The 135830-nt window shown below is 33.7% G+C and overlaps 21 protein-coding genes, 1 long non-coding RNA gene and 1 other non-coding gene across 44 annotated transcripts in view; 10 read left to right on the forward strand and 13 right to left on the reverse strand.

Annotated features, from left to right (window-relative positions):
* The first annotated feature begins 4454 nt into the window (after positions 1-4454).
* GL3 (basic helix-loop-helix (bHLH) DNA-binding superfamily protein) lies at positions 4455-8637 on the forward strand. 3 transcript variants are annotated; one of them, XM_012231504.4, is made up of 8 exons: positions 4455-5845; positions 6089-6343; positions 6439-6535; positions 6655-6669; positions 6794-6850; positions 6952-7773; positions 7853-8296; positions 8386-8637. In XM_012231504.4, the coding sequence occupies exons 1-8, from the start codon at positions 5736-5738 to the stop codon at positions 8449-8451; spliced, it is 1866 nt and encodes a 621-aa protein (XP_012086894.1). In that variant the 5' UTR covers positions 4455-5735; the 3' UTR covers positions 8452-8637. The 3 variants fall into 3 exon arrangements, with proteins under 3 accessions (XP_012086894.1, XP_012086893.1, XP_020539653.1); XM_012231503.4 differs by having other exon boundaries at positions 4462-5845; positions 8383-8637; XM_020683994.3 differs by having other exon boundaries at positions 4464-4883; positions 8383-8637.
* A 1967-nt stretch (positions 8638-10604) lies between these two features.
* Positions 10605-12403, reverse strand: LOC105645802 (2-oxoglutarate (2OG) and Fe(II)-dependent oxygenase superfamily protein). Its single transcript, XM_012231502.4, has 2 exons — positions 11839-12403; positions 10605-11724 (listed from the first exon to the last, which is right to left on the reverse strand). The coding sequence occupies exons 1-2, from the start codon at positions 12192-12194 to the stop codon at positions 11109-11111; spliced, it is 972 nt and encodes a 323-aa protein (XP_012086892.1). The 5' UTR covers positions 12195-12403; the 3' UTR covers positions 10605-11108.
* A 1846-nt stretch (positions 12404-14249) lies between these two features.
* LOC105645801 (GMP synthase (glutamine-hydrolyzing), putative / glutamine amidotransferase) lies at positions 14250-19016 on the reverse strand. The gene is made up of 6 exons (XM_012231501.4): positions 18347-19016; positions 17325-17575; positions 16856-17231; positions 16628-16759; positions 15688-15863; positions 14250-14706 (listed from the first exon to the last, which is right to left on the reverse strand). The coding sequence occupies exons 1-6, from the start codon at positions 18890-18892 to the stop codon at positions 14583-14585; spliced, it is 1605 nt and encodes a 534-aa protein (XP_012086891.1). The 5' UTR covers positions 18893-19016; the 3' UTR covers positions 14250-14582.
* Positions 19017-19493: 477 nt separating this feature from the next.
* LOC105645799 (uncharacterized) lies at positions 19494-24399 on the reverse strand. Of its 4 annotated transcripts, XM_020684046.3 has the most exons (9): positions 24150-24397; positions 23954-24029; positions 23556-23702; positions 23115-23432; positions 22653-22693; positions 20928-22497; positions 20686-20831; positions 20405-20594; positions 19494-20318 (listed from the first exon to the last, which is right to left on the reverse strand). In XM_020684046.3, the coding sequence occupies exons 4-9, from the start codon at positions 23356-23358 to the stop codon at positions 19741-19743; spliced, it is 2769 nt and encodes a 922-aa protein (XP_020539705.1). In that variant the 5' UTR covers positions 23359-23432; positions 23556-23702; positions 23954-24029; positions 24150-24397; the 3' UTR covers positions 19494-19740. The 4 variants fall into 4 exon arrangements, with proteins under 4 accessions (XP_020539705.1, XP_012086890.1, XP_012086887.1 ...); XM_012231500.4 differs by having other exon boundaries at positions 20928-22491; positions 23954-24399; XM_012231497.4 differs by having other exon boundaries at positions 23954-24397.
* A 2587-nt stretch (positions 24400-26986) lies between these two features.
* On the forward strand, positions 26987-31540 carry MURE (ALBINO OR PALE-GREEN 13). 2 transcript variants are annotated; one of them, XM_020683963.3, is made up of 6 exons: positions 26990-28963; positions 29614-29730; positions 29818-29993; positions 30536-30681; positions 30905-31090; positions 31221-31540. In XM_020683963.3, the coding sequence occupies exons 1-5, from the start codon at positions 27103-27105 to the stop codon at positions 30921-30923; spliced, it is 2319 nt and encodes a 772-aa protein (XP_020539622.1). In that variant the 5' UTR covers positions 26990-27102; the 3' UTR covers positions 30924-31090; positions 31221-31540. The 2 variants fall into 2 exon arrangements, with proteins under 2 accessions (XP_089576759.1, XP_020539622.1); XM_089720633.1 differs by lacking the exon at positions 29614-29730 and having other exon boundaries at positions 26987-28963.
* Positions 31541-32321: 781 nt separating this feature from the next.
* On the forward strand, positions 32322-35855 carry LOC105645797 (stress response NST1-like protein). 2 transcript variants are annotated; one of them, XM_037639696.2, is made up of 3 exons: positions 32322-32621; positions 33568-34765; positions 34880-35855. In XM_037639696.2, exons 2-3 carry the CDS (start codon positions 33612-33614, stop codon positions 35361-35363), a joined length of 1638 nt encoding a protein of 545 aa, XP_037495624.1. In that variant the 5' UTR covers positions 32322-32621; positions 33568-33611; the 3' UTR covers positions 35364-35855. The 2 variants fall into 2 exon arrangements, with proteins under 2 accessions (XP_037495624.1, XP_012086885.1); XM_012231495.4 differs by having other exon boundaries at positions 32323-32621; positions 33568-35855.
* Positions 35856-37760: 1905 nt separating this feature from the next.
* Positions 37761-44995, forward strand: SPPL2 (SIGNAL PEPTIDE PEPTIDASE-LIKE 2). The gene is made up of 14 exons (XM_012231494.3): positions 37761-38007; positions 38697-38855; positions 38957-39068; positions 39536-39655; positions 39881-40032; positions 40142-40324; positions 40576-40610; positions 41671-41827; positions 42330-42383; positions 43745-43837; positions 43945-44087; positions 44248-44318; positions 44453-44536; positions 44653-44995. Exons 1-14 carry the CDS (start codon positions 37861-37863, stop codon positions 44775-44777), a joined length of 1635 nt encoding a protein of 544 aa, XP_012086884.1. The 5' UTR covers positions 37761-37860; the 3' UTR covers positions 44778-44995.
* A 3568-nt stretch (positions 44996-48563) lies between these two features.
* Positions 48564-51887, forward strand: LOC105645794 (aquaporin PIP1-2). The gene is made up of 4 exons (XM_012231493.3): positions 48564-49011; positions 49387-49685; positions 51335-51475; positions 51574-51887. Exons 1-4 carry the CDS (start codon positions 48684-48686, stop codon positions 51667-51669), a joined length of 864 nt encoding a protein of 287 aa, XP_012086883.1. The 5' UTR covers positions 48564-48683; the 3' UTR covers positions 51670-51887.
* Positions 51888-53304: 1417 nt separating this feature from the next.
* On the forward strand, positions 53305-57421 carry LOC105645793 (short-chain dehydrogenase TIC 32, chloroplastic). The gene is made up of 8 exons (XM_012231492.4): positions 53305-53595; positions 54404-54635; positions 54861-54940; positions 55449-55602; positions 55769-55847; positions 56630-56714; positions 56903-56949; positions 57052-57421. Exons 1-8 carry the CDS (start codon positions 53490-53492, stop codon positions 57214-57216), a joined length of 948 nt encoding a protein of 315 aa, XP_012086882.1. The 5' UTR covers positions 53305-53489; the 3' UTR covers positions 57217-57421.
* A 192-nt stretch (positions 57422-57613) lies between these two features.
* On the forward strand, positions 57614-60689 carry LOC105645792 (short-chain dehydrogenase TIC 32, chloroplastic). The gene is made up of 10 exons (XM_012231491.4): positions 57614-57815; positions 57953-58048; positions 58295-58405; positions 58617-58848; positions 59125-59204; positions 59396-59549; positions 59701-59779; positions 59906-59990; positions 60134-60180; positions 60282-60689. Exons 3-10 carry the CDS (start codon positions 58300-58302, stop codon positions 60444-60446), a joined length of 948 nt encoding a protein of 315 aa, XP_012086881.1. The 5' UTR covers positions 57614-57815; positions 57953-58048; positions 58295-58299; the 3' UTR covers positions 60447-60689.
* Positions 60690-61574: 885 nt separating this feature from the next.
* LOC105645791 (short-chain dehydrogenase TIC 32, chloroplastic) lies at positions 61575-65006 on the forward strand. The gene is made up of 8 exons (XM_012231490.4): positions 61575-61695; positions 62434-62665; positions 62751-62830; positions 63492-63645; positions 63772-63850; positions 64373-64457; positions 64531-64577; positions 64662-65006. The coding sequence occupies exons 1-8, from the start codon at positions 61590-61592 to the stop codon at positions 64824-64826; spliced, it is 948 nt and encodes a 315-aa protein (XP_012086880.1). The 5' UTR covers positions 61575-61589; the 3' UTR covers positions 64827-65006.
* A 172-nt stretch (positions 65007-65178) lies between these two features.
* LOC110010713 (uncharacterized) lies at positions 65179-67184 on the forward strand. The gene is made up of 2 exons (XR_002285713.3): positions 65179-66772; positions 66855-67184. It is a non-coding gene; the product is annotated as an uncharacterized LOC110010713 (long non-coding RNA).
* On the reverse strand, positions 66971-74574 carry YDA (Protein kinase superfamily protein). 8 transcript variants are annotated; one of them, XM_089720324.1, is made up of 13 exons: positions 74407-74574; positions 73686-73764; positions 72794-73528; positions 71976-72692; positions 71304-71391; positions 71131-71193; positions 70621-70781; positions 70442-70517; positions 70193-70252; positions 69995-70102; positions 69619-69858; positions 68934-69022; positions 66971-68259 (listed from the first exon to the last, which is right to left on the reverse strand). In XM_089720324.1, the coding sequence occupies exons 3-13, from the start codon at positions 73339-73341 to the stop codon at positions 67728-67730; spliced, it is 2682 nt and encodes an 893-aa protein (XP_089576450.1). In that variant the 5' UTR covers positions 73342-73528; positions 73686-73764; positions 74407-74574; the 3' UTR covers positions 66971-67727. The 8 variants fall into 8 exon arrangements, with proteins under 8 accessions (XP_089576450.1, XP_020539543.1, XP_012086877.1 ...); XM_020683884.3 differs by having other exon boundaries at positions 74403-74574; XM_012231487.4 differs by having other exon boundaries at positions 73647-73764; positions 74403-74574.
* Positions 74575-77436: 2862 nt separating this feature from the next.
* On the reverse strand, positions 77437-79636 carry CYP86A7 (cytochrome P450, family 86, subfamily A, polypeptide 7). Its single transcript, XM_012231484.4, has 2 exons — positions 79498-79636; positions 77437-79322 (listed from the first exon to the last, which is right to left on the reverse strand). Exon 2 carries the CDS (start codon positions 79304-79306, stop codon positions 77645-77647), a length of 1662 nt encoding a protein of 553 aa, XP_012086874.1. The 5' UTR covers positions 79307-79322; positions 79498-79636; the 3' UTR covers positions 77437-77644.
* Positions 79637-84353: 4717 nt separating this feature from the next.
* On the reverse strand, positions 84354-86108 carry LOC105645788 (BTB/POZ domain with WD40/YVTN repeat-like protein). Its single transcript, XM_012231483.4, has one exon. It carries the CDS (start codon positions 85937-85939, stop codon positions 84530-84532), a length of 1410 nt encoding a protein of 469 aa, XP_012086873.1. The 5' UTR covers positions 85940-86108; the 3' UTR covers positions 84354-84529.
* A 1088-nt stretch (positions 86109-87196) lies between these two features.
* On the reverse strand, positions 87197-90407 carry LOC105645786 (uncharacterized). Its single transcript, XM_012231482.3, has 2 exons — positions 90071-90407; positions 87197-88866 (listed from the first exon to the last, which is right to left on the reverse strand). Exons 1-2 carry the CDS (start codon positions 90182-90184, stop codon positions 87613-87615), a joined length of 1368 nt encoding a protein of 455 aa, XP_012086872.1. The 5' UTR covers positions 90185-90407; the 3' UTR covers positions 87197-87612.
* A 2585-nt stretch (positions 90408-92992) lies between these two features.
* On the reverse strand, positions 92993-102281 carry LOC105645785 (Peptidase M1 family protein). Its single transcript, XM_012231478.4, has 34 exons — positions 102166-102281; positions 101740-101833; positions 101295-101375; positions 101104-101148; positions 100788-100928; positions 100608-100683; positions 100414-100490; positions 99953-100066; positions 99790-99864; positions 99592-99699; positions 99285-99497; positions 99119-99180; positions 98954-98981; positions 98767-98853; positions 98633-98658; positions 98353-98416; positions 98177-98257; positions 97961-98008; positions 97826-97844; positions 97676-97680; positions 97548-97559; positions 97402-97458; positions 97180-97289; positions 96333-96413; positions 96062-96245; positions 95254-95402; positions 95028-95166; positions 94767-94913; positions 94577-94658; positions 94299-94474; positions 93911-94021; positions 93708-93824; positions 93514-93585; positions 92993-93304 (listed from the first exon to the last, which is right to left on the reverse strand). The coding sequence occupies exons 2-34, from the start codon at positions 101815-101817 to the stop codon at positions 93224-93226; spliced, it is 2946 nt and encodes a 981-aa protein (XP_012086868.1). The 5' UTR covers positions 101818-101833; positions 102166-102281; the 3' UTR covers positions 92993-93223.
* Positions 102282-106347: 4066 nt separating this feature from the next.
* LOC105645784 (Disease resistance protein (TIR-NBS class)) lies at positions 106348-111483 on the forward strand. 4 transcript variants are annotated; one of them, XM_037639704.2, is made up of 3 exons: positions 106348-106503; positions 106823-106992; positions 107703-110886. In XM_037639704.2, exon 3 carries the CDS (start codon positions 107772-107774, stop codon positions 110754-110756), a length of 2985 nt encoding a protein of 994 aa, XP_037495632.1. In that variant the 5' UTR covers positions 106348-106503; positions 106823-106992; positions 107703-107771; the 3' UTR covers positions 110757-110886. The 4 variants fall into 4 exon arrangements, with proteins under 4 accessions (XP_037495632.1, XP_012086866.1, XP_089576769.1 ...); XM_012231476.4 differs by adding an exon at positions 110997-111483 and having other exon boundaries at positions 106402-106992; positions 107703-110768; XM_089720644.1 differs by having other exon boundaries at positions 106407-106556.
* Positions 111484-112578: 1095 nt separating this feature from the next.
* On the reverse strand, positions 112579-112650 carry TRNAT-UGU (transfer RNA threonine (anticodon UGU)). The gene has a single exon. It is a non-coding gene; the product is annotated as a tRNA-Thr (tRNA).
* A 416-nt stretch (positions 112651-113066) lies between these two features.
* On the reverse strand, positions 113067-116496 carry UBC5 (ubiquitin-conjugating enzyme 5). The gene is made up of 6 exons (XM_012231474.4): positions 116331-116496; positions 116150-116229; positions 115567-115681; positions 115391-115443; positions 115067-115195; positions 113067-113390 (listed from the first exon to the last, which is right to left on the reverse strand). The coding sequence occupies exons 1-6, from the start codon at positions 116372-116374 to the stop codon at positions 113260-113262; spliced, it is 552 nt and encodes a 183-aa protein (XP_012086864.1). The 5' UTR covers positions 116375-116496; the 3' UTR covers positions 113067-113259.
* A 2511-nt stretch (positions 116497-119007) lies between these two features.
* On the reverse strand, positions 119008-124504 carry LOC105645782 (ARID/BRIGHT DNA-binding, ELM2 domain and myb-like DNA-binding domain-containing protein). Of its 3 annotated transcripts, none has more exons than XM_020683987.3 (3): positions 124158-124504; positions 122900-123893; positions 119008-120580 (listed from the first exon to the last, which is right to left on the reverse strand). In XM_020683987.3, exons 1-3 carry the CDS (start codon positions 124160-124162, stop codon positions 119684-119686), a joined length of 1896 nt encoding a protein of 631 aa, XP_020539646.1. In that variant the 5' UTR covers positions 124163-124504; the 3' UTR covers positions 119008-119683. The 3 variants fall into 3 exon arrangements, with proteins under 3 accessions (XP_020539646.1, XP_020539647.1, XP_012086862.1); XM_020683988.3 differs by having other exon boundaries at positions 122900-123943; XM_012231472.4 differs by having other exon boundaries at positions 122900-123882; positions 124158-124503.
* A 2028-nt stretch (positions 124505-126532) lies between these two features.
* On the reverse strand, positions 126533-129519 carry LOC105645780 (RING/U-box superfamily protein). Of its 2 annotated transcripts, none has more exons than XM_089720244.1 (5): positions 129306-129519; positions 128800-128967; positions 127503-127938; positions 127238-127347; positions 126533-127144 (listed from the first exon to the last, which is right to left on the reverse strand). In XM_089720244.1, exons 2-5 carry the CDS (start codon positions 128863-128865, stop codon positions 127115-127117), a joined length of 642 nt encoding a protein of 213 aa, XP_089576370.1. In that variant the 5' UTR covers positions 128866-128967; positions 129306-129519; the 3' UTR covers positions 126533-127114. The 2 variants fall into 2 exon arrangements, with proteins under 2 accessions (XP_089576370.1, XP_089576371.1); XM_089720245.1 differs by having other exon boundaries at positions 129272-129519.
* Positions 129520-131246: 1727 nt separating this feature from the next.
* Positions 131247-135830, reverse strand: part of LOC105645779 (uncharacterized) — a 4628-nt gene continuing 44 nt past the window's right edge. Inside the window, exons 1-7 of one of the 2 annotated variants that reach the window (XM_089720243.1) lie at positions 135700-135830; positions 134519-134903; positions 132400-132541; positions 132166-132296; positions 131767-131829; positions 131602-131667; positions 131247-131514 (exon numbers count right to left, since the gene is read on the reverse strand). The exon at positions 135700-135830 is cut by the window's right edge and continues 39 nt beyond it. In XM_089720243.1, the coding sequence (XP_089576369.1) occupies positions 131431-131514; positions 131602-131667; positions 131767-131829; positions 132166-132296; positions 132400-132541; positions 134519-134710 (678 nt within the window). In that variant the 5' untranslated portion in view covers positions 134711-134903; positions 135700-135830 and the 3' untranslated portion in view covers positions 131247-131430. Of the gene's footprint in view, positions 131515-131601; positions 131668-131766; positions 131916-132165; positions 132297-132399; positions 132542-134518; positions 134904-135699 lie in introns of both variants that reach the window. The other variant, XR_016320464.1, reaches the window with a different exon arrangement.

Consider the following 135830-nt stretch of genomic DNA (forward strand, 5'->3'; position numbering starts at 1 on the left):
CTAAATACTATAAAAAATATATATAATGTTACCAAGCACAGCCCAAGTATCATTTATCATATTATTATAATTTTCAGTTTTCAGTGGGTAGCCTAATTAAAAAAACAACTACAATATGCTCTTCTTTTTAAAATAAAAAAAATCAAAAGCATTTGCAGTAGGAATGTTTAGATTTTGTTCATGTCAACAACCATCATGAGATCATATGATTACATAATTTCTTTGTATGATCACTAAGATGCAATTAAGAAAAAAAAAAGAAATACAAATTGAAGGGCAGATGGCATTTGGATATAGATACAAGTTTTTAGTTACCATGTGCTATTAATAAATTACTACAATGTTTCTTTCTAGACTTGCTCAAAATTGTCATTTATAAATTAATTGCAAATGCCATATACTATATGTAGAGGAGACCAAGATTTTCTACCATGCTATTAATTAATTCCTCACTTTCAGCATTTTTTACTCCTAGAAATGGTGAACTTTGAATTCTTTGACAGCAAATCCAATGGTAAGTTTGAATAATTAGTTTATACATATTTGGATAACATATAATTATAAATATATATATTTTTATTTTCTTTTTTCATCCGTCCCGAATTATTGTCCTATTTATTTATTTTTTTAAAAGCGAATAATATTTAAAATTTACTATTTTTCCTTATTTAATACACTTCTCTGTCATTAAATAAATATAATCGTCAAACTATTATATAGTCATTAATTAAATCTTGATATTAATAAAATTAACATATCAACATTAAATTTTCTAATAAAAACTCTATTAATCAAATATTTGATTAATTTAAAGCATAATTTAATATAAATAACTTAATTTTCATGGATATAACGTAAGCATGTCTTATGAAAAATGAAGAAAAATTATAAATTGACTATATTAATTAATTAGCATTTCAAATGAACAGATAGAAATAATTTAAAAGGTGAGCAAAAGATTCATGAATCCCATTCCTACCTTGCAAACAAAACAAATTTCTCCTGAAAAAAACAAATCTAATCAATAATTTCGTTCGGCACAATCGAAAAGTCATCAAAGGGGTCCAGATTTTTGTATTTCACTTCAGAAAACTTCAAATTTTCTTTCTCATCACAACGTTTAGCTTATGAGGTAACTATTTCTAAAAATAAAGATGTATTAGAAGAAAGATCTTTAATAGTAAAAAGTAAAATTTTTTTCACTGTTTAATTTTATTTTTATTACCATATTATAATCTACCGAATCATAATTTGTTTTTTGACTGTACTAAGCATATTATAATCTTCTAATTTTTTTTCTTATTTCTATATATATTCCAATTGTTTTAAGTATAATTTGTAATTTTATGTTATTTTGAGTAACATAAAATTTCATTTTAATGTTTTTTTATTTCAAATCAACCAAATAATTGGAATAAATATTGCAATTTAATATCTTTCAAATTCAAATTTTACACACACTACCCTTTTGTTTGCTACTCTATTGATATGAAAATGACCATTGCTGAAATTGATTCAGGGAAGTCTACTGTCCATTTTGAAAAATAGCCTAGCAATGTCACAATCTAGATACAATCAAAAGTTTCAATCCCAATCATATATTCAGCGCATATATATAGATTTTTTACCCTCTTAATAAATGTAATTTTTAGGAGTTTTAAATTTATGCTCTCATCTTCAGAAGAATTAATATCACTTACCGCTTCAATCAACGCTTTATTACTGTTTTTTTTTTTTTTTTTTTTTACATTGAGTGCATATAATTATCAAAAAAAGTGTATTTTCTTTATTAAATTTTTACTTTTTATTCTCACATTTTGACCATTTATCACATCAATGAAATCATATAAAAAGTTAATTATCATAAATAGTTATTGGAAAGCAGCCTTGTTCTTACAATTCTGGTCATGTACGTTTCCAGTAACATTTTTGATTAATGTCAACATTATAGGCCTAACTCATTATCAGTAGGGATTGCAATTCAATTTAATTAAATTGAAAATGACAATATTAATTAATGAAGGAAAGTGATTGCAATCAAAATTAACTCATTTAATTAGAAATAAAAATATATATTAAAATTTATAATTTTAGTTAATTGAATATACTTATATAAAATAAATCCCAATACATTAAAAAATGAAAAAATTAAAATTGAATAAAATTTTGAGCTAAAATAGGTAAAAATGGATAATATAAATAAAAAAGAAAAAAAAAAAAAAGCTGAAAACCAGATTGCAATTTCTTTTTGTTGGAACTTTCTGAAAACCCTGACATATAACCAAACAAAAAAATCCTAATGGCAGATCATGGGTTACGGTCAAGACAGTGTATTCTTTCTTGCAGTTTCTTCTGAAGAGGGGTTTTTCTCAATCAATCATGTAAAAAAAAAAAAAAAAAAAAAAAGTTTTTTTAAGTCATTTCGCAATATTTGCATTGTGTCCGAACAAGTCGTATAGATTTATTTTTATTTGAAAGGCACATTAAATTAAATTAAGCCTTGGAAATAAAATTACATTAAATTGAGGAGGCAAAAAAATTCTTCAATCATAAGTTGTTTTGATGTTAATTAAGGAAGCTAATGATGATATCTTGTGTGTGTGTGAAGATATGAAATGATAACTTCCACAAACATTATGGATTGTCCGGATTTAATATTTTAATTTACAGTTTATGAGGTCGTTTAATTAGTTTAATGTCTCTTAATAATAATAATAATAATTATTATTATTATTATTATTTTTTCCTAAATTTGTAGTTAATCACCTACAAATTGCAACTCTAATAACAACAACAATAATTATAACAATAACACTTGCAATGATAGACAACACATAATGACAATTGAAGGTCCCATCCCATATGCTTAGACTCGTCACTTCAAAAGATTATTCACAAGTGTTCGGCAACAATTTTTTAAAATAATTTTTAGCATTTTGACTAGTTAAAACAGTAAACGTTATTTTTTTTATAGCATTTGATAATATATTATTTGAAATAGTTTTTAGTTATTAAAATAACGTTTTATAAAAAATTAACTTCTATAATATTTAATTTTTAGCGTTTTATGAAATGCTATTTAAAAGGCTAAATGCTATTAAAATAGTTACAGCTACCACAACAATTAATTTTGTCGAATAAACTCATTGTCTCTCACACAAATTTTATTTTCTTTTTTAGCCGCCCAATATTTTCATTACAGAAAATCTATGGAATATAAAATTTATAAATTATGAAATTCATATAATTTTATATTACATTGTTTTGATGAAAAGCAAAATTTATGAATTTTAACGTATTTCTAAAATATAATTAAATAGCTTAATTTCTATTATTAAAAAGAACAGAAGAATTAAAATCTCATAAAAGAAAAATGATAAATCTAAGGAATTTTTAAAATTGCATTTATATAATTTCCTAATTTTTTTTAAGCACGTGCTCTTACGAAGCCTCAACTCTCATTGTCACTCAGAGCTAAGGTAAGCCAAGAGAAGAATGCATTTTTTTACTGACAGTGAATTGAGGCAGTCGAGGAATCTTACATGAAAATGACAAAAAAAAAAAAAAAGGGTAATTTGGGAATATGAAAATTTTGCCCAACTGCAAGTCAAATAAGCCCTTTCTAGACCTACTCAATGGGCTAACTTACTAGTAAGTAGGATGATTAGCCAAAATTAGCATAAATAATTTTATATTTATATAATCATTCATCTCTTAAAATTGTTTTTTAAATAAAATTACAAATTCTCTTTAGAAATTTAAAGATTGAAATTATGCAAATATTATAAATTTAAAATTTATATTGCTGCATACAAGAGAAAATCCAAATTGGAAATTTATTAGTCATAGTTTGATGATTAGATTTTTAGATTTGACAATATAACATATCAATTATTCTTATCCGTCAAATACATATTTGACTATATTGTCTTTTATTATTGAATTCAATTGAATATTTTGCATCACTGGTTTAAATCGGATTTATCGATGAAAATAAACTTTTTTAGTTAAATGATGATATTTCTAATTATATAGAAAAGAATAAATTAGGAACAATTTTTAAATAATTTTTATTTTTATTGATTTGGTTTATAAGTAAGACCGTAGATGTCTTTTTTTTATGCATTAGTAGGCTAAATGAATCAAAATAATACGGTGATCCACAAAAAAATAAAAACAATAAAGCGACTTGTCCAAATTTATTTAATTGATAAAAACTCTTATAACACGTGGAATTCAAAATTTTTAATTTTTGCTCTACCACTGCTTGTATTTTTTTTATTTATTTATAAAAACTGCAAAAATATCATATTATATTCCAGAGACCTAATATTTATTTGTAACACAAGTAACAATCCAAAAAAAAAAAAAAAAAACAATATAAATAAATAAATGAAGAGGGCGGAGAGAATTGAAAATGCAACAATGTGAAAAGAAAGGAATGACTAAATGAGTAATAAATATTCTTGGTTTTTCTCCCTTATTATTTCTGACCAATTACTCTGCTCATCATAGCACATGGAAGACACAGGAGAGGAGTCCTTCAGTCCTTCACTATTACTCACCCCAACTTAAATGTCTATTTGAGCTAGTTACTCTTTCTCTACGTTCCTCTTCTCCTCTCTTCTATCGTGTCTCTAAATTTTCCCCAGACATTCTGGTTTCAAATCTCTTCTGTGTATGAACTTTGTACAAAAAGGACTCTCAAGAAAGAGAATCTTTCTTCTATTTTCTTTCTTCGTTTCTTTGTCCCTTTTTGCTCTCTTTTTCTTGAAGCTCAAAAACCCAGGAAGAAAATGAAGGCAGAACACTTTCTTGCATCTGTCTCTTGACATAACGTTCTTTACTTTATCTCGGAGCTCCTTTCTGTCAAAACTAAAACTGTACGCCTTTCTTCTGTCTTTATGCACTAAAGACTTTGTTTCTTGAGCTGGTTTATGGGATTTCTGGAATGAAAATGAAATAAACCCATTTAGCCACTTCAGAAAAGAAAATTGGATCTTAAAGTTTTGAGTCTTTTTTTTCGGTCAGTAATAAAAACATTTATCTTTTATAGCCATTGAATTGGCTTTGCAGTGTTAAGAGGTTCAAAAGAGCAAGTATTATGTATATATGAAAATATATGTTTGGATATGTTTTGTAGTGTTCCCCACAATTTCAAACAGAACTTTTATTTCTTTCTTTCTTGAATTTATTTTTGTCAAGGCATAAGCTTTTCAGTGAAAGATTTTCTTTTTATAAGGCTTTAAAACTTTTCAGTGATGAAACTAAGTAACAATTTACAAGATTGGAAGTCAAAACCAAAGAAAGCTGCTACTATTATTTGTTGTCTTTCCTTTTTCTCTTCTTATTTCTCCATCAAAGTCAGAGTTTTGGTTTTGTACATAACAAGAGGCCAATCGCTACTAGGACAGTAATGGTCTCTTCCCTCTAAACTAAATCTTTGTTCTTTTTCAGCCTTCATTACTGACTCAAACTCATCCACCTTGAGTTCTATTTAGTGTAGTTTTTTAGCCTTTTCAAGCAGGACCATGTTTTTTTTTTCTTGAACATTGTTTTCCTTAAACAAACCCACATAGGTTTGCTCCTTTGCAATACAAGAATGGGGTTTTTCTGCTAAGCACGTGATTGCTTCTGGGTGTGCTTGAATATTCCATAACTAAGGATTCGATTTTAGAAAAAAAAAGAAAGAATCTGATCTGATTAGGTAGACTTATCATTTTTTAGCTTAAGTTATGGCTGAGGAGATAGTACCAGAGAACCTCAAGAAACAACTTGCTCTTGCTGTTAGGAGCATTCAATGGAGCTATGCAATCTTTTGGTCCATTTCAACTAGACAACCTGGGTATTTTAATCCTTCCCTAGTTTCTTTGTTAATAGTTTGACTTATTCTTAGGAATTGATATTTTGTGCTCAACGTAAGTTTTTTATTTATCAATCTTTAAATAAAAAATCTTGTCTATTAAAAAACTAAAACAAGGGTTTTGCACTAAGTTTACTTTTTTAGAACTGCAATTAATTTTCCGCATCTATGTTCTAATAAATGGCACGTTCTTGTTGTTATTGGTGCAAATTTGAATTTCTGTAGGGCTTTGGAGTGGGGTGATGGGTACTACAATGGAGATATTAAGACAAGAAAAACAGTTCAATCTGTAGAGCTCAATGCAGACCAATTGGGTTTGCAAAGAAGTGAACAGTTAAGAGAACTCTATGAGTCTCTTTCAGCTGGTGAAGCCAGCCCACAAGCTAGGAGACCTTCAGTAGCACTATCACCAGAAGATCTTACTGATACAGAGTGGTATTACTTAGTTTGCATGTCTTTTTTGTTCAACATTGGCCAAGGGTAAAACTACGTTCTGCTTTATTAAATTTCTTTTTACAACGATTTATACTTTCAATGCTCAATATTTGTTAATTCTTGGTCTGAATTGGTCATAGCTTGCCAGGAAGAACCTTAGCAAATGGTCAGCCGATTTGGTTAAGCAATGCTCATTTTGCAGATAGTAAAGTATTCACTCGCTCTCTGCTAGCTAAAGTAAGTTAATTTTGTCTTTTTGCCTGGTTTTGCTTAATGTGTTGGATGAAACTAAAGATTTCTTTATCTGATTTTGGTTCTTCTTCTGTAATTTGACTTGGGGCATCCTTTACCCTCAGAGTGCATCTATTCAGGTATCAACATTGCGCCTTTACCAAGTGCAGTTTGTAGAACTAGTAAAATTGGAATTTATGAATACAAAAATCTCAATGAAAAGTTCAATACTAATGATAACGTTTCTTGTTCAAAAACTTTCAGACTGTAGTATGCTTTCCATTCGTGAGAGGGGTGATAGAACTGGGTGTGACAGATCTGGTATTTCTCTTGTTAGATTACTGGTTATATTATGAATTGATACACTATAGATTTATGACTCAGATTTTTTGAGTTGTTTTCTTCTAATTTGTCTTATGAAGATTTTGGAGGACCCAAGTCTGATTCAGCATGTTAAAACTTCGTTCTTGGAGATTCCATATCCAGTAGTTGCTACTACGACGATTACAAAAAGTGACAAAGAATTTGCTTTTGATGGGGAGATTCTTGAAGCCAAGTTAATTCCAGTCATAGGATGTGAAGAGTTAGATGTAGTTTCCCCCAATAACAGTTCGAATAATCAGCCTGCGGAGGACTCATTCATGGTTGAAGGGATAAATGGAGGAGCTTCCCAAGTACAAAGTTGGCAGTTATTGGATGATGACTTCAGTAACTGTGTCCATTCTTTGAATTCCAGTGACTGTATATCTCAAACCATCGTAGAACCTATAAAGGTTGTTCCTGTTGTGAACAAAGAAAAGGTCAATGAAAGATGTCCACAAGAGGTTCAAGACTGTAATCGGACGAAGCTTACTTCATTGGACCTACGAAATGATGATTTTCATTATCAAAGTGTCCTCTCATCTCTTTTGAAGACTTCCCATCCATTAATTCTTGGACAGCATGTTCAAAACTCTAACAAGTTATCCAGCTTTGTTGGTTGGAAGAAAGTGGGGTTAGTGCATTATCAGAAATCAGAAGGTGCACCCTCCCAGAAACTACTGAAGAAAGTTCTGTTTGAAGTTCCTCGAATGCATGTAAATGGCTTGCCAGAGTCTCCAGGAGACAAAAGCAATGGGGTTCGAGTCTTGAGACCAGAGGCAGATGATTTTGGTGCAAACCATGTATTGTCAGAGAGGAAACGAAGAGAAAAGCTTAATGAAAGATTTATGATTCTCAAGTCAATTGTCCCTTCAATCAACAAGGTAGTTAAAAATTCTCTTGTAGTCATTTGTCAATAAGCAGGAAATAAATCCATAGATTAAGTTTTGCCTTATTTTGCAGGTTGATAAAGTATCTATCCTCGACGACACAATAGAATACCTTCAAGAGCTTGAAAAAAGAGTTGAAGAGTTGGAATCATGTAGGGGGTCAACAGAGTTAGAGGCAAGAGCAAGAAGAAAACTCCAAGATGCTATAGAGGGGACATCTGATAACTATGGCAGCAACAAAACTGGTAATAACAAAAAGCATTTAGTAAACAAGAGAAAGGCTCATGACATCTCTGAAATGGAACCAGAGATTAATTATAACATACCAAAAGATTGCTCCACTGACAACATAACTGTCAGTATCAATGACATGGATATATTAATCGAAATCAAGTGTCTGTGGAGGGAGGGACTGTTGCTTGAGATCATCGATGTTATAAGCCATATGCACTTAGATTCTTACTCGGTTCAATCATCAACCATAGATGGCACTCTTTCTTTGACCATCAAATCTAAGGTAATGAAAGCATTTTCACCTCAAGTGAATGATTATCATTAGTCATGAATGTTTATACTAATGTGTTGATATGTTTATTGCAACAGAAGGGTTTAAGAACTGCATCAGCTGGGGCGATCAGACAAGCACTTCAAAGAGTTGCCTGTAAATGTTGAAGATTGGCCTCACATTTAGTCTGTATTGTTTCTTTCATCATTAGAATTTCACTACTTGAGTTGTAAAATTGCGTATTGTTGGGGATTTTGTACATCATTGCTATAAAACAAGAGATTTTCATCCAAGTAGAGTTAGCCTAATAAACAGAAATAAACATGTTTCAATATCAAATGAATTTTCTGCAATGATCTTTTATTCATAGCTAGTATGCAGTTTTGCACCTGATAGGACCAAGGTATGAGATCTGCAGACATGGATGCGGTATAGACACTACATGTCGGTACGCCACGGACCCACGGTCAAACTATAACAGTCAGACAGGGTTACAATGATTTCTTCTTATAACGTGTTAAATTGAAAAAAAAAAATGTACATATAGATGCCAATTAAAAGGAACTAAACCTAATTTCAGCCACTTTAATGGGATATCAGGGGAAGGTAAAGCCAATGTATTGAGATTCTGAAATATAATGTCACTGTTTATGAATCTATCTTTAGAAGATACTGCATTTCTTTCAAGAATCATAACAGCACAACATTAAAGGTAACAAAATGTAAAACAGAATATAACATTCCCCTGTCAAAGGATAAATTTCTGCAGCAGGTGGAAAAGTTCAGGTACAGAAGACAAAGGAAAAGACATTCTCACTAGACAGCAACTACACAAGAAAGCTCATAGGATCTATTTACACGAGTCTTTGACCATTGGATTGGAATTCTTGAAAGGAAATATTCTCATCTAAATATCTAATGGCTGAAACTTCATGCTTGTGATTCATATGGTTTCTAAATTATTTACAGACTTTATTTGTACAAACTTCCATGGAATATTGACAGCTGTTGGAAAATTGACTAAACATATCAGCCGTTTTGTCCAATGCCAAAATTAGCTTCTTGTGCTTAAATTGATCATATTATAAAAAAATGTGCTCGTTTAACCTTCAATTATTTTTCTTTTCTTGAAAAGCATTTCACTTTTAAGCAGTTGCAGACAAGAAAAATATTGATTTCTATCTCGCCAAAAGAAAGCAATCTGCTTTCACTTAAAGCAAAGCAAGATAGATATAATCTGAATCGTCAAAAAGGAGATGTGAAAAGACCAACATATATAAAAATTAATGGAATCTTGAATGTGTATGCATTAGAAATACGTTCTTAATTATATTAGGATGATAAAGACTTCACATTTTTTCAGCAAAACACGCAAACTGGTAGAATGAAAATCAAAGTTCATTTCTATGGAGCACTACCTAATCTAATCCAAATGCACGTTTCACAATTTCTTGGGCAAAAAAGTCTCTGCAGACATGAAAAATGGCACAACCGTGTACACGTTTATAATAACAGCCTTAGTGCGACATTATCAATATTTCAACTGTCAAAATAATTTTTAAGGGCATTATAGTTTTTCCACACATATCAGACCTGACACAAGTTATGCCAGAAATATTTTCCGATGAAAAATATACCCACTATACGATGCTTTCTACAAAGCTATATGCAATATATATATATATATATATATATATATATATATATATATATATATATATATATGCATGTGTGTAATATAATAAATAAAATAATTAAGCAATGGCTGAGTTTTAGGTACGATGGAGGTGAAACATTTTTTGGATGGCAAATGGAAAGTTGAATCTTTTGTTTTTATGATTGAAAGTAGAAGAATTGGCATTTGGCAATTACTAAAAAGTTGAAAGGTCATTGAAAAGAAGAAGAATAGTGTCCTATTTTTAATTTATCTAATGTAAAATGGGTTTTTCTCTTAGTCTTCATGCGTAAAACTCTAATAACCTCTTCAGCCTTTCTTTCAAAGGGAAGAGACACTATTTTTGTATACCCTTAATCTTTTATATTAGGAGATAAAATAACAAAATAGGATTGAAAATAAATCGATTAGTTCATTGACGACTAAAGGATTGGCTCATCAAAGTTCATTTATTATCTTCTGATATATATATAAAATTTATTTTTTTCAAATTTCGACATTATTTTTAATAATAAAAGTTATTTATATTATTAAGTTTATTAAAAGTTAATGTCCATTTGACTCATTAGGGGTATGATTCATGAAATTTATAAAGAGTCCACTAATCTCTAGACGAAACACTCAATTATTATATTATTAGTCCAATTACCACCAAAGCAAAACATTATTACATCAAAACCCCTAAGTCCTACTAATAGTAGTGGACAATAGACAGACCCTTCAAGAGTAGGAAATTTGATAAAAGACAATGTCAAAGCAAAGCAGATATAGTACAGACGAAACAAGTAAATAAAACAAAGGAAAGCAAATACAATATTTCAATTTCAGCAACAGTTGTGGAGATTTCTTCCCTTTATAGATCAAGTAGAAACCCAACAACCAAACCAACCATATATATTCTATTTCGATCAACATCCATGCCCAACCTAACCTGTCACATCCAACTCGGAAGATGATTCATGTCCTACCTATCACATTTGAACCTAGAAATTATCTCCTCAGTTTCACTTTGACTCCCATGGAACCAAGACACTCAAACATTACCAATAAAGAAAAACCAAACCCTGTTACAAAATCTAATCTCTTTACTTATTCAGCTTTCAAGCTCCCACTAAAATGTTAACCCTAAAGTATCATCTATTTCTTGTCTTACAGCACTCCAGTTGAAAGTTTCACACCTGCGAAATCATTCACAGTATACCCTATTTTATCGAACTTACCTTCCTCGTTATTCTCTCTAAATTTCAGATAATCCAAGCAAACAAATGGCTTGTACAACCTTAAGCTTTCTTTTCCTACAATGTCTTCTGGTGCTGAGATCACCTTATCATCCTCAAAACACCAAAAGAAAGCAAGAGAAAGACGATTCACAAGTCGCTTTAAAATAACACGGTGTTCTGATGATCTTAACCGACCATTGCTCCAAGCCTGCATCAAATCTCCAATATTAACCACAAGAGCATTCTCACGTGGTCGTATATCCATCCATTCCCCTTCCTTAGATCTCATTTGCAGTCCGCCAATCTCATCCTGATAGAGTATCGTTATGCAACTCATATCAGTGTGCATTCCAAGTCCTTCAACCTCCATTTCTTCCACATTCTTTGGTGGTGAATAATTTACAATCCTCAAATACCCATTACAGTTGCTGAATTCCATTTCATAAAACTTCCTGTCATAACCATCACCCAAGCTCATTAATACGACATTTATGATTCTCTTCGACAACTCCACCATTTTGTTTCCATACTCCTGTAATATCTCACTAAATGATACAAGAAAACGAGAACAATATCATACACTAAGCAGGTAAATAAAAATGGAACTAAGAAAATAATACAATAAATAAAAGTCACAAGTTAACAAAAGGAGATGTCACCTAAATTTACAACTTTCTTGACTAAAGAGTTTGTCAGCAGAACTCTTAGAGGATGCAAAGAAATCTGGTCCAGACACTCGCAAGCTTTCAAAATAAGGAGAGGCTATGAATTGAGGAGTATAGGTCTTCAAGCATGATGATGGGCCAAGTTTGAGTTTGAAATCCAAAGGAAGGGTAAAGATTTGCTTTGAGTGTGAACAAACTTCATCAAACAAATTTCTTGAGATACCATGGTTAGTGACAGAAAAGAAGCCCCACTCTTGACAGGCTTTATAAACTGAAGATAGGGAGGAAATATCAACAAGTTGAGACAAATCTAACACGGGAAGCTCAAAAGATGTCTGCAGTTCAGACATTATAAAGGAGAACGCTACGGTTTCTTCTATTGATCCAAAATGCTAGGCTAAGGGCTAGGCTGCATTCATATAGGGGCTAGAGTGGAAGAAGTTTTCATATAAAACTTTACAACAACTTTCAAACAAACATTTCATTAGTTCTACCACGTTCAGAAATGATAAAGGTACTTAATGGCCTATAATTATTTTGCTGCCACTAAGTATTACTATAATATGAACTTTATGAAGGATACAGATCAAAGCAATACACTAATGAATAAAAGAGATAGGCACGGAGTACTGTGGTCATCCAAAGCAAGACTTTTGGAGGCAATCAATACCACGTCACCAAAACTGGTGGAGACCACAGACCATTATCACTGTTAATGATTAATTGTAAATATAACTCTGTTAAAATTTAAATTCATAATAGGTTTATAGTATATATATATATGTCCCTATTGATGAAAAAAGACCAAGAAATACTTTTCCATGTTAAATTTACATGGTATCAGAGCTTTTGGCTGGTTAAATTTTTTTTTTTTCTGTTTTCATTGAAATTTCGGCAGCAGTCAGTTTTGTTGACCGTTCTAGGGTCACTGTTTTGTCTCACCGCCCACCTCAGAAGCTTCTCCAGTTTTCGACCGGCGTTCCCTCCAAATCCGGTCACCGCATTCCCTGCGTGTAGGCCTCACACGCCAATTCTGTTTTCTGCTACAGTAACACGCGCCGGCGCGTGGAGGCGCGTTCGGCTGTTTTCAGCGATCGAAAATAGTCCTCTAGCTCAAGCGGTTGTTTTTCCAATCCGGCGAAATTTTGGTAGGGGCATTCTCAGTTTTGTCAATTTGACATTTCTGATTATTTTTGGAGGAGCAAGAAACAAAATGTAGTCTCACGATCGAGTGCTGAATCAAAATATCGAGCTATGACACAATCTGCTTGTGAATTAATTTGGATTCGTCAATTGTTAGAGGAAATTGGCTTCAAGTCATCCTTGCCTGCAAAGTTATGGTGTAATAATCAAGCTGCTCTTCATATTGCATCATATCCAGTATTCCATGAACAAACAAAACATATCGAGATTGATTGTTATTTCATTCGGAAAAATATACAATAAGGTGTTATCTTTACAGGGTATGTTAAAACAAGTGAACAGTGAGGAGATATCTTTACAAAAGCTCTAAATGGACCTCGAGTAAATTATCTTTGTAACAAGTGGGGCATGATTAACATCTATGCCCCCACTTGAGGGAAAGTATTAAGAATTAGTTGTAAATAGAACTCTCTTAGGGAGTTAGATTCCTAATGAGTTTATAGTCTCTTGTATGTGTATATATATATATGTCCCTATTGATGGAAAGAGAGCTAGAAAATACTTTTCCGCGTTAAATTCACAATCACCAAACGACCATCCTTGCTGCAACATCACTGCTAGTTGCTACTAATTACATCAATGTACAATCTATTATTATACTGGTCTGACATGAATCAAAACCACCAAAGGCCAAAATGTATCGGACTCAAGAAGCAAAAAAAAAAAAAAAAAAGAAAGCGACCGACTCAATATCAGCATCACATAGATGTAATTAAATTATAGGAATACACCATACCAGCAACAAAACAAACACATGTAAATAAAGAAGTACACCTCATTGGCAGAAGACGGGGTTAAAGTTAAAGAATTAACAATCAAAGCCCAAAAATGGTAATAATAATGATAATAAAAAGCTAATAACAATGCCAATCCAATTTAAGATGTATCTGACAGTTAACAGAAGATAATAAAAGTTTGACACTAATGAATGGATAAAATTGATCAAGTTAGGCAACCACAAACAGTATATTATTGAGACCTTAGCAAAATCAACAATAAAACATAAAACAACATTTAAAAAAAAAGACAATTTGACAAGTGCTAATTATAACCTGATATGACAAGGATATTTACCCCTGAACATAATGCTTGCTTTTGGCTTGTGGTTAATAGAAGTTCTCAAATAGGTTATTTCTCATATAATCATCCAATAGATTATGTGACACCTATATTATGTTACATTAGAAATATAAACTTCCATATACAAATAGAAAAAAATAAATAAATAAAAACTCATAAAAAAGGTCACATCTGCGCAGCAAATATAGTATTGTGATTTATCATCATTAAGTTCTGATGAACATTGTCTATCCAAAAATACTACCTTGCAAGAAATAGGTAATACAGATTCCAGCAAAGATATCAAGCATCAAAAGAATCAAATCATAGACCAGCTCAAAGAATCTTCTTTCTTGGCACTTTCACTGGATGTAGGATGAGAAGCAAGCAACAATTAGATGTATAAATAACCTTGATTCTACACAACCATGGATTTATCCTTGGTTTCTGCTGAATCTTGAGCATCCAAAATGGTATTATTCCCATTCAATAGTTGATGGAGGCTTTGATGTAATGTCTTGAACAACTCGGTTTACGCCCCTTACACCGTTACAAATTTTTCGGGCCACGTCATTAAGGAACTTGTGTTCAAAATAGTACCTGGAATTTGAGAAGGGTCATGAGAGAATTTACAATAGCATTGATGAAGCAGTAATGAGGAAAGTACTAAATTAGTTTTTGCCAAAAGAGCAGTAACAAAGTAACACAGAAATATATATTCAATAATTAGCTGTTGTAGACTAGTCATTGTTCTGTCAAATTATTTCTTCAAAATATTTCTGGTCTTTTTCTTTCCTAGAAAAGCATTAAGCTTTTGAGTTTATATCAAAACAGCCATCTTGAAATTACATTGTCTTTGTTGGACATGGTTTAACCATGACCTAAAAGCAAAGTAGCAAACTAAGGGGTATGAAGATAAGGAATTCAACTTTCACATACATGGTACACCCACTCAAAAAAAAAAAAAAAAAAAAAACTCTTCTACCAAAAGAGACCTATCTATCTACTAGAGACATGAAAATTCAAACACATGCAAGTTCATCGAAAATGTCACAATTGCATTACTGTTAAATCTTGAGGTGGGACAAAACCACAACTCCAGCCCTATGGTTTTGCAATTACCACAGGTATATGATTTGAAACAATCAATTCAGAACCCAAGAAATAACTATCATCATATATAACTACAGAAGTCTGGAAAAATCACAAGCATGTAAAATGATGAAAAAGAAATTCCATGTATAAAAAATGCAAGAAAAATAGTGCCAAAAAAGATGCCAAAAATCAATAGAGACAGAAATATGCTTCTTCAAAGATATTTTTATATATAAAAAATGCAAGAAAATTAGTGCCGAAGATGAAGCGAAAAATCAATAGAGACAGAGAAATATGCTTCTTCAGAGCATTTCTTTAATATTCAATAGCATGGAATCCAATCATATGCCTAAGAAATAAAAAAGAAAGCAACTGTCCTTCAATGTTAAGCTCGAAAGCAAAAGTGACCATTTGAAATATTGATATAAGAAAAAGGTTGTAGAAAGCAAAGTAGTATAGATGGCAAAACATATATATGGAACTCACCAATCAGCAGTCATTCCATCTTGACTTGTAACAGCTCTTAAAGCAACAACATGAGAATGCGTTCTTTGATCACCTTGAACTCCAACTGATCTTACAGGCAAAAACACCGCAAAAGCTTGCCAAATTGAATCATAAAGCCCAGCATCCTTGATAGATTGGATGAAAATCTCATCAACCTGTAAGGAAATCAAATGAAATAACTTTCAAAAACAGTAAAAGGAAGAAAAAATAGACAATTAAATTTTAGCAATGTTTTAATCTCATTTGTGTTTAGGCCATTCACTTTGCAGCCCAAGTGTAACAGGAATAAATAATGTTTTAGTTACAACTGATGTGTATAAAGTATTAGAATATAAATCTTGCAATTATAAGCTTTTTTTATACATAGAATGGTAAAAATTTTTCAAAATTCATAATTCAACATAAATCATAAGTTAAAAGACTTCAAGTGAAAAATTTTAAGGAATTAATTTTGAAAAGATTTCCCCTTCTACAAAAAGTTCATATAAAAAGTTGACAAACAAGATGGCCCACATAAAACATTAAAAGGAAACGCGTTTTTATGTTAAATGAACATGTAAAAAACTTAAACAATAAAGTTCCCATGAGATTTTAGAGCTTAAAACGAGGGAAAACAAAAGAACAACAGGAACTTCCAAGAACGCTCTGTCCCTCCACAGTCTCTCATTTCCTCAGCTAAGCTGAACAGTAATTGTTGTTTCAGTCATTACTCAAGCCATTAGTATACCAGCCTATATTTGGTTGTATGCTTGTACTGACTACAGGGCTACAGGTCAATTATATAGCAGACTTGGAAAAAGGGTATCAACATGACCAGAATCAAACTGATAATTCCATTATGCATTGGCCATTATGATTGTTAAAGGCCAATACTTAAAACCCACCCTGGGACTTAGCTCCATAGCAAACATCACTTTACCTGGCGAAGGATATCTAATGCATTTCCTTCAGTTACATCACCCAGGACTCGTACCGCAAGGCCAGGCCCAGGGAACGGGTGGCGCTTCAAAAATCCCTCAGGAACATTCAAGATCCTTCCTAGTTGACGAACCTTTACAAATGGAAACGAAAAAGGTATAATAAGTCACAGGGAGCTATTAAAAAATATTTTCAGCTGTGTTTGTATGTATGAGAGAGAGACCAATACCTCATCCTTAAAAAGAAGTTTAAGTGGTTCAATAAGCCTCAATTTCATGTCCTTTGGAAGCCCTCCCACATTATGATGGCTTTTAATTGTGTGTGAGTGGCTTCTTCCAGACCCAGGAGGCGGGCAAGATTCAATCACATCTGGATACAAAGTTCCTTGGACCAGATAACCAGGTTTCTTTCCCAACTTTTGCTCCAAATCATGTGCAAAAGCATCAAAAATGCTAATAAATTCCCTTCCGATAATCTTCCTTTTCATCTCAGGATCTACAACACCTTTTAGCTTGCTAAGGAACTGTTCTGAAGCATCAACACAAGTAACAGGTAGGTGCAGATCCCTCTCAAAAGTTTCCATCACACGTTCTCTCTCCTTGTACCTGCGTGAAGTAAGAAGACAATCAAAAAATTTCCTGTGGGAGAAACCAATATTTCTATTTTCTAGTTTGTTAAAGATGCATTCATTTGCTCACCTCAATAAACCATTGTCAACAAAAATACAATGAAGCCTATCTCCAATTGCCTTGTGAACAAGAGTTGCAGCGACTGTGGAATCCACACCTCCTGATAATGCACATATGACATGATCTTCAGGAGCCACTGTGCCATTGATCAACTTGATTTCTTCATCCACCACACTTTCCATGTTCCAACCTGCACTTAATCCACAAACATCAAAGAGGAAATAGCGTAGTGTGTCCATGCCCTCTGGTGAATGAGTCACCTACAAAAGATGCAATATTGTTGATGTTTATGTTCTTAAGAAAATATATGTTAAACACAAAGTTAGGTTCTCCCATGAATACAACATATTAATATAAACCAAATTTCGGTAGAGTTATTAATTTCCTTTTCCTGCATTCAGGACACAATATTTCAACCAAGTCCGGCACTGACAAAGTATAATGATATCAGTTCAACATCTATTTTTGAGGACATATAATCGTATATCCATAATAATGCAAGAAATTTTTAAGTCAAGCTCTCAGCATACAGTGAACCACAAAAGTCATTGCAACAAACTTCTTAGCAGATTGCTTCCTGCAATAAAAATTACCAATGAATTGCATCTGAACCCTTTCTAGTTCCTGTTGGACTAACTTGACTATATTTTACATTCTAAGACCTTTCTTCCTAAGAGGCTAACACGATACCTACTCAAGCCCATGCAACTCTGTGACAGCTCCTACAACATATTTTCAGCTCAACAAAACCTGTGTTTCAACTGTTTCAAGTGGTCTATTCTTGACATGTCCTGAATGAGACAGCTAGATTATTATACGGTCACCTGAAAACAAGAAGCAAGCACTCAAACTAAGTGTAGTACAATAATGAAGGTCCGAACCCTTTACTCCAGGTTATGCTATAACACCAACATATGTTAACATGCTGTCATAAAAATTCCCTCCGATAACTTCAAAGATTGTATCACTCCCAAAATAAAAATAAAAAATAAAAATAAATAAATAAAAAAAAAACAATGAAAAGCAATTACCTCAGGATGATACTGCAGCCCATAAAACTTCTTCTCCCTATTCTCCACAGCTGCAACCGCCCCCTGTTGGCTCCTGGCCACCACTTCAAACCCCTCAGGCAACTGCGCAGCCTCGTCTCCATGGCTCATCCAAACTACCTGATTATCCCCAACTTTTTTATTCCCAAAAATACCCGAATTCTTGTCCACCACAATTTCCATCCTCCCATACTCCTGCTTTTCCCCAACTCTCACCTCCCCTCCCAACCTCTGCACTATCAACTGCAACCCATAGCAAATGCCAAGGACAAAGCATCCATTGGACTGGGCCCACTCCACAAACCCAGCGGGAAATGCGGGGGAGTTGGGAGAATGGACCGAGTGAGGCCCTCCAGAGAGGATGATGACTTTGGGATTAAGGGATGTGATAGCATCAAGGGGGGAAGTGCCAGAAATGCAGAGAGAGAAGATGTTGAGAGAGCGAATACGGCGAGTAATAAGATGGGTGTATTGGGAGCCATAGTCTAGGATGAGGACCAGGTCTGATTTCACAGCTTTAGGGTCCATGATGGTGGATGTTTGGAGGCTTTAGGGGTTATGGTGGTGGCTAGGGATTCTGGGAGGATTGGACAAGCAGGGGTTTAAAGTATGGGGTAAGTAGGAAACTAGGGTTTTTAGGGGTTTGGGTTTTGGCGGGAAGTGGTGGGATTTAGGTGTAACCGTTAGGTTTGGGTAAGTAGTATTTTTTATTCATTTAAAATTAAAACTTTTGTTTTTTTTTTTTTTTTTTTTTGGGCAAAATTCGGGTATCCAGATTAGGTTTCGGGCATTAAAAATTTGTTGGATTTAGCCCAATGGTTTGTCAGTCTCCAAACGATGAAAGGCCAAAAGGTCCAATAATCACTACTCGGCCCGGCAAGAATAGCCTGTTTGAAATTGTACATTTTTTTTCAGATAAGGCAGTTTTTGAAGTGTTATTTAACTGTTTTATAATTAGTATATATTGAAAATTAATTTAAAAATAAATTTTAACAATTACAGATGTTTTTTTTTTCCAATGTCTTGAAATTTTATTTAAAATATAAAAAAAATTTGCTCATAGACAGGTAAAGTGCTTCCCATCCTTGTAGTCTCACTTAATTTCAAGAATTTCGAGTGCACCACTAAAAAATAAAAACCAACACATATATAAACCTTTTAATAGATGTTTATCTATAATGCAAATAAAAAAAATTACAGCAAAATTTTGAGCAGTAAGAAAATTACTATTATCATTTGTGTAAAATCAAAATCCTATAAATCTTGAAAAATTCTCCAGACAAATCAGTACAGCAGATGCTTACAATAGAAAGCAGCAAAGTCCCCTCAAAATAGCATTTACTATATGCAAAATAGCAGAAAATGCTTCTGCTTGGTTAGTCAATTGCAAAATCTATTATCAATTCTTCCATTAGACTATCTACCATCTCACCAACAGCTTCTTCAGCATCAATTGGATTATTCATCCATGTTCTTGATTTCATCAAGTCCTTCTCAGTAATTTGCTCTAATGTTTTTAAAGGTGCTGCCAAGAGAAGGTTCCAATCAAAATATGCCATCACTTCATTCACTATATTTCCTGTCATTGTAGCTGATAGAATTCTTGGTTTCAAGAATGGCAACCAAGGGGAGCATTTTGAGTAGCACATGCATGCGTCTAGGAGGACTTCATTAACATAATCGAAGAGGAGTTTATTGTTGTCACAGGATTCATTTGATCTCACATTTATTTCACTGAATAATGATTGGTCAAGGAGTTGGTCTGAGAAATGGCATTTATTTGTGAGTTCATCCCAACTGAGGCGAGAAGTTTGCAACAATGTGCTTGCATACTCCAACATGGATTTGTACTCTTCTGTTGAAATGTTTGAATTCAGACTCAAAGGGGATTTTTGAGCAGTAGCTAAATAGCCTTCTTCACTACCAATTTGTAGAAGTGGTACTAATGGTAGAGCTGCATGATTTTAGTTGTGTAAGCACATTGGTGAAGTTAAAAGAATAACAGTAAGTGAAGCTTAATTTCCAAACAGAAGAGCTTACCGGGATGAGATTTAGTGTTTGAAGGGCTGTTGACATCTTCTGCAAAAAGCTTATCAAGCACTGACACTGGACTTGTTTGTTCTGTGTTTTGTTTGATCATATCAAATGCTCCAAATCTTTGATTGTTTAGAGGGCTAGATGAATAATCATCTATTGAAGATGTTGATGTCTGATTCTTCACAGGTGAATCCTGAGATGGAAAAGTTGGTGTTAGGATACAATCTGAAAGGATACATCAAAGAACTAACGGTTAAAAAAACTTGAGGAATTATGAAATTTACCTCTCTTGAAAAATTCAAAGATCCATTTTCCTCACAACCATCCACTGTCTTGATGCTCTGATTGACACAATTATTAAGTGAACTGTCTGGATCGGAAGGCAGTTCAGAAGGAGCAATTTCTTCTGATTTTTCACCACACGTTTTTTCTACAATATTCAATAGAGCTTATATAAGAATTATGAACTGCTTTTACAGAACAGAATACAAGCACCATCAAGATTATATAAATAACAAAAGTTTACCTATATGGCTCATATCATTATTAAGAGAAGAAATGCTTTGCTGCTCTTTGTCATCAGGAAAAGGGTTGCTTGAGATTTTTCGCCTCATTTCATGCTTTTGCATCTGTGTCCCGCAAACAGCCTCTACATTCTGCCTCACTGGACTTGAGCAACTATTTTCCTTTTCTTCCTGACTCCTCCAATTGTCCTCATTCACTGTATGGCGACTGTAATAGGAAGAAAATCTCATCTGTTGGGAAACAACTTCGGGCTTCCTTGTCCTTCTGGAAACCTCAGGAAAGAGGTCATATTCAAGAAGAGAGCTTATCACATCATAGGATTTTACTTTCTGCTTTTTGGGTAAATTCGCATTTTCATTTTTGAATTCTGTCTCAATATTTACAAAATGTTCATTTCTCTTGGGATGCCTGATGGTTGACAAATGTGAATTTTCATGACTACTTTCACTGGCTGAAGCAACTTCATCTCTAACAACCGAATCAAACTGGCCCAACTTGTCCCTCTGGTCTTTTCTATTGACATCCATGGAAGATTTGGTCATTCTTTCAAAATCTGAAGAGGCTTCATTGGGCGAGAGTCCTTTAATACTGCCCGCGACTGCTTCTTTGCTACATTGTCCACCCTCGAAGCCATGGACAGACTTGTCATGCAGTAGATTATCAGTCAACAACTGCTGCTCTTTTCTGCTTACACCTATAGCATGCATCAACGTTCTTTTCATTTGTTTGAAGGGAAAACGGATAGGCTTTACACTTTGATGTACACTCCTTAAGCTATAATGAATTTGTGGAGAGTCATTACTGGTTCTATCTGCATGGTTTTGCAAGCTTTTCGAACTAGGCCTAAAAACTACTATTTTCTCCAAGGGCTGAAAATCACCTGTCTCCATCAACAGGTTACATTTTCTTGTATTCCTTGTCTGACATTCTGATAATCCGCCTCTGGCAAAGGATTTATTCTGGAGCTTTTTTGTCTGAGAATCTCTCAAGTCTTCAATGTGTTTCACCAACAGAGAATTGGGGTCTTGTAGGAGTTTTATGAATAAATCCTTGTTGGAATTCAATATCTTCAATGCGTCCAAGAAGTTCTTAGACTGATGACTTGCCCCATCAGCAATAAGATGTTTTCCATCAATCAACTTCTGGTTTATAAATGCTTCAGTTGCCTCGTTCATGTTAACTTGAAGATTGATCTCATTAGGCCGTTCATGATGCATACAATTTTCATTAGTATGCACTTGCACCTCTGCAGACACAACAGAGTCTATTGACTTTGAAGATCTGTCGCTGCCAGCCAAATTTTGATGAGGAATTTCCCCATGATCCACAGTTGATACATCATAACATCCATAAATAGGTAAACGGCGAGATCTCTGGGACTTAGGTGCTTTTCTATGGTTCCTTGATCGGTCATCAACAAGTTCAGAATCAGATTGTACATTTTCCACTTTAGCAGTTGTAATCTTCTTCTTGATCTCCTGCTCAATGGACACATCTTCTCCTGTGATTTTCTTTACTCTTCCATAACCAGAATCCACCATTGCAGACTTCTTGTTTGCTCCATCCTGGAACTATTTTTATTATCAGCAAATTGATACTAACGAAAAAATTATGTATATCGCATGAAAAGAAATGGACTAGCTAGCAGGCATCCTTCCATTGATTACCAGCACTAAAAAGAATAATAAACTAAATTTAATGATAATGTTGGGTTATCTATACTTACATTATTGCGATAATCAAGCTTATTCTTAATGTATTCATCACCTGTTCATGAGAAACGAAAAGCACATTCAGATTTGTTTTGAGATTATAGCTGTAGGGCCAAAAATAGATAGATGTCTACCTTTGGCTCATGTCTATCTTAGAAGACCCAAAAACAATGAATAAAAGAAGATCACCTTAATTGGGTAACAATAATGTTATCAAGGTGGTGTGGAAACCAAATATCTACTTTAAAAATCAAAACAACCTACTAATCCATTATTCTAATAATTGCAAAACTTAATTTCAGTGGTTGTGCCATCAGAAAAATGATTATATTGCTAATTTTCTTGACGTTCATGGATTCTTATCTAAACAAAATAAAAAAAAGGAAAAAGAAACAGCTAACTAGAATCAGCACAACAGATTCTTGCATGATAATATTATTCATCCTAAAACAACAAAAAAATCAAATAATCCTTACCAAGAGCATGTCTCTTTAAGCATCTCTTATCAGTATCAGAAATAAGCTTCTTTGAACGACGTTGCCGAAAATGAAAGAAACTCATTAAACTATAAGCGCATCTTGACTTGTATTTCTCATAGAACTCAGGACTCTTGGGAACAGGACTCCTAGGCAAAGGGCTTTTTGGCATAGGACTCCTTGGCACAGAGTTCTTAGACAAAGAGGTCTTCAACATATTGCTATTTGGTGATCTCCTATCCATGGCATATCAGTAACTGATTTACACACCCCAAAATGTGCATCACTTTAAATCTCAGCAAAGGAGCAGCATCTTCCCTGAGAGTGATTGCAAATACATTTGTAAGATACAGAAACCAAAAATTAAACAGCTCCCCCTTCAAAAACAACAATATTTTGAAAAAATTTCTCTTAGGACTATCCTCAAATGCATATTCTTACCCAGTTGGATAATTCTGTTTAAACTCATGTTTGAAGCTTCTACACAATATTTTCGCGCAAATTCAATAAAGAATGAGAGGGAATTCAAGAAAGAAGCCTTCTCTTTTTGGCCTTCAAGGAAATAACCTTTCTCTTTTTGGGAAAGCACTGCACATTAAACTAGAAAATAAATCCAAAGCAAGAACGAACTTTATAAAAGCTACGCTTGACCACTTCTTTAATGTCTTCTTTAACTAGTATCACAACCAATAATTTAAACAAAAATAATCACAACCATTTCTTGATTTTCAGTAGATTTAAAAACAGAAAGAAACAAAGAAAGAAAAACAGACAAACAAACAAATAGACAATCCTTATGATGAACAGAAACAAGAAGAAAGAAAGAGATAATTAAGTACCTGAACCAAGACTGAAACTTTTGTTAAATGGAAGACCTTAAATGGCCAATGAGAATAGTAACCAATGTCCCTTCATCTACTAAAAAGAAAACAATACTATATTATTTCATTTCTGGTTTTCTTTTGATAAATTAAGTTAACACTTTCTCTGCTTTAAATTCTTGCCATTAAACACCAATAAAGATTGGAGAAAGACCTGAAAGTGAGAGAAAGAAACTGGAAAGCCAAGAAAAGGAAAATAGAGGTATTAATGATATATTGACTGGAAAATAGCAGATACGTGACAACAAGGGAAATCTTTCAAATGAAGCAAAAAATTTGTCTTTGCTTTCCCATTTCCCTCCTCCTTTCTCTGCCATTGATTTTAACAGACTCTGCATATGTTAGTGAGTTTTTAAAAAGGGTAAAATGGGTGTCGTTTTATGCATGAGTTAGAAGCGTTTTTGTGTATTACTGTTTTCATAGGAAAGGGCGTTTGTTGGGATTTCTGTAGAGACGTTGTTGTCTTGCTGGTTGCTAACTTGTCAGTCTTATGTCAGGGATTAAAACCCGCAGCTATGTCGTTTTGTTTTTGAAAATTTTTTTTTTTTAATTTTTTGAAATATGGATTAGATTTATTCTCCACCTTTCAATCTTTTGATTTTTGAATTTTTTACTGTGATTGCGATTGTTATACCTAAATTCAGTCACCTACAGTAAACCTTGAAATTGGATATATATATATATATATATATATATATTAAAACATTTTGTAGGTATTGATACACTTATTACAACATTATAATTGTTCTTTCTTTATTATCATTATTAATTACTTACTAATTACGATTGGTCACCAACTATTATCACCACGACGTACAACTATCACGATTTATTATTTTTATATATTGTTTTATACTTAAAATAATTTTATAAAATAATTGATTTCTATAGTTATAGAAATTGTAAATCCCACTGTTTTTTAACTAATTTAATAAATTAAAAAATAAAATAAGTTAGTTGAAAAACATTTAAAAAATACTTAAAAAAATATTTTTCTTATAAAATATTTGTTAAAGAAAAATTATTTTCTAAAAAAGAATTAACATAACTTTCACATTTCATAATTCTTGAAATCAACATTAAATCATTTTGTTTCCTATTTTGTTGAGGAATGAGGATTTAATATTTTTAATTAATTTATTAATTAATTGATATTGAAGCCCATACCATAAATTATTGCAAGTGGTAGATGTAGGCATTGTACAAATCATCAATCTTGGTCAATTTCTATGACCCACAGCTCTCAGTTCTCCCTCCTCAAATTGCACATGCTCAAAAAATGTTACATGATATATTAATTATATGATTATATCATATTTTAATTATATAATATTATTAAACTTATCATTTATGTACCAATTTGAAAGAAATAATTTTTCATCCCTAATGAAAAATAATTTATAATTTATTTTCAAACACCACCTTTGATAATTTAATTTAGTTGAAATAAAATAAATCACAGATACGGATAAAAAAATTAAAGATTTTTCCTTTAAAATTATTTTATTAATGTATATAATATAAAAATCAAAATTATATATTGTGTAAAATCCAAGTAACTTTTTTTTTTTTTTGACAAATAAATTATATAAATTAATGGTATTTTATAGTTTAATATCAATGATATTTATAATATATACTTGTCTAGTTGTCTTGTACAACAATGCACAACTACATTTCACTGCAAATAATAAAATATTAATGGATATTTCAGAGACAAATGTATTTAATATACAATATAATAATTATTTTTCAATTCAAACACTAATTCAGAAAATTATGAATATAAAATCATTATAATTAGGATTATTTATTGAAATCAACATGTATCAATAAAATATGAGTTCACATCAATATTTTTTTTTTTTAAAGAAAAGAGAGAAAATAGAAAATAAAATAAAATAAAATAATGGTCTACTCCAGAGGCATTTTCCCGTTGTACGCACCAAATTCTTGACAATTTAGGTGAGGCTTGGCGGTCCGTATCGTGATGGAACGGTTGGACTTATAATATTCCGTTGGATTAGGCCTAACAACAAGGACCACATGCCCTAACCACTTTTTCCTATAAAATCTATGAGTTTGTTATTAGTATTATATTTACTCGATTGTTATATACTCAAGATGTACAAGTCAATATCCGTTTAACGGTCCATAAAAAAAAAAAAACTAATTGAACTGATAAAAGTATAATTTAGTTGATCTCTATAAAATTGCTGAAAAAAATCATTTATGAAAGAATAAAATTTCGATAAAAAATTATATTTAATTTTTTTTTTCGAGCTAATTTTATATTTATTTATACAAAAAGCAATGTTAAAATTTCTATAAATTGACCAATCAATGTCATTCTCAAACTCATCCTAAAATCATTATAATAAAGAGTTGATATTCTAACCGCGATGGTAATGATTGTGATAACGAACAAATTCGTCGGTCCAAATATTCATTAATTTGATTTTGAATCTAATATATTCAACACTTCATTTCTTTGTTTGTGGTATATGCCATAAGCTTGATTGTGATGATAATTTATACACGTGGAACTTATCAAAATGGTAATAAAATGAGTCAAGATGGGTTATATTAATTTAACCTTTTTTTTTTTTTTCATTCATAAATTTATTTTGATTTTGTTCTGTTAAGAAATTAAAATTTACAATTTTATACTTTTTCACTATATGAAAAATTTATGAAATTTATAAAATATATTACTATATTATTATATAATTTTTTCGGGCATGCCCCTAAATACCAAATCTGCCACATCTTATTAATATAATTATTACGTTACCCAAAAAAAAAAAAAAATGTAATAAACAATTTGGGCTTAATGGTCCATCTTTTACAATCAGTTTTACTACTTTTCGAGTGTCTATGAATGGGCCTCAAATTTACTTCCCAGACGCCTTCATCCTATATATCCTTAGTTTAGACGACCTGTCGTACAAGGTCTTTTCTAAAAGATAGAGGGTGCCTCAAACTTTAAACGCACTGTTTCACCTTGAACTACAAAAACCCCTTGGCCTTATCTCCTTTCTTTTAAAAATAATGCTAAAACCCTCATTTCCAGTTTCTGCAATTCTTTCCATCAATCCATCTCATCAATGGCTTTCACTTTCACTTCACAATTACATTCTCTCTCTTCGAACCCTAACTTTCTTTCTCCAAAAATCTTCACTCTAAAACCCATCCCTTCTTTCCTAAAGCTCCAATTTAGCTCACTCCGTTACTTACACCCGCCACTCGCCATCGGTCGGGACGGCAAATTTTATCCGAACCCAGCCGATAACGACCCGCCCGAGGCCCCGGAAGATTCTTCTCATGGAGTATCAAAGTTTGAACAAATCAAAATCCAAGCTTCCCGTGCAAGGAAAATCCAAGAAGAGGACTTTAAAAAAAATCAGTCAACTTTTCTCAACGCCATTACTGAAACTGAGGACCCATCTGTAAGTTCTAATTTAGCAAGTCAGGATGATTTGTTTGGTGAGATTGATAAGGCAATTGCATTGAAAAGAGATGAGTTTATTAAGCAAGGACTTATAAAATCAACAACAAATAAAGCTGATGGAAATGTTCTTGAGGGAATTGAGGAGTTAGAGCCTGAAGAAGTAGTTGATTTAGATGAGATTAATGAGTTGCAAGGGCTTAGGGTTGTGGATGCTGAGCCTGATGAGGATGATGATATTAGTAGATTTGATGCGGGTATTGGTCCAAAGGGCAAAAAAGTTGACAATGGGTTATCTTTGGATCCTTCTTTTGATTTGGATTTTGATAGTTATGGGAAAGGGAAGGCCAACATTGTTGAACCAAAGTTTAAAATGAGTTTGGCTGAGCTTTTAGATGAGAGTAAAGTGGTGCCTGTTTCAGTTGCTGGGGACTTGGAGGTGGAGATTACTGGGATTCAACACGATTCCAGAATGGTAAATGCTGGTGATTTGTTTGTGTGTTGTGTCGGGAGGAAAACAGATGGACATTTGTATTTGAGTGAGGCAGACAAGAGAGGAGCGGTTGCTGTTGTGGCCAGTAAAGAGATTGATATAGAGGAGACTTTGGGGTGTAAAGGTTTGGTAATTGTGGAGGATACTAATGCTGTTTTGCCTGCGTTGGCTGCAGCGTTTTATAAGTACCCGTCAAAAAACATGGCTGTGATTGGGATAACTGGAACAGATGGCAAAACTACTGCAGCATATTTGATTAAAGGGATGTATGAGGCAATGGGGTTGAGGACTGGGATGTTAAGTACAGTTGCGTATTATATACATGGCGATAATAAGTTGGAATCACCTAATACTGCGCCGGATGCGGTTTTAGTTCAGAATTTGATGGCTAAGATGGTACATAATGGGACTGAAGCTGTTGTTATGGAGGTGTCTTCCCAAGGACCAGCTTCTGGGAGTTGCAATGAGGTTGATTTTGATATTTCAGTTTTTACCAATTTAAGAGTGGATCACCTGGATTTTCAAGGGACTGAGGAGGAATATAGGGATGCCAAAGCTGAGTTGTTTGCTAGGATGGTTGATCCAGAAAGGCACAGGAAAATTGTTAACATTGAGGACCCCAATGCTTCTTTTTTTATTGCACAGGGGAATCCAGATGTGCCTGTTGTGACCTTTGCTATGGACAATAAAAGTGCAGATGTTCATCCCTTGAAGTTTGAACTGTCCCTTTTTGAGACACAGGTTTTGGTTAATACACCCCATGGTATATTAGAGATTTCATCTGGATTGCTTGGGAGGCATAATATCTATAATATTCTAGCTGCTGTTGCTGTTGGGATTGCAGTTGGGGCACCATTGGAGGACATAGTCAGAGGGATTGAAGAGATTGATGCAGTTCCTGGTAGGTGTGAGTTAATAGATGAGGAGCAGGCATTTGGTGTGATAGTGGACTCTGCTCATACTCCTGAAGCCCTATCTAGGCTGCTTGATTCTGTAAGAGAGCTCAGGCCTAGGAGGATTATAACCGGTATACTTCTAAGCCTTGCCACTAGCTTTAACAATTTTTTCTTTGGGCAATTTGTTACACTCCCACTAAGTCCAACATAAATGCAGTTTTGCTTTTCTGTTTAAACAGGCCAAATTAGTTTTTGCCCCCTTGCAGAATCTTGGATCGTTGCTGAAAGAAAGCAATGATCACTTGGTTGAATGTCATATATGGTCACAAATTTAATTAGTTAGAAAGATGGTTCCTTTTGTTGAAACAGTGGTATTGGCATTTGCAGTCCTGTCATGATAATATCTTGAGATAAGTTTTTGCCTATCATCGTTATTGCTCTTTGTTAGAAGTTACTGAATTTTGAAAATTCCTCCCGAGGAATTCTATTTTAAGTAAATCATTTATTAGTTGAACTATTGAGTTAATCTATCTCAAAAAATCAAAATGTTATTGACATTCAAAAAGGTTTGGACATGTGTATCTGTCTATTTATTGAATTCATCCTTGATTTTAGTTTTACTACATTGTTAATTCTATGATCGATTTAGAAAAGATGGGAGTTGTTCCTAGAGAAAATTGCCATTTGTTTTAACAAGTTTATCGGTGTGAATTTATGGGGGATAGATAAAATTCTTAACAAAATCCAATCACTTCTAACCAACTTCATGCTTTCTATGAAGTTATTGGATGTGTGGGTGAGGGCGAAAGAGGCAAGAGACCAATGATGACAAAAATTGCAACAGAAAAAAGTGAGGTGACAATTCTGACGTCTGACAATCCAAAAACTGAAGATCCATGTAGGTGTTTTAGACCATATTGCATAACTAAAATGTCATTGTTGCAAAGCATATTACTAATTCTTTTATCTTTTTATCTTTGATCAGTGGACATCTTGGATGACATGTTGGCTGGTGTGGGATGGACAATGCAGGATTATTTGAAATATGGGGAGAATGATTACTATCCACCTCTTCCTAATGGTCATCGTCTTTTTCTACATGATATTAGACGAGTGGCTGTACGTTGTGCTGTTGCCATGGGGGAAGAAGGTGATATGGTTGTAAGTATTTAAACCCATGTTTCTACTCTTTGTTAGGAGCACAATAGTGTTCGAAGATTGCTCAGAAAACTCAATTTACTATATTCCAGTGTTGTTTTACAACAACCATCTCTCATTGGCTCTCTACCTGAAACAGACAAGCTGAAAAAATGTGATGTAATGAATAAAATTATAAGTATTTTCCTCCTTGCCTTTTAGATCATAAAAGAAACCATAAATTCTTAAAGCAAATTGTTCTGAAAAGTTAAGTTAATTTGATTCAATATAAGATGCGATGAGTAGTTGAACAGTAATTTGGAAATAGCTGTCAAAATGACATGTTTTTTTTATGTCTTCTATTACCTCATTGTTAATCTAAGTCCTGCATAATTTTCCTATTATATCTTGGTGCTGTAACTTAAGTTCTTTCTGAAACTTTTTTTTTATTTTCTCTTTTACGGGGATGGGTGGACTTTGAAAGGGTAATGTTTTCACCAGGCTTGCTTATTCTCACATTTCTTTCAAGGAGTTTTTGTCTTTCTGAAATTATTCTTGTATTGCAGGTGGTTGCTGGTAAAGGCCATGAGACATATCAAATTGAAGGTGACAAAAGAGAGTTCTTCGATGATCGTGAGGAGTGCAGGGAAGCTTTGCAGTATGTTGATGAGCTTCATCAAGCTGGGATAGACACAAGTGAATTTCCATGGCGGTAAGTTAATTCGCTGTTCTTTGAATTGCATAACGAACTGCATCATGGTCTTCTTTTTTTTATTTTTTATTTTTTGACAATGAAGGATCTGTTCTTCATTCTATTAATAATGAAGGGTTTAATGTCTTAGAACTTTTAGTTTATGCTAAGCTAGCATTGACATGTCCAACCTTGATTGACACGACATCATTAATACTTCCTTCTTTTGCAACTGTTGTTGCAGGTTACCAGAAAGCCATTGATTTTCAGTTACAAGTTAGTAATCTAAGATGTTGAGTGGTAATCCAATGACACTGAAAGGTTATGAATTCTACTTCGAACATAAAAGCAGAATGTTTAGTTCACGTCAAAGAAGAGTCTTGAGGACCTCGTGGCTCTGATGAAGGCACTATTATACATATACTTCAAGGCAATTGATGGAGATTTTTTTTTTTTTTTTTTTTTTTTAAAATTGGTTGAAGTTAAGACCTCCACAATCGTTTAAATGCATTAAAAATTTCTGAAAGATGACCTTTTTCTTTAATCATTTCTCCCTGCAGGTTTCTGGAAGTTTATGCGATGTAAAATTGTGGTGGTGTTAGCAAAAGGAATGTGAAAATATGATCCTCTGAAGGAATCAACCCTCCAATTTTGTACTTCTGTATCGACATGCATAGCGGATTGTAACTCCGCTGATGTAGAACCTGCTCTATTCTGTTCCTGTTAGGCAAATCAGGTTGTATATAGTATTTAGTGAATTTCTAGGCATCAATATGGTGCAGTGCATGACTATTACCTTATTGTATTTGACAGAGCAATCCAAAAACAGGGTTCTATTAAAGTTCAATCCCAAAATCATTGGAGTTGGCTTTTTAAGTCATGTTCTTTCTAAACTATTACATGTACGAAGAACCTTTTTTTTTTCTTTAAACGAAAGTTCATATTTTTATTTTTCGGGTCACGCGTATTAAAAATAAAATTTCTACTATAATTAGGAGATTAAGTGTCAGAATATCCATAATTCTTAGGTTTAATAACCTTCTTTATCTATTAAAGAATGATTCCAAGTTAACTGAAAAGTTCTTAGAAGAGGAAGATTTTTGTTTTGCAATGCAAGAAATTTGTCGTTTTTGTTCTGCCGTGAAAAGAATATGCTTTCATTTCTCACAGCTTATATTCTAAAGTTAATACTGTAAATGCATTTAGTGATTCTCTATTCTTAGTTGGGTTTCCAAACCAGGTGCCTTATAAAGAGAAACAAAATTATAGGTTTTGAATTTGATGATAGCAATTTGCCATTTCTGATTTAACATGCCATCCATAGAAACATATCTGACTGAACATTTCTTAAGCTGGTCTATACCATATGGCTATTTCATAATCTCATCCCAGCATGGAACTATATCTGGAGCCATTTATAAACAATCAATAATTTAACAAAAATATGTGAGAATATTCTAAGTATAGATTAATTTATATGCAACCCATTAATCATTACAGCTGTTACTTGTGATAAGCACAATTGGGTTTGCCAAATTAAGAGATTGAAATCTTTGTAATTCTCTAAAAAAACGTTCTTTGGTGAAAAATTAAATGCTCTAATTATTAATCCTTTGCATTTATCCACCACCGGACACAAGCTAATAGGCCAATGTTAACAAAAGGACCCATAACTCTCTCTGCCACTTTTATGCCAACTTACTGACTCATTTCCATAAACAGCAAAAAGTTAAAAGAAAAAACATAGATACACACTCTCTCTGCAGTCTGCACAGATTGACTCGTTATATAGACAGGCAAGAACGTATCTTTTATTTCCTTTTAGAGAGAGAAATTGAAGACATAAATGCCTGAGAGGAAAACAGCTCCCAGCAAAGAGATGCGCTTGGGGGTTGGTTTTTGATGGGAAAAGGAAACGTCCTCTTGGGTTGAACAAGAGTTTCTTCGTCTACTCAAACCTGGTGAGTTTATTTCCATCCATCTTCAAGAGAAAAAAAAAAAAAATGTAAGAAAGGAAGGAAGAAAGAAAAACCCATTTATTTGATGATTGAAAGGTGTTGTTTTGATTGTTCTTTTTGTTCTTTTCTTCATTGGTTAATCCTTGTTGTGGTTTAGCTGATCATTTTTCTGGGTTGTTTTATTTTTCCCCTTCTTTTTGGTATAATATCAAAAGAGAGTTGATGACTCTGAAAAGTTCTTGTCTTTAGAATTTATGCACAGTACGTATGTGAATTTTGGACCGTTTGATATCCCCTTTGAGCTCTTATGGTTATGTTTCTGGCCTTATGAGATTACCATGCAAGATGTTTATAACTTCAGAAAATAGAAGTACTTTTTCCAATTACTTTGGTACTAAGGATGTTTTTTTTTTTTTTTTATTTGAACCAGTGATTGAAAAATTCTCTTTTTTTTAGTGTTTAGTTTAATATTATGTCAAAAGCAGTTTTTATTATGAAAGCTTGTCCAATTTATTTGGTGTTCTAATCCCATTGGAAAGCTTTGGATGTTCAGGATTGATTGTTTGTTTGGTGGGAGTTTACAGAAATGGGGTCTGAATTTTAAGAAGAGCTACTTATTCTCGCAGAACCATATTGCATCTTTGATTTTGAATTTCTTGTGGCTTTTTGGGCTCATATTTATTAAAAAAAACGTTTTTAGTTCTTAATAGAAACACAAGCTACAAATTTTAACTTGTGAATAGTCCATGAAGCCAAAGCAATTTAGAGCTTACTATTCCATAGCTGATTTTGTTGCTACCTTATACTTGATTGGCCTTTGCTGTGAGAAGTGAAATGAGAATGATGGATGAAGTTGCCATAAAATTTTATTCTTGAAATAAGATGAATCCATGTTCGTACCTTTTGAACTTCAAGAAACCACTGAAGTGAATATCTATGTTCTTTACAGGCAAGGTTAATTATTTGTATTTTCTGTTGTCTGCCATATCTAAAATGGGAGATGAACTGAAATTCCAGCAGCGGTGGGAGTATAGAAGGAGGCACAGTGACTTTGATTCTTCAAGCAATGATTCTAAATACAGTTTAGGTGGTGAGCCAGCTTGTAAGAAGCACAAACTGGCCTTGGTTCCCATTGATAACGGTGAAACCAGTGAGGTTAGCAGATTTGGGAAGAAAGGCAAGAATGATCCTGGCGTTTCAGGTAAAAATGAACATGGAACAGCTAGAAAAGGGAAAAGAGGACAAAATAAAAAGGAAAATTTATCTACAAAGAGGGGATCTCGTAGTCGCAAAGAAATCTCTCGGAAGGGTAAAACTAATAATGCTAGTGAAAATGCTGCCTTGAATGATCTCAAAAGTTATATGCATTCTTTGTTAGAAGAACTTAAAGTTACCAGAAAAAATTTGTTATCATGGATGAGGGAAGAAATGCAGAAACTGGTGGCAGAGGAGAAAGATTCTGAGTCAGAAAGGAAAGAAGTCATCTTTGAAGGAGAAAAAGTCCAATCTCAGTACCAGAACAATTCTGAAGAGAATGCAGAAGTTCAGTACCAAAACCTCTTTGGGAAGAACATCCAAGTCCAACCTCAAAACAAACTTGCGGAGTATGGTCAAGCGCATAACCAAAGCAAGTTTAAGGAGAATGTGCATATGCAATACCTAATCAACTTGGAGGAGAACATTGGAGTACCTCAAAAGAACTCTCAGGAAAATGTTCAACTGCAGAATCGGAATAAGGTCAGATCCTCAACAAGAGCTCGGACTTGTAATGGCAGACCTCCTAAGAGGTGTAGTAAAAGCAAGAAATCAGTTGATTCTGATACTTATTCTCCAATTCTTGAAGATCAGATTGACTATAGCCGAGCTATTGTGCTTGTGGAACCAACTGAAGAGAATGGAAAAGAGAGATTGGCATTGGCTGACAAGTCAAATTCCAAGTCCAGTGTCACAGACCAGAATATGCAGCAACAGAAGAGCATTGTTTTGGCCATAAGAGCTCAAAATGGCAATAGTGGATCTTCATTGAAGTCTGCAAAAGGCAAAAAAACTGCTAATTCTAGTAATCACTTTCAACTACCCGATTATCAAGTTAATTACAGCCGAACTATTGGATCCATAACTTCAGCTGAGAAGGACAAGGGAGAAAGGTCAGGATTATCTTTAGAGCCAACTTTTACATGTGATTCCTTCAGTCAGGCAGCTTCATCAATGTACTTAACATTACCAAGTGTCCTAACAAAAACCCATTTTCCAATTCACAGGCCTGATACTTCTTCATTTAGCTATCTTCAGCAAAGAACTGCTCAGAATCAGCCAGCCATTAGTTCAGAAAGATCAAATATGATGTTTGGTTCGAGTAGTCATCTTGGATACTTTCAAGGCATGCAGCCTGCAGAAGAAAGAAGTAGAAACTACGCTAAACTTAGCTCTAGAGATATCAGTTTCTTCAACCAGAACAGTACTACAACTTCAATTCTTGGAGATGGATTCACAGTTCCTCTCCAGACTGTGAGTGGGGGTTTTAGCATGCCAAATCAATTTGACATGGAAAATCTACCGCGAGAGAATAACAACACACTTGGTTTGACAATGAATGGAGGAGCCATAAGGTTTTCTGGTGGAGGCTACTCTTTACCAGAACCTTACATTGCCAACAACTTCCATGGCCTTCCAAATTATAGAGTTGATGGCAGACTAATGACGTTTGAAGATGGTTATCGATTCCCAAATAGGTTCAACTGTTGAAAATGTCTAGCATGCCTTCAGAAACCATGGATTCGAGATCTTCTTTATAAATTTTTCTTTTTCAATTGTTGAAAGAGGTAAAGTTGGGAACTTTCAACAATCCTTTGCTTCAGGACATCAGAGAACATTGTTATATGATTCCTCAAAAAAACAAAAAAAATTATACGACCTCAAAAAAGGCAGTGAAGTTTGTTTTTATCTATGCTATTGAAGGAGATTAATGTGTGCCTTATGGCATGGGGTTAGAGAGGAAATGCTCATTCAATCAGCTCGGACATCTCATTTTTTTTTATATTTTTTTTGTTTTTGGTCCATCAAGTTTCAAACATCTGCTATTTTGCCTCTCCTTGTTCAGGTATTTTCTTTTAACATCTTGTTAAGCATAAATCAAAACATACTTGAGAGATTTTTTTTTTCTTTTTTCTTTTTTCCCTCAATATTTTTTTTCCTTTGATAATACTTCCAATGTAATTCATTATAGATCTTTCCTATTCACTGTTTTTGTTTTTTTTTTTCCTATTCAGCTGCTTAGTGGGAATATATTTATGCCTTTGTATTTTGGATTTGATTATTACCTGATAATTTTGAAAGTTCATACGACTTTTGAAGAGAATCATAATTCATAGCTGTTGTTCTTTTCAAGTTGGAAAATCTGCAGTTCTTTTTTTCCTCTCCACTAACCAAAATATCTAATCTTTATTAATAAAGAATGCATTATGTGTTTCAGCCTTCACCACAGCCTTTAAAATCTGTTCATTCATTTCAAGAACTGAAAATTCATTTTGCTGGCAAAATTCTGTTGGGTTCAAGATTTCATGAAAACAGTTAATTGTCTATTCTTAAGCTTTGTATTGGGACACATCTTGTTTCCTTCCACAATCACTAAATAATGGGTTCCTTACTTTTTTTACAATTTTATAGATCCATTTAACTTAATTTTCCAATCTTGCCCCCATTATAAACCTATGTAATTGGCTTTATCAAGTTTCTTATCCCAAAATTTCCTTAGGGGTAAATGAGTCATTTCACGTTGAGGCAATGACCACATGCTTTGGTCGAACACCAAACAACAGTATGCGCGTCTAATGCATTTCTTGTCCAATCCAAGCACCTAAGACTTGTCAATTTACAAGTTCACCCTTTCAAGCACCCCACTATATATAAATATTCAAATTATAAATATTTTATTTGTATTTGTGTAAATTAAAAAATAAATAATAAAATATAACAAAACAGAGAGATCATCACCACATTGGAGGTTATTTACCATAGTACCAAATTGAATTTCATACTCATATTTTAAATTTTTTTTAAGAGACTAAGTCTATTTCTTTTTTTAATATTTTATTAATTCAATGATGATGGTAATTCTATAAGTTAATAAAAATAAAACTTGATTATTTATAAATAAATTATAATGCTTATGTCATTCTGAATAAATGGTCAAATATTTTATTATGAACAAGCTCACATTTAAGTCCATAATGATTTCAAAATATTGATTATTGTTCTTTCAAAATTCAATAAATTTCTTTTCAAGTTTGAAATAAGTTAATATTAGAATCTTGACTATTGTAATGTTCCAATCGCAATATTATTTTCTATAATTGGTTGCTTCAACGTAAAGACAGTGCTATAATAAACAAATCACAATTGATATATTTTAAATGAAACTATGCAAAAAAAAAAAAAAAAAACCATATTTAAGATAATTAATTTGAAAGTAACATTTGACATGTAAAATAGATATTGAAAAATTTTGAATTTAACAATTCAATTATAAAAATTTCCAAATGCAAAAACAAAAAAAAAAAAGTTATTTAAATAAATATTTTTAGTAATAATTTAATTTTACGCGGTTTTCATCAACCGTGAAAATAATATTATACTCCCTTTGTCATTTATATGTCTAATTTGACTTTTATGTAGATTATGAAAAATTTATTAACACAATAAAACTATATTTTTATTTAGTTTTTTTTTTTTTAACAATCCCTCTATTAGTGATTGTATGATATACAATTGGAAAAAAAAAAAAAAAAAAAAAAAATATATATATATATATATATATATATATATAAATGGTCTTTTAAATAAAATAAAATAAGATTATATTTGAAGATAAATGGGAAAAAAAAAGAATGAACCTATATATAAGAGGGAGGGAGTAATTAATAAATGATTATTATAACAAAGATTCCAACAAAAAGAAATTTGTTAAATAAAGTAATTAATTTTTAAAGCAGGATTCGAAACGACGTGGTTTCAGGCGGACTTCTGCATTGGGTAGCTTAATTGATGATTATTTCCATTTCCGTTCTTGTTCTAAAAATAAATAATAAAAAAAATCCAGTTACTGATTATTTATTATTTTTTTATACAGACTATATAACAAAAATGAGAAAATATGATAAGAGGCATGCTCCTCTTCTCTGCTCTGAATTGTGTTGCAGAGAGAGAACGCGCACAGGAATTTTCTACTTAAAAGAGGGAATCCATGGATTTGGAGAAGCTTTGCTTGGTAATCTATATTGTAGCAGTGATTTCGTTGGTCTATTACCCCTCTACTGTGACAGCTGGGGACATTGTGCATGACGATGATTCAGCTCCCAAAAAGCCTGGTTGCGAGAACGATTTTGTTTTGGTAGAGCTTCAATGCTGCTTTTCTTTTCTACCCAGTTCTTTCTTTTCTGATTTCTCAACTGGGTCTAGCTTGTTTTATCTGTTGGTTGGTCCTTTTTTTTTTCATTTTATCTATTTTTTTATGGTATTGGAGGCGTAGTAAATTATATTTGTTGACTATTTTAATGTGATTTTAAGTCTTTATTTTGTTGGTGGTGTTGTTCTTCTTGTAATATTTCTGGGTGATTTGAAAATAGTTTTGTGATCCCTCAAAAATGGAAAGCCTTTTCTTTTATCTTTCTTTTTCTTTTTGCTTTTCCCCAAATTAACTAGGTTGTCTGAAATTTGTGAAAATGTCGAGTAGCACATCAAGTGATTAGCTCCTTTGATTTATTTAGCTTAGAAAGCTCAAAATCAATTTAAGAAACTATGATGAAAGTTTTTTTCTTTTTTTGGGTCATAATTGAGCTCCTGCTCTATTTCTCCCGACTCGGTTCTCTTTTTGGTTTTTAGATTAATATTAAAAGTGCATACTGTATGAGCTATATTTATGGAAGGCATATGATATTATTGCTTCGTAGCATGGTTTGGTAAGTTTGTTGGGAAGTTGCATTGATTAGATTCTGATGAAGCTTATTTTGCATATTAATTGTACTTTATTTAGGGGTGCCTCATCTTATTTTGGTACAATCTTGGGAATATTTTTGTTAGGTGAAAGTTCAAACTTGGGTCAATGGAATAGAGGATGCTGAATTTGTTGGTGTCGGTGCTAGATTTGGTACTACCATTGTGTCAAAGGAGAAAAATGCTCATCAAACTCGCCTCACTCTTTCAGATCCTCGAGATTGTTGTACTAAACCCAAGAAAAAGGTTTTTCTTGTTTGACTATATTCTGAACAGTTTTGATTTGTTCTTTTCAGGGATATGTGATAGATGTTTGCTAATGCAGTGTTCTGTTTTCGATTTATTAGCTTGATAAGGATATCATCATGGTTGATCGAGGAAAGTGCAAGTTCACAGTCAAAGCAAACAATGCAGAAGCTGCTGGTGCTTCTGCTGTCCTTATAATAAATAACCAAAAAGGTAATCACTATATTTGTGGTTATTATTTGATCCATGCGTTTGAGTAGTTTAGTTCTTAGTAGATGCAACATGCCAATAATAGTTCTATTGCTCTATCTTTGAAAATTGATCTTTTTGTTATTAACCTCGTTCATTTTACTGAAATAATCACTAGGCTCAACTATTTGGAGTCTGATAGATTAGTGCTTTTCCTCCGTGTTGTTTAATCTGGAGATGTTTTGGGATCAAATCCCTTCTGTTATGTCTTAACCCCTACTATTTTCCGGTCTCTCTTTGGTTATTTGCCTTCCAAGTGATCAAAGTTCTTCACCTATGAATCCAAAGTCTATGTTGCACATGACCTGGAATAAGATTTGACTTTAATTACCTCTCATTTCAAAAATATAAATCATGATACTGTATGTAGTTTATCGTCACTGTTTTCCATTTTGATTCATTTGGCCTGAAGTCTGTTCTTTCTCTGGCAGAACTTTATAAGATGGTTTGTGAGCCAGATGAAACTGATCTTGACATACAAATACCTGCTGTTATGCTCCCACAAGATGCTGGTGCAAGCTTGGAAAAAATGCTATTAACTAATTCATCAGGTAAGATTTTCCACATTCTGCATAAATGCAAGACAAATGTAACTCCAGTCATTCATGCAGTCAAAGCAAAAACCTTCTTCTGGCGCATGAATCTTTTATAATATTGCTTAATTATCCATTTGGCTTTGGAACTTTAAATGACAAACTTTTCTGGTTTATATTTTATGACCAACATAATTTTATCTACATGCTTCCTTTTCACCCTAAAGCTGTCTTTGTTGCCAGTTTCTGTGCAATTATACTCTCCACGGCGGCCGCTAGTTGATATAGCCGAAGTATTTTTGTGGCTGATGGCAGTTGTTACTATCTTATGTGCGTCTTACTGGTCTGCATGGAGTGCCAGAGAAGCAGCTATTGAGCATGAGAAGCTATTGAAGGTGATCTTTTGCTTTTATTTGCAAACTGTTGCTCAACTTCCTACTTTTTTGCCTGCATTCTCATTACAGCTTATACTTGCTGATTTTGAATTCTGTTTTCTTCATGTAGGATGCTGTGGATGAAATTCCAGATGATAAGGTCGTAGGTGTTAGTAGCGTTGTAGACATTAACACAACGTCAGCTGTGCTTTTTGTTCTTGTTGCTTCATGCTTCTTGGTCATGCTTTATGAACTTATGTCATACTGGTTCGTTGAGCTTTTGGTGGTTCTTTTCTGCATAGGTGGTGTAGAGGTGAGAGGTTTTCCTTTCCACTCTGTAGTCATTCTACATGCATGGAATAAGAAAGGTGCTTAATCAAATACACACACAAAACATGCATGTTCCTTATATTCATTATTACTGCGCAAGTATGTATACTTTCATTATTGTCATGCAAATTATTGTCTAAGGAAATTGGTGTATAAACATACTAGATCTATTTGTTCATATCTTTTCTTTTTTCTTGGGAATTAGTTTTAACATTGTATTTCATGGTTTTGCAGGGCTTACAAACCTGTCTAGTTGCTTTATTATCAAGGTATGATTGTCGATTTCTTATTCTGACTGGAGTTTAACATGAACTGCCATCCACATTTCAGTTTGTGGTTTGTTTGAAATTATTCTTGTATAAACTTGCTTGAGCAGAGGTCCGGTTGCTAGATTATAATAGGTGAAAGCAATATACTGGGGGGAACTGCCACACCCCATCTGTTCATGAAAATAATTTCTGATTATCCTTTTGCTGACAGATTTCTAAATATTCAAGTGTTTTTCAATCCTCCTAGTGCCATGTATTAGTTTCAAGTTATTGTGAAAGTGAATATGGTTTTAGCAATTCTGAGATTTTAGTGTAAATTTTGACTAATTTGCTTCTTCTTCTTTTTTTTTTGGGGTGTGTGTGGCTGCACCTCATTTGTTTTTTACGTGGCTTAATGAGAACTAGTGTCTTTCTTCAGTTATCTTATAGCAAGTTTGTTATTTCTTGTGCTTGACCTTGTTCAGCCGTAAATATTTGTTGTAGTGATACTGAGGGTACTTGATTTAGTTTCAAATAGTGTACACGTATGGAGAGAAATATTTGCTTAAAGAAGAGCATAATATGATTGTTTGGTGTAAATTATAGTTTATGAAATATAGAATTTACAGAGGAGAATGTGTGAAACTATGAATTTTTTGAAGCTGTAGGCAGGGGTTTATATTTTGTTATGATGATTGTGCTTGACACTATTGATTTGCTATGAGTGGTTGCTAGAAATGCTAATAATATCTAGGAGCTAAAAAGAATTATTGTAATGCAGGTGAGTAACATAGAAACACTATGACTAGGCAATAAATTTATATTTACTGGCTCATATATTCTAGAATCTGATTTTGGCAATGTGATATCCTCCTCCTGCTACACCGTGATTCCATTTACAATGTGCATGAAACAACGAGCGAGTGACTCAGTAAATATGTTGAATTTTGTTTTGGCCTTTCTATTTATAAGTATGCTTGCTTGTTGCATTACCTGAATAAATACGCCAATTCATGGCTTTTTAGCCAAGGGAATTGGTATATTTTTTATGTTGGGAACTAAAGTTTCAATACTTCCACAGGTGGTTCAAGCATGCTGGAGAGTCATATATTAAAATACCCTTCTTTGGACCTCTCTCATACCTGACATTAGCCGTTTCTCCATTCTGCATAGCATTTGCTGTTGTTTGGGCTGTATATCGCAATGTCTCCTTTGCTTGGATAGGCCAAGATATACTGGTAAAGATGCAGTTCCTCATCATTTCACTGGATTATGAATAAATTTTCTATATTTATCTAAGATTTCTAGTGTTAGAAAATCCTTTCCTTTGTATAAATAATTTTTTACCATAATTGTCCTCCATTGTTTTTCTCTTTCTGTATTCTTTCAAATAATTGTTCTCAAAACTGTATTGGTAAGGTCACTTAAATCTTTGTTGTTGGTGCACAACTTTTCATTCCATTATGCTACTGAATAGGGGTTTCACATGTTACACTGAATTCTAGTCACTTATCAGAGAAATGTACATCATTGAATCTATTTCTTTCTGCTTGTGTAGTTATCTTGGTTTCACTGTTTTACCATGCCATGCTTGTGAAAGATTTAAATGGATATCAAGAGTCATATAGCATTTTGCTATTTTTCTTCTATATCAATTTATGGGTGAAAAAATACTGTAAAACTGATATTAGGCGACTCAACTAATAATTTTTTTTTTCCTTTCTTTTGTTCTTTAATCAGGGAATTGCATTGATAATAACTGTTCTGCAAATTGTCCATGTGCCTAACCTCAAGGTAATATATTGCTAGTTGCTTGTAAGTACTCTCCCCGGGTTCCTTAATCAATATATAGTCCCTTGTGAAATTCCTAGTCTGTGAATGTGTTTTATGATGCTAGGGGGTTACTATGGAATTGTTTCTTACTCGAAACAAAGAAGAAACAATGGTAACATTGCTACCAATCTGTTTAGTTTGCCATGAATGTTTGATATACAATCAACTCAAGCATGCTGGCATAACATAATAAAAATGTACACTAGCATTAGAGTGTTGTGCATAGGTAAAATGCAGTATTAATTTTGTTTTTGCTAATTTGGTTGAAGTTTAAAGAACATAAGGATGAGGGAGGTCGATGCCTAAGTTTTCTATGTTAGTAGCAGCACTTTTAATGTTTGTGTCCTTTAATGTGATCTGGAGCATAATTGTATGTTTGAATGAGGACATCTGACAAGACAAGTAAGCTAAGTTCATGAATGAACTTATTGTTGGTATTATGTCATAGACTAATAACAATATTATGATGCCAAAAGTTAAAGATTACTATACATTCAATAGGTGTAGGTTTGAATGAGGATAGCCTTCAAACTCCTTATGTTTGTTCTGTCTTGTGCTTCAAATGAGAAACAACCATTACTGGAGGAAACCAAACATCATGCTTAATTCTTGTACATTGTCAAACACAAGATTCTAGTAATATGTAATGGTTTAATTCTGGCAAGTAACTATTGCTAAACTACCAAGCTCTAGTTTCTATGCAATATAAAATTCTTATCAGCTGGAGTTCTATTTTTAAATCAATGGTTAATTATTGTACAGCTGCACCAGCATTGGCACCTTGAAAACTTGGTTAATAAAAAATATGATGACAAGAAGAGGTTTCCTTGTGGTTTTTGGTTGTTATTGTAGCCATAATTTCTTTTGTAGTGCTAACCACTCTTGCAGATGAAGGGGAAAAGATGTGGGTATATGATTATATGTTAATTCTTTTGAGTATTATACTTTTTTTTTTTTTTTTTAGAATTCAGTATATGTTTGGCTCTGGAACTTTTCAGCTTTCACGATATAATCCTCAGAATTTTAATTTTAACAGTGAAGTACTTGAAATTAGAAAAATGGCGGAAGACCTTTTCATCAATCCCTCATTAAAATTTTCATTTGAATTAGAGCTTTTGACTTGGGACACTGTTAAAATTAGAAATTCCGTGGCCAGATTGTGAAAAGCTGTAAAGTTCAATCGTCAAATTTATTATTAATAATTTTTCTTTTATTTTTTGCTTTGAACCTTTTATGGTATGTAATATATTTCCTTTTAAATTGATGTTTTTTTTTTTTGTGAACTCCAGCTCCTAATACTATTCTGTCTTATTTTATATCAGGTGGGCACTGTTCTTCTCAGCTGTGCATTTTTGTATGACATCTTTTGGGTGTTTGTTTCTAAGAAGTTCTTCCATGAAAGTGTCATGATTGTGGTAAGTAATCCCACAAATTTTACCATTTCACGGGTAATTTTGGTTTTTGAGTTTTACTATTGGGCCATTCAGAAGAGCTTTGATCAATTGTATTTATTTTTCCATAGGTGGCTCGCGGTGATAGAAGTGGAGAGGACGGTATCCCTATGCTGCTAAAGATCCCACGCATGTTTGATCCTTGGGGTGGTTACAGCATCATAGGATTTGGCGACATTCTTTTGCCTGGATTGCTGATAGCATTTTCACTTAGGTTGGAAATTATTTCTAATGTTATTTCTTCATTTGCTATCTCTGCTCTTAACATAGCAGTTTCTCGACAAGCATTCCTCAATAGTGTTCCAGTGGAAGAAAATGCAATTATTGGCATTTTCCAACCTGTGTGCACTAAATGTAATTGTTTATCCTTGCAGGTACGATTGGCTGGCAAATAAAAGTCTTCGAGCTGGATACTTCTTGTGGGCAATGATTGCTTATGGATTAGGTATAGAATTTCAAACTAATGTCTTTCCTTTTCCTATTTTTGTGTCGCATATACCTGTTTCTTCTTTTTTTTTTTTTTTTTTTTTGTTATTTTTCAATTTCCTTTTCCCTTCTTAGTTCTGAAATCCACTACAGGTCTACTCATAACATATGTGGCACTGAACTTGATGGATGGGCATGGCCAACCAGCACTGCTTTACATTGTTCCATTCACTCTTGGTAATTCTTTTAGCAGAAAGCAATAGGAACAATTTAGAAATGCCAAATGACTGATAGTATTTATGCTTGCACTCGTCTGTTTTAAAAAAAAAAAAAAAATCTGAACGCTTATGCAGGAACCTTTTTGGCATTGGGAAAGAAAAGAGGCGACCTCAACGTTTTGTGGACACGAGGAGAACCAGAAAGACCTTGCCCCCATATCCATGTTGAACACTCTCATGAACTGAACCTGGAAAAGTAAGTTCTCCTGTAAATATACCTGTGGTGTATTTAATCATCCACTTCTGGGAAGCTGGTTAAAAATATAACCAGCATGCCAAAGCTTAGCATAACATGGAAATGTTTGTATGATGTAGAATCTTTGATACCTTTTAGATTAACCTTTGGGCTTATTGTCCATTAATTAATACAATAATAGCAAGCAATATATTTGTTCATAAAAAAATTGTTTTATTTCCATTTTTTTTTGTGCAATTATGATTTCTTGCCATTAGATTTTACTGAGATTGCATTTAATGTTAGAAAGGGACTTTTCTTGTGGTTTGTAATGTTTTTAATGTGAATGAGAGAGACCTTTTTTGTCCTAACTTGTTTTTAAATTCAAACAAATATATGAGATCGTGGGGAGCAAGGTTTGTAAGTTTTAATAAAAGTCTTCTGCCAAGCTACATTCATCACAATCTTGAAATAAAAGCATCCTTGACAGCAACTCTTGCATTTAATTCAAGTTTTGTTAACCTAAATATATATATATATAAGTTAGAAAATTCATAATAATAATAATAATAATAATAATAATAATAATAAAATAAAAAATCTTGGTGACCTCAAAAATTAATCCTAATCATTAAGGTAGTCTTAACCTAACAATATATCACAAGTAAATTTCTAGGTTTCTATGATTAAATATTTGATAATTGCTAATTATGCATTTGAAATATGTGGTATGCATCAATTAAGTTTGTTAATTGAATTCTTTCGCCTCATCTAGGGTCCATTTATATAATTATGCAGAGTTAATATTTGGTATTTGAACTCTTTGATTGTTGATTAGAAGATATAATTAAATGGTTGTAAAGTTGAGATTTTTAATTATTAATATTAGACTCTTCAATTACTAACCAACCGCTGCTAACCATTAATAGTTAATCACAATTATCAAATTAAAATTTTCTGAAAATTGAAATAAGTATATATATATATATATATAAATTATTCTTCTGAATCCTATTTCACCCCATTGGAATCCCATTTTCCCCCCTTTTAATAAGAAGATTACAATATCAGCGTAAAGGATGCAAATGCAATAATCCTTTTCCAAAATTATTATTATTTAATACCTGATAACACGAAGAATTATCATGAACGGTTATCAACTACCTGCTACTATGAACAGCTAAAGGTTAATGTCGATATGGATTAGTAATGAGTTTTACACAAATTAGCATTAGATTCATGCCACGTGTACATAGGGAAAGGTTAAGACCTCTAGATGTAAGATGTTTGTGGAAGGGTAAGCTTCTCGTTGCAGGGGACGTGATACATAATTTTGACCGATTATTCGCCCGAACATTGTGAAAGTTGAATTATAATCATTCACTTATACATTTCATTAATAATTATATCATTCTCGAAGATGAATTAACTTTTTCGAATGTTCAAACACGAAAATACATAGTTATGATTGAACTTTTAAAAAATTATTTTATTAGATATAATTATTATTAAAATATAAAAATGCAAAATTACAATGAATACTCCACAGATTTTAAGGGGCAACAAGGATGAACATGGAAATTTATGCGCTAAGCTGGTTGTAGGGTTTTGCGTTGTCTGGTTGTTTGTTGTTGTTTTGTATGTGACAAGTGGGGCCTTAAAGGAGGGTGAAGCTGAGGCTGGCAGTGGGCTGTGGGGCTAAGAGAGCATGTGAGTGCAGGAGGGTATCTCATGAGCATGAGTTGTCTAGCAATAGCATCATAATTGATAGGGTGGGTTTACTCTTTTTCTTCATATAAAGCTAAAGAATGAGATCAAAATGTTGTGTGGAGGATTACAACCAACAGAGAAGAAAAAAAAAAAAAAGAAGGTTATATGGTCCCACCTAAGTTTTGTTTGTTTGTTTTTATTTGGCATGTTTGGTCATGCAAATAATTAAATACCATTGAAGGATAATCCCTAATTCAAGCTTTTGGTTTTTGTTATTCAAGGTGGTCATGGATCCATTGGATTGTATAATTATAGTCCTTAAACAAAATGTCTAAGCAATGGAATCATTTCTAAACTTTGAGTCTCATCATATTTAACAAAAGAAAAATATTGATTGGAAGATAACTATAAAAAAATTTATAACCCAGTTTAAAACCTGAAACCTTACACTCTTCATATATTATAAAAAAAAAAAAAAGAAATTTCAACTCAATCGCTATATAATAGCTATAAATTGGAAAATAAATATCAATTAGGACACACTTACAAAAAAGAAATTTAAATTGAAATATTTCTTTCAAAATGCACTCAATTTTTTGGTCATCCACAATCAATTGCTTCCCAAAGCCAAAGGTTATTTCATCATTTCCTTTTTCTTTTGCCTTTTGGTTACAACTTACAAAAGCTGAATCCTCATCCCTTAATTAACCCTCACTAAGGACATGTCATCATAGGCCAACTACTCATAGGGTTGAAACTTTGGACTTTCGTAGACGTGTCAGTACCTCATAAGGCCACGACAAAAGGCCGGCATAGTAATTTCGGATTGTTTGGACCGTTTTATTACATGTAACCGTTAAGTTACCCGTGGGCTTTTTCAAAACGTGGATGTCACTTTCGTAACGGACACTAACGGTCAGTTTCTCTCGACCGTTCGATTCTTGTTTTATTTTCCGCTTTTAATTTGTGGCTGGGACGCTATGTACTGTAGCTTTAGCTTTTTAAATAAAATATCCTCCTACATTTTGTTCGTGTTGGGAAATGACCACTGTACCCATAAATGAAAGGTACATGTAACAACCATTCCGAGGCAGGAAATTGTTAAATCAGAAAGTGATTACAAAATGTTGAGTTTTTATACTAATATTTTAATTATTGTTATATATAAATATATATGTATATATAAAAAAATTAATTAAAATATTAATGTTATTTATATATTTATTTATTTTAGAATGTGCGGTGATCTTCTCAAAACATATTTCAAAAATCAAACTTATAGTTTGACCGTTAAAAAGATTAAAATTTCCTACCGCTTTATTTAACTGTCAACATAATTTTTAGATATAAAAATTCAATAATAGCTTTTTTTCTTCTGGAAAATTTTTAATATTTATTTTTTTAACCTGACTCACATTCTTTTGTCCTAGTTGGATGAATGATCAGAAAATACTGAACAGCTAATCAGATGGACCAGGAAAAAGGAAATTAAAAAATTGGAAATTTATAGAGACAAAAAAGTAATAATAAATAATAAAAGAAAAAGAAATAACTCTAGGATAAGAACAAGGTACAAACCACCAACCAAAACCTGTCAACATCTCTCTGCACTTTCCAGAACAATCCCTTAGCCTCTACTCACTTCTTTTAATACTTCTCTATTCTCTCTACTTATTATTAGAGTATAAAGTAATAATTATATTCACCCATTTTTTTTTTAAAATAGGTAAAAAACCCTATTTAACACAATAACATCCATAAATCTCTCAAAATCTATTTTCATACTCAGTATTTTCATTTTAGGTAATTAGAATTTTTAACAGTTAAACTTTGTTAATAATTTTATTGTATCATGATTGAAAATGATTGTTCATATATATTTATTTTGAAAGATCATTGGAGTATATATTAAATAGAAGTTCAAGATTATTTAAAATGGCCCTACCAATTTAAGAAATAATCAGTAGAGTGTACAAGAATCATTGTAATGAAGATGAATTAACAGATCAGGAAATTAAAAATTGAAAAAATATAAGCAAGGACAACCCATTTTCTCTTTAGGCCAAATAAGTTAAGGAAACTTAAACTACCTATAAAACCACCCTTTATCTCCTCACAAACTGCACAGCTTCTGCTTGCTTTTTAAGAGTGCGCTTTTGGCCTTGCCTTGAGAGATTCAAAGAACCCATCATTTCTTTTCCTGTGTGTGAGAGATACAGCAATGGAGGGCAAGGAAGAAGATGTTAGACTAGGAGCAAACAAGTTTACAGAAAGGCAACCCATAGGGACTGCAGCTCAAACAGACAAGGACTACAAGGAGCCACCACCAGCTCCTTTGTTTGAGCCTGGTGAGCTCTCCTCATGGTCTTTCTACAGGGCTGGTATTGCAGAGTTCGTGGCAACTTTCTTGTTCCTGTACATCACTGTCTTGACTGTTATGGGTGTCTCTAAATCTGGCAATAAATGTGCTACTGTGGGTACCCAAGGTATTGCTTGGGCCTTTGGTGGAATGATCTTTGCACTTGTCTACTGTACTGCTGGTATCTCAGGTAATATAATTCCTCCTTCCTGCTTTTGCAGTTTTTTGAGCTAAAATTTTTGTGTTTGTATTTTCATTTTTACGTGCAAATTAGCCTTCTTTTTCATTTACGGTTAAGTTCGGGTTTACAGTTATTGTAAATAGTCCATATCGTTCAGAACTCAGGAAACGTAATTCTTCCTTCCATTTTTTTGTAGTTTGTGAGCTAAACTTTGGTGGGTTTTGGGATTTGCATTTTTATCAGAGAAGTAGCCACCTTTTTCATGTATCATGTTATTTTCAAGTGGGTTGGGGGTTTTGAGTTGTTATGGTAGTGTATATTGTTCAAAATTCTATGATCAAGAATCATAGTAACCAGATCTGTATGTTTGTGTTGCAAAAACAGGAGGACACATTAACCCAGCAGTGACCTTTGGTTTGTTTCTGGCACGGAAGCTTTCTTTGACAAGGGCTTTGTTCTACATCATCATGCAGTGCCTTGGTGCCATCTGTGGTGCTGGTGTGGTGAAAGGTTTTGAGGGCAACCGTGTATATGAGAGTTTGGGTGGTGGAGCCAACGTTGTTGCTTCAGGCTACACTAAGGGTGACGGTCTTGGTGCTGAGATTGTTGGCACCTTTGTTCTTGTCTACACTGTCTTCTCCGCCACTGATGCTAAGAGGAGCGCCAGGGACTCTCATGTCCCTGTAAGTATTCCCCATTTTTCGCCCTGTGTCATATATTTGGCTTTCAACTTCGTCATGTTCTTTTACCTGCAAATCCTTAACTGTCATTTGGACTGCTCTGTAGACTTGTTTCCTTTTTCTTAGTACATTATAAATTCTTAAAGAGAGAGGAGGGTTGCTCAACTACTGACGGGGACGAAGCTAGGATTTATAAATGAGGGGGCAAATCAGTATAAAAGTACATCAAGAGATTATTGTGTAGAAATGGAGAGAGCAAAATGGTCAGAGTGTCTTAAAAATTGCATTAGACCGAGGTTCAAAGCCTGGAATAGTTAAGGAAAAACTTTTTTTTTTTTTTTCTCAAAATAGAAGGGGGGGCAATTGCCCCTCTCCTCTAAAGGGTGGCTTCGTCCCTGACTACTGGGTTCTTTCTTTCTTGTAACTTTCAATGACTTGGTTGTTTGTGATATTTAGTGTCCTATAACTTGATATTTTGCTTAAATCACTCGTGGTTAAGTTTACTAATAGCTGCTGTAATCCTTTTCAATGAGCTGATTGTTTGATTCTCCAAAATCTGGGGTCTACAAGATCTTCTCTGATTCTTAATTTTAGAAGTAAAACCAGATAAGTGGTATTCCTTCATGGTCTAATGAATCCTTGTAAACCTATATAGATAGTTGCAGGCTGCTACAATTAGCCATTTTCTGCTAATGAAGTTGGAAACTTTAGCAGCCATAATCTACAGCGTGTTCATTTTTTGGAATAAGTGGTTTCTTCTTGTTTGCGGATGTGATTTACACAAGAAAATTCCTTGGGTCGGAATTTTCTTGCCTCTCACATGTGTTTGGTTAGAATTCTTAGGTACGTTTTGTTTATTACCACCACAGAAAACATAGGCTATAAATGTGTCCGAGCATAATAAGGTCGTGTCCGGTGCCATTGCAGTGGTGAAGACAAATAGGTTCTGCTACTTGTTTGTTTCTGCTTGATGTTGCACTTGCTGCATCAAAAACAAAGTATGTCTATTTAGTTCCAATGTATTCTTGACAGAGAAAAAATGTCTTGCACTTTGTGTTACAGCATAAATGATGTTTCTTTTGACAGTGTAATGGAGGAAAATGGATTAATGGCTGCATGTTTCTTGTGTCCTGGAATGGTCTTAATGACTAACACAATTTCTCTGACACTTGAGTTATGAGGTGACTTCCTTGGACCGGGTCCATGCAGATAAAAAGCACATGCATGTGTGTATTGGTCCGTGAAGACCCGGTCTAGGCAAGTCTTATCCCCAGTAAGTTTTTCCCGTGTGGTTAAATCCTTTTTCATGCTGCTGTAGCAAGAATTGATTGAACAAAGGTTTTTTACTGCCTCTGTGTAAGTTCTTACCACATCCATGTGAACAAAGGTTTTGGAAACAATCTAATGTTTTCTGTAGCCTTGTGAACGAGTTCTCACCAAATGTCTGGTTCAATCGTGGACCAGCTATATCAAGTGAAAACTAACCTTGAGCTTACTTGATATGGAGTTCGAATGATTATATGAGATTGATATTTGACGGTTCATTACTTTTTACAAATCTTTCTCAAATACATAACGAGAAGTATTAAACTCTCAGTAGAAGATTGTGATTAGGATTGCTCTGGTTGACACTTTATTGAATCCTGTTGCAGATTTTGGCTCCTCTTCCCATTGGGTTTGCAGTGTTCTTGGTTCACTTGGCCACCATCCCCATTACTGGAACTGGCATTAACCCAGCCAGGAGTCTTGGAGCTGCTATCATCTTCAACAAAGACCACGCCTGGGATGACCACGTAAGTATATTCTGACTTTCAAGAGAGAATTTTTGCCACTTTACCAAAGATGAATAGATTTTTAATTTCTTGCAATTTGTCTATTTGTGCTTGTGCAGTGGGTTTTTTGGGTTGGGCCCTTCATTGGAGCTGCTCTTGCTGCTCTGTACCACCAGATAGTCATTAGAGCTATTCCTTTCAAGAGCAGGGCTTAAATGCTGCTTTGCATTTCACCATCACTTTTCTACTTTAGTGTTCTGTTTTTTTTTTTTTTGTTTTTTCTTTTGTTGTGTATTTTTGGTTCTCTTCCGCTTCCATGTGAATCTGGTATTGAAAAAGTTAATTATGTTAATCATGTGTGTAAATTATCTAGTATTGGTGATGTATCAAGTTTGTGACCCCTATTGAATGGAGAAATTCTTTTTTATCTTTATTCTGCTATCTTCCTTTCATTAAGCAAAATCTTGTCCTACATTATCATGTCTGCTTAGTGCTGATGAGAATAGTCAAGTGGTTGGAAGGTCCATTGATTGGAACTTCCCATCCACAATTCTATTGCTTCACCTAAAATTCAATCTCAAGTTCCAATTGTCGTAATAATGATGTGATTTTAGTTGAGAATTCACTTATGCTCTTGTGGATGGTTTTGTGTGGCTTGCTCCTTGAGCAGCCACTGTTTTCAACCATCTTTCTTCTTTAGTTCTTCACACAATTGATCTTCACCACTGTCCTTTTCAAGGCTCAGTGCTTCTTTCTCTCTCTCTCTCTCTCTCTCTCTCTCCCTCTCCTTTCTTTTTTATAAAGAAAAGAAAAGTGGGGAGCTGCATAATGCCATTTGAGCTGGCTCCCTCGAAATGTTCACTCCATATTATACTGCATAATTGAACCCAAACTCAGGACATTGTGCTCAAACAACCCTTGCCCAAAATCTAGCCTAAGTTGAGCCAAGACGAAAATTTTTTTTGTGCCTAATGCATAAATTTACTTCCAAAGTTAATACTTTTATCCTTGCGGCAACTTAAATCTATGGAGACTTATTGTGCTCCTAAAGTTACACTTTTTAGCAATAAACGTAAGAGTGATTCAAGGATAAAAGTGTTAGCTTTAGAGGCAAATTTATGCTTACAACAATTTTATTCCTCTTTCAACTTTCTAAGTAAATGTAAAATGTGGAATCACAGCTCACACCAAGCACAAGATAAGTAGCTTTCAACCTATCCAAGTTCATTTGCTAGAGAAACTACTGTGCAAGTAGAAATTAAGTTATTCTGATGTCACTTGGATTTGATAAATGTGATAACTTGCAAATATAAGTGGGACTGAACTCGAATTATTAACTTATTAACTGGAACTGAATACCCCAACTACATGTAATTAAAACACTCTCAAAGATAATTTTTTTAATAAATTATCTCAGAGTTAGATAAAATATTATTGTTTAATTAGTACTTAAAGCTATAATTTTGAATGAAATGGAAATAATCTTATATGTGTATAGTATCTTTAATCTTAAAATTCTATCCAAATTCCTTTCTCCATTGAAAGGGAAATATAAGTTTTTTGAAGGAAAAACAAAACCAAAAATTACTATTTTGGTTAACAAATAATAATACAAATTAAATCAACTCAACAACAAAAATACATTTTAATGTTGCAATTACTCCTTAATTATTACTATAATCTAAGTTGATGCTATTAAATAATAAAAATGAATGGTAAAGCACTTTCGGGCCGATAAATTGAAAACTTTGTTGAATTTGCTACAAAATTTTAATTTTGCACCAGCTGTTCGTCACAGGAGAACAGACATGGATTGTCAAAACCAATGTTTAGTAAGTGCAAATATCAAGCACATGTGGCAAGTTCATGTACTAATCTATACATCAAATTTTGATTGGTCCCGAAATGACTGTGATCGGCTTGAAGTCAAACAATAAAACTTTTGGCTCTTCATAGCAATATATTTCCATGTTTGGTCAGTTTTTGAAGCATAGCCAGAAACAATTTGTAACTCTCTAGTTTCAAATTCTGCAATATGTGGATTTTTGGGTTGAAAGGGGCATCTGGGTTCTCTGCGTGTTCCACAGCTGAGCAGGTTACACAGGGGATTGATGGAACTGGCCTCACTGGTATTGTCACAGGTTAGGTTTTATCTGCAGTCTTTGCCTAGCTAGTTTCTTTCCTTTTCTAATTTCAGCTTTTGTTTGGTTTAAATTAGAGGGAAGCAAAATAAATATTGAATCTTTATAAATGGTAAATTACAAGTTGCCATTTTTAGCTTTCAAAAAGGGGAACAAGTTCGTGATTATCTGTGGGGTTTAATAATTTTTCTCAAGCTTGTATATTTTAGTGGCTGTTACTGCGTTTTCATAATTGTCTCAAGCCCTTTTTTTTTCCGTGGTCCATTTGGAGAATTTTTAAAGGGGAGTGGTTTGCCTGGGTTTGAACCCCTCACCTTACAAAGCAGACAACTCGTCTATTGTCGTACTAGCCCTGGTAGACCAATGGCATCTCAGTGTTTTTGTAATAATACATGGATGCTTAGTTCTTGCAAGAATTTGTGGGCGGAGTTGTTAATGAACACTTGTGCTTGTGAGCTTATTTTTCATTGGTTCCTTTTTTAAATAGATTTATCCTAAGGAGTTGATTACATAAATGAATACAGAGAGATTCTTTTGGGTGGACTTTTGAAATATCTAACTATTTGTATTTTTGGTTCTGGGTTGTTATATTTCTTTTGTAATGATTGTTGCATAGTATATGACCATCAGCTCTAGACTTTGTTGATACCAATTTCTGTAAGACCTTCCTGCTTAAAATTCCCTCCTACATGTTTTATCGATTATGTGGAAGATTGATTATTACCTAAATGACAATGTAGATTACGTAAGGAATTTTTGGTTGTTAGTAGGTTAGGTTAGTTTGTTAATTCATTCTGTCTAATTTCAGGAGCATCAAGTGGTATTGGTGCGGAGACAGCACGTGTTCTTGCTTTGCGGGGTGTACATGTGGTCATGGCAGTAAGGAATGTGGATGCTGGTAAGAGTGTCAAAGAATCGATACTTAAAGAAATCCCCGATGCCAAGATTGATGTTATGCAGTTGGATCTTAGCTCAATGGCATCTGTCAGGAAATTTGCTTCCGAATATATTTCCTTGGATCTCCCGCTGAATCTCCTTATGTAAGAAACTATATTAAGAGTTCGAGTTCACTGGATTCTATTTCTGTTTGTTATATAAATTCCTATTAAATGTGTGTCGGAATTCTCTGTTCTGCATGCACATGTGACTCTGATTGTTTTGCTGCTTGCTGTTTGATTCTATTCTGCTCTTTCATTGTACACCAATTAAGGATACCTTTTGAAATTGAACGCAAGAGCTTAAAAGTTCTTTTTATTTGTTGGAAGTAACAATGCAGGGATTATGGCAACACCTTTCACACTTTCCCAAGATGGCATAGAAATACAGTTTGCAACAAATCATGTTGGTAAGTTGCAGATAATTTCTGTAAGAAATTTCCTTATAGTTTGGTTCCAATATATGTCGTGGCAGCAAAATGCAACATAGTATGCTTTTGATTTAGAAATGAGATCGAATGGAGAATGCATAGTAATAAAACTGATCTAGCACAAAAGGTTTCAAATTCCTTGCAATTGAATATGGGGGAATATCAACAAACATCCGTTGGAAACAGCCAATATAGGCAGTCTAAAGAATAAGCCATATAGGATTACTTTGTGAAAACTCTCAAAAAAATAAAAATTGCCTTTTTTTTTCCCATGGATTAATAACTTTCGTGATTCTTCGAAGTACTTTCTATACTTCTTTCAGTCTTATTATTTATTATATGTCATTTCTACAATAGTTTAGTGACTTCTTCAAACTCTGTTTTCATAAACATTGTTCTCTTGAATTAGTAAATGTTTCTGCAATGATGTATCTTCTACAAACATAAATGGAGGTAAACTCTAAGAGATTTCATAATCATTTTGCAGGCCATTTTCTTCTGACAGACCTTTTGTTGGAAAGCATGAAGAAAACAGCACGTGAAAGCAATCAAGAGGGAAGAATAGTTAATGTATCATCAGAAGGTCACCGCTTTGCATACCGTGAAGGAATTCATTTTGATAAACTCAATGACGAATCAGGGTATTTGGCTGTTCTCTGGGAATCCTATCTTTAGATGCTGCTAAATACATGGACACACACTGCATCCACGAGAGCACATATAGATGGTTGTACAATCTATAATGCACAGATTAGCAATATTCCATGTATTTCTGAATATTGCCCTCTTATACCTGTGGATTTACAGATACAGCAGTTTAGGTGCTTATGGACAATCAAAGCTGGCTAACATTTTGCATGCCAATGAGCTTGCAAAACGCCTTAAGGTACAAGACATTTTAAATTTAAGTAATTAGAGTCTCTAATGAAAATCTTTGGAAGAGGTCAGATTCCAGGACATTGTCATTCTTTTTGGTCAATGAAGTTTCTAATAATCTAAGATTTCTAAACATATATAGTAAGTTTTGTAAGATGTATCTACTTGTCATTGCCATAGTCTGATTGAAATGTGGTTGTCCCAAGGTGAATCGGTAAAATAATGTTCAATGCTTGTGGAAATTTGGTCCTCACAATGTTCTGCATATTTGCTAATACCTTGGAAAAACTTTGAAATCACCAGAAAATCTTTATTGACAAGCAACATTGTTTAAATTGTTGATCAACCGTTATTTAACTTTAGTGCTTTGATAATCCAAAAGAAAAAAGAAAACACAGGGAACAAATACTTGAATGCATTATCTCAAATATATATATATATATATATATATATATATATATATATATATATATATATATATATTAAAGGTGCCTCTTATCCTTGGCCCTTTAGTTACATCCTGGCTAATGAAGGACTTTTCCTCTGTACCTATTTTTCTCTTTGTTTTCCTTTTCAGATATTTTGCACTAAATCAAAATAATATATTACATTGATTGCTTTTTTGAATGGTTTACTATAAATGCTTCCTATGGTATCCCTATCGCATGCATACTAGGAGTTGCTTTATGATTCGGGAGCCTTTCTCCCATTGTGTGGTTTTGTCATAGTAATCTCACAAGTATCTCAAAACAAGTCTTATAAGCTTGTCACTCACTTTTTTTTCCAATGCAGGAAGGAGGAGTAAATATAACTGCTAATTCACTTCATCCTGGGGCAATTGTTACAAATCTTTTGCGGTATCACAGTGTCATCAATGGTAATTCCTTTACACTTCAACTCCTCTTTGACATAGGCTAAGGTTATTCTTTTGACTATTGAAAGTTAATTTGATCTACCAAATTTTCGGCGTATTACATCCGATCATTATCAGGCTTAATAAGTTTCTTCATTTTACTAAGTTTGAATTTTCCAGTTCTTGATAAACTGAGCTTGGGCTTCATGCAGGATTTGTGTCTCTGGTTGGTAAATATTTTCTCAAAAATGTTCCACAGGTATGTCCTTTAGAATCAAACATTTGATATTTCCAATTCAATTTGTCACTGCTGCAAGTAAGCAATGCAGTATGTTTATTAGTTTTTTATGTGCGGTTGTAGGGAGCAGCGACTACATGCTACGTAGCATTGAATCCGCAGGTCAAGGGGGTAACTGGAGAATATTTTATGGACAGTAACATAGCCAATCCAAGTTCTCAGGCTAAAGATCCAGAATTAGCCAAAAAACTATGGGATTTCAGTTTGACATTGACAAATCCAAAATAGCTAACCAGTGCAGTTCAAGCCTCCTATTTAAGCAACTTGTTCTATTACTCAGTTTGAATGTTCTGTTGATTTTTCAGTTGTGAAAAAGTGTGTGGACATATCAACTTTTTTTGGGGGATTTTCTTGGTTTTAAATATTACTTGTATCAAAACCCATATGCCTTTTTTACATATGATGGAAGAACCTTCTACAATGGTTTCTGCAATTATACAAGTCCCTGATTATGTCTCAATTGAAGTCATTAGTAAATAATTAATGATATTAATTACGATATAATCAGGATAGATAAAGAAATGAAATGACATGTATCTAAACAAAAAATATATTTTATATTTAGAAGTCATTGAAATCCATTCGTTCAGGAATCTTTTTGTTAAAAGAATATATTTCTTGCGTCCATTTTTGCTCTGGCTGTGCTTGGGTTAATATAACGAATTATGACGGAAGTGAAGTTCTTGTTCTTTTCTTAACAAAAAGATTCTTGGCTTTAATCCAGTATTAGTTGAGCCTGGGATGTGGAATTAGGGCAAGAAAAAGGAGATTTACGCAATATAATCTGTGGATTCTTGTGAAATTTCTCAATCAATGAAGTAAATAAGGTTAACAAACATAATTTTCAGATTTCTTTTATTTACAGTTATCAACAACGAGAATGATTAGGCTTTGTTGGGTTTTTCTCAATCGATGAAGTAAATAAGGTTAACAAGCATAATTTTCAGATTTCTTTTATCTGCAGTTATCAACAACGAGAATGATTAGGCTTTGTTAGGTTTTGTTTCGGTGCAAAGATGGAGGTTGAAGAAGAATGAATAGGGAATGAGAAATGAATAAGGTAATATTATAATATAATTAAAAGAACTTTGCGGTGAAAAACTAAAAAGGGTTGGGTTTTGTATTGGTTTTTTCTGTTAATAAGCAATATAAGAACAAGCAGATGTGCCAAGTTCTTGCACTAATATATATATATATTCAAGTTTTGATTTGTCGCGACACGATTGTGATTGACTTGAAGTCAAAAAACAACAGCTATAGCTCTGTATATAGCCAGAAACAAATTGTAACTCTAGTTTTAGAACAGGCAATATGTGGATTTTTGGGTGGAAAGGGCCATCTGGGTTCTCTGCCAGTTCCACAGCTGAGCAAGTTACACAGGGGATTGATGGTACTGGCCTCACTGCTATTGTTACAGGTTACGTTTTATCTATAGCCTTTGTCCTTTCTACTCTCTTTCCTTAAATGTCTCTCTTTTGTCCTTCCTACTCTCTTTCCTTAAATGTCTCTCTTACATGTCTTTATTGTCTATCCTACATGTTTTATCCATTATGACAATTTATGTCTGTCAGGAATTCTTGGTTATTAGGCTAGGTTAGTCTGTTAATTCATTTTGGGCCTAATTTCAGGAGCATCAAGCGGTCTTGGTGCGGAGACAGCTCGTGTTCTTGCTTTGCGAGGTGTGCATGTGGTTATGGCAGTAAGGAATGTGGATGCTGGTAAGAGTGTCAAAGAAGAAATACTTACAGAAATCCCTGATGCCAAGATTGATGTTATGCAGTTGGACCTCAGCTCAATGGCATCTGTCAGGAAATTTGCATCTGAATATATTTCCTCTGGTCTTCCGCTGAATCTTCTTATGTAAGAAACTAAGATTAAGAGTTTTGAGTTCACTGGGTTTCTGTTTTCTGTTATGTAAATTCCTCTTAAATGTGTACAGATATTCTCTGCTTTGCAAGCCCATTTGAGTGATTGTTTTGCTGCTTGCTATTTTGATTCTATTCTGTTCTTTCATGGAACTTTTTATAAAGGCAGCTCTCTTCCTAACTATTCTTTAATGTGCACATTGTACACCCATTTAGGAAGTCTTTTGAAATTGAACAGCAAGAACTAAAGTTCTATTTTCTTTGTTGGAAGTAACAATGCTGGCATAATGGCAACACCTTTCGCACTTTCCCAAGATGGCATAGAAATACAGTTTGCGACAAACTATGTCGGTAAGTTCAATACTCATGAGAAAACACAGATCAAAAGAAAGCCTAGAGAATAACAGATATGGGATTACTTTGTGAAGACTCTCAAAAAAATAAAAATTAATTTCTTTTTCCCCCATATATTAATAATATCCTTCGTCTTCTACAGATAAAATGGGGATAAACTGTAAGAGATGTTCTTGATAATTTTGCAGGTCATTTTCTTCTAACTGACCTTCTGTTGGAGACCATGAAGAAAACAGCACGTGAAAGCAATCAAGAGGGAAGAATTGTTAATTTATCATCAGAAGCTCACCGCTTTGCGTACCGTGAACGAATTCGTTTTGATAAACTCAATGACGAATCAGGGTATTTGGCTGTTCTTTCTGGGAATCCTATCTTTAGATGCTGCTAAATACATGGACACACTCTGCATACACTAATGCACATATAGATGGTTATAGATTAGCAATATTCCATGTATTTCTGAGCATCACACTCTTATTCGTTGAATTTACAGATATGGCAGTTTAGGTGCTTATGGACAATCAAAACTAGCTAATATCTTGCATGCCAATGAGCTTGCAAGTCGCTTTAAGGTACAAGACATTTTAAATATTAAGTTTTGAATACTAGGAGTTTTCTCCCTTTACTATGTATTTCTCATAGTAATCACATATCTCAAAAGAAGCTTATAAACCTCTCCCCCACTTCTTTCCACACAGGAAGATGGTGTAAATATAACTGCTAATTCACTTAATCCTGGGTCAATTGGTACCAATCTTTTGCGGCATCACAGTTTTTTCTATGGTAATACTTTGACACTTCAACTCTTCTTAGTATGGCTAAGGTTATTCTTTTCAATATTGAAGTTAATTTTGATCTAGTTTCTTCATTCATTTACAAGTTGAATTTTTCCAGTTCTTGATAAACTTAGCTTGGGCTTGATGCAGGATTTGTGTCTCTGGTTGGTAAATATTTTCTCAAAAATATCCCACAGGTATGTCCTTTAGAATAACAAATTTGATATGTTCCAATCCAGTTCTGTCAGTGCAACTAAGAAATGCAGTAGCTTTATTACTTTGTTATGCATGGTTTCAGGGAGCAGCCACTACATGCTACGTAGCATTGAATCCGCAAGTTAATGGGGTAACTGGACAATATTTTGTGGACAGTAATCTCTCCAATCCAAGTTCTCAGGCTAAAGACGCAGAATTAGCCAAAAAATTGTGGGATTTCAGCTTGACATTGACAAGTTCTAAGTAACTAAGCAATCAAGTTCAAGCCTCCTATATAAGTAACTTGTTTCCTTGATCAGTTCATATGTTCTGTTGATTTCTCAGTTCTGAGAAAAGTGTATGTACATATTGGTTTTTGAATATTACTTGTCTTGTATCAGAACCCAACTTTTATCAAAGTTTAACTGGTTTCTGCAGTCAACATGAATGTATTATATGCAGGTTTCGGATTTATATTACGATATATAGATGAAAGTTTGATCTTTCTTCCTTTTTCTTGCATCAATATTCATAATTTGGAAGTTTATCGAGCTTAGAGGCTCACTTTACTTTCTTATATATGTTTTTTCCCTTCCAGGAAGGATTAAGCATTTTCTTTCCATTTTTTCTCTTATCCCTCTTTCCACTAAACCAAACATAAAACTTCATTTAGGCCCCATAATTCTACGTGCATTATATTAGTGTTAATGGAGAGAGCAATTCCTAGTCAATTTCTCACACATCAATTGGCAAAGCTAAATAAGGCTTTATACTCAATTAGCAATAATTTTAAAAGAAAAGTCCTGCAACATATCGAAAATAATCTTGCACCGAATAGAGACAGGATTATTTCTAATCCTATATTATGAATTATTGAGTCAAAACCTAATAATCAGAATAAGCTTTTTAGATACTCATACAGAGGTGGTTCAAATGGTAAGTTACACTTAAGTTTAGTTGACGAGAACAATAAGGGGTTTTCATAGCAGGAACTTCACTATGAAAAACAAGAAAAGATGCAAGTGAGATCCCACCAAACCGCAAGACCTTGCATTTTTTATAAAATAAAAATATGTAACATAAAACTAATTCAACAATAAGGGGTTTTTATAGTAGGAACTTCACTATGCAAAACAGGAAAAGATGAAAATGAGATCCCACCAAACCGCAAGACCTTGCATTTTTTATAAAATAAAAATATGTAGCATAAAACTAGTTCTAAAATGTTATGTTGGTACGTTTACAATGAGTCTCCTTAAATATTACTATAATCTCTAGTAATGCTGATAAATTGTGAAAAGTATTTGATTTGCCGTGACATGATTTGATTGGTTTGAAGTCAAAGAATAACAGCTATAGCTCTGTATATAGCCAGAAACAATTTGTAACTCTGTAGTTTTAAAATCTGAATATGTGGATCTTTGGGTGGAAAGGGCCATCTGGGTTCTCTGCCAGTTCCACAGCTGAGCAAGTTACACAGGGGATTGATGGCACTGGTCTCACTGCTATTGTCACTGGTCAGGTTTTTATCTGTAGCCTTTGCCTTGCTACTTTACTTCCTTTTCTAATTTCAGCTTTTGCTTGGTTTAAATTAGAGGAAAGCAAAATAAATATTGACTCTTTATGAATGGCAGATTACCAGTTTCCATTTTAGTTTCCAAATAGGGAAACTATTATTTTGAGTTGAAAAATAAATAATGTCGGTGGTTATTTCTGGGGTTTAATGATTTTTTCTCAAGCTTGTCTGTTTTGGTGATTGTTACTGCGTTTTAGTAATTGTCTTTTTCCTTTCCTTTTTGGGTTTGGTGCATTAGAAAACTTTTAAAGGGGAATGGTTTGCCTGGGTTTGAAGTTGAACCCCTCACCTTGCAAGGTAGACAACTCGACTACTGGCCTATTATATGCTAATCCAATGGCATCTCAGTGTTATAGTAATAATACATTGATGCTTAGATCTTACAAGAATTTGTGGGTGGATTTGATTAATGTTCATTAGTTTTTGTGTCAAATGGATTTATTTTGAGAAAATGATTACACAAATGAATGGAAAGAGATTTTTGTGAATCCACTTTTCAAATATCTTCCTATTTCAATCTTTGGTCTAGATTATATTTCTTCTGTACGGCTTTTGCAGAATATGACCATCTTGTGTCTCTCCTAAATGTTTCATCAATTACATGGAAGATTTAATGTAAGGAATTCTTGGTTGTTAGTAGCTAGGTTAGTCTGTTAATTCATGTCCAACCTAATTTCAGGAGCATCAAGTGGTCTTGGTGTAGAGACAGCACGTGTTCTTGCTTTGCGAGGTGTACATGTAGTTATGGCAGTAAGAAATGTGGATGCTGGTAAGAGTGTCAAAGAAGCGATACTTAAAGAAATCCCAGATGCCAAGATTGATGTTATGCAGTTGGATCTCAGCTCAATGGCATCAGTCAGGAAATTTGCATCTGAATATATTTCCTCGGGTCTTCCGCTTAATCTCCTTATGTAAGAAACAAGAAATTTTAAGAGTTTGAGTTCACTGGAATTCTGTTTTCTGCTATATAAAGTTTCTCTTTTTCTTTGTTGGAAGTAACAATGCTGGCATTATGGCAACACCTTTTGCACTTTCCCAAGATGGCATAGAAATACAGTTTGCAACAAACCAAGTTGGTAAGTTGCATATAATTATGTAAGGTTGACAATTTCTATACTTCGAGTCTTTCCATTTATTGTAGGTCTAAGATTGTTTCTATGATAATCTAGTTGTTTCCTTAAACTCTGTTTTGATAACATTGTTGTTGTTAGCAATAGTGACACTTTGGCTGTCAAATGTCATTCATCTTGTGTTTTTGATCATTTCCTTTCTTGTAAACTTGAACAAGATGATGGCAGCAAAGCTTACTTCTTAGTTTAGTTTAACTTAAGGTATTGGGTTTGGTGGAGAGTTGGTAAAAACTAGATTGCATTTCTTTGTATAAATCTAGCTGCTGGGACAGATTTGAGAGAAGAAAAAAAAAAAAAAGCGAAAGAGGAGAGAGCTGGATAGCTATATGAGAATGAAGAAGAAGAAAAAAAAAACTTTGTTTTTTATGCTTTGTAAATCCTTTTACTATGAGTAATGAATTTATGTTTTTCCTCTTCATCTTTATCTCTTCCTTTGTTATGTGTTGAAGATATAATTTTTGTTGTATCTTTTAAAATTCCAAAACCAGCTCTCCTCCCCCATTTTCAAACAGTTCTGTTGAATTAGTAAATTAATATTTCTGCAATGATGTATCTTCTACAAACAAAATAGGGGTAAACTCCAGGAGATTTCTTGATCATTTTGTAGGCCATTTTCTTCTAACTGACCTTTTGTTGGAGAGCATGAAGAAAACAGCACACGAAAGCAATCGAGAGGGAAGAATTATTAACTTATCGTCAGAAGCTCACCGTGCTGCATATGAGGAAGGAATTCGTTTTGATAAACTCAATGACGAATTGGGGTATTTGACTGTTCATTTTGGGAATCCTATCTGTAGATGCTGCTAAATAGTTGGTTGTACATTGTATAATACTTATATTAGCCATGTCTTTCTGAGCATTACTCTCTTATACCCGTGAATTTACAGATACGGAAGTATACGTGCTTATGGACAATCGAAGCTGGCTAACATTTTGCACGCCAATGAGCTTGCAAGACGCCTCAAGGTACAATACATTTTTAATATTAAGTAATAGCAAAACAAGAAACAAGTAATTGAATGCCTATATGTTGAAGATTGAGAGGAGATAAAACAAAGAAAGCAATATAGCAGAGTTTAAGGAAGTTAAAGACAAAGTTGATGCAAATACAGATCTTTTTTTCTTTCTTTTCTTCTTCATTTTTTCTACATAATTAATATTCTTTCAAAGCTCTCTCCTCTCATACTCTTAGCTTTCAAGTTTTTCTCTCTTACACTTTCGTTAACAAGGGTTGCTTTATATAGCAACATTATACTAGCTTTCCACAAAGAATTTAATACTAACTTCTCATGATTTAAGAAAGTTTGTCTCTTTGTTTGTGGCTAAATTTAAGCTCTACCACAAATTCATTCAACATTCAAATACTCTAGAGCTTTCATTCAAAAACAATTCATGAGAAATAAGAAAGCTAAGCTGACAGCACTTAGCATCACAGCACCAAGAGAATTACTGTCAACAATATATATAACTGCATTTGGATTATAACAGGAAGATGGAGTAAATATAACTGCTAATTCACTTCATCCCGGAGGAATTGCTACAAATATTTTGCGGTATCACAGTTTTTTCAATGGTAATTCTTTGACACTCAAACAATCTGCAAAATTTTCCAGTTTCTTGATAAACTGAGCTTGAGCTTGATGCAGGATTTGTCTCTCTGGTTGGTAAATATTTTCTCAAAAACATCCCACAGGTTTGCCCTTTAGAATTAAATATTTGATGGGTTCCAACTCAATTCTGTCAATTAGCTTTATTAGTTTGTTATGAATGGTTACAGGGAGCAGCCACTACATGCTACGTAGCTTTGAATCCGCAGGTTAATGGGGTAACTGGACAATATTTTGCGGACAGTAACATAGCCAATCCAAGTTCTCAGGCTAAAGATTCAGAATTAGCCACAAAATTGTGGGATTTCAGCTTGACATTGATAAATTCTAAGTAGCTAAGTTCAAGCCTCCTATGTATGCAACTTGTTTTGTTACTCAGTTTGTATGTTGTGAACTATTCTTGGGGATTTTCTTGGTTTGAACATTACTTGTGAACTGTTCTTAGCCTAGAACCATGATGTGAGAATGTTTGTTAGTAAAAAATAATTATAGAATATTGTAACGTTAATAGTAAATTCGAGCTAACTCTCTATTATAATAAACTAACTTTAAATGATATTATATTTTTTGAAATAGTTTTAAAAACTAATCACGATAAATGTAGTTGCTTAAAATAAATAAATTCATTTGATTAGTGTAATTACACATGATATAAATAATTTGTAAAGTATCATTTAGCTTAGAATACTCAAATTCGAGGTATAAATATCAATTTGAACACATTAATTAATTAATATTATAATTATAATTATTTCAATACATACTATTAATATTATTATACCCGTTAATTGAATCATTGATCCGCTCATTAAACCAGTGACACATCCATCTGATTCTTTGGCTGGCCGGTGAATATTCGGACCGAGTTTAATAACAAACCAATCAAAAACGAAAGAAAACCCTAATTTGAAGTACGTGCGACCACCATGCAAGAAAACGTTGTATTTAAGAAACGGATCATCAAGCTCCTCAAACCCTAAAACCTACGCGTCTTCTTCAAACGAAAATGGCAAAGCGGCTGTTATCTCAACCCTCTGGATTTGGGGAGACGTCAAAACACGTGGCTCTAGAGGCTGAAGATGCGGTGATGGCCTCTGAGAAAGTTTGTATCGTTTGCTGTGTATTAAGGCAGCCGAGGGGTACTTTTTATTCAGTATACGTTTTCAATCTGAATTGTAAACCTAATCCAATCAGTATACCGACGCTGAATCCAGTTCTTCAATTGCAAATTCCTTGTTATCCTTTAGTACGGCCTTCGCTTTTTGCGGATCGATCTTATATATGTTCGGCGGTCGGTACATCATCCCGGATCTGAGTAATATAAAAAGACGGGGCAAAGAGGGGGATTGGGAATCCACTGTGTTAGGCTATGATTTTTCACGGGGGATGCTGCTGGGCGAATTATCTGAGATGAAGGCTTCGAAAGTCCGCCCTTCTGTGGTTATCTTTGACGGTAAGGTTTGTGTTTTCTCCCAAATGCTTTATCGAAGTGGTTTTTATGTCGGACGTCCAAGTTTTGAGCTGTTTGATCCAACTGAAAATAGCTGGACCGAACTTCCTGAACCTATGGAATACTCTGAATATTCCCCTATGATTACAATAGACTCCTATTGTGTAGGAGGTTCCAGGCTTTTTATCTCAAACTAGCAATCAAAAACAGATACTGTGTCTGGATATCAATCGCCCTACCGGATGGACTTCATACTTGTTGACGAAGTGTGTTTCTCTCCATTTCGTGCATATCTGTTATCTCCTGTGAAATTTGATTGCCCATTTCCCCTATACTTTTTAAAACCTAAATTAGAGCCTGATGATGATGATATCGGGTATACGGATAGCGTTGCGCATACACAAATGCCATATCGCCCATATCACGTAGCTGGACGTGGTTCCATATCTTGTGTAGGGGAAAGGACACCTTGCACCATTAAAGCCGGGTTCATTTATCCTGAACGTCCTGACCCGTGTATTCATGTGGAGACCTTTAAGTTTAGTTCTTCCCCAAGAGAAATGTCTAAATCTCGTGTTTTAGACTTTAGTTTTTTGAATTATATTATAAATAAGAAGTTTCGACCTAAACCGGTCGAACAATATTCTGATTTACTGGAGTTTGATTTATTGAAGTCTCTCAAATATTTGTTGGGTGGCAATCCTTGCGAGGCTGTGATGATTTGTGGGTGTTTTCCTGTGTGATGCAAGCCACTCTTACCTTTCTCTGTTCTGTTCAGGGTAGCTGAATGTAAGGAGCCTGTTAAGTTTTTCTGTCAGAGACTTTACTGATGTATGCTCCTTTTACATTTGTGAATAATTTCTTATTCTACTGTTACATTTGTTCAGTCTTTAACAAACGATGCAAAAAACAGATCATTGATTCAAAAAGTCCAAGCCCTCTGTCTTAAGATCAAGAACTGCAAAGAATTGCAGGATTTTAGCTTCAACTTCACCAAGACAAAGTGAACAGGGTTTCAAAGAATCTTAGTTTGCAGACACAATGTTCAAAGGATTTCATTCACAAGTAATAAATTTACAGATGGTTAAATTAGATGTCGTCAATTTGATTTAATGTAGATAAAGTAGATGCAATAGTATCAGCAGAGCAGCATAGTCTGTTCTGTTTTTGAGCTGCCATATACTGATACAAAAAAAAATATCAGGTCAAGCATCCAATTCTCGATCGTCATTGTTCGACAAAATCTGGACTCCAACTTTCTGTACAAAATTTTTTAAATTTCCACCAATATCCTTCCACCCAAAAAACAGTGAAAGGAAAAAGACAAGCTATTAAAGTTCAGAAATGGTAATAGCTCTTCTTACTCCGTTTCAAGTGTAATAGGATATACAGTTCTTTACACCAGTATATATGTTCCCGGTTTCAAGGAGCTGCTGAATGCTGCCACCTTCTCCTCCGAATAAACCATTTGTTCAAATATGAGCTTTTGCACCATCACAGCTGACATGAAAACATGCTTAATTAAAGATAAGGTGAAATATTATAGTTGCCAAGTAAAAATCTTGAATCAATCATCACAAGTGAGAACAATTTGAGTGTTGCCAACTATCCATCATCTCCATGCATATTTTATGCAAATTGGTTATCATATGAACTCTGTATCCAAGTATTCAGATTCTGCTTCCAAACATTTTTTCTGCCATTCAAGGTTTCAGAAGATCCAAACTTAACCACATGGTCAATCTTGACTTTAAAGGAATGTACTGAAAATTGTTTTCAGTGCAAGTTAGATTCCATTGGTACGGCCAAGCATTGAGAAGGTTGGATTTAGGTCCAGGGATGGCTTCAGCTTCCCATGATCTCTAAGGAGCTGCTGAGACACACGATCAGCCAAGACAGGCTGCCTATTATATTGTTCCCTGGGGTCTGCATAGCCAGGTCGTCCAAACTGGTTTTCAAGAGAGCTATTATCTGAAGAAATCAGCTCCCGGAAAACATGAGAGGGTTGTGACATCCCTCGAAAAAAATCAGGCTTGGGATCCTGATATGGATTATTGCTATTGGCATACAAAATGTTATGTGACCTTGGGATCATTCCCATGCTTTCCTGTAAGTAAGTTGTTGGCTGCATTGCATGATGAAATGGGATTGCACCGTTACCACCGGTATGAGGTGTGGATGCACCAGATTGAGTATGAGGACTAGATATAGGAGATGGAGACAATCGTCCGCTCATATGCTGTGGGGACCTTGAATGTAGAAGAGGACTCTCAATTGGAGAAACTGGACAGGATGCGTTCTTCGGTGTATGAATTTCACTGGAATAGAAGGGCAAAATTTAGTAAAGAAATAAAAGGTGTCAATTAGATAAAAATAATAGTCAGCTTACATGTTCTGAACAACTCAAGTAACTAACATGAGTCATGGAAAAAAACCAACTCGTTGCAGATTGAAACCATCATAAAAGCATGGACAGGCTTTTCTTCCTTTCAGTAGAGCACATTTTAAAACAGCATTAACATGGTTCAAGAGCAAGACGAATGGAGGAAAACATACCATGCTAATCATCATTTACAGAACAAACAATGCTAGATATAAACTACTGTTAACATTTGAAGAAAGCAACCACCACCACCACATTTATTTTGTTTCAGTTGTATGAATGGCGATTGGTGATAAAGAGATACTGAATGCCCCAAATTTCATCAAAATGAGAAACATAACATGTAGTATATATAATACATAGAATAAGAAACACCTCTATTTCAGCTAAACTATGTTGTCTATAGTACTAGACTACTAGTTCATCTTAATAAGATAATAATAGACTTGCAAATAATCCTCATATATGCCATATGAAGTTCACCAGATATAACCCAAATATGTATTTCTGCAAGCACATATAGGAGTGTGTGAGTGCATTTATTCACACAAGCAAATGTAGATTAAACGTACAGATATGCATTGGAGAAGAGAAAGAGATAAAAGGAACCTGGACCCTGCAGTTTTTGAGCCTTGAGATTGATGGATAGCAAACCCTTCTAAATCAAAGCCTGCAATGTTTCTGGCGTGCCCAATGCCCTAATTTCATATCCAAGATTGAAACCCAAAAGTCAAGTCAAAGGTCATAAAAGTCAAAGCAGATAAGGTAGAAAAAGATAGAGAAATGACCAAGAAAATACATACAAAAGCATCAGAAAGAAAACAAAATATGTTATAACTGAAACAGCTAACTAGGCAGGCCAACACTTTTCCATTACTTGTTGGGAGGTTTGGGGGAGGCGAGAAGGTGCCAATACACTCAAATTCAAAGTTAAAAACAACTTCTCTTCACAATATATTCACAAAAACAAGGTAACATTTTCTGCCTAAATGTTAAAATTGACTATTCTAAACCCTCCATGACAATGTAGCAAGCAATAGATGTGATCCACTTCAGCAAATCAAACTCGTGATGGAAATGAAAATGATCATATAAGAGAGTCAAATTTCAAATGTTGAATTTTCATCACTAGATCATCAAAGAGCAAAAAACAATGCTCATGAAACTGCACCCCAGTTTTGAAGAGGACAAAATTTATTGTTGAATGCAAGTAAAAACAACTATGCACTTTTTGGCTTATAACAAATTGAAGACATGAAGGTAGCATGGAAATTAAAGAGAGAATTCCCAATACCATTGATCTTCCTGCATTCATAACCATGGGCATTGCTTCTGAAGGCTCAGCAACCAAAATTGGTTTCTCTAATGGAGCAGCATTTTTCACAAAAGGGTGCTCCAAAAGTTGAGCAGCCGTAGGGCGATGTGATGGGTCCCGTTGCAAGCATTGCCTCACGAAGTCCTTCCCCTCATCTGAGAAATTATCAGGAATTGCAGGAAGCTCCTTGCTGTTTCCAATCTTGAACATAGCGGCAACCTTTGAAGAAGTAGGTCAAACAATCAACGGGTCAGGACTCAAGTACTCTCACTTTCACCAAGGGAAATGCTATGCTAATTTGCACAAGTAATGTCACAAATCTAATAACTAAACTTATAGATGTAGTATTACTAACCCCTTCGTATTGACTCCATGGTGGCTTTGATGTTGCCATCTCTAAAACTGTGCAACCAAGGCTCCATATATCAACAGCAAGATTGCAACCATTCGACTTTGTTATCACCTGAAAATAATTTCAATACATTTAAAAGAAACTGATTAGCATCATCACAAACTAAAGGCAGAAATGGAATATGCAGTAAAAAATGCAGACCTCAGGCGCCATCCAGTAGGGACTCCCCTTGAATGATAGTGGACAAGACTGCCCAGTTATCTGGAGATTAGTTAGTTAAAACAGGTTAGAGCACATGGCTAACAGGTTAATATGCATGCATAAAAGCATCTTACTTCCATGTTTTCTTAGTTTGCGAACGACCAACATCTATAGGAGATTGATTTTCTTAGTTTGCAAAATTTATAAATGTCAGCAATTTTTCAAAAAATTTTAGACAGCTATTCTCACATGTTTTGCCATCCCAAAATCTGCCAGTTTCACGCGGCCACTGGGGTCTACAAGAATATTTGCTCCTTTAATATCTCTGTATAAAACAAAAACTAGACATAAGCATAATCATGCTCTAACATTTGATAAACCATGTTTCTAATATATCCAGACCATGAAGTAGCAACAAAAAGTCATACCTGTGGACAGTGTTTTTAGCATGCAAATAAGCAAGCCCGGACAAGATTTGTTGAGTGTAACTACGAATGCCTATTTCACCAAACTGACCATACTCTTGAAGAAGTTTATAGATGGAACCGCCCGAAACATACTCCAAGTATATATATAATTTATCATCAACCTGCTCAGCCAATAAAGAACCAGGTTATCTAGACGACTGATTGCTAATTTATTTCTAATGATAATCAAAATAAAATATAACACTACCTTAACATTATACAAGGTAGCAATATGACACTATAAAAATTTAAACACAAAAACCAATAGATTATTGCAGAAATATATCTGCTTGTAAAGCGTTGCAACCTCTTAGCAGTTCCAAAATTCTGGAACAATAATCAACAATGCAATTTGGCACAAGGAATACATACCAAAGAAGAATATTTAGCATGAAACAATATTAATCACATTAATTCAACCTTATAAAAATAATGTCCTTAACAATGAAAGCATATGTTAAAAGCACCTACCGTTTCAGATCCATAATACTGCACTATATTAGGGTGCCACAGCCGACTTAACAATGCAATTTCCTGCCAGATATTATCAATCATTAAGAAATCTCTCAGATAAGTAAACTGTATTTTAAGATTTATGGCCATTAAACTGTAAAATCCCAATGAATCTACCCAAGTAAACTTACTTGTCCCAGCTGCTGTGCACTTTCCTTTGATTTTGGATCATCTGCAAATAGAGTTACCTCCTTCATTGCACACATCTCCCCACTTTCACTAAAGCCCAAACAACAAATTCAAATGAGACGTGCATAATACAGTTAAAATTATTGGAGAAGAGAATGCTCATGAAAAGATTTGTTCATAACTCAGCTTCTCTGGAGTTTAATGATACCTTCAAATCCAGGGTTTAATTCTGAAGTAAAACAAAGACACAATAATTCCAACGACAGTGCTTGAGGTTGAAGAAAACTATTACAAACTCCAGAGATTCAGCTTAAGGAACACCTAGTTATGATACTTTGGAAACTTATACAACACTTTAACCATTGATTTGTGAAATTCAAGCATATTTTAGTCCCAAATCTAATAATTTGAATGCACTTTAGCCATTGAAGTGCAATATCATATAATATATTATTCCCCTAAATTCTTACATTTTATAACATAAAGACAAACTGCATGTTTTTGGAACAACAATGATTTTAGTGATTTCAATCTCATGTATTGTTCTAAAGTACTACAAGTCATGGACAATTCAATAACAATGTTATATGATCATAGGTCAAAGCTAGCTATAAGATAATTATACGTTCTCTCTCAAGTGCATAAATATTAAGCATATAACCATTCCAACTGACCTGTTAAACCCCAGATACACATGTCCAAACGTGCCTCTCCCCAGCAGACGACCCTTCTTCCAACGTGAACCAGGACTTGTTGGATTGTCTGCCCGATTAGGACTTCGGGGCACTGAAGGAGATGTTGCAGTTGAATATGCAGGTGAAAAGGGGCAAGTATTAGAGATTGTTATCGGCGGGAGGGGCAACTTATGACTTTGTTGCTTCCCATCATCAGGCCGGCTTGTAGGTGATTCCATGGAAGCACCTCCAGCTCGTGGATGCAGAGGGGTGACAGCACCACTGTGTATTCTGGAGCCGGGACCAGGGCTTGTCATTCTGGGACTAGGTATTGGAGAACATTCGGGGCTACATCTACTATTTGGCCAAAACAGCTGTCCTGACATTTCTCCACCTATTGAGTTATGCCCAGAGTTATAACCAGAACCTGGACTTGAGCAATGTCCAGAGCCTAGCCCTGCCCATAATCCACAGTTAATAGCTTGCTCAGGTCCAAATGCTCTCATTGGGCTTCTAGAAGGACTTGACAATGAGCTGTCTGGAGCACTGTAGAGTGCACCTCGATGAGGAATCTGCATATTTTGTACATGAGTGCTTAAAGGAGCCCGTCTTGGTGATGTAGAAGGAATCTGATTATTGAGTGAAAAGTCAGCAGGCTTCAATATCTCTTTTGAGTACTTTGGACTGAAAATATGGGATTGATCTTTGTGCTTCATACTTCAAAATAGAAAGACAAATTTTGTCAGAGAGAAAACAGAACCACACATATGGCACGTCAAAAAACATGATCTTCATTGCGCATATACACAAAAACTCACCTCGAAGGACTGTTTGTAGCAGTTCTGTTTCCATTTTCATAGTCAGATGTGAGGGGGCTAAGGATTCGTGAATCAGATGGATAGTCACTGTCAGTGGAGCTAGCACTAGAAACAGAAGCTGTAGCTATATCACCCTCAGTGTAAGCATGTCCTAATCTATTAGGGCCACATCCAGGTTTTGGAAGAGGCAAATCCAAAGGCTTCAAACCTCCATCCAGTCTTGGTCTTATTGATGCACTAATTCCAGAATTACAACGTCCAATGCCAGCATGGCGCGCCCCAGGAAGTGGAAGCGGTTGGGCATGAGGCCTTTCTGCAAAACTTTGGCAGCGCGAAACATGTGTGGAAGGCGATGGTGACCTTGACGGCACCCGTGATATGGATCCCCTCTCTGAAACAGTGTCACTACCCCGTCTCCAAGAACCTCCTGATCTACTATTGTCTTTTTCTTCCGAAGCAATCTTGAATTTTCGATGTATTGCATCAATGATACTTCCATTTGTTTTCTTCTTGTCTTCTTTGGATGATGTCTTTCCCCACCAAGGCATATTTATATGCAATAAAATAATAACACAAATTCTAACTTAAGGTGACTACCATATATGCACTACTTAAATTACAAGTGATTGTTATGTCCGCATAAATCCCAGGAAAGAGAGCAAGTGAATTTCCAAAACTCTGTCTGGGATTCTAAGCCAAGTATGAACCTGCAGGATTGTTTAGTTGTCAGTTTTTCTGCAAACAAAAACAACAGCAATATTAGTAACTGCAATCAACGCATGAATTAGAACATATAATATTCAGAAAGAATTAAAAGAGATATAGAACACATCATCACCATACACGCACGTACAGCATAAAAAGAATTTATCAGTTGTCAGTGGCATCAAACCTTAGATGCTGATACCTAAAGGTTGGTGGCTTCACCCATTTTGGCTGACTGTATAGCTAAGCCTTGGCAAAGACTTTCACTAGCAGAATTAGGAAACTCTAATCAGACTATTTGCAGCTAGAATAACAATTTTAAAGCATCTTGCAATTGATTTTAAACTCATTAATGACTTATTTTCCAAGACATGACTATACCACATGCATTCACCTAAAATTGTCAGCCTTAACTTTTAGTTCACCACTTAATCAGTTCTCATTCCTGTATGTAACCCATAACAGTTCAATTTCTGCAACCCAAACAGAATTCAAGACTTATATGCTAGCATGAGAGACTTTGACACCTAACAACCACAGTTGAATTAGATCCATCTTTCAATACTCCCCCTTTACAGGATAATGCAACATAACATCTTAAACCTCAAGAATCCAGAACATAGTTTATCAAATATCAATAATAGATCTACAAATTCAACCATTTTCAACCCCAAAATAAAACAGCAAACGCCACCAAATTCCAAAGAAGCTAAAGAGTTCAAGAGTACAACTTTAATGAAAAACCAATACCTTAAAAATTGAAAACACATCTCCAAATTCACTTGAAACAAGCATATGAACTCTTTTAACACCATAATTCTCTTAAAAATTGAAGATTTAACAGCTCCTATGGAAAAAAAAAAAGCTCAAATGTTAAAAGCATGCAAAGAACCTTAATCATTACCTACAATTTTAAATGGTGAATGTATAGCTCTAAACAGCAGTGTCACTTCTCCGCAGACAAGAAGAAGAGAAGCTCAAAAGTCTCAAAGAAAGAAAGCTAGAAAAGATATGTGGAGAGAGAGAGAAAGCGAGGGCCTGTATCTGTATGTTCTTTTTAGAGAGAGGGATAGAGAGAGAAAGTTGTCTTAGCGTTAATTGTAGTAAAATATTAATTATTGGAAAACGGGAAGACCCCGCGTAAGGTCTGTGATGTATGGTAATAACTTACGACGTGAAATCTTGACCGTTAATTTGACAGATTTTTGAGTTGTGCTGCTTAGTCAACGAAAGATGATAAAGAACATAAGGTTTGTTGTGACACGTGAAGCATGGGATCACGAACTGTGACTTATATTAATTATTTAAATGGCACTTACTCTTACTCAATATTCCATTTATCATGCTTTACGCAATTGTGTTTTTTTTTTTTTTTTTTTTTTTAATATTGATGAAGATTGAAGATCCACCTTTTTGTTTTTTTATTTGACAATATTTAATTTTTTATTTTTATTTTTAAATATAATCATCAAGTAACACTATCAACTCTTTTTGCCTCGTAAGACAATTACTGTCTTGACTTTCAGACACGTGCTCTAGTTAATCTAATTAATCATAATTTTTTATTTAATTTTTTTTCACTAATGTGAAATATTAAAAGTTTATTTTTTATCTACGAAAAGTGCGAAAAACCTTAATTGTAATTAAATTTCAAATTAAATTATACAGTCTTTGGTAATAAAATTCAGATGTCAGTAAATAACACTAAAAAAATTTCATTTTTAAATTAATTTTTTATTTTAAGATTTACTTATTAATACTTACTCTGTCTCATAATAATAGTCTTAAATTCTTTTTCACTTATATATTATAGTTCGTTTTCTTTTTTTAAAGTCTAATTTTTTTAATTTTTCTATTTTTACTCCCATTTAATGTGTATCTCTATTAATAAATTGTTGCCACCAATATTAATCAATTTTATAATTTTGATTGTATAGACTTTTAAATCAAAAAAAATTAAATTTTGATTAGTTTCAATAATATTATGATTGAGTTATTTATCCACAACATCATAATACTTTTTGTGAAAGTCAAACTAATACTATAATTATAAGACGGAGAGAATAGTAATAACCGAATATTTATCGATAAAAATACATATTAAATATTAGTAGAATAGAAAATTCAAAAGCTTATCATAATTCAAAATTAGAAATAACATTATGATTTATGACAAATGAATGAGGAAAAGAAATTATAAAGATTATGATATTTTAAAATAGAAAATAAAACTACAATTTATGACAAATAAAAAGGAAATTGAATCTATTTATATTGGACAAATGATTATAATTTATGTATGTATTAATTAATGAGGAAAGCTTCCAACATTTGACCAATGCCCAACCGTGTGTAAACTCAAAATATACTAGCAGTCAAATATTTTGGAATAAAAACTTTATTGCATGATCGTGACATGTTCAAGTCAATTCAGATGTAAGAATATATGCTCTAATTTCTTATTTTTAATACTTTTATATTTGGTTTTTAAATGAATGAATGACATTGAATTTTGTAAACTTTGAATTTCATCTATTAAAAAATTTAATTTATAAATTTATAATAATTATATACTTTAACTTGTAAAATAATTTTATATGAATATTCAATTATAATCATACCTATCATGTTTGTCATCAAAGTTGGGCCGGAAGTGAATGGGACTGGCCTGAGTTAAGCTAGCCCACAATCGTTACTCTAGGCCCACACGTTCTACTGCTACAAATACCTAATTATTTTTACTGGAAGGTCCATCGGGTTCAAATCACATGATGAGTTACGTAACAGGAGTAGTGTTTCCCTTAAATTATTGGTGAAAATTCTTATGATCGAAAAGACACAAAAGTAAAATCTTTCACTCCTCTCATTAGTTATAAGACTGATCATACCACATCTAGTTGTTCGAAAACTTCAATAAATATTTATTGTATATAGTTTTTCATAGTTATTATTAAAAATAATAAAACTTGATTCTATTATATAATTTACCAAAAACAAGTTTAAAAAACCTGATCTCTTCTAATAAAAAGAATTGAATACATCAGCCTCTCTTCTTAATTCCTGTACTCATACATCAAAAGTCAAAAAATTGGTGGAGGGTGGGTACTTTGTTTATTAATTTAGGTCATTGGCTGTCTTTCTAGGAACATTTCACTTTCCAGGTTTTATTGGTCTCAACAATGCATAAATCTTCCTCGGAAAACCAGGCTCCTGTCTACACAAAATCAGGCTAATTTGCTAGACAACAATTGATATACATTTAATAATGAAAAATTTAGGCTTGTAAATAGACTTAGCCGCTCGCGATCTACTCAAGGCTTGACTTGATTAGCTCGTGAATCAGTTTGTGAACCAACATTTTATCAAACTGAGTTCATGAGTAAAGTCTATCGCGTGCTAGTTAATAAGTCAAAATTAATTAAAATAACTCTATTTAATTTTGGTAAACTTTAACTTCAAGCTCTAGTTTGGTTAATTTATAATTGTCAAGTCAAATGTCAACTCGAATTGAGTTTGAACTCGAACTTAGACTCAAACTTCAATATATTCTTATTGTGCCAAACTCGAAGGCACTCATTTATAGCAATCATTTTCTCAGAGAATACATTTCTTTCAAGTAAAGATATATATAAGAAAGTGATGTAAAGGTAATTATATATGATAATTAGTAATATTGTTTTTGTTGCCCAACAATTCCACCAATTGATAACATGTGCCACATAAGAGCAAATATAAATATCAATTAAAATAAGTTTGTCCAACATCTGAATCTTTCAAGATTTTTGTGTCCAAAGTTGAAATTTTAATGATCTAAGCCATGAATATTATTATAATCTATTCATTAGGTTGGTCCATCGTGACGTTTTAATTTATTACTCGTGGATCAATTTTCAGACAACTTGTTAAGTTAATGTCTTTAATCCAATTAAACATTCAAGTTAACCTTAAACAATCAAGACACTTATATTTTTATTTTAAACATAGGAATTGAAAAACCTGATACATAAATCATGGTATATTTACCGTACAACTTATGATCATCATGATTGTGAATCTGTTTATAAACATAGATAATTATGGTAAAACCTATTCGCAATATCTTTTTTTTTTTTTTTTTCTGTAAATAAATGGAAAAACCAAATCCTTTCAAGCAACCGCAGCAGCCATTTCTACCTCCACATGATGATTACCATTAATTACCTTTACCACCTCATTTTTACCACTGTTATTATTATTCTTGCCTATGCTTTCCAATATAGGCTTCAGATCCCTTGGGTGTACATCCACCAACAATCCATACTTCATAAATAATGTCAATGACATCTTTTGCTCCACACGGTGGCCTGCCGCCACCGACAGCCGGTGGCGGAGTAACACTGCCGCAGCAATTGATTTCATTTGCAAATAAGCTAAATCCTTACCCAAACATATCCTTGGTCCTGCATTGAATGCCAGAAATTTATATGAATCTTGTACCTCAATTTTTTTACCGTCCATTGATAACCATCTCTCTGGCTTGAATTCCAAGCAATCATCTCCCCATATAAATTTCATTCGACCGATGGCATATATTGAGTATGTTACTGATGATCCTGCTGGAACACGAGTTCCGGTCGGCAAAACATCATCGACGACCACATGCTTTGAGTCTTGTGGAACTGAAGGGTATAACCTTAAGGTTTCGGACAATGCTGCTTTAAGGTATATCAATCGGTCAACTTCTTCAAACCCTAATGGTTCTTCTAACCATTTTGAAATGTTGTTGCCACGTGTCTCCATTAAAACGCTGCAAATCTCCATAAGGATTTTCTCCTCAACTTTTGGGTGCTGACTCACCAGCCAGAAGAACCAGCTCAGTGCCACCGATGACGTGTCGCGTCCAGCTAGGATGAAGTTTAATGCCACGTGTTGGAAGAACTTGTCCTTCTGGGATTCTTTTTTCTTCATAAACCTGGATAATAGGTCATCATGAGGGTTTTCAATGCCAACTCCTTTTTGCTGACTCACCAATTCAATCTTACGTGTCTTGATGATGTCGGACAAATAGTTGTCAATGTGCTCAAGGCTATGGCTCATGCTGACTTCCATTCCAAGCCGAAGCCATTTCCTCAGCTTCCAAACAACCTCCGGCAAAATGATGCGTTGCAAAGTGGCTTCTGTCGCTCGGTCAAAAGACACTGCGAAGCCATTTTCAGGAAGCTCCGGCGAGAGAGTTTGTGGGTCCTTACCAAAAGCCAAGCCGCAAATGTTATCAAAAGTGAGCCGAAGCAATAAGTCTTGTAGGTCAACCGGCTGTGATCGGAGCTGAGCCGACTCGAGCATCGGACAAAACCGATTTTTAATGGCTCGGTTAACCCACCTAGCCATGGCTTGGCGAAGAGTCCTAGTGGTGAATTCCAGTGCAGCGGTCTTACGTTGGAATAGCCACGTGTCACCATCAGAGTTGAAGATACCTTCACCCAGCAAATCATGGAACGCAGATTGCCAAGTAGGACCTTTAGGGTAATTATCAAACCTGGCCTTCAAGATGTGCTCTACATTCTTAGGGTCACACGTGACAGTCACGAGACCTTGCTTCCGGGCTAAAAAAGGAATTGCACATATGCAAGTCTGGTACGTGCCACCACTGGACCGAAGATTGTCTGCAATCCAGTCATGCATGCGATTAGAGTTCTTGATGAGACCAGGAAGACTACCCAGTAAGGGCCATACACTTGGACCATTGAGAGATCGAGAGTAAATTTTCCACCATAGCAAATAAGCAACAAAAGCTGATACGACCATAAGAACCATTGACATCATATCCATTGCACGAAACGTAACCCTAAAGAAAAAAATATTAAAAATATATATTCGAGAAACGCAATTAACCCAAAAAAAAAATTCAAGAAATGAAACTCTTGGTGGAATGTAATTATCAAACTTTAATTTAGAAGAAAAAAAAAAGAACAGAAAAATCAAAATTAACAATGGAGAAGATGAAAGAAACAGAGTCTTACGTTTCTTGGATGTTTGGTTTAAGAGAAAAAGAAAGTATGGTTTTCTTGGGAAGTGAAAAGAGAGAGAGGGAGAGCAAGAACTGTGTGAGTAAGAGTGAGAGAGAAAGTGGGGTTTTATAGAGAAAGTAGAAGAGCAATAAATAAGGGAGGAGGAGGATAACAGACTGTCATGTTGTCAGTTGTGCTGATGAATGTATAAATAACTTTTTTTTTAATTTTTTTTTTCTTTGATGTGATCATTAATTTTGGAGAAACAATAGAAATATAATGAGCCATGCAAAAGCAAAATAAGAAAGAACGGCCATTAAATGGTAGGGGAGGTTGTTGAAGTTAATTAAGGCAAAACGGCAACAACCCTCTAATATTTTGACAAAGCTAAAGTCGGCAGACATTTTAGAAGACACGAGCCATGTTCAAAAATGCATTCTAGCTATCTAGGAACCATATACTCCAATCTTAAACCGCAAAGTAAACATCATTATAGATTTTTCATTTCCTTTTAAAGTTAGTTTTTAACTTTTTACAAATCCAAAAGAAAGAGTTGATGTAACCAATAAAAGAAAATAGAGATGCTCACCTAATTTTTCAGGAAACTGCTGCCTCCTCTTTATCTTCCATTCAATGAAGAAAAGAAGAAGAAGAAGGAGAATAGAAAATATATATATATGTGGGGTATGAGTATGACAAAGAATAGATGATCAATAGATAGTTGCTTCTATTTTAATAATAATAATAATTCCAGCAAGCAATTATTTGGGCATGCATAATGCCTGTGGGCATTAATCATATATACATGTTGTTTAATCACATACTAATTGAATTTTATATATATATATATATAATTAATTGCTGTGCAACGACGTTATGTATAAGTAACTCTCTATCCTTTCACTTCAATGCAGAAAAATGAGTTATACTATAGGTGATAGGTTATTACTAAGGTTTAGCGAATGACGACGAGAGGCCCACCATTCATTAATTGATTGAGCCGCTCACCCGTTTTAACGGGTTTTTATTGCTGAAAATGAAAAGTCTGGACGACAACGTATTCGGTTTTGTAAGGCTTGATGGAACCAAGCAGTGTCCTATTCTATAATTAGGGTAGGAATATGAATTAATCCAAATTTTTACTGCGAGTATTATGTCTGTAATCTGTGTAATTTAGGGTGGGGATAAATAATTTATTTTCTAATCAACATGTGGGTCAATTGAAATTTTTAATCCAGTTTCTTTGGATCAATTAATGCCTCTCTCTCCCTCAAAAAGTTATAACTTCTAACCACTTTTTAAATGGCCAATTATCAGGATATTGGTCTTCTCAGTAGTTAGAAATATGACACACTTCTTTTGAAAATTATGATAATTTTATAAACATATTTATAATTCATACACATAGTCTATAACTATGCTAATGATCCATCGTCGTACATAATTATGTCGGGATTCAATCCTGAATATGAAAATGCATGGTCATGATTGAATTCCGATAAAATTCAAGAAGCCATAAGAAAATCGATCAAAATTCAAGATCAAGTTATGTGTTAGGTCAATGCTAAATGTTTAACTACATACATGAATTTTCATTGAACTTTACAATTAAAATTTGGAGTCATCACTGCTTGAAAAGCTTTACTTGAGCAACATCTCAGCCCAAATATGGAAATGCGGGTACAAATAAATAAGAAAGATCTGTGAATTTTTAAGAAATTGCAATTCAATCAAAAAATTACATTAATTTATTAAGCAGGCAATAAGATGTGGAGTAGCAAATATAAAAGTCTGCAATTAGGAACATTTCCACCTAACATTGACGCGGTTGGAATCCTCACCGTATATTATAAGTTGGGATCGGACTTGGGAGGCTCCGTCAATACCATTGCTATTATATCATCTTTCAATGACAGATAAGAGAATTGCTGTCCTAATACACAAAAAGCTATCAATAGAGATGGAAGGAAGGAATGTGCAAGCAACTAGCCAAACCATTTTGAGCCACACATTTCCTCCATTTCATAATCTATACCTGCCTCAATTTCAACAGCACCTGTTCTAATGAAATGTGGAGAATTTCAGTGCCATAGTATTAGAATACAAATCAAGTCATTTCATTTCGATAATTTAAATTTGCAGTAGTAACTCCATATTTATCCAATACGATTAATGCAGTCGTTAAATGTGGAATCTTTTCACTTATTCATCAATCAAGGTTTAGTCTTGTGCACTTAAGCTAGCCTGATATTACCTTGGCAGGAAGTGTTAGGATATTCTTGATCTGTGAAATAGAGGGAATGTTAATATTTCTGTTAACAAACCATTCAGGATAAACTATAAATCAGACAGCAAAGAGGGCCCTGGGGAATTTGAAGTCCAGATGGGACATAGTTTTTCTATTTAATTTTTCATTTGTGGTATTTCTGTTAATGGGTCTCTATCCAACTGAAAGAATACCCTGTTCTGGCATATTCTCTACCTATAGAACTCCTGGCAATGCAGAAGAAGCTCAAACCTCAAGTAACTGGACCTATCTGTTCTTTTCCTATTTGAGAAAAAAAAAGGCAGTAGTCAAAAGGAAAAAAGATACCGAACTTCAAACCTACAGATTCAGTGAGTATTAGATCTTACAAGAAGATCAGATGAAAATCTATTTATTAACAGAACTGGAATAATCAAATTATCTGAAAGTATTAATAGAACAGCACATAAAAGCTAAAATATATTCAATGCATAGAAAAATGCTGTCTGAAATCAGAGGTTCTACACATCTAATCCTGGCATTAGATGGAAGCAGCACTCATAACCGTGCCCAAGCAAAAAAGTTAGTTCTGGAAACATGATCTCATTGCTCTCCATCTGAAGGCCTGAAATTCCATCACAATATGCAAGGAAGGGGACGCTTTGGCGTACAATATAAAAAATTATAATACACATACCTTTATTACTGGACTTCTCCACTATTTGCCTTTCCCATTTTTCATGATGAGGTCGAACTGTGTTCCAATCACTTGACAAGTTGTCTTTGGAAATGGAACTTTGCAGAAGTCACACATAAATAAGCATATTATTACTGTCAGCATACTAGAAAGTTCAATGTTTGATCAGAATCGTATCTGGTTCACAGAAACGTAGTGCCTAAAAATACGAATATTAAGCGAAATAAGCTTGCAAATTAAGCACCTTAGAAGAAAGAACCATGGGATTTCATGGTGCATCTTTTACACTTACTCTATCTCTGTCAGTGTGAAGTAATAAAAAGAACAAATATGTTTGAGTAAGAGCTAATACTCTGTTAGAAAAAAAGGTCAGGATGGACTTATAAAAGAGAAAAAGGGGAAAAAAAAAAGGAATGCAGTACAGTATTATGTCATTCCCACCAGTAATAAAAAGATTTATTGTTCTTTGTGAATAGATCAAATAAATGGATTCATAAGCGAAATTTGATGCATATGCTTCTTAATCAGATCTATAAAAAGTTACATGCAACCCTTGTCTGAAAAGTGAAAATATCATCAAAGTCCAATAGAATTTCTTTTAAAGGTAAAAGAAAAATTTATTACTGAAACAGTGACAATTACAGAAAATAAAATAACAAGGAATACACTATCTTTCTCAAACCATATGCCAGCGTAGTAAAGAACACAACAGAAAGAAATTGTAAGACCAAGGCATTCAGTCTCCTTATATGTCTCCACAAAGAAGCGACAAGACAATTTTATCCCACAACAAATATTCAGGCGAACAATGATACTTGAGAATCCTAGCCTTGCTTCCCAACCGAAGGCACCAGAAAACCAAAATTATAGCATAGTGCAATTGATTTTTAATCTTCTTGTCCAATTTTTCATGTCAAATCTGTAACATTCAGCATTATAGATCTTCTAAGCATTTTGGTGAAATCCTTTTTTATCCCAGCAACTCCTACAAAGCAGCTCTAAATGCACCAAATAGCAGAACAATGCAAAAATAAACGTGTGCAAAAACACGCTGCATCTAAAATGCAAATTCCAACTTTTTGGGGTACAGAAAAGAAAAAGTCTCAGATGAAGTTTAAAGCACAGAATTTCGAAAGTAAAATGACATCATTCTAGTAGAGGCTGATGTTGCAATGCAGCCACTGCTTCAAACTGAGGATGCCAAAATCAAAAGTGCCTTTTAAGGCAGTAGGCTCTGTAAACATGAAACTACCAGATTATGGCATTGCCCAAACAAACCTGTATCACATTTTAATTTCGTTTCATATGTATAATATAGACTCCAACCATACATTTCAGATCAAAATAATGACATTAATTTTTACTGCAAATAAAGAAAATTTTGCAGTTTATAAGAAATAATATTTAAATGACAGAACTGAATTGTGAATAGTTTCACAACATCAAAATCATAGCTCATGATGCCAAAATTGTTAGCCTAATCTGAATAGCAAATGTTATATCCTATATGTATATGTGCCCATATAGTCTTTCATATCCAGTTGTGTGGCATAAACCGAGAATTAATACCATAATAGAAAGTTAACTGCTGAGCCAAACCATGCTACCCTGGTCGGTACAATAACTCATGGACATACAGATTGAACTGTTTAGCTCTTCATAGCATCATAAAGCATAAAGATGAACAAAATATAGAGACAGTTTGGAAAGCTGATAATTTGCAAATTCTGATACCAATTTGACAAAATCCAGAAACCACAGTCATTTCGGATTATAATACAGTAAAATCCCAATTATTCAAGCGCAGAATTCCAAATTATATCACAGTCAGTTCGTTGGTTAAGGGGAAATGTATAAACTAAGAAACAGAGGTGAACAACTCCTCCTTGATAATCAACCTTAAGTAGCAAACAGAAAATGGCCAAATTGATCTCAAACCAATCATAATGAATTAATCACATTGCAATTTTTTAGATGTAATACAGTACATTTACAATTGTATGAATCAAATTAAGACATATAGTACAAAATGCACAATGTTTAACGAGAATAAATGTCTTCAAAATTATCTACCAAACCCTAACTAAAGCAATTTGCAAAATCTAAAACCCCCTTACAGAGCTCTGCCAAACCTCAACATATTGTTGATCCTTACGAGTCACGAACATTTTGCTCCCTCCAAAAGCCAAGTTGGTTATCTTTGATCCTCCGATATCCTTCACTCTCCCCATCAAATTCTTCCTGAACACCCTATCTTCAGTTTTCTTCGAAGAATTCATGGCAACCTCTGACCAAAGCTCCAAATCCCCTCCTTTACTACAAAATACTTGATTCCCATGAGCCTCAATTTTGGACCCAACACCTTCTTTCTTGACATTCATCACTTTCCTCTTATCCCCCAAGCAAACCCAAGGATTACTGTCCCCACTACCTAACTTCCTCAAATCTGTGTAAAAGACCTCTCCTGAATTTACACCAACTTTAAATATTGCCGATAAATTATCAGAAACAGTAATATCAGAGAAACAATCAACTCTCTCTTTCAATTCCCAAACCACATTTCCAGACCTTATATCCCACAACTTCACATTCCCCAGTATACCAGAGGGCCCGCTGTGAGACCCAGATGCCATTACCACATTATAACTCTCTACCCACTTCAGTTTCGTGGCTGGAATAGCCGAGTCAAGATCTGCCCCGTATATCTCGCAATGAGCAATCTCTGTTACTGGGGCAAGCGATTGCAAGTCATAGACCATAATCGAGTTTGAATTTCTACGACCCGATTCAAAACTTGTCAACAAGAACTCTGGCGAGGACCCGATTGCTTGAACCGTCGAGCTCGATCGGGTCGCGTTCTCCCAACACAGAGTATCCCTAACATAACCCTTTTCAAGATCAAGAATTTGCATACCCGAGAAGTCTGTGGCTCCCGCGGCAGCTAGATTGGGGGAAATCGCCAAGAGAGAATCGATCGCCGTGAACTGGGTTAGGATCGTTGACTTCCTGCGCAGAGCCCAATCAAAAGACGTAATTTTACTGCCATGAGCAACGTGCAAGGTCCCAAACGGCGTCGTGGCCATGGTAGAAGCAAAATCTCTGCCGTTCAACGGCAAAGTCATTGACTTTTCGAGGTTAAATGCATCAAATTGAGAAGGATTAGATAAAGAGTTTACTAAAAGAGACTCAATATTATAAAATTTAGACTCTGCAATCAAATCTTGAAGATCAAAAGCTTTAGCCTTTGAAGGAAGATTCCCAGTTCTTAACAAAGAAAGAAGTATAGCGAACAACTCCGGGTCTCGGTCTATAAATCGAGGACCCAGTTGAGTAGACTCAGCGAGTTGAGAGAACAAAGATTTTGAGCCAGCTAGAGCTAGAGTTTGCCTTGTGGTCTGAAAGATTTGGCCACCAACATCAATTGTAACTACATCCGATTGTGGACTAATTCCACAACCAAGAATATTAAGGTTCTCCATTTGATAGGTCATGGTTGTAGCAAAAGGAGGCATTTCTGTTACTTCTTGAAAACTCGGAATTTGATGACGGCTGAGGCAAAGGCGGCGATGATCTCTTATAGATAGATGGTTGTGGTGATAATGGTTGGTGGTGTTTTTATAAGGAGAAAGAAATTGATGCAATCTAGAAGGTCAAATGTTGTGTGTGTCTTAATGGTCAAAAGGAAACCGTGGAAAGGGGAGGTTTCTTGTCTGGAGCTAAAACAGCTTTTATGGTTCTGAAAATTTTTATTTGAAAATTGTAATCACAGAAATAATATTGGCTGTAGAAACGGAGCCTTCCAACGTAGACCATTAGACCATGTTTTTACTTTTTGTTTTCCAGACAACTACTACAAATGTGCTTACTAACATATGTTTTTAATATTAAAAAAAACGTGTTTAATAAAAAATAATATACTAAACAAAATGCTTATTCACCACTTTTTTTAATTATAAATTAATTTGAGATATAAAACTGTATAGATAAGGAAGAGTAATTAATTTAGGGAAAAAAAGTTTATATTTTTATATTTTATAAGGAAGTAACAAAGAAAGTGCAATATGTAGCATTAAAAAATTGACCATATTTCCAATTTGTGTGGATAAATAGTATGAGTGATACAAACTTGACTTCCACACTGTAAAGAATCTTCCTTTGAGCTTTGACCATATTTTTGATAATCTAGAAACATAAAATTTCAAGTTTAAATGATATCATATTTCTGAAAGTTGGATTCATCGTATCTAAAATTTAAATATATTTGGTCAAATACATAACTTGGAGCTCAAATTTCCTGGCTTAAGAAAAATTTTATTCATCTTTGACTTTTATCTTCCAATAATTCGTATTAAACCATGTATAAGATATTTTTATAAGTTAAAATATTTAATAATATATAATTTTACTAATTTAAGGGTTTAATTGAACAACCTAAAATTAAGAAGTGTCATTGGAATTTTTTTTTTTTCTGTCTTTTTTTATAAGTTTAGGTGTCCATTCATGTGTTAAGCTAATGCATTTTACTGAAGATAGCTTCTCCAACAGTTGAACTCCAGAGTCAACACTAGGCATAAACAATTTGCTATTCTCCCCAAAACAATAATCCTCATGCTTTGGTGCAGCTCTTAAGAGGCTAAAAATGGGATAACGAATAGGTTAAACCAATACAAGTCCAGAACAGAGAGTTCATTAGTTTTCTGGTTTTAGATAAAATACTTAACAATGACAAAATTAATACTGAACTCAGATCTCATGCCATCACAAGAAAATCACCCAATTTGGCAGAATTTTCTATCTTCAGTAGTTATTATAAAATCGAATTTTCATCTTCAGTACTATTATGTATAAAACTGTCCTATTCACCAGTTATGTTACAATGAAAAAAAAGACAACACCACAAAAATATCTAACAAGCAATGTTAGTTCATCTTTCTGTCTAAATTAACTAGGGAGATATATTACAACTATCTATGCTAAGTAAGCAAAAAAGTGCCACTACCACCTGTCCCTGTTTTCAGGTCACGAAGGACTCAAAAACAGCCTTCATCTCAGGGTCAGTGTTCCTTTTGCACAACACCCTAAAAATTCACTGGAATTTGCTTCAACAAGTGTGGTGCTTACCCTGCAGCAAGTGGAAAATTGGAAATCCTCTTGGAAGGTATCAGAAGATGGAATTAAATAATTGCTAACTGACACCTGGCTGCATCATAGGGAAGAAGGACCAATTCTTGGTGGCCCCATCTTCTTTCCCTATATCACTTCCATTGGCCCACCAGTCTGGACCAGCATTAGGCTTATGGGAATCTCCTCCATCCACATTGTCGAAGTTGAATTCTTTTAGAGAGCCAAGAGTTATGGACCTATGCTTCTCGTGTCGTGGTGGTGCCTTCTCTCCATCCGTTGAGGCTTTCTCTGGAGTTCCATTAGATGTTTCGCCAACACGGGACTCGAAATCATCTACCACTTCAGTAGAGTCTTCTGTTCTTGCAGCTACTGTTCCATTTTCCAAAGAGTCTCCTATGATTTTGACAGGGGATGCTGGATTCTGTTCCTCACATCCCAAGACACCTTCAGCAGCTAATTCGAAAGAGAGTCTATGATCACCAACTTCATCATTTTGGTTTCCATTGTCTGAATGTTTGTGTGATACAAAATCAGAAAACGGACGATCTGGAGTGAAGCTGCAAGATGTAGGCCTTACAGCATCTGGGGTCAAAGTTCCTGAACCACAGCGTGATCCCCACTCATGAGTAGAGAGCTTATCAAGGTTCAAGAGCTTCGGAGGCTCACCCATTCGGAACTCAAGAAAACCGGCAGCAAATTCTCCATCAGGGAAAGGAGATGATGTGCCTGATCCAGAAATGCCTGAGCTCGGTGAAATCAGCTGGCCAACCGGGCTTCCAGGATAAAGTTGGTAAGACTGAAATTCATAGTTCGATAATGGGAACCTCAGTCCAGCCTCCACATTCCTGATGCTGGGGTCAAGCAGCTGAGCAAAAGGCACCTCAGGGGAGGATGGTGTAGTTAAGTGTACAGACTCTGGAGGAGGAGTGAAAGGAGCTGTAGATGGTTCAGTAGTGAAAGTAGAGAATACAGGTGGTGAAACTAACTGGGTTTCATGAGCATAAGGGCCAATAGCAAAAATGGATGAAGGCCCACTGGGAGAGTACATATTGGCTGATATAGAGGTGAGTGACAGGACACCTGTCGGTGACTGTGAAGCAGAAGGAGGTTCTGATTGTAGGAAAGATGCAGGAGATGAGGGAGGTGCGACAAAGGGAAGTGTGATCGTAGGTGTTTGGGTTGAATTTTCAGCCGCTGAAGAATCATTTCTAGGGCCAGGTGTTTCAGGCACAAGAACAGCATGCCCAATTCTCTTTCTGTGTCTGTTATAACCAAAACACCAGTATACACTAAAGCAGCTTCCCCATCTGCGCTTCTGCATGTGCACAATAATATGAAAAAATGATTAGAATGAAAGTCACATAGCAAGCACTTCAGGCCCCTTCTTATTTAGAACCACAGATTACAAGGCCATCATTATTGACATAAACAATTAAACATCTACAGTCCTTAGCTCCTCATAGAAAATATTTCAACAGAGGCTGACATATAAAAGTTGGCAGTTAATATCGACGCCTATATTTTATATATATCAAGCCTAATTAAAACTAGTCAAATAAAACTCTTGCGAATTGCAGCTTCACACTGTACCATTTGAGGTAAGCAAAGCATCCCAAGTTATCCTAGCTGTAAGTTTGATTGTTTGTTATACAGATATAATTGAGAACCACCTAACAAATCAAAACCATCAGAATAACTGTTACAGTAAAGAAGATCTCTCTCCTTACTTTCTCATCGTTCTCTTCTCTATGAAAACCTTCCAACATTAAGTCAGCCACGTAAATATATTGTATCCTCCAAGAAAAACATGAGCTTTGAAATGGATCATAAATGACATCGCACCCTTACCCTGAAATGGATTCATTACTCTTTCCCCTTCTTTTGGTGGCCAGGTCTATACGAAAATTAGTTCCTTTAATAGCAGCTATAAAAATTAAAAACATACCCTCAATATTACTCTTGCAGCCATGTGCATAGGGGGGAAATTTAGATTACCCTTTCATATGAAAGGTAAAAAAACCAAATAAGAGAGAACTTCCATTGAGAAATTTTACAGAACACCACATTATTGAACCAAATACTGTTAAGAAGCATCCAACTTTATCTTCAAAACTAAACAGCTCATTCTAAAGCAACATGCTTTCTACAAACAGAAGTCAACCTTTGAACACTAAAAGGAGGTTTAATCATCATCATATTATTTTGGAAGCACTTCACTGCTTTAGAAAGCAAAATCTGTCTCAGTTTTTGCTTCCAAAAGAACTTTAAAAAAATAATAAAAAGCAATAAACAGAAAAAAAAAATCCATAAATGCACAATCAATCATAAATAACAACAAATAAATCAATTGAAAAAAAAAAAAAAATATATATATATATATATATATATATATATATAAATCAATTGAAACCTGAATTGATTCTAAAAAGGATCGCATCGAAAAAATGAAAACTGAAAAATAACAACAAATAAACGCTTAAAATCAATCAATTTAAAAAAAAAAAAAAAAGAACAAGTACCTGAACCGTAGCTTGAGGAACACGATTCTCGGCGGAAGCGATCGCGGAGGCGGCAGCGTTTATAGTGTCCAAAGCGTTGTTGGAAGGTCTGGAATCTCCATTAACGGCTCTCATCTCAACCTAAGTAAAGTGTTGTAATTGCAGGAAAATGTTGAATTTTCTCGAGAAAATCTAAATCGAAATCTGAGTTGTGTTCCGGAGTGATATTAATTTTTTTATATATATTTAAAATTAAAATAAAAAAATAATTTTAATTAAAGGGAGGGAAGGTCTGTGTTTCTATATATACTGTTTTATAAATGTAAGTAAGGGTTTTGAGTTCTGAGGTCAAACACGGCAACGACTTGCTTCTCTGTAATTATCGACGACCCTGACTTTATATTATACTTAATTGTATTTTAAGCTATTTATTTCTTATCTCTCTTCAAATTACTTATTCAACCTTCCGTTATACTTTTATTTGCTTTCACGAGCAACTCATGGGGTTCGATTCGTAGACAAAGAACTTAGTATGCAATCAAGGATTTAGGGTCTGTTATCTGATATTTAGCTGTTAGCTATTTGATTAACTTCTCATAAAAACATTAAAAGTTAAATGTTATATGAGTTAATTTAATATCTAAAAGTTAAATTAGGGTCTATTCAGCAAATTTAGTTGTTCTAATAGTTGTTAGCAGTTTTAATAGTTGTCAGTTTACTAGTGGTTATATATTAAATATTATCTATTGGTTAATGATTATATAGTGGTTTTAGAATAACTATTTTAGAATAAAAGTGTTTGCTACAAATAACTGTTTGATCAGTTGTTTAATATAAAATGACAAAAAATTATTTAATATAAAATGACAAAAAATGATGTAAAGACGAGGAACAAGATAAAGATATAGGTGTCATCAAAAAATTATAAGACACTAAACGTTAATGAAAATAATGTTTCATAAAACACTTCTCAAACTCTCAATGTTGAAGTAGATATTATATTACCAAATAATATAATTAATTAAAATAGTGTTTCTGCCTTCTAATTTTGAACTTTTTTTTAAATTATCATATTAAATATAGAAAATTTTAAGCTTTACCTATAAAATGGAAATTAATTTTTTTTTAATTTCACCACTAAATTTTATAATTTCTTTTTTTAATTTCACCACTAAAATTTTGTACTAACCTATTTTATTTATGCAAGTAGTGAAAGGTTTTATAGCGTCGAATTAAAAATTTTTACTCTCCATATAATTAAAAAAGATCAATTAAATATAATCATAACACAGAAATACAAACTTTTACGTTTCGCCATTAAATATTATTTTGTTTATGACTTTCTAATAAGATGGTCGAGTGACTTGTGAGTCAAATCAAAGACCCAAACTTTTCGGTTTTATTCATATCTGTGCAACGCCGAGGACAGTTTTGTCTTTTTACAGGTATGTTTTTATTATAAAATGAAATAAAATAGTGCGCACGTGTGTGTAGGCATCGACTTCTACTTGTCTAACATCTATCGCTAGCTTTCGTGCGCACATCACCCACTGCATACGTAGAGGGTCCCACACACTAAAATTCTTCCTCTTTACCCGCCACTTTGAACTAGCTTGCACGGTTCGCTTACCTTTTTTTTTTTTCTTTTTTAATTTAATTAATTTTTTCGTAAAATTAATAGTAAACTGCAAAGCAATCTTTAAATTATGTAATATTTAAATTCGTTCGTGTGAAGTCTTTAATTAATAGTTATTTTTAAATATAAAAGAAATTAAATATTAATTCTAATATAATTTAAAGACTCAGTTATTTTTTACTCTATAATAAACTTCTTAATTGCTTAATTCAGCCTTAAAATCTTTTTTTTTTCTTCTCATCGGTATTTTTTTTATCTCTTATTTTTCCTCAAATTCCTATTTTAGTTTACATTTAAATTAATTGATTTTATAATATAGCCTGTCAAGTTTTTTCCTGGTAATGAGATTTTTCTCATTTTTGCCCTTGGATTTTAACAAAAATTATGAAAATTTTGACCATAAATACTTTTCCTAATTGACACAAAAAATAAAAAATAAAATGACAAAAAAATCTTAAGATAAAAAAGCTTTAAATATTGTCCTTATTCCACACAACCCACATGGCAAAAGAACCTTTACAATTTTGTAACTAAAACCTTTTCTTCACTTTTGACCATTCACTTTGCTCTTCTCCTCTACTTTATTCTTCAGGTACATCTATGGAAGAGCCTAATGATCAAGTTCTAAAGGTTTAGTTCAATTGGGTCCATTAAAACCTTGCCATTGTTAGGTTTTTAATTTTAAGATATCATAGGCTTTTTGATTGGATTTTTTCTTTTTTTTTTTGAATATTGTGAGAGTAGATATTCGAATCTGGATCTATTTTCAATATGTATTTATCACTATGCTGTGACTTTGTGTAAGCATTTTGATTGGATTATATATATATATATATATATATATATATATATATATATATATCACACACATCAAGTGGTCAAAAGAAGGTAAAAGAATCCTCGCTCATAATCTTGCAGTGTCCCATAATGTTTCTTCTTCTTCCCTCCAAAATGAATGGGACAAGAATTTTCTTTTTAGACTTTTTATAGCTTAAAGAAGTTAATTAGGGCATGTTATTATTAGAACAGTATAATTTTTGATAAATAGAAATATTATATTTTCCAATAGTTTTTATGACTTTTCCAAAAACACTATTATATAAAGTTAACTAATAATTGCCTTCAAAACCTTAGCATTTGTCCACTGAAAATTTTAATGGTGGTCAAGTAGGAGATCAGAAAGCTTTTTCTTGCTTTCTTTCCTGCTTTATCAATATTTTTTGTAAATTTCCTAATTAATGCTGCAAAAAAGCTCTGCAAATTATATAATCACAACATTATAATTATGATCACCATCAGTAGATTCATTTTCTTGTAGCTTAACTGCTGGTTTAATAATTTCTCTAAAAAAGCTGGTTTACAAAACCTTTCTTTTGCTGTTAATGGCATTTTTATTTCACAGTTAAATATCACACATCTGATAATGAAAATGAGTTTTGAGAGCTACTGAATCCAGCAGCAGCTTCTACAGCACAGAACTAGAACTATATTGAAAACAGAGGCAACCGGTACTTATTATTTCCCTATAGAGTCGGAGTCTAAGCAGCCAGACTTTTCGATGCAATCTCAAACACATTCTCAGAGAGTCCATTAGTAGACATTATCATCTCCAGCTGTGCCTGCAAGAAACCATGCAAATTTGCCTATAATCAATTTGCTAACCATGAAAAAGGACTGTTCAACAGTTTCGATAGTTATTTGATATTTTATATTTTTCCCTCATATTCGAAAACTCTTTTTTGGACAGTCATTTTAAAGAATTGGACATACTAGAAAGTAGAAATTATTAATAGAGACAGCACTTTGAAAATTTGCATCAGCTTGTTACCTTGGCAAGGGCTTGCCGGGTTTCATCATAGCGTCTCCATCGTGAGAAAGCCGACACCATGCGGGAGGCCACCTGCAATCCATAAATGTCAGAGAGTAGATATCTCAAGGATCCAATTAACCCTAAAGCATACATGGATTCATTTGCCAATTGCAACTGATTTATGATTCTAGAGGTGTTCTTTAAAAATAGACCTGAGGATTAATTTTGTCTAGTTGCACCACTATCTCCCCCAAGAAATTGTAGCCTGATCCATCCTTTGCATGGAAATTCACAGGAGAACCGCAAAATCCTCCAATAAGCGAGTATACCTATTTCACAAAGACATTCAAATTCAACACTCTCTAAAGATTAAAAAGCAAGATCCAAGTGCGAAGACAGATTTCTGATCCCTTGCCTTGTTTGGATTGCGTAGGTCAAATGCTGGATGATTTAAGAGGGCTCGGACATTCTCAACATTCCCAGGAATATCAGAGCTTGCTTGGAGGGCAAACCATTTATTCACAACCTAAGAAAAAGGGAGAAAAAATTATGATCCTTAGAAAAAGAGTTTCAAAAGGAGAATTTAGGTTATAAATCAACAACAAAATCTGCTCCTTGCTATAAGTAAACTATTTATATGTTTTCTTCTTAGCAAATTGCTTCCAGAGAAGACATGAGTAATAGCGCTATAAAATTAATTAGTTAATTTCTGAAAACGTCATTCCTTTCGATTAAATAACAGCAGAACCACATGAACTAAGCTCAATTAGGCAGTAAGACAGCTATAGAGTTAAGAGATTCACCAAAAAGTCATGTTGCCACTTGTTATAGAAGTCAGCCAAGACTTCATCACGTGTTTTACCAGGGTTCTGGGCTATGGCTACCAAAGCTGCAAATTGTTCTGTCATATTTGTGGCTGTTCTGTACTCATGTAGAGCAAGGTTTGTTAACTCCTCATCTTCCAGTGATGCAAGATATGCTACAGATTATGGAAAAACGAAAATGCCGACATAATAAGCAAACAGAGTTAAAAATACCATAATCTGAACAAATGAAATACTAGAGCCTAAGCAACACAAACCAAGGGCAACATTTTTTAGAGCACGTCTAGCCATGTTCAGGTGATTAAAGACGTATTCTTCTGAGCTCCTATTATTTTCAACCTGTGAAGTACAAAAAATCCTTTCACTAATAGTCATTAACCAAGGAATGAAGTCATGAACGAGTCACAATATATTATGTTTTATGTAAATCAACAGTGGATGTCATACTGTGTTTAGCAACTCTGGTTTTAGTTCAGAGGCAAGCCGCTTCCTGATGAAAGATCGAACAGCATGAACAGCATCAGGATCTGCAACTTCCATCAAGTCCATTATCTCTCCTTCACCAGGCAGAGTTATCGCCTTCGCAATAAATTCCTAGAGAACAAAAATGGATTCAAGTAAATTAGTGCATTTTGTCTCCTTCCTGCCCCACAAAACCTAAAAGAAAAAAAAAAGATTAAAAAATCAGACAAAAAACTCTCGTTATACTTTATCCAAGCTGGAGTCACCGAGTATGCTTCTAAGCCCATTTACAAACTTTGGATTTAAAGCCAATGGTTTGTTTTGTTGGAAATCGGCCACTAAGCTCAGCATCAGCTTCCTTGCCAAGACCTGTCCAGCCTCCCAACTAAAATAGAAAACAAAGTAAATACATGGCTTTCCATCTGCAGCTTGACTGCAAAATGAAGAGAATGAAAGACAGAGAAACACAAACCGGTTGAATTCATCCGAATCATGAGCAAGAAGGAAAAACAGATCACTGTCGGAGAGATCAGATTCAAGACGAATAGGAGCACTATAACCCCGCAATATAGAAGGAACTGGCCGCTCAAGTATGTCAGAGAAGACAAACTCTTCCTCTTTCTGTTTTACACCATCAAAATATTTACTTTTAATTATTAGAAATGCTGAAAAGCATAAAAACTTCTTTAACCAAAGGCCAAATTCCAGTTGGCAAATAGCAGGACTAGGCCATTTCATATCACAAGCAATTGTTTTCTTAATCTAGCTAATTACACCGATGATTTGCCTGAAATACAACAAAACTATGTTTGGGACAATGTAGTTGATGTAATCAAATAAAAATTCAATAGAATAATGAATTAAAAATTTGATAACCCTATATTACATTAAATTACGTTGTATAAAACAAAGCCCAAGGATATTAATAAAAAAATATTGCTAAACCCAAGGGACATCTCAATAGTTTGCCCAACAAACATTTAACTTTTCCTAACATATTACATAAAATTGTAATATTCATTTTGCAGGATATTTGGTTTAAAAAAAAAGAAGAGGTCAACTCTGTGATCCATCATTTACAGCTCCATAAGAATTATTTGCAACGTATGACTTGCCAAGAACTTTATATATATGCATCTGGTTATGTTCACCAGTGGCCATATCTAGGGTGAAAGTAAAATATATGATAGACCCTACGTCCACCAACTGTAACTATAACAACATCCAACAATAAAACAGCTTTAACATGTGAGCATGGAGAAGCAGGGTTCCCCACTGACCTTGGTTATACTAAGAACCGTTGTGTATATGGGTTGATTGTTGCTTGTGATAGACCTTAGTGTTCCATCTTGATAGACAGAAGAAAGAGGCATGTCCTTGCCGCTTGAATCAAGCAGACCTAGTGCCACAGGAATGAACATTGGTTCTTTAATTGGTTGGCCTGGAGTTGGCGGCACCTCTTGACTGCACAAATGTCCCGTTAAGATTAATAATATCACTGGACTAAGAAAGAAAGCTCATAATTTCTCTTAAGTTAATAGCAAGTCATACCTAAACTTCAAGGAGAAAGTACGAGCTTCCGCATTGTAAGATGACGTAACTTTCACACGAGGCGTACCAGCTTGGGAGTACCTGAAATTTTTATCACAGCATAAAATAAAAAATAAAAAAAAAAACAAGCAATTAAAATAAGAAAAGTACAATGCAGATGAATTAAAATGGAAAGGATAACATTCTTACCAAAAAGAAAGGGTGAAGTGAAACAACCCCCCCCCCACCCCCCCTTCACCCCAAAAGACATTTGGCAAAATATACATTCATTTCCCTTAATCTTCGTAAGTGGAATAAACTAGATATTTAATTCTGCTAACAGAATGATCTTTCTTTTTGGGTTTTTGAGTAAAAATATTGCTAGTCAATAGCAGTTCATTAATTAAATGGCTAAAACTAAAAATCTATTCTCCAAAATAACCCCAAGGATTAAACATTTGTCCCTGATTTATTCCCAACACCATCAGCTACCTGCTACTTCTACCACCTCTGCAAATATCTAAATGGATAATTTTACTAATAGTTAATTCGAGCTACACCCTAAAAACTCCATTGTAATAAATTCCTTATATTATTGTCTTTCATGATATAAACTCTGAATTTCATCAAAAAACAAAAACTTTAATCACAATTCCAAAACAAAAATAAAGCAAGCAACAAGGGGCATGATTAACAAAATGGAGGAGTCTCCCATGCAGTAAAGACATTTTGCTTGCAGAAAGACTAGTTTATCTCCACCAATTGGAAATTCACAAACGAAAGGATCACAAACCTAATCTTCAAAACAAAATCAAGAACAAAAAAACAAATGCAATCATAAAATTATGATCCTTTAAAATACCCATACCATAGTAAGAAATTAGCAAAATCTGCATCATTTGCATCTCGCATGGCAGCAAAGAAATCTTCACAGGTTACAGCTTGGCCATCATGCCTCTTAAAATAAAGATCCATGCCCTGTAACATAAATAAAACACCACTTCCCCAGGATGAGCAACTTGATTGCAGAAGCTAGTCATCTCATCACATATATATCAATTCACAATTTGAACATATTTTCGTGTTATACCTTTCTGAAACCATGACTCCCCAGCAAGGTTTTGTACATCCTGACAACTTCAGCTCCCTGAAACACAACATTAGATAATTGATTTCCATGCATCCCCCCAAAAGGCCAAAGACAGACACACAGATTTAGGGGTACAAGATCTATACCTTTTCATACACCTGTTGTAGGGAATGAAACAACCAAGAAATAAAGTAACAATTAGTTATCGGGCCAAAACAAAGAAACACACTGAATGGAATTAAGAGATCATAGAAATACATTTTGGCAAACATACCGTGACTGCAAGTTGGAGTTGGTGCATAGATCAATATCAGAATCCATCCAGCATTCATAAAGAAAGTGAAACATCAAAGAAGGAAACAACCTTCAGAAATAATTATTTTATATCAGCTTTAACTCGTGGTCGCATGGAACAGAAACTTACCTGTGTAGAAGTTATCCATCTGCAGGAGAAAAGAAAGCAATAATGTGAATAAAGCACTCAAGAAAACACTAAACTAAGATTAGAGCAAGCTGATGACTTTTCTGCAAGCTTTCATAAGATAAGTTGATTTCAAACCTTGATGTAAGAATGTGGTCGTACAGGATGAGCCATGGGACCAGCATCCTGGATTATTGCAAACAGATCTATCAGCATCCATTTACACCTTGGTATAGAGAATACCATATCCATGTAATCCACATAGAAAAGAAACACATGCAGCAACTTACAAACCCTTCATATAATAAGAGTGAAGGTATCTCATTTTCAAAATCAAAAAGGAGAATTCAAAACCTGTGGAAATTGGTAATTTCGAAGCTTTGAAACATCAGCAATCCTCTTTACAGTACGGCTACCCATGTCTGATGAAAATTCCTAGTGATGGTGGAAGATTTTAAAAGTTAAGAAAGAGAAGATTCTCTTGTCAGGATATAATTGTACTCACCATCCAGAAAATAAAAGAGTTTCACCTGATCCCGGAATACAGTTAACCCTTCCTTTAAGCTAAGCTGGAACCAGTCACGGCAAGTCACTCTGCAATTATTTACTTAGCACTTAAAACAAGTTCCATCGCATGTTTGATCAAAACAAAAGCAGTGTAAAAACCAACTGCCATAACCATAAAAAGAGAATCCACGCAAACAGATAGCATCGATTTTAATGAGGTTCCAAGCAAAGCCAGTACCAAAAGTAAGGGAAGAAAGCAAAAATATGAATTAAAAAAGATTATGAAATGGGGTATAAACCAACCTATTGCCAGTCCAGTTATGGAAGTACTGCATAAGAGAAATGAGAAGAAAACAAAAAAGTCAACAAATAGAGTCCTCTAACTTAATAAAAATTAGCATTTGATGCTCATTGTGTTAGAGATGTAAAGAACCAACCTCATGACCAATGACTCCCAAAATTGCAGCATAATCTGCATCCGAAGCTGTTTCTGGAGATGCCAAAACAAGCTTGGAATTGAAAATCTGTTGACAAGCAATCCGGATGGCAAATTTAATAAGACATGAGGAACTAATCAGATATCAAAAAAGATATACTCAAGAAAAAAGTTATTTTAAGGCTTACATTGAGACTTTTGTTCTCCATAGCTCCCCTGATAATTGATCAAAATGCAAGTACCATCAAGATTAAGCGTACAAGACAAAAGACATTTGTTAACATCATATAGTACAGTGTAAAAAAAAAAAAAAGGGCACAGAATTAAGTTTTGCCAAATGAAAAGTAACTAACATGTTAAAATCTGGAACAGCGACAATATTGAAGAGATCCAGATCATATTCAAGACCGAAAACCTGTTGCAGAATTATACAATCGAAGGCAAACTTCACAACCATGAGAAATAGAACAACTTCGAAATTACAAAACTGGGAAACAGTTTAGGTATGAATATACTGACATCTTCGTCCCATTTCATTGCTGCTTTAAGTGCAAACATAGCATGTGCTGTCTTCTGCACATCTTGGGCTGGGGTCCAAATCCTTAGTGACACATTTCGACCAGACCGAGTAACAAATGTATCATCTCTGCTCTCCAACTGGCCGGCAACTAACGCAAACAAGTAGCTGGGCTTCTTGAAGGGATCCTCCCAAAGAGCATAATGCTTGCCATCCTGCAGCAGAAGCAGACAGCAAAATAAGTGTCAGAGTAGAGCAATTACTTGGGCAGGGTGAGGTCTTCAGTAACGGTTTATAACAGAAATTCACCTCAAGGTCTCCTTGTTCTATGAGGTTTCCATTGGACAGCAATACTGGGTACAATGATTTATCAGCTTCAATTCGGCATGTGTATTTTGCCATTATATCAGGGCGGTCCTGTCAACAAATTAAAATGCAACAAGTGAAATCAGACTGGCATGTTGAAATTAGATATACCACAAGTAAAAGCTTTTCCAATTAGTTAACCTGATAAAAAGTAATTTTGCGAAAGCCCTCTGCTTCACATTGGGTGCAGAAATTCCCTGAAGACTTGTAAAGCCCCTATATAGAAAGTTAAAACCCCTGGTAAGCCATGAAATAGCCAAATGTAACAAGAAAAATATGTAGGAAGGATGAGTATATTTATCACCTCTAATGATGTGTTCTTCTGAGGATATATCTCAGTAACAATGTCCAATGAAAATGTACCAGTAGGTGGTGATTGGATTTTCAAGTGGCGTGAGTCCAAATGATAATCTTTGTTCTGAAAAAGACAAAAGGAAGAAGGAAATAACAAAAATGAATTGTACAAATACCATTTCACCTTGATACATAAAAAACAGAAAGGGGAGGAGAACCTGTGGAAACTGATAATGAAAGAAATATAAAAAAAAATGGCGAAGATATGATATTGGAAACTTAGAGATGGATGTAACATGACCATGAAAATATAAATAATGAAGGAAATCAAACTTCAAAATGCCCCAGTAAGAAGTTAGAAAAAGCCACTCCCATGGACAAAAAAATGACAAAACTTTCTCAAAATCATTTATGCTGGAAACAGAACTACAAGCCTAACCGATCTTTTGGAAGAGTTAAAAAAAATATCACCTTCAACTCCTCACTATTGATCTTAATTGAAATTAACTTTAGATTGCTTCCATCCAAAACCAGTGGGGCAGACGAACCTGTTCCACAACGTAGTGTAATTATTGCTCACATTTGAACCATTGATGTTGTAAAAGCAACATTTGTGATTACTTCCTACAATGATCTAATCACATATGTAAGGATAAAGTCCTTGCCTTCAACTCTGGGGAAAACAGTTATTTTTGAACTAACAATTGTTTTTTCCTCACCAAGTGAAAAATTCAAATCCACCTGAGATTACAGAGACATAAAGACACAATAAAACAAGCAAAAGCCTTTAGCATAATCCATAGGTCTAAAAGCAAAATAATCAACTTAGATAAGATTATCCATACCGTATCAAAGCAGTAATCTGGTAACTTGTAATCCTTCAAAAAGATTTCTTTTGGTGCGTCCATTTTGGATTCTTCAACTTGCTTAGGCAACGGTTCTGTAGCAACTGAACAAATTAGCCTCCTGCTGTCTTGGTTAGCCCTCTGGATTGAATTTGAGGAATACACATACAAAACAAAGTTATTAAAAAGAAAATCATATACATAAAAATTATTACAAGAGCACATCATTCTTGTAGCAATGCAAATGAGTAAAACTGTGTCTATGCAGGTGTGCGTAGACATGCAAAAGAAATCAATTCAAGTTATAGCAGCTCACATGTAACACAGGGTATGCAAACCGATGATTTCTTCGAAATGTGACCTAGATTCCACAATTTTGAAAATTAGAATCAGGAGACCTTCAAGTGCTATAAGTTTGAAAAGCATGGATCACTTGAAAGAAAAGAAAGAAATCACAATGTAAAAAACCCAGATTTTACATGGTCGGAAATGGAAAAGTGTGCAAACCTCTGAACTAAAAAATTGCCTGTATTTTGGAATATTTTTCACAGAATTTGGAAAGCAACTAGCTCGTCCTTTAGCCTGAAGCTGCAAAAGTAACGAAAACATAAGCAGGTAAAATATATATATATATATATATATATATATATATGAATAATCGGTGAACTTGTTAATAGCCACCCAATGCCATGTCACCAAAGAAGTTAAGATAAACAAAATTTAGACCAGAAGAAACTAAAACGCATGCTCTGGTGAGGATATTCACCCTATTCAACAAAATGAATTCTTTTGAGGACATTCAAACAGAGCTAATGGCCATATATATAAATAAAACAAAAAACGAATTGACTACTAAAAATCCATATAAACAATAGAAAAATTTTTGCAGATAAAATATACAAAACGAGTCATTAAACAGAAGTAAATGAGAGGATGGGATATGAGTAATCACAGGAGCAAAGGAGATCAAACCCAAGAGATTGGTCTTTGTCAAACACGAACTTTTGCATGGAAGAATCAACCGAGCCATTCAAACTGAAAACTTCCTATAGTAACTACTATGATCTATTAGTTTAAGAATTAAAAAAGAAAATAATAAAACATTAAAAAAAATACCAAAGTTTAAGTCTTCGATGCAAACAAAAAAAAGAAAACCCAGAAGGCCAAAACCCAGAAAGGCACTAAAACCCTTAAATCGAAGAGACCCACTAAGAGAAAAACAGAGCCCGCATATGTTCTTATAAAGGAGATGTGGATAATTCAAAATATGGACAAGAAATTTCCAAAAGAAAAATACAAAATAATAATAATAATAATAATAACAATATGCAAAAATATATATATATATGAATTAATCTGAAGGAAGAAATTGGATTACCTAGTTTTGACCTTTTGAAGATCAATCGAAGTGAAAACAGAGTTATTCTCAGAAAAATAAAACATAGGATATAACAAAGTCACACTCACACTCGCACTCACAGATGCTCTTATTGTGCCCCCAACTAGAAGATATTTTATTTTATTAAAAGGAAATAAAAAAACCGTTTTAATTAAAAGCAAATTGTAATTATAGGATCACTGTTTACCAATGATGACCAGTTTAAAAGCTCAGTGCTGTAGAAGAAAGATAATAACATTTCAGTGTCACATCAAACCAACCATTTTCAAAGCCCTAATCAATGCTCCATAGTAATAGATGATTTGGCCCATGTTGGAAGTGGGCTACTACATAAACAACAGCCTCATATCTAATCCAATGGGCGTCTAGTTTGGGATGCTTCAGTAAAAACCTGCTTATCAAAAGCATAGCCTAAAGTATATGCATCTAAAGTATATGCATGTACGACCAGACAATAGATTCAAGTTCAGTTTAAATAACTAATGATTAAATAAAGATTTCAGTTATATATATTCTGGTTTGTCTTTTTTTACATCCTGTAGAAAATGTGTGAGAAGTGAAAGGTGAAGTTTGAGAGGAGGGGGAAGTGGAAGGTGAAGTTCGAGAGGAGGGGAGGCTACTTCATCGGCTCTATTTTTTTAAAGCTTTGCTTCTTTTATACCCGACATTAGAATTATAACTATGGGAAGAAATTAAGAAGTGAAGAGAAAACTTTAGAGTTTCAGTAATTCAATCCATTAGTTTGGAGTAATTATTTTTCTCATGCTTCCAATTTTTACTTCCAAAACTCTTTGGGCTTGGGAATATCTAATTTTTAAAATCTTTATTTTTTTCACAAATTACGGCCTGCAGAAAAAAGGGGTGTTCAAAGAATTTGCCCATAAGGGTACGGTGTCTTTCTTTATAGAGTGTCCTTGTTCTTTAATACAAGGCATGAAAGCAATTGATCCACCATCCACCTCAATGAAAACTTAAATGTGATACTATCTCCATTTTCAAGCTTCTAATGCCAAAGTCAACTCCTATCCAAAAATCTAGAAACTAGATTGGGGACATTAAGATCTTGAACTTTGATTTATATGGTCTAATAGAGTCAACTTATTGTCCTTTGACACCTATATCTCCTATAATTGCAAAGCCACCCTTTAGAGCTAAGCTGTCAACAATTTTTAATTGCCCATTATATGCTGCAATTCCCTATTCTTTATAGATTACAAAAAGGGAGACATCTCAACATTTTGATTATAATTAGACAAATTAATTACATTTGGTAGGTTGCTAAGTTTACATTACATGACCTATTAGTTGCTTTAGTTTGAGAAAGTTCAGCAAAAAATAATTTTAGGTGTTCCTTTTGAGGGATTCTTCTCCTTTTGCTTCTACAGAAAAATACACCAAATTTTTGTTACTAGTCTAAATTTTGCCCAAATAGATAAGATCATTTGCCATTGCTAAATTGGTACATTGCCCAAAGCATTTTCATTTTTAATATAACTTGCTAAATTGGTACAACACAGTGGTCCAAATGAATATTTTCATGATCGAGAAAATTCGAATTCAAGACTTCCTCTGTATATTTATAGATAAAATTAGAATAAAAACTGAACCAGTCAATTAGAGGTCAATATAATAAAAGATAAAAAAGAGTTGTTATTCAACGCTTTAGTTTAAGGTGTAAATCTCAAAAAGGAAAAAAAAAAAAAAAAGGTGCATGTGACTGAATGGAATTGTTAAATAAGCTAGCCACCACCTAGCTAGGTTGTGTTTAATGGTATTATTATAATTAATGTTAGTAATTAACATTTAAGAAGAAACAAGGTTAGGCAGCTTCCTGATTATGGGCCTCATAATTAGTGTCTTAATAGGAAACAATAGGCACTCTTTTGTATAATTTCCAGTTGTCTTCTTGAGCATGCTTGAGACTCTATTGCTCACACCTTCAAATTCTAGGTTTAAGGTACAATGTGGTCTATTTTCCTCTAAATGCTCTGTTTTTTGGATTTCATCAAAGAAGATAAATTTGCTTCTTTTGTTAACTTCTAACCCAACATGTTCATTTATATGGTTTAACAAAAATCTCCTCTTACTAATTTGAAGTTATTAGGTCAAGTTGTTGGTTGGATTGGATATGTTGCTCAAAAGTAGACAACTATCAATCAATGTAATGTATGGAGTTGATAGATCAAACTTAGGATGGTGACAATTTTCTTTCTCTATGGCCCACTTGAGTTGCAGAGGATAGAAGAAATGAGCATATCAAATTATTGCTGCAAAGATTTTTTTTTTTCCTTTTAAATTAGGAAAAATATTATCTTTTAAAGAAAAAAATGTTCTGATGATTAGCCACCAAACAATAGAAAAGATAGTTTATGCTTTTTTCATAGATGAACTCTCTAAGTTGTCCATAAGTATTGGGGGCAATGTTCTGGTGTGGCCTGCAAGAATGTATTCAACTCCAGTTCAAAACTACAATGCTCCATAATTCTCCCTCTTTCTCTCTCTTATTACTAAGTAAAAGTGTTGTAATCTAAGCCATTGATTGAGTATAGAAATAAGAGCGTGAATAGATCTCAGCCATCCATTTCAGTGTGGTCTCACATGTATGCATGTGCTCCAAAATGGGCATCAAAAGAGTGTTTTGGACTGATGTTGAAAGAGCCAAATCCAGTATCCCTTCAAGTCAACCTAATAGTACTCCTTTGATAGATAGAGATGTTATCTTATTGCAATCAGTAACTTTTGGAAGAGAGCAAAATTTCTGTGTGAGTTTCATTCCCATAGCCAATGGTGTGAATAGGTGATCAAGGAAGTTAAAAAATACTTCCCAATTTTGTTTTCCATCATTGACTTCAGAATCTACAATTAATGTAATAAGGATTTTTCTTCCATAATTAGGGCAGAGTTTAAATTCTGACCATAAATGATAGGACATAAAAATTCGACATTTAAATTTGTTAAAAAGAAAAAGAAAAAAAAAATCTTTTTTTGCATGTCAATATAATTAGGGCGGTAAACGAACCGATTTAAGCCGAGCTTTGGTGAGCTCAAACTCGTTCAAAGTAACTATAAACAAGACAGAGCTCGAGCTTGAGATCGAAACTTATCAAACTAAAACAATTTCTTTTTAATATATATTTATTTGAATTTTGGCTTATTAAGCTAGTTCGTGAGCTTAACTCGATAAAGTTGACTTGTAGATTTTAACTTGTTGAGCTTGATTCAATAAAGCTGGCTTGTGAGCTAATGAACTGAGCTCGAACTCGATTTATTTATTATACGAATTCGATAAACTTATCGAATGAGCTCGAGCTTTTATCGAGCAGAGTCTTGAATAGCTCACGAGCGGCTTGTCTTATTTACAATCTTAAATACAGTGCAATTTGGGAGAAATAGCAATTATCATTAAATATACAAATGATAATGGGGTTAATCCTTAGACAACCATTGTTTTCTTTTGAACTGGTTAGGAACACTAACCATAGCTTTTGCACATTGTTTACAAGTGAAAATTAGAAGTTATGTGAAAGCAATGGTATTCAATTCATGCCAAAAGAAGGGCATTTTATTCTATTCATCATCATTGGCACACTCTTAACTTTTGAGCTGGTTAATTGAACTATGTGCTACTAGTGGTCTTTTGATCCTTATAATCCAAATTTCAAAAATTTTCAGAGAGTAAATATTTAAAATTTTTAATCCCAATGCATACGTATGTGAAAATATTATGGTTACCGTTTCCTTATCATTTGAAGAAAAAAATAAAGAATTTTTATCATTGAAGGAAAAAGAATGCATTTTTATTGTCTTACCATTTGAGGAAAAAGAGAAGAATTTTTATCATTTGAAGGAAAAAGAAAGAATTTTTATGAATTATACTGCCAAGAAGTTTTTAGCAAGAGAACTAAAAGGCAAAAACCTTCGAAAACAATTCAAAGAAAGAAATTAAAAAGCATAGGCTTTTTTCTATTAGACCTAAAAAGGGTAAAAAACCTTTAACATCATCCACAGGAACACTGGAAGAAGTCCAATGTGAAACAACAGTGCATTACCTGAAATTTCACAGCTATAAAAGGGGTGAGTGTCTCTTCTATCATTCTAATGTGGAGCCTACAGAACCCATATATCGTCAGATCCATCCTATTGGGTCCCATTTCCCTTCCTCCAACGGTGCTTCTGTTTCTTGCACACTATTTCCCTCACTTTCTCATAGACATAGAAAAACAAAGCAACACAGTCTTTTTAGTTAGACAAAGAAAGAAGTGTGTGAAGAGTTGTTCTTTTTTGTTTTTCAGAAACTGTTTTTAAGGGTCTTGTTGGGTGAGTAATATTTATATTACTTTCTTTTTTCCTTTTAACTAGAAACCGGAAAGGTAAGCAAATTTTTGTAATAGGTTTTAAATAAAAATCCTTTTTTTGTTTTGAAATGGGTCACTATCAAAAAGATGAAATCTATCTCTAAAATGGTAGTAAAATACAATTACTTTCAGTTTGAGACCATGAACTTCTATCTCTCTACTTCTCTATCACTCTCTATCTCTCACTGTCAATACTCTCTCTATGTGATTGAATAATCATTTGTCCTTTTTATTTGCTTGTGGTAATCGTGTATGTCAAGGTGGTGTCACCTTTTTTGCAGGTTGGCTCAGTTCATTGTACTGATAATAAACTATACTCGAGAGATTATCTGGGTTCCTCGAAATTTGAATTCTTATGGGTTCAGCATTCAATTTTTTAAACTGGTTTGATTGGTTTTAAGGCTAAAGGTTGAATCTTCGTAACCGAGTTCGAGATTTGAAGCCTAGTAAAGTAAGTTCCCAGATCTAAATTATAAATAAAATGTTATTTTAGTATACTCAAATCTGAAATGGGGCTTCTTTATTCAAAGTTTCTTCGCGTCTTAACCTGCTAGTTAGATCTATTGTGAAGTTCAAGTTTTTATTGACGAGTTCTATAGCTTTTTCATTCAACTTGACGCCATATATTTTAGATGAATAGCACGTTTGAATTACTTCTTAAAGATTTCAAAAGGATAAATATTCACTACTGTTACTAGTTTTTACCCCTTTAGGCATAGCAGTTCAATTTTGTAATTATTTTTATTGCCATCTCTGCATTGCTTCTTTAGGTATTGAATTTTCTATTTTGAGCTACTTATTGCCATTGCAGATTATCTTCTTCAAATTTGCTCATTAGGAAGGTATTTTGTTTTCCGTCATTCTCCTAGATATCTAGGGCTTTGCAGTTTAGTTTGAGAGCTTCTGTTCAATGTCTGGCGATAAAGGTTGATTTTTTTTTTTTTTTTCTTTTTGAGATGAGTCAACAATGTTAAAGTTTTTCTTGGTTTGTCGTGTGAAATTTCAAATTTCTTTATATGTGCGGACTGTTCTTTTTTTCATGTTTATTAGCTATTGTAACTGATAATAGTGAACAACGACACAGTTTTGCTGGTGCGCTTTCAAATGTGTCTATTTCACTTGGGCAGTTCTTTTACTGAACTAAGTCATTATGTATTTCAGAAATGAACTCTCTTATTTAGAGACCACGCATAGAATCTGATACGCTCAGGAAAGGGGGATTTTTGAAAAATGGATGTCCAAGAAGATAGCTCCAGATTTGGTGTGTTGCCAGTAACCACTTTAAGGAATATGTCATCATCATCTTCGGCATTCTTTTCAGCAAATCAGTCACCTTTCTTCTCTCCAAGATCACCAACGTGTCAAATATCTGAATCAACAAGGTCAGATGCTCAATGTGACAGTATTCATTTAAGCGGTGATCCTCTTAGCTCTACTTCAGGAAATCCAGAATATGCATCTCTTGCAAATGTCACAGGAGCGTTGCCAGAGATGTCGAGGGATCCAGTTGCTGAAAACGGAACTGACTTCCAGAAGTTTGATCGAATATTTTCCTCAACTGGCATTTCTAATAGCTCCCCATATTGTTACAACTTTGCCCATGATAATGATTATTCTGGGTTCAGGGAGAAGCACAGAAAACATGGGAGAAGCCATGAAGCATCACATACTCCAGTGTCAGTTTCCCTTTCCTGTAACAGACTGAGGAGCTGTGATGTCTTTCTAGGTTTGCATGGTTGTAAACCTTCTTTGCTGAGGTTTGCTAATTGGCTTCGTGCTGAATTGGAGGTTCAAGGGATAAGTTGTTTTGTATCTGACAGAGCTCGATGTAGGAACTCACGGAAACATGAACTTGTTGAGAAGGCAATGGATGTTTCTTCTTTTGGAATTGTAATCCTAACGAAGAAGTCATTTCGGAATCCATATACCATTGAGGAAATGCGGTATTTTGCAAGCAAAAAGAATTTGGTGCCAGTATTCTTTGATTTGACCCCAGACAATTGCCTAGTCAGAGACATAGTTGAGAAGAGAGGAGAGTTGTGGGAAAAACATGGAGGTGAATTGTGGCTTTTGTATGGTGGATTGGAGAAGGAGTGGAAAGAAGCTGTTAATGGCCTCTCTCGGGTTGATGATTGGAAACTGGAAGCTCAAGAGGGTAACTGGAGAGATTGCATACTGAGAGCTGTCACACTTTTGGCAATGAGGTTGGGAAGGAGAAGTGTGGTAGAACGGTTGACTCAGTGGAGAGAGAAGGTAGATAAAGACGAGTTCCCTTTCCCTCGAAATGAGAACTTCATTGGTAGGAAGAAAGAATTGTCTCAACTAGAGTTCATACTTTTTGGCGATGTCAGTGGAGATTCAGAAAGAGATTACTTTGAGATAAAGGCAAGACCCAGGAAAAAGAATTTGACTGTTGGATGGAATAAGAGCAGTTCAATGGAAGAAAAACGAAGCGAGAAGGGAGCCAAAAAAGGTAAAGGGCCAGTTGTGTGGAAAGAATCTGAAAAGGAGATTGAGATGCAAAGCACAGAAATTTCTCAAAAGCAGCGGCAAGTAAGACCGAAGAATGGAGGACGTTATGCTAAGAGAAAAAGATCAACAAAGATTGTATATGGGAAGGGGATTGCTTGTGTATCTGGGGAATCTGGAATCGGCAAAACGGAGCTTCTTCTGGAATTTGCCTACAGATACCACCAGAGGTATAAGATGGTTCTATGGATTGGAGGAGAAAGCAGGTATATTAGGCAGAATTATCTGAATCTCTGGTCATTTCTGGAAGTTGATGTTGGCATTCAGAATTGCTTAGAAAAAGGCAGGATGAGAAGTTTTGAGGAGCAAGAAGAGGAAGCAATTTCTAGAGTTCGCAAAGAGCTAATGAGAAACATTCCCTTTTTGGTGGTTATAGATAACTTGGAGAGTGAAAAGGATTGGTGGGATCAAAAACTTATAATGGATCTTCTTCCCCGCTTTGGTGGAGAGACTCACATCATAATTTCCACACGACTCCGTCGTGTGCTGAATTTGGAACCCCTGAAACTCTCTTACTTGTCAGGTCTTGAGGCAATGTGTTTAATGCAGAGAAGTGGGAAAGACTACTCAATTACAGATGTCGATGTCCTCAGGGCTATAGAGGAGAAAGTGGGAAGACTAACTTTGGGCCTTGCAATAGTAGGAGCAATTTTATATGAGCTACCTATAAACCCAAGCAGGCTATTGGACACCATAAATAGAATGCCCATGAGGGAGATATCATGGAGTGGAAGTGAAGCTCATTCAGTCAGGAGAAACATTTTTCTGTTTCAACTGTTTGAGGTATGCTTCTCAATATTTGATCATGCAGATGGGCCAAGGAGTTTGGCAAGCAGGATGGTTCAGGCCAGTGGTTGGTTTGCACCAGCTGCTATTCCTGTTACTATATTAGCCTTAGCTGCAAACAAAATGCCTCGAAAGCACAGAGGGAGACATTTATGGAAAAGGTTATTGCATTCCTTGAGTTGTGGTCTTACATCATACATCAGAAGGTCAGAGGCAGAAGCATCTTCCATGTTGTTGAGATTTAATATTGCAAGAAGTAGTACCAAGGAAGGCTATATCTATGTCAATGAGCTTGTTAAGCTTTATGCGCGCCAAAGAGGAACAATGGTAGTTGCAGAGGCCATGGTTCAAGCTGTCATCAGTCGTGGATCTATATCCCACCATCCAGATCATATATGGGCTGCATGTTTCCTGCTATTTGGATTTGGCAATGACTGTAAAGCCGTCGAGGTGAAGGTGTCAGAATTGTTGTACATTGTTAGAGAAATCGTTTTGCCTCTTGCAATTCGGACATTTATTACATTTTCTAGATGCAATGCTGCACTGGAGCTCCTTCGCCTATGCACTAATGCTTTGGAAGCAGCAGACCAAGCTTTTGTTACCCCAGTTGAGAAGTGGTTGGACAAATCACTATGTTGGAGGCCCATTCAGACGAATGCTCAGTTGAATCCATATCTTTGGCAGGAGCTAGCCCTATCAAGAGCCACTGTGCTGGAAACTAGGGCAAAGCTCATGTTGAGAGGGGGACAGTTCGACATTGGGGATGATTTAATAAGGAAAGCTATTTTTATTAGAACTTCGATTAGTGGTGAAGATCATCCAGACACTATATCTGCTCGCGAAACTCTAAGCAAGCTCACCAGGCTTCTTGCCAATATTCAGATTTACACTTCACCATAGGCTATATTTCTTGTAAGCAAAATTTACAGTAGTAGCATACAAAAGTTCTCAAATAAAACTATCACAAACATTTTAGAGATTTTTTTTATACAATTTCAAGTCAACAAATGACACATTCCCATTACTAAAATTTCCCCGTTGTTACACATGCATTTCTGACCTTATTTTGACATGCTTGTTGTTGCATCATGCTTCCTTAAATTCTTCTTCTTCTTCACTCTATTGCTTTTTCTGAATCAGACAAAAGGAAGAGGGGACCTATTTAATACTTAGCATTTAAGATTTGGCCAACTCGGGATACATTGCTGCTGCATCAGATTTTAAAACAGGATATTCTTGTACAAGTAGCCTTGCATCCCGAAACATGCTATTTCTAGGAAGAGGCCATTGCAGAACATTATATGGCAGGAGTTCTTTCCCTATAGACAACCATATGTGGCGTCGGCGCGTTGGGAATGATCATTGTTGTTCTTCCCTCATTCAGCAAGAATGGTGATCATAAATGAAGTTGCCTTCTTGTGGCACTATCAATGGCGAAGGTTGATGATCCCCTGCTCTATTTCTGGTTCTGTAGTATATTACTGCTAGACTGATGAGTTATCGTCAAAGTAACCTCTAATACAGCCTCTATGGAGATATATTTTAGTGCTTCATATTGGTGCAGAGTTGAAACATGTAACAGACAGGATCTCTAACCAGGGCCAATTCAGAAATCTTTTCTGCTCTATTTATTTATTTATCTAATTTATTTCATTCTTTCATTTATTTATGACTATTCTTTGTTCGGAACCTGACATGTAATATATAGAGGCAGATAGATGATATACACCAACATGGGCATCTCATCTAAGAAACTTATGACTTATCACCTTTCCCTGCACGCCAAACAAAAAAGAAAAGTGCATACAAGCTTATGATATTTATAAATTTTTTAGTCGATTTGTGACCAAAAACAAGGGTATACATATGTAAGATTTTAAAATGCAGAAATTTGAAAATATAGAAATGATACTGGAAAAGCGAAATTTTAATATAACTTGACATGGGGAAAATGAAATTTTTATGCAGAAGAGGACACGAAAACGTTTCCGAAACTCATATCTGAGAGTTTCCATACACCATAGCTGTAAAGCAACATTTGTCTTTGAAGCGAAAGTTGGTAGTACAATTTATAAATCTAGAAAATCTTCCAACTATATCTTTCAACAAGCACTTTCAGCTTTTTCAACTGTTTAATTTGTGCAGATGAACTGCTTTGGGGTAAGACACTGAGCCAATCAATAAAGAAAAGGAAAAGGGTTAGTTTGCTTTCAACATTTTCCTGTTAGGGAATATTACAGTTGTGGGTTGCTGGTACTTTTTCCCCCCTTCTTGAGTCTGATTAACCAACTAAATAAAAAGCTGCTATCCACTATAAAAAGAAAGACTGAGCTTAGTCAGTGACAAAGTTGTGTTTACTGTTTCCTGTGCATTACTCTTTATTCCATAAAGGTCAAGTTTTTCTTTCTTCCCCTGAAAATACACAAGAGAACCAAAAGATAAATATGGGATTTCAGAGTTGTAACTTTATAATTAGAAACTTATTCCTAAACAAAAAGACTTTTAATTAGAGTTTAGGTTCAGTTCTGTCAAATCAATTACAAATAAACAAAATCCAAATTTCTTTTGCAGAGGAGAAAAAATTAATGCTTTTGAAGGAAAAGGAACTTATTATTTGAGATGGAAACGAGAAATTTCTTATATAGCGAATAAATGAATATGAAAAATCTCCAAGAAAAGATATAATAATTAAAATCAAAATCAACAAAAAGGCATAAAATTTTGCCCTCACGCAGGATCGAACTACGGACCTTCAGTTTACAAGACTGACGCTCTACCACTGAGCTATAAGGGCACATATAACCTTGGCCTAATTTTTCAATATATAGAACAACATAGTAATTTAAAACGCATATTTTCCGTACACTGAGCCATCCAGAAAATTTTCATTCATTTTTTAAAAATTTAAATTGTTAGTGTTTTATCATTTTTTTCCTCAATAAATGGTAAAAATACTATCATCACACTAGAATTTCATTCTTAATTGGTTTAGTGCACGAGGTGAGCCCTTAAATTATGCATTTTCATAAGCAAAATGGTCAGAGATGCTCTCCAATGGCCAAGTTTTGTGCCAAAAAAAACAAAATAGTACTAATTGATTAGACAGGAAAACAAGAGGAAATTGTGAGATGAGAACCCATAAATCATGCCATTACAGGGAATCAGAAAGGTTACATGTATAAACACCATTTTATGCATGCAAACAGCTAATTAGTCCCAACAATAAATGAACATCTAAGGCATTGATCCTGAATTGCATAATTTACAGAACATGCATGGAAGATAAAGACAGGAGGGGCCAGAATTTTTTCCATAAGCCTTCAGTTCTTTTAAGGGTTTTCATTTTCGAAGATCTGAATATCATATACAGATACAGACAATTAGAATGCACTTATACATGCCATTAAGGATCAGCTTTGCCAGCAACTTGGTCATCCTCAGAGGCATAATCATCATCGCTCAGCTCTTCATCGCTCGATTTCTCTTCCGGTTTGGCTCCAATGTCCTCTGCCTTAGCATATTTCTCACAGTATTCTGGAAATCAAATAGTTCTAAGCAATATGAATTAAAGAAACAAATGACTAACAGAAAGAAAATGGAGTCAAGCTCCGTTAGGAATTTTGTAGAGATGTACAAGTTCTCCCGCTAGAAAATGATACTGCACTGAGTTCTAGAGATGTTTTACACTGTTGTACATGTACAAATCATAAAGGAAGGAAGATCGTAATCAATGTAGCCTCAACATTGATGGAGACAAGGTCTATTGCAGACTTTTCCAAGTTTCATTCAATAACTTAACAACTGTCTTTTGCTTCATATATCACTACTCAAAGTTAAAGTTCAACCTAAGTAAAGACTCTTCAGCTACATATTAATGCTGCATTGTATAGTTCTTATCTATCTTCGACCAAGAAAACTTTTTCAATATAATCTTGTAATCACTTCAATAACTTCTGATTTCCAAACCAAATTAGATGAATTGATCAAGACAACCAAACCATACTGCGTTAGGGCCCCAAATAACTTACATGGTGAGAGTTATATACCATTCTCACCTAAATTATTGTCACCTCGTCCTTATTGAAACAGTGAACTGAATTTATGTTGACACTATTCAGATCAATTTAAAAGGCAATGAATGATAACCTTTGATATAAACTCATGCTACATAAAAGACAGCACCATTTGCTTAAGAAAATGAAGTCTTCCTTGGCAATGGCTGAATTTCTGATCAGAAATTATAAAGAAATGTTTTCCAAGCAACTTTTTCGATATTCAACGATGTACAATTATCTACAGCACTAAAAAATAATCAAATGGTTCACATTCCCCAGGTCTTCAGTGAATCATGCACGAAATGCAAGTAATTACTGATTGCTCTTTCTATTCAATATTATAACTTGAGAATGAACAATAACTGATGCATACAGAAAAAAATTTTCATTTAATTGGAGTAACAGTTTTAGTATTCTGTCAAGATACTAGGAAATCGCAGTATAAAGATCCATATTCTTTCAAAGGATCTAATCGTGCCCCCTGAAGGTCTGTGAAGAGAAGTCAAGGTACAAGTTTGACACCTCAGATGTTCTAACTTCTAAGCACACTTGATTTTAAATGCTAACAATTACTATTCTAAATTCTAACATTGAAAACCCCATTGGAAACATATTCCATTTGATCCAATGAAAACAAATGGAGCAAATTGTAACAAGTAATGGTGTGAGCTACCCACATAGGCAGATACCAATTAAATCCACTAGCAACTTCAACAACCCAGATACATCATATGATGGTAGCAACCAAATAGCATTCAAAATACTACCAGTTATCCAGTTACTTCTCCTTGGAATTGGGCGAAGCAACTATAGATACTAAGTAGGAATGCAAAAATGCTAAGAAACTGGAATAGGAATTACTTTTGATTACTCATCAGGTTCAAGGTTGAAACTCCAAATTATTTGCCGTAGTATGCTCTCAAACCTCCAAGGTATAGATAGAGTAGGATTACTGTTATGCGCAACACACAATGGAGTTTCTATGTCCAGCCTCTTATCAACTTCATTGATTTTCTTTTCAAAAACAGTTATGGAGTGAATTAAATCAAGAGATTAAAAAAAGCAGCTTCGAGTGGAAGTATCTTAATCTTAGTTTACAGCAGCTAAACAGAAGTCATAATGTGAGAGTTCATAATTCAAGTTTAGACTTGCTACCTTTTACTCTCTGTTCATAAGCAGAGCGATCACGCATCATTAGAGCAGCAGCTTCTCCATTCAATGGATCTGATGGATTGGGATACAAAAGAAGCTGAGGAAGAAACACTTCAAACACATTTACCAGATCTGGAGAGGATTGTAGGGAAAAGGAAAGAATCAACTTCAAATGATAACAGCACAAATTAAAATTGATGAAAGAATTTGAGACTAAATATATATATATATATATATATATATATATATATATATATATACACACATAGAACCTCCCTCCGTAGTATATAAACTGTATGTAAAGTAAACATAGTGCTGTAGGTTTACCAAACATGGGGCTCCAAGTCTGGTTGATAACATCTAAACAAACTGAACCTGACCTGAAAATCAAAAACAGTTAACTCTTTTGTTAAAAATGAAAAGTCACCAAATGAAAACATATAACATTTGAACGAGGTAAATTCTCTTGTAAAATCATCATATTTTAAGGTGCACTGGCTCACATTTCATCAACATTTGGATGGTAGATCTTATTGACAAAGCCAATAGATGGAGATTTATACGGATAAGCATCTGGCAGTTCTACTCTTATCCTCCACACACCTCCCTGATAAGGACCTGACATGTTTCAATGAAAACCAAGAAAAGACATAACCTATCCGTAAACTTCCCAATATACTTTATCCTCATCGAGGAAAATCAGTGAACAACAAAGATGCAGCTTACAGAAACTAAGTTAGATAAGAGGATACAACTCATCAAAATCACACTCCACTAGGCACTAAAAGCAAATGGTCACAATTTTGATTATTCATCAGTGATCAAAACTATTCATTACAAAAAGCCAGAAATAACCAATGATAACAGAAGCAGAAAGAAAAGGTAAATATTCATTTGTTACCATTGTCAAGGACAAATCTGCAGCTCAAAGTATCTGAACAAGTCAACACAGCTATACAAATAATTCAACACACAAAATAAAAAGAACCCACAAACAGAACATCAAAGAAAGTTCAATTAATCACATAAGAAACAAATTAGATCATAGAAAATTGTAAGAGAAAATATGGGTATAGAAGATTGTACTGTCTTTTGGTCCATTGAATTCAACATAGAACTCTTGCATGCCATCATTGACCATCTCCACCTTGTAATCACTCATCATCCTAGTTAATCCAAATCAAAGCCCAGAAAAAAAGAAAATCAAAAAAAGAAAGAAAAGAAAGAACAATCAAATAAAGAATTATTTCAAAAAACATATAATTACAGCTTCATCAAATCCATCTCCCTGCGTTTGCTTGGAGAAGACATTTTGCTCTTATCTTTTTAGAGAGAGAAAGAGAAAGGTGAGATGAGAAGGAGAAGTAGCTTTTTTTTTTCCCTAATGAAAAGAGAGACCCAGAAGAAGAGCAGTAGTTCAGACACCAATGAGTGAAACTAGGTACTAGTATTTATATGCTGTAGTATCCATACATGGGAGCCGACTTCACCATGGTATTTATTTCCCATCACAGTAACTTTTCTAACTTCATATATTCTTCACTATAGCTAACAAAAGATTAAGACATTGTATTATTTATTATTTATTCATTTTAATTTCTTATTTTTTTTTTTTTGTTATTTTTTTAACTCATCAAATTGTTGAAAAATAATTTAATAATTAAAAAAATAAAATTTAAAATCCCTTGTTCCAAAGATGAAAACTAATTAGACCACTGACTAGCATCTAAAATTAATTTATCATCATATTTATTTTTTCTTACATTCATAATTTATTATTTAAATTTTAATAATTGTATTTAGTCTTCCTTAAAAGATTAAACTTAAAAATTTTTCATATATAACTTGTCATTTACATGTAATATTTTCATTATAAATTGATAATATATATATGTAATGTTAGTAATTGAAATTATTTCAATTACTATTATCTTCCGTTAAATTTAATACTTTTTAATTTTTTTCAACTCGTATGATATTTGTAAAAAATCAAGATAAAATTAATTATTTTATTTCAAATTTACCTTTATTTAGATATTTTGATTAAGTTTTATCTATTTTTAATTATAAAGAATTAACTAAAGGGTAATTTAATTAATTTTTATTTTAAATTGAGATACTGTAACATATTCTCTTTTTTTTTCCGACCGAAACATATTCTTAATTCTTACCAAAAATTAATAAAAAAAAAACAAAATTAACCGAATAGATGTAGTAATAATTAAAGTTTAAATAATTCAAACTTTTACATCATCTATTCATTCAATATTAAGCATTAAATACTCTGTTTCCTGTTAAAATAAGTGTCGTTTTTATAATTTCAAAACTCCATTAACTTTTTTCCTTTCCTAATCTATCCTTATTTGTTGAGTATTCTACTCATGAGATAATTGTCCATCAATCACTCTTTTAATTTAATTGGAGAGCAAATAGATATTTTATACACTAATTTTTGTAAAATTTAAACTATTAATTATATTCTTTAGTCTATGTGTCGAGTTAAAGATTGTCGTTGATTTTGAAACAGAGGACGTAATTAGGTTACCAATGAATAAAATTTGAACATCCTGCCTATTTTTTCTTTATTTGACTTCACAGCCCTTCTTTATTGTTTTTTTTTTTTTTATGAAATCACTCTATAAAAATATTTTAGTAATTAGCAGAATTTTATCACATTATTAAAATTAAAATTTATTATTAGCTGCAATTGAGCAATATCATATATATATTTGTAAGTAGTTTTTTTAATAAAAAAATTGTTTAAAGAATGCAAAGTTTCTATTTAATGATTGGTTGGAGGATTGGTGAACCTAGAAAATGAAATAATGGATGGATAAGAGGATGGTGGCATGAATATTATATAATGACTAACATCCATGTATAAGCAAGCAATTGCCCAAAACTGAGGAAACTTCATGCTTCTTATGGAAAAAAAAAAAAAAAAAAATATTTCATACTTTGTTGAAGGATGGATATGTATAAAATATTTTTCTATTACACCTAACCATTTATAAAATGGAACAGATAAGGAAAAAAATTTATTTTCTATTATCTAAATACTAAAAAAAGTTCAATCTTCTTGAAAATTCATAAATGTGAAATGTTTCATGTACTGAATCATTCTTATTGAGAAAAAAATTTACTTCACGAGTCTTTTCAGTCTTTTTTCTAATGATAACTTTCATTTATAATTTGGTTTCTATAATTGACAAGCTACTATCTGAAGGATACTGTGTCTCTAAATTACAAAATTGAAATCTTCAATTTAACATGTTTTGCTATTCTAATTTACAAGTTTTGAGGCTGACTGCTATACAATTTTTTGTAGAAACTATATATAAAATCTGCAAATTGCAGGTGGGTATTTATCATATATAATATAACATAATTAAAAAAGAAAAAGGCATGAGTTGAAAATCCAAAATATAAGCTTTGGAACATTGAGATTCTTTATAGCTTCATAATCATATTACTCATCTCACATTCTTTATCTTTTTGTTTTGCCTGTCAAACAATTTATAACACATTTATTTTATATATATATATATATATATATATATATATTTATATTTCTTAATTATAATATTTGTAGCATTAAACAAGATTGGCTAAAGGTACTCAATAATGCCCTATCATCATCGTCCCATCCCATCCGGCACGCAATCCTTTTCTTTGTATATAGTAATTATATGGAAGTGGCATTATACCTTTCTTGTTATTTTGTTTTTTTTTTTTTTTAAGCCCCTATACAAGAAAGTATCTTCAATTTCTTGATTATAACAGGTTCTTGATCATTTCAAAATTCTCATTTTTCTTTCTTAAATTTTTCCATTCAGAAAAGATGATTAATACAAAACCTTATCCTAAATTGTTTAAAGCCATTGCTAACTTTCTTTTTCTTTGTTTAGAAATTTGATTTGATTTTGGACATAAGCACAGTAACAAGACTGAGAACCACTTCCTTTTCTTGTGTATTGATCTTCTTCATCTAGAAGACTAGAACTTCAGGAGCAAAACAACAAACTAATACACGAGAAGCAAAATGGCCATTGCCAAAACAAGTATCCCTGAGACCTTGAAACATGATATGAAGAATTGGCAATGGCAAGCCTTATGAAAACAAATAAATTACAAACTTGAAAGAAACGGCCGTCTGTGTCTAGCTCTCTCTCTCTCTCTCTCTCTCTCTCTCTCTCTCTCTCTACCTCCCACCACCCCGATTTTCCTCACCCGAGTTGTTCACCCAGCACACGACCACGTTCAATAGAATGCTGCCATCTGAATCAGTAGCACAGCTTCCAACCTGATGTTGAGCAGGTGCATAGTTCAAGATAACTCGATGGATGACTAAGAATGGAGAAGTTTAGCACAGAATGCAAATTCCCTCTTCGTAGAGCCAGCCGAAATCGCCCCATGGCTTGGCTGGCTCCAATTCCATTTTTGCACCTTTTCATAATTGCATCAGTATCAAATGTGAATCACTAATCCTGTCAAAATTATCTGGGGCATCAAATGATGCATTACTGATGTGTAACAAAAGAACAGGTATGAACTTTGATCAAGGGTTGTAAAACCATCAAGGTTCAAAACAGAGTGAAAAATTCTTAAACTGTATCCTTTCTACTTGAAATCAGTGCACTGTTTATTCTCCGAACATACCAACGTGTCGGTGCCAATTGGTACCATCAGCGCTTTATGACCATAAGCGGCACCCAAGGATCCAAATTCTGATTCATCATCGTCGCTATCTATTTGTTTTGGAGTCACACGGTTCTGGTAACTTCTGCGCTGAACAAGAAAGACATTGAAGTAATAACTAACCAGCTCTTCCTTTGGCTTTCTAGGAAAATACTTTCGAGAATCATCCCAGAAGCACTTGTCTAGGGATGGTGGATTAAATCTCACCATATCCTTAAATCTCTTTTCTTCTGCAGCAGTCCATCCAAGTGAAATTTCCTCACCCATGCGATCAAATCTCCAACGATAGAACACATGGCCTAGTTCAAGTTTCAATTTCATTCTGTTTTCCGCAATGTGAAATCTGACACATTCAACAGAGCCAGGAAGCTGACAGCCACATGTACTGGGTCTTCCCTTACCAATAGAATCTGTTTCAAATGGGGAATTACAGTCTCCATTTGCCAGAGGCCATACTTGTGTGCCTAGCCATTTAGGGTCACTCTCAGAAACTTTACCAGTCCATTTAGGGACTTCAGCTTGAAAACGAGGACCCACTAAGGCATGCCTCTGGATATGTTCATCCCCAGATGGGTTGAGCGTTGTATTTGCAGCAGATAAATCATCAGGCACAAGCGGTTGCTCCTTTGGACCACTCTCAGACTCTGTCTTGGGAGGACTAGTCAATTTACTTAGAGGAGATGAACATGGATTGCAACAAGAGCAGAAACGAGGTTTCACCAAAGCAGGAAGCCGCTCACTGCACCTTAACCTCTCTGCAGACTGGTCACTAAGAGGGGAAACATCCTCATACATGGATGGATGCATCTTTTGATTGTTCTGTACCAAGTTCAAATTGTTTTCATAAGAGCACAAGAAGGACAACAATTAATTAAAATGGACTACTTTTTCAATCGCTAAATATACCCTTTTTGAAATCTATACACTTATGTTAGACACAAAGATGAGGATTGTCAACTTTAGGATTAAAACAAGATGGATAACACAGAGTTATGTAAAATCTAAGTTGAAGATTATAAATATGACTAAGGACATGTAACATATCCAATCTTAAACCAAGCCAAAGCGTAGAAAATTTCATGAAACAAAAATTTTTCATAGATTTTAAAAATTTTTATAAATAATGGAGGACATGACGACTGCATACAGTGAAATTTTTTAAGTCAACAACCAGGTATCTTATAATTTAAAATATATTGAAAGAATCATTTTATTTATATTTTTCCATTTGAATAATGGACTTGGTATTCTCACTAACTAGACAAAAAAAATTCAAATTACAAATTCTTTTTTGCCACAAACATGATGAAAAAGCAAGGAATGGAAGATGATAAAAATGACAAAGAAATTAATATTATTAACAAGCTGTGCTTCTACAATGAGACGGCAGAACTGAATGGTGTCCTTACAAAATATAATGCTTGCGGAATTCCAATCTCTATATGAAGAGAAGGCCAATTAAAGCATTAAAGCACATTTCAAAAATGTATTTGAAAGACTTGTGCTAATGTACATGCAAGGCAACACCTACTTATTACCTAAGATATAGCACCTCTAAAAGTCTATTTCTCGTATGCATCTATAATGAGCCTATTTAAATTGCATGTATGTGCTTTTGGGCATTTACAAGGTTTTACCACCACTACTCATCATAATCAAGTTTTCAAATGATCTGCAACTTGCATAAAATGCAAAATAAAATGTATCTTGATACTATCTAAATAGAATAGGCTTATTTACAGCTTGTATAGATTGCTTAATCAGAATAGGCATCGGTTCGTGGAATTGCTATCTTTGTAGTTAGCGGTTAGCAAAAGGAAGTGGGGCAATGTAACTACAAACTCCACAATGAAAATATATATTCCAAATCAATTTAAGTCTCAAGTTACTTTGGAACAAAAATTATCTTATATTTGGAACCAATGACCCTGAACAACAATTCAAAAGGGTAATAGCAAATTGCAATAATTACATTTCGTTATATTTTACTGGTATACTTGAGTTCATGCATGCACGTGTGTGTGTGTGTGTGTGTGTGTGTGTAATACATACAAAGCATGTGTGCCATTCTTGTTCTTTCTTGTGAGTTGACTTCATTTATCAGTATGGATGCTCATGCCTCTTATTGGTTTAATCAAGTGGGCTACCTAGGTTTTCAAAGGCAAAGGCAGAGCTTTAGACACAAATAAAGTCAATAAGTTTGCCATAGAAGATGAGATATGGATCATATGATACGGTGTATGTTAGTTATACTTTTAGCACCTCAATAAGATAAAATATTTCTGCTAGATGTTGACTCTAATCAGTACTAAATAATTAAAAAGCAATAGTCTTGGCTGTTGGCTAATAAATCTAGGCAACAAGAAAACATTGACAATCGTAAAAACTAACCTATGCAAGTGAGATGTACAAGTGCTAGTACTCCATACCAAAATGCAAAGAAAGAACCTCAGGCACAGGAAAAAGATGCAGATTTAGACAGTCGTTGAACCGCAGGAGTACCCATGTCCCTCCAAAAGCCCTTTAGAAATTCTACAACTATAACCCTCCTCCCAAATGAAATATAAGTTTAATGAGAAATATGTGAATGACAAAAGACAATATATCTTGATTACATTGAAAATCTTAAAACCTAGTCATCTATAGTATCGATTGTCAATATAACAAAATTAAATTAGTTTTATCATTCAAAATATTTCAAACTGGAACGTGACCACCAGTTTCATAGGTATGTATTTTTAGTTCTACCATGTAAGTGCAAATATTTATTGAAATACAGAGGGGGAAAAAACATTATCAAAACTTACATAAAAAAGAAAAGAACCAAGTAAAATCATTTTAAAATGTCAATTTGTTTCTTTTTTTCTGTTATTTGCTAAGTTTACTATATTTGATTCAATCCCCTTCTCTCCTCTTCTATTTTCTTCTTTTTTTCCCTCTCCTTATTGAGTTACCAGAAAAAGAAGAACACATTGCATGGAGATACAAAAAAGTTGCTTTTTAAAATACTTTTGGCCCCTCCCAAAATTAGATTTCTAGTTCTAGCTCCACCAATGGCTTTAGCTACAAAATAACTGTTGCAAAACAGAACTAAAATATTGAAGAGGAAAAAAAAACATAAGAAAAGCACAACTAGACCTGCAAAAGGGATCGTTTGGATTTTGATTCAATTTGCTTTCTTCGCATAAGAGCATCCCGAGCCCTGATGACCTGGGCCCATAATTCACCACCTTTATGTTCCTTCAATTTGGATAATGGTGGTATCTCTCCAACTGAAGAATCATCAGGACATTTTGCAATTTGGATCACCCAGTCCAGCATTCTTGATAGTGGTTCTCGTTTTCTTTTCCGTGGATTAAATATTTTCCTGCCGATACTGGGATCCAAAATCACAACATCATCAACATCATCATCATCAGAATACTTTTCCTTGCAATCACGAATTTTTTCGTCAGCATCAATATGCCTATTTCCAACACCATTGCTTACTTCATGTACATTTTTGGTATCCAACAAGCCTGTTTTACTGTTCAAAACGACCATATTGGTATTCTTTCCATTTTTCTTATATTTACCATCCTTCCTCTTCTTATATCCACGTGATAACAAACGTATAAACTCTTTCTCTAATTCCAACTCCACGGATAAACAACTAACGTTTTCATCAGTTTGACATTGCCCATTTCCCAATCTCCCATCTCTATAGCTTCTTCCCTTCAACCGTCTTTCCAACTTATACAAGTACTTAAAATAAATTAATTTCACTGAAGCTGAAGCAGCAAGATCCAACCCAAGCTCTTTAACCACAAAGTACCAGAAACCATTCACCATATCAAACCCACCTCTTTTTCTCACCAACCGAAAAAGTTTAAACAAATCCAATGATTCCCCATTACCAAGCAATGTAGGAATGGGCCTAATGCACCCCCAAGAAGCTGCCTCATTGGAAAAAACTGAAAGAACCTGATCAAACAGGCATCTTAGTTTAACTTCAGAATCTTCATCAGACTCGCCAACAACGTTACTATTCTTCACAGCATGAGTAACATCAGAGCAACAAACATTACCCTTGTGTCCATTGATGATATCCGAGCAAGACCCATTTGTTAACATCGACCATCCTGCCATGAACCTTTAATATATTTATTTATTTTAATTTGTTTGCCTTCTTAGCTCAATGCCCTTATAATCACAAATAAAAAGCACTAAGTTACTTTCTTTTATTATTCCGCGTTCAGAAGCTCAGAAGTTGATACAAGCAAGAAAAATCACTAAACGAATAGCTAAAACAGAACTAAGAAAGTTGACATAAATCTTGAAATTGGGCATGGCATGGCATGGAATAGTAATAAAAGAAGGAAGAAAGTTGCCAAAGCTTTAGCCTGTTCCGTTTTACCTCATTTTCTGGGTCTTGAATTGAATTTGCTTTTCTGGGGTCCGTGCCTTGCAGAGCCGCCAAATTTATGTTACAACAAAGAGGACAACACGAGAGCGATAGACAGAGGACATCCCACAATTAAGCTCGGAGAGGGTTTTGGATTCTTGAAAAAAATAAAAATAAAAATAAAAAATAGTGGGTGCCAGCCAGAGGAATTGCAGAATATTGGACTGGGATCTGAATTGAACACAGAGAGACACAACAGAGAAGATTTATGATTAGGGTCTCAAGCAATTGTAATTAACGCAGGAACCAACAATAAAAATCTCAACTTTATAAATAGAATCATAGAAAACCAGTGAAGGTCTTTTAAAATTTTTTTATGTTTAATTCTCGTTAATACATCGAAATTCTTTTTTTTTTTTTTTATTTTCTTCAATTTGACTACGAAAAACCAATTAATGTTCGGTTTGTTTTCCAAAAATAATTTCCTTTTTTTTTTCGAAGGGAACAAACAATTTACTTAAATTTTATTTTTTACATCTTCTAATATTTGGGTTGTTGAGAAAAATCAATTAATGAAAAAATATTTTTACCGTTAAAAAAAACAAATAGGAAAATAATTTTCTAACATTAATAAATTTATTATAATCTTATAAAATACACATCTATATTAATTTATATATTATTTATAGTCACCGCCACCGTTATCAATCGTTGTTAATCACTGTCTGCTACGGGCTACCGTTATCAAATGTTGTTAATCACTATCTGCCACTGGCTACCATTATTCTTTACAGACTCATCAATGATTACTACCAAATACTAATGACCGATACTGTATATTTTTTTGCATATTTAATAATAAAATTTCAAATATGAAATGTTTATAGTTTTGTAATTATAAATTTAAAATATTTTTAATTAATTTTTAATATTACAATCAAAATAACAAAAAAATAAATTATTAGAAACATATTTTTCAAAGATAATATCATCACAGAAAAGTAGCATCCAAAACTAAATTATTTTTCGAATAGACTTTTTGTTTTTGAAAATAAAATAACTAATATAGCATATATATATTATGAAATTAGTGAATGTCCTATATTAACTAGAGGTCTGTATTCTTAAAAAGTTCATAAAAGTCTATTTTTCTGAGAATTACGTTCATAATTTTCCTCCCTATTCTCCTAATTATGAGAACATTTTATAATAATTGGCAGTGTTTCAAAATGGTATGAAAATGAATTAATTGATTAAAATTTTCCATAATATTTTGATATAACAGGAATGAGATTCTTTTAAAAGGAAAAATAATTACTCAGAAATTTATAATAGAGTCATGTTTTAATGTCAAATTTAGTTTACTACTCTTCATTTTAGTTTCTTTTTGTTTTTGTTTTTGAGATTGGGAATTACTCTTCTTCATAAAAAATTGTTTTTATTCACTTAAATTATGTCACAAGTTTTATTTTTTATTTTTTAAATTTACAAGAAAGCAAATAGATGGACTGAGCTCTCTCTTTCCAATAATTTTCATAGGGAGTTATTTGATTGATTCATGTCGACCTATAAAAAAATTGAAAGTTGTAATTTCACATGATTGAAATGAAGATGCAAAAAATTAATTACAGATCAATATGTAGCTTAAAATATTTTTAAAATTAATTATTATTTAGTATGTAGCTTAATAATTTATTTTTTGAATAATTAAATTTAATGAAATTTTGTTTTTTATTAATGAGAGAACAAATAGACAAAAAATAAAATATTATGAACTATACGACAAGAGCAATTCTCCAGCTTCTTTTTAAATAACATTCATCAAATTCAGAATAACTTTTATAACAGAGAAAACTCTAAACTCAAATAACTTTAAACTCAATAACTCTCACTCTCATCATCAGTAGAATTTTACGTTAATTGGTTAAGGAAACAATGGAAAAAATCTTAAGAATATATATTTCAATCTGACTTAAAGCTACAATCACAAATGTAGCAAGTCCATCATAATCTGAAAGATATTGACTTAGCCATCTCGACTAGGCATCATTTGTTCAAATATTGGCAGTTGAGGTTATGTTGTTATGACATGAAAATTGGAGACGAGTATCGTTTCCATGAATAGGTAGGGTTGAACTTGAAGGAGGATGAGATGTCAAATCCTATCCTATTGTATCTGCACATGGTTTTATAATAGGATGACGAACATGGGTTATATATATACAGCCACGTGCTTTTTGGGTTCTTTTAGAAATAGAAATCAACCAACAATTTCATGGATATATTTAAAAGATACATATAAATTATAATTAACTAATAAGTAATTACAAAAACCAACCCTTAATAGTTTATACTGCCAAAAGAATAGCAATCACTAGAAAACAGAATGCTTTGAAATGAGTTGTGCAAATCATTAATCTCTAAAGTCAACAAAAACCAAACCTTCATGTGAAAATCAGATTTGTACTATTTACATAAATAATCTAACAAACAAGAAGCAACTGACTAGTGAAAAATGCTGTTTCAGTTTGTAAATTGCATAAAATCTATACTAGGGGACAGAGGGGGAGGAGTAGGGGAGGAAGGGAAAGCCCATCAACAACAAAATCTTTGGACATGCACCCTATTAAGCAAATTTAGCCATTATATCGCCAACACTAATTTACCATATAAATTGAATGCAATGCACATATCTTTTTTTTTTTTTCGCATCCAAACCCTGTCCCTTTTTGTTCTCATTCGTTTTTTTTTTATTTTTTTATGTATGCAGTACTTGAGGCACAAACACAATATGCATCGAAACGGGCATCGACTCTTCAGAAAGTAAAAGAAACATCTGCAGCAAAAACTGTGCCAACCAATGGAAAATGGACACAAACGACTCAAATTTGTGCATTTGTAAATTTTGCTTCTCAAACTTAATTCAAACAGCATAGAAGTTGACCGAGGTTGAAGTTTCAGCATCGCTACTAATCAATAGGAGGGTCAATTATCATCTCCTGCATGAAGAGAAATCGGAACTGTGTTGTCACCAAGCATGCTAAAAGATTCTTCTAATTACATTACCAAAGGATAAACTTCAGAAGGCAAACCTTATCACAAACAGGACAGGTTTCGCTTCTTTCCATCCATTCAAGAATGCAAGCAAGATGAAAATGGTGCTCACATTTCGTAGTAATTTTAGGATTCTCTGCATCATACTCTACAGATAGGCAGGGAAAGTTAAAGATTTGCATCACTACCAGTGCGCATGCACACAGGGAGAAGGAAAAAAAGGGAATGCAGCTGAATAACCATATTAAATCATCATAAGAAGCTCATACAAGGGATGAAATAAAATTGTAAAAAGAGCATTACCTTCCAGACAGATGGGACAGACATCCTCCTCCTCTGTTGCTGAAACAATAGGTTCAACTGACTTTGAGAGCTCAACATCTAGCTCCTTTGCTGAATCAAATTCTATATTATTATTTTGTGCTTTACAGTCTGACTCCTTTATGTCTTCACACTTAGCTGAAATTTCTAGAGTATTGATGCCAGTTGTTTCTTGAACAGAACCAGAATTTGCTGTTTGTTCTGCTGCATCATCCTTATTGCTGAAAGTTTCCTGAGCCCCTACTGGAGTTTGAGGACGTCCTGGAGCCACATCAAATGGCATAGGTGGAGGAGGTGGCCTATAAGCATCAGGGACTGATGTGTCAAGGTTTGTATCAACCAATAGTCCCGTAGAGAGGGAAGATGCAGCTCCAAGGCGAGATGATAGTGGGACATGCTCTTCCGAAGCTCTGGGATACTGCAGAAAGATTGAGAGTTCCAGAAGTAATGAAAAGAAAAAAAGTGTGAATTTGATTCTCACCCCCAGTGAACAATAACTAAGCAGCTGATTCCATCACAATAACAAACAACACATTAACCACAAAAATTTAGTGAAGCAAAAAACAAAAATGCAAATGCTTGGGTTTTGTGGCCTGGGTGCAGGGGGAAGAGAGGGGTCTGTGGATTTGACTACCAAGTTTAATTTCCAAAAAGAATAGAATTAACCACACAGTATATAAATCTAATAGGATAAAACAGACACCTATATGCTCAATGATAAAGCTGCCCAAAATAACTTCTGAGCATTTTTACAAAATTGGTATCTAATTAGGATAGTAAAATTGAATAAACCCTATTAATCATAAAAGCAAGTGGAAAGTATCTAAGAAAATGCTCTTAATCATTTAAATAGCAACTACATCTAATTTCTTAATCATAGCAGGACAGCATGTTGAGTTCATTATGAAATCCATACAAAATGTGTTATATGTATATTATCCTCTCTTTCTCCATGCACAACAAATTATATGTATTAAGTTTGGATACATATCTTTACTGATATTTTTTGAAATATCTCATTGTTCTGCATCACCTAGCACAAGCTACACCTCAATTCCTTTAAGAGTTGCTCTCTAACCGATAAACAAACAAAGCACATTCTAGCTACTTGCTGAGCACATTAACACTAGTCCAATCCAAGCAAATCATTAAGAAAAATCCAACAACTTTTCTACTAAATCTTAACAAGAGACACGCCACAATTAAACACAAAAGTTTTAACCGGAGATAACAGAATAAACAAGCATTGAAAGAAGAAGGAAGGAGATTTTTTACTGACATAATAATAAGCTGGTGCACTATTTAATTCAGTTCCCTTGGAAGAACAACAACAGCAACCTCCCATTGTCCTTCTACTTTATCTCCAATATCCATCTAAAACTGTAATCAGTTGATGCATCATGTGCTTCTACCAGCTTCCACCATTAGAAACAATCCTATCCAAGAGCTATACAAGAGCCACCCAACAAAATTAAAAAAAAAAAAAAAAAAAAAAAAAAAAAAAAAAAAAAAAAAAGTAAAAAATAATTAAAACCCATTAAAGGGCACACCTAAAGATATAAAAAACCATCGGTTAAAATCCCAATAAAACCCTAACAAAATCCAGTAGTGAAATTCAAATAAAACTATATCAATCAATCAACCAGCAAAGACCAAAACAGGAAATAAAACCGATTAAAAACAACATGATCTCTTCTATTTGAGCTCATAGATGAATAATCAATACAAGTAATGATCAAAAACAGTTATACCTGGCCCAAAAAAAATCTGAATAGAGTTGAGTACCTTATTCGATTGAAATTTTTACAGGGACTGGAACTGGAATTTTGAATTGGAAAATAGAATTGAAAGGAAAAATGGAAAGAGAAGGGAATCGAGTGTTTTGCTTTAAGGGTGCTTTGTGCTATGGGAAAGAGACGAGAGGACCGGAAAAGAGGCTGCTCTTTGCGAGAGAGGGACTGTTGTTTTGCGTGCGAGAACGACTTTCACTGAAAAAAGAGGACTCTTTTAAATATGCTACTATTATTACAGTCTTATTTTAATTAGATAATCTTCTTGGTAATTACGTTGTTATGAAACGAGTCACCGACCTGCTGGTTTTGCAACTCAATTATATTATTATTTTTAAAAATTTATATAACATCATATGTTTTAATATTTATATTCTTATCATTATATTATATAAGAATAACTACTTATATATACTAATTGAATTTAATAATTAATAACTCTATAATAAATTTATTGTATTAATGAAAATACTTTCTAGTTTTTTTTTTAATAACTATTAATTTCTCATCGACACTGTTAAAAACTGAATTAAATCGGTTTAATTGAATTATTTAATTTTTATTCTATTTTCACTTAATTTAGTTTGATTTGAAAATATCCACTATCAATACAAAAAATAGGTAAATCAACCGGCTCATGGATAATTGGATATAGCAAATTATTATTATTCTTGTTCTTTTTTTTTTTTTCCTTATAGTTATAACCAAGTTCAGTACAGGTGTTGAAATAAGACAAAGGTCTAATCCAATATTGGGCTTTTTTATATAATTTGTCGCCCCAGGACAGTTTGTTATGGGCCAGAAGATGTGAAACTTGGGCTGATAATGGGTCCATGTCTAAAAATTTTATTTCTGGAACAATCTGGGACTAATAATGAGAGAAAACAGAATTTTGCTTAACAGATTACGACTTATCATAATTTTCGTATTTTTCCACAAAATTAACTGATTTTTTTTTAAATTTTCTAGTTAAATATTTGAAACTTAAACGATTTGCATAGGTTCGCATTAGGGTGTACACAAGGCAAATCGATTTCTTTCCTTAATAAAGAAGACTCCTAATGGAGATATTTTTGACTATACGTTTACCATATACGTTTAAACCCTATCAAATATGCAGTAAAATAATCAAAATATCAGAAATCGCTTTAGTGAGTGACCATAACAAAAAAAAAAAAGCAAACAGCAATCTCTAGAGATGTTGAAAAGAAATGGGAGCAGATGGCTTTTAAGTACAAAATATATGCCGTAGCCAATAATGGGTAAGGTGAGGCTCAGTGCACCATGAAAATGGGCAAAAGAGTTTCAAGAGCATTGACTTTTTAAGTAACAGAAATTGACCCGAGCAAAAACCAAATACTGTCCTTTGGATTTGAAATTTGGGGTAGGGTACATTATTTGTTTAGTAAAGACGTCCCTGTCCTATCCTACAAGTCTCTATCAAACTGTAGAAAAATATCCCCATTACACCGAATTCCAGCCTGGCTCATTACAAAACGACAATGCCGTGTAATTTTGGCAATAAATTGGTACCTTCTCCTTGGGACAACCTTCTAGTTCTTCCTATGTTCCAATTGATACATTCTTTTGTGCATTTAATAAGTTTTTACTAGAAATAAGAAACTGTGATTAACATATCGAACGGTTTTAAGTACCTCTACCATTAAAGCAAGAACCTTTGAATTTCAAGTTCAAATATTTAGAATTCATTTAACATATTGAGATCCAAAATCAGATTTTCAAAGAAGAGATCATTAGAAAAAATAGTTTTGAAGCCTTGTATTTATGATTAAAATATATATAAACTTCAAACTTATAATCTTTAATCAATAAAAGTAACCTAAACAACAATTAAAGCCGATTGTTAATAGTAATTATCATTAACTCTACTTTCTAATTCTCATAATTATCAAATGGTCTGTGCTAATAATTGATATTTTGTTGAGACATGTATTTGAAATTAACTAGCATCAGCCAAAGGGTACATGGTTAGAATCTGAGGAAATTGTGTCATTTATCAATGAATAATTCCCCCATTTTCAGTATATGATCAGATCTAATCTAAATGTTAGAGTTTATATGCATATATAATTATACAATGCCTTGAACGTTCAGAGATCTCACTCTATTGGTTTTTCAGCTACTTTCAGTCTCTTTGCTGCATGGGCAAATGCTGCGATCACTCGCACCTCGTTCAACGGAGGCTGCAACAATAAATGCATCAGATTTACGCTAAATGCCTGTGCGTTCATGAGAGAGAGAGAGAGAGAGAGAGAGGGAGAGGAAGAGACCTGTGATGCAAAGTGTTTTTGCACAGCATTAAGCATTTGCTCCCTTGATGAATCAGAATGGGTGCACTAAAATTACCAATTGCATTCCAGCCAGTTAGTTAATATTGTGTGGGACCCCGAATTCAATAAAAGTAATACAGGTTTAATGGCTCAAGTAAGACTTACTAGGTTGAATCTTCTGCAGTATCTCTGTAGTGATTCATTTCCTAGTTTTGTCAAGTTCACCTTCTGAGCATCCACAAAAATTTCAGAATATATTGACATTGCTTCTTGCTAAGTTCTAAATATTTGTCTATCGTGCATGTTACAAAATGCTATTCCGAACAAATGAAACACCGGAATCCAACATCAGAATCTATAACATGATAAGAAAATGATGAAAATAACATCAAATGGTCATAATAGAAACTCTCTTTGCTGGGAGGATAACCAGGCCAGATCTTCCAATTTTGATTCTATATATATGGTAAAGGTGCATGGAGTTTAAGATCCAACTCTCTAGTAAATCATACATTGATGAGGAACCCAACAACTTGCATATACTACTCTATTGAGATCTCTTACCAGTTGAGGTGTGTGAATTATCGATTGCACATCTCTATAACTGCTCCGACTAGTTGACTTTGCTGATGGAATGCATGGCCTCGTCGATCGAACTCTTGGCTTGCTAAGTTTGTGGAACTCACTGCCACTAGCTGCCCAAGGTTTATGAACATCAGTACAAATCTAAATTTATGAAAGTGATAAAAAGATGAAATTCAAGATAAAAATGAAGCTTAATCAAGCAATTAAGCATACAGAAATCATGGTCCTTTTCACCAATGTCAGAGCCGCTGCTAGTATCAAAATCATTATCTTCATCTACTTCATTCCCAGTAGGATGTTCCAACACACTCAATGCGTTTCTTTGCAGCTTAACTTCAACACCATTTTTCAGAACCTTGTATGTCAGAGCATCAACGGTACAAATTCCATTAACCCACAAATAAGAAGGCAGAAAAAATAATAAACTAACTAGTGAACAACAGAATAATTGAGTATTTAATATTTTGCATGCTTTTATATTATATATCATTATTTTCACAACATTCATCATCTTACCTACATAATAAACTGCCAAATTAAATCAGAACTCGAGCCAACTTGATCAGCTAGAAAGAGCTCAATTTGACAATAACTTGACAACACAACATAAAAATTAGATTTCTCCTCTTCCATGATTCACAACAAAAATTTGTAACGAATTGCAAGGAAATTAAATGATTTTCAAAAACCAAAAATTAATATCACAATAACTAAGTCTTATTTTCCAAAATTTCAAACTAATTGGGATAGGTTCTATGAATCTTTTGTTTCAATTCTACTGTATTCATCCAAATAGTAGATCTTTTGAAATCAAATCTTCTTTATATGCGGTTCTAGTTCTATCAAATTTTTTTAAAAAAGTTAAGTATGAAGTAATATCTTCAAAATTTCACTGAGTTTCAATCTTTGTTGAAAAAAAGGAAGAACTTCAAAATTTTCACTGAGTTTTAAGTCTTTTTTAAAATAATCCGTTAAAGATTACAAGATCCAATAAAAAAAAAAAAAAGCAGAAAAAAAACAAATTTTAATAAAAAAAAAAAGTTATTACGTTTAATATACAAATAAGTATATGAAATTGATAGTTGTTAAAGAATACTTTGATTCCTTTTAGATCTTTTGTGGTTCTAGTTCTATCAACTTTCAAAAAAAAAAAAAAAAAAGTATGAAGTATTATCTTTAATTTTCACCGAGTTTCAATCTTTGTTAAAAAAGTAAGATCTTTAAAATTTTGTAAAGAAAAAGAAGTAAGATAATCAAATTTTCACTGAGTTTAGGTCTTTGTTAAAAAGATCTGTTAAAGATTCCAAGATCCAATTTAAAAAAAAAAAAAAGCAGGAAAAAACAAATTTTCTTTAATAAAAAAGTTATTAAGTTTAACAGACAAATAACTATATGAAATTGACAGTTTGTTAAAAGAATTTTTGAAAAGAAAAAAAATATATATATAAAAAAAGAATCATAATTGTGAAATTGCAAAGAATCTTCGTTTTATTTTTTGTTTTAAATCAAGAACTTAATTCCCACCAGAGTTCATCATATTAATCCAAATACATACCTCCACTTCAAGAGCTTAAAAAAATAACGCACTTACTTCGTTACACATGTTGACCAGCTAAAAGAAGATATAAAAATACGAGATATTGCTCCGATGTTGAGGCTAAAAATCTAACGATCTGTCTATAAAGCGCCGTTTTATATCAACACAAATCTTTTATTTAGGAAATAAAACAACCAATTATATGGAACTACAAACGTGTATGCATACAATTTTTTCAGGAAAAATTTAATAAGAAGAAGAAGAATATATAAAGACCTAAATCACCGAAATAGTCTCAAAAAATTTAATAACAGTAACAATATATAAAGACCTAAATCACCGAAATAATCTCTAGATCACCTAAGTGCAGGAAAATTTTTTTCCTGGGGTCATTGAATTAAAAAAAAAAAAACAAGGGTCAAATAAGCAATAAATTATGAATAAAGAAAAATATAAAAAAGGATCAATTTTTTTTTAATGAATGATGGGAGGGACAAAAAAAAACGGAACTCTTGAAAAGCCTTTTAGATTGTAGACCAATGAAACATAAAAAATGAACAAAACCAGTCAAGTTTAAATAACCATATGATATTATGCTAAAAAGCAAATTAGCAATGCAAATGCAACTCAACGTAAGAAAATAAAGAATTGATAGTGCACCAAAAGAAATTGAGATTAAAATAGAGTAAAAAGAAACGTCAACTAGTGCACAAGAAAGACAAAAAGTCACTACTGTTATACTATAGAATGATTAGCGCTGAAAAAAAAAAAAAAAAAAAAAAAAAAGATCAATACCAGCCAATGCCAGCCTCCGAGGCCAACAGCCTTCTTGACCACGCCTTGTAAACCAACCAAAACAGACTTTGTTCTATTATTTCCTGTGACAATGACTTTGGTGTGCCTAGGAAGCACTGATAGCTCTTCATCACCACTTTCCTCTCGAAAGGGAGAAAGAATACGAGAAGGATATAGCTCAGTCTCTAACATCTTCACCCTCCGAATTATGATTCAAAACCCAGATGGTAATTGAAAAAAACATGCAACAGAGTACTTGCTATCTAAAACCCCCAAGTTTTACAGAAAACCCATCAATTTTGGTGAGAGGAAATTCTCAATTAATGTTTGTTGCTAATTTCACTTCAACAGTGAATCCCATGCTCCAATTAGTCAATTACGGTTCCTGAAAAAGCAAAAAGGAAAAAGAACAGTGTCAAGTAAATCTTTTAGAGAGAGAAAAGAAATTTATAAGATGCAATTACTGAGTCACGGACTAAAGATTGAACTCAATAAATGAACCACTGTTTGATTCAGATCAAAGGAGTGTTACTAATTAATCTCTCTTATTCAAGCCTTTCAACTATGATCATAAACCTATCAAAATTCAAGTATCTGACAAGCTTGATCCGACCAATGTTCAGTACAAAAAGGCAAAAAAAAAAAAAAAACCCTAAATTTAATTCCATCGCCACTAGAAGCGAGGAAAGCTTTTGAAAACAAAATCCAAAATTTCTTTTCCTTTTTTAAAATGAGAAGAAAATCCAAATATGAAATCTCTAGTGAGCTTATCATTGAAAAAACAAAGGATATATTCCAATATAGTTTTTTTAAATAAAAGTAAACAAAAAACACCGTAATTAGTAGCTCTAATTCTCCTTAATTGAAATTAAATCGTGAATGACACAAGGTGAGTACCATTACAGCTCAAATAAAATCATCAAACTGTTTTTTGATTTTAAATTAAACCAAAAAACAAAAAAAAAAAATCATCATAGACTATTAAAAGAATAATTATTAAAATCTCCAGCAGCTAATATTCAATACAAATTGATACTTTTATGCATGTCCTTATCTCTCTCCATGCTTATACATAAAAATATACACAAATAGTTTAAAAAAGAGGAAGAAGAAGAAGAAGAGAAATGACTGCGACATGTGAAGATTAGATAGGAAATGGAGCAGAAGCATACGGCTAATACCTGAAGAAAGTCGAATTAAATCGATTCAGATGGAACAAAGCGGATCTGAGAAGTGCGTCGGAGAGATTAACGACAGAGAAAAGAAAAAGAAAAGGTTTTGGAGACGAATTTTGAAAGTGAGCAGTGAAAAA

This window comes from Jatropha curcas, chromosome 4 (genome assembly GCF_041381405.1).
Source record: "Jatropha curcas cultivar XTBG-Jc1 chromosome 4, XTBG_Jcur_1.0, whole genome shotgun sequence".
In the NCBI taxonomy this organism is placed as follows: Eukaryota; Viridiplantae; Streptophyta; class Magnoliopsida; order Malpighiales; family Euphorbiaceae; genus Jatropha; species Jatropha curcas.

What these genes read in the sequence shown, in the direction of transcription:
- GL3 (XM_012231503.4), top strand. Translation starts at nt 5,736, where the DNA reads ATGGCTGAGGAGATAGTACCAGAGAACCTCAAGAAACAACTTGCTCTT. An exon ending in ATTTCAACTAGACAACCTGG is followed by an intron (nt 5,846 to 6,088) that starts GTATTTTAATCC and finishes GAATTTCTGTAG; the next exon opens with GGCTTTGGAGTGGGGTGATG. An exon ending in TTGTTCAACATTGGCCAAGG is followed by an intron (nt 6,344 to 6,438) that starts GTAAAACTACGT and finishes AATTGGTCATAG; the next exon opens with CTTGCCAGGAAGAACCTTAG.
- LOC105645802 (XM_012231502.4), bottom strand. Translation starts at nt 12,194, where the DNA reads ATGTCTGAACTGCAGACATCTTTTGAGCTTCCCGTGTTAGATTTGTCT. An exon ending in CAAGAAAGTTGTAAATTTAG is followed by an intron (nt 11,725 to 11,838) that starts GTGACATCTCCT and finishes TGTATCATTTAG; the next exon opens with TGAGATATTACAGGAGTATG.
- LOC105645801 (XM_012231501.4), bottom strand. Translation starts at nt 18,892, where the DNA reads ATGGACCCTAAAGCTGTGAAATCAGACCTGGTCCTCATCCTAGACTAT. An exon ending in GGCTGCAGTATCATCCTGAG is followed by an intron (nt 17,576 to 18,346) that starts GTAATTGCTTTT and finishes CATCTTTTGTAG; the next exon opens with GTGACTCATTCACCAGAGGG. An exon ending in CATTAGATATCCTTCGCCAG is followed by an intron (nt 15,864 to 16,627) that starts GTAAAGTGATGT and finishes ATTTCCTTACAG; the next exon opens with GTTGATGAGATTTTCATCCA.
- LOC105645799 (XM_089720807.1), bottom strand. Translation starts at nt 23,358, where the DNA reads ATGGATAGGAGATCACCAAATAGCAATATGTTGAAGACCTCTTTGTCT. An exon ending in CTTAAAGAGACATGCTCTTG is followed by an intron (nt 22,694 to 23,114) that starts GTAAGGATTATT and finishes TCTCATGAACAG; the next exon opens with GTGATGAATACATTAAGAAT. An exon ending in AGCTTGATTATCGCAATAAT is followed by an intron (nt 22,498 to 22,652) that starts GTAAGTATAGAT and finishes TAATAAAAATAG; the next exon opens with TTCCAGGATGGAGCAAACAA.
- MURE (XM_020683963.3), top strand. Translation starts at nt 27,103, where the DNA reads ATGGCTTTCACTTTCACTTCACAATTACATTCTCTCTCTTCGAACCCT. An exon ending in TCCAAAAACTGAAGATCCAT is followed by an intron (nt 29,731 to 29,817) that starts GTAGGTGTTTTA and finishes ATCTTTGATCAG; the next exon opens with TGGACATCTTGGATGACATG. An exon ending in GGGAAGAAGGTGATATGGTT is followed by an intron (nt 29,994 to 30,535) that starts GTAAGTATTTAA and finishes CTTGTATTGCAG; the next exon opens with GTGGTTGCTGGTAAAGGCCA.
- LOC105645797 (XM_012231495.4), top strand. Translation starts at nt 33,612, where the DNA reads ATGGGAGATGAACTGAAATTCCAGCAGCGGTGGGAGTATAGAAGGAGG.
- SPPL2 (XM_012231494.3), top strand. Translation starts at nt 37,861, where the DNA reads ATGGATTTGGAGAAGCTTTGCTTGGTAATCTATATTGTAGCAGTGATT. An exon ending in CTAGTTGCTTTATTATCAAG is followed by an intron (nt 40,611 to 41,670) that starts GTATGATTGTCG and finishes ATACTTCCACAG; the next exon opens with GTGGTTCAAGCATGCTGGAG. An exon ending in CATTGTTCCATTCACTCTTG is followed by an intron (nt 44,537 to 44,652) that starts GTAATTCTTTTA and finishes ACGCTTATGCAG; the next exon opens with GAACCTTTTTGGCATTGGGA.
- LOC105645794 (XM_012231493.3), top strand. Translation starts at nt 48,684, where the DNA reads ATGGAGGGCAAGGAAGAAGATGTTAGACTAGGAGCAAACAAGTTTACA. An exon ending in CTGTACTGCTGGTATCTCAG is followed by an intron (nt 49,012 to 49,386) that starts GTAATATAATTC and finishes TTGCAAAAACAG; the next exon opens with GAGGACACATTAACCCAGCA. An exon ending in ACCACGCCTGGGATGACCAC is followed by an intron (nt 51,476 to 51,573) that starts GTAAGTATATTC and finishes GTGCTTGTGCAG; the next exon opens with TGGGTTTTTTGGGTTGGGCC.
- LOC105645793 (XM_012231492.4), top strand. Translation starts at nt 53,490, where the DNA reads ATGTGGATTTTTGGGTTGAAAGGGGCATCTGGGTTCTCTGCGTGTTCC. An exon ending in GTTTGCAACAAATCATGTTG is followed by an intron (nt 54,941 to 55,448) that starts GTAAGTTGCAGA and finishes ATCATTTTGCAG; the next exon opens with GCCATTTTCTTCTGACAGAC. An exon ending in TTCTCAAAAATGTTCCACAG is followed by an intron (nt 56,950 to 57,051) that starts GTATGTCCTTTA and finishes GTGCGGTTGTAG; the next exon opens with GGAGCAGCGACTACATGCTA.
- LOC105645792 (XM_012231491.4), top strand. Translation starts at nt 58,300, where the DNA reads ATGTGGATTTTTGGGTGGAAAGGGCCATCTGGGTTCTCTGCCAGTTCC. An exon ending in GTTTGCGACAAACTATGTCG is followed by an intron (nt 59,205 to 59,395) that starts GTAAGTTCAATA and finishes ATAATTTTGCAG; the next exon opens with GTCATTTTCTTCTAACTGAC. An exon ending in GCATCACAGTTTTTTCTATG is followed by an intron (nt 59,991 to 60,133) that starts GTAATACTTTGA and finishes GGCTTGATGCAG; the next exon opens with GATTTGTGTCTCTGGTTGGT.
- LOC105645791 (XM_012231490.4), top strand. Translation starts at nt 61,590, where the DNA reads ATGTGGATCTTTGGGTGGAAAGGGCCATCTGGGTTCTCTGCCAGTTCC. An exon ending in TCTCACTGCTATTGTCACTG is followed by an intron (nt 61,696 to 62,433) that starts GTCAGGTTTTTA and finishes ACCTAATTTCAG; the next exon opens with GAGCATCAAGTGGTCTTGGT. An exon ending in GTATCACAGTTTTTTCAATG is followed by an intron (nt 64,458 to 64,530) that starts GTAATTCTTTGA and finishes AGCTTGATGCAG; the next exon opens with GATTTGTCTCTCTGGTTGGT.
- YDA (XM_020683886.3), bottom strand. Translation starts at nt 73,341, where the DNA reads ATGCCTTGGTGGGGAAAGACATCATCCAAAGAAGACAAGAAGAAAACA. An exon ending in GCTACAAACAGTCCTTCGAG is followed by an intron (nt 72,693 to 72,793) that starts GTGAGTTTTTGT and finishes TCTATTTTGAAG; the next exon opens with TATGAAGCACAAAGATCAAT. An exon ending in AGTATTATGGATCTGAAACG is followed by an intron (nt 70,782 to 71,130) that starts GTAGGTGCTTTT and finishes TTGGCTGAGCAG; the next exon opens with GTTGATGATAAATTATATAT.
- CYP86A7 (XM_012231484.4), bottom strand. Translation starts at nt 79,306, where the DNA reads ATGGATATGATGTCAATGGTTCTTATGGTCGTATCAGCTTTTGTTGCT.
- LOC105645788 (XM_012231483.4), bottom strand. Translation starts at nt 85,939, where the DNA reads ATGCCTCCTTTTGCTACAACCATGACCTATCAAATGGAGAACCTTAAT.
- LOC105645786 (XM_012231482.3), bottom strand. Translation starts at nt 90,184, where the DNA reads ATGAGAGCCGTTAATGGAGATTCCAGACCTTCCAACAACGCTTTGGAC. An exon ending in TTCCTCAAGCTACGGTTCAG is followed by an intron (nt 88,867 to 90,070) that starts GTACTTGTTCTT and finishes GTGCACATGCAG; the next exon opens with AAGCGCAGATGGGGAAGCTG.
- LOC105645785 (XM_012231478.4), bottom strand. Translation starts at nt 101,817, where the DNA reads ATGGCTCGGTTGATTCTTCCATGCAAAAGTTCGTGTTTGACAAAGACC. An exon ending in GCAAAATTACTTTTTATCAG is followed by an intron (nt 99,700 to 99,789) that starts GTTAACTAATTG and finishes ATTTGTTGACAG; the next exon opens with GACCGCCCTGATATAATGGC. An exon ending in ACCTACGCAATCCAAACAAG is followed by an intron (nt 93,825 to 93,910) that starts GCAAGGGATCAG and finishes TTTGTGAAATAG; the next exon opens with GTATACTCGCTTATTGGAGG.
- LOC105645784 (XM_037639704.2), top strand. Translation starts at nt 107,772, where the DNA reads ATGGATGTCCAAGAAGATAGCTCCAGATTTGGTGTGTTGCCAGTAACC.
- UBC5 (XM_012231474.4), bottom strand. Translation starts at nt 116,374, where the DNA reads ATGTCTTCTCCAAGCAAACGCAGGGAGATGGATTTGATGAAGCT. An exon ending in GACTTGGAGCCCCATGTTTG is followed by an intron (nt 115,196 to 115,390) that starts GTAAACCTACAG and finishes AATCCTCTCCAG; the next exon opens with ATCTGGTAAATGTGTTTGAA. An exon ending in TTATGAACAGAGAGTAAAAG is followed by an intron (nt 113,391 to 115,066) that starts GTAGCAAGTCTA and finishes TTTGATTTCCAG; the next exon opens with AATACTGTGAGAAATATGCT.
- LOC105645782 (XM_020683987.3), bottom strand. An exon ending in CCAAACGATCCCTTTTGCAG is followed by an intron (nt 120,581 to 122,899) that starts GTCTAGTTGTGC and finishes AACTTGGTACAG; the next exon opens with AACAATCAAAAGATGCATCC.
- LOC105645780 (XM_089720244.1), bottom strand. Translation starts at nt 128,865, where the DNA reads ATGGGAGGTTGCTGTTGTTGTTCTTCCAAGGGAACTGAATTAAATAGT. An exon ending in CTGTCCCATCTGTCTGGAAG is followed by an intron (nt 127,348 to 127,502) that starts GTAATGCTCTTT and finishes GCCTATCTGTAG; the next exon opens with AGTATGATGCAGAGAATCCT. An exon ending in CCTGTCCTGTTTGTGATAAG is followed by an intron (nt 127,145 to 127,237) that starts GTTTGCCTTCTG and finishes CTCTTCATGCAG; the next exon opens with GAGATGATAATTGACCCTCC.